The following is a 131898-nucleotide window of genomic DNA, read 5'->3' on the forward strand; positions in this document are numbered from 1 at the left end:
AGGTTAGATTAGATTAGCCTACCCGAGCCTCTGATACTCTAACCTGGGTTAGATTAGTCTATCCTAGCTCTGCCTGGATTAGAATAGATTAGCTCTGCCTGGGATAGATTAGCCTAGTTTAGCCTTGCTCTGACTGGATTATATTAGATAAGCCTAGCTCTGCCTCACTTAGATTAGATTAGCCTAACCGGACTTAGATTAGCCTAGCTGAGCTCTGTCTGGGTTAGATTCGATTAACGTAAAGTAGCCTGGCTTGGCTTAGCCTAGCCTAACCTGTGTTAGCCTACCCTGGGTTAGATTAGGGTAGGTCTGCCTGGGTTAGATTAGATTAGCCTTGCCCGACCCTGTTTTAGCCTAGCCTGGGTTAGATTTGCCTAGTATAGCTCTGCCTGGCTTAAATGAGATTAGCCTAGCTCTGCCTGGGTTAGATTACATTAGCCTATCCTAGACTGTGTTAGCCTACCCAGGGTTAGATTAGCCTAGCCTAGATCTGCCTGGCTAAGATTGGTTTAGGCTAGCCTTATCTGTTTTAGCCTAACCTGGGTTAGATTAGTCCAGCCTAGACTGCTTTAGCCTAGCCTATCTCTGCCTGGGTTAGATTAGTCTAGCCCATCCTCTGTTAGCCTAATCTGGGTTAGATTAGTCTAGCCTATCTCTGCCTGGGTTAGATTAGCCTAGCCCATCCTCTGTTAGCCTAATCTGGGTTAGATTAGTCTAGCCTAGCTCTGTCTGGGTTAGATTAGATTAGCTTTTCTTAGTCTGTGAGACACAAAATGTTTGTGCTCTCCTCACCCTGCTGCAGGGCAGCCGGGAGCAACCACCAAAGAGTTTGGATGCAAACAGACATTTAGGTGGGAAAGCGAGGAACAACAGCACTGGGGGTGGCACCGTAGCAAAGCTCGCTGTGTGCTAAAGATGCCAAGCACCAGCTTTCTGGCCTGGTTCTTCGGCTGTGGGAGTACAGGGTTAGGGTTAGGGTAAGGTTTAGGGTTAGGGGACAGGGTTATGGTTTAGGTTTACGAGTTAGGGTTAGGGTAAGTGTTAGGGTAATTGTTATTGTCAAGGAAAGGGTTTAGACCTGTTAAGTTTAGGTTTAGGTATTAGGGTAAGGGTTATGGGTATGGTTAGGATGGATTACAGTTAGGGTCAGCCATTAGGGTTAGTGTGGCAGCCAGTAGAGTTAATGGCTAGGGTTAAGAGTTAGGGTAAGGGTTAGATTTGTTATAATGCTTAGGGTTAGGATGGTTTGGGGTTAGGGTTAAAATGGGTTGCCTTTAGGATTAGAATTATGGTTAGGATTTGAGTTTAGGTTTAGGGTTAGTTTTAGGCTTAGGGGTTACTGTTAGGGTGGCACACATTAGGGGTCAGGATTAGGATCACAGTTAAGGTTAGGCCTGGTTGAGCCTAGCCTTGGTTAAATTAGCCTAGCCTGAGTTGGATTAGCCTAAGATACCTTAGCTCTGCCTGGATTAGATGAGATTAGCGTAGCCTAGGCTGGCTATGCATGGGTTAGATTAGATTAGCATAGCCTAGTTCTGCCTGGGTTACATTGGATTTGCCTAGCACAGCCAAGTCTGGGTTAGATTATTCTACCCTAGCTCTGCCTGGCTTAGATGAAATTAGCCTAAATGAACCTGGTTTAGATTAGCCTAGCAGAACCTTGATTACACGATACTAACTTGGGTTAGTATAGCCTAGGCTGGGCTGGATTAGCCTAGCTCTGCCTGGGTTGGATTAAATTAGCCTAGCCTAGCTTGGGTTAGATTAGATTAGCCTAGCCTGTGTTAGATAAGACTAGCCTAGCCTAGCTCTGCTTGGGTTAGAATATATTAACCTAGCCTGAGATAGATTAGCCTAGTTTAGCCTAGCTCTAACTGGATTATATTAGATAAGCCTAGCTCTGCCTTGGTTACATTAGATTAGGCTAACCTGGGTCAGATAAGCCTAGCCTAGTTTAGCCTGGGTTAGATTAGATTAGCCTAGCCTAGCCTAGCCTGCGTTAGATTAGCTCAGCAATGCCTGGGTTAGAATGTCCTAGTTTTGCTTGCGTTAGATTAGATTAGCCTAGCCGAGCCAGGTTTAGATTAGGCTAGCATAGCTGGGTTACATTAACCTAGCTATGCCTAGCTTAGATTACATAAACCTAGCCTAGCCTCTCTTAGACTACCCTGGGTTAGATTCGCCTCAGTCTGACTCGGTCAGATTAGCCTAGCCTAACCTGTGTTAGCCTAGCCTTGTTTCGATTAGTGTAGCTTAACTCTAACTCAGATTAGATTTGACTAGCTCTGCCAGCGTTAGGTTAGATTAGCCTATCCTAGCCTGTGTTAGCATAACCTGGGTTAAATTAGCCTAGCCTAGCTCTGCCAGGCTTAGATTAGATTAGCCTAGCCTAGCCTGTTTTAACCTAACCTAACCTCCTGCGAAACTGACCCACCCCGCAAACCTTCTCCTTACCTGCCTGACTCACCTGCCTGACTCACCTCAAGCACTCCTCCGCCTCCAAAGGTCGAGGGCAAGACCTGCAACACCAAACACAAATACTAAACGCATTCAACACCTTCTTCTCAACTCTAAGCTACCACACGCATGCACAAACTTCTTACCTCTTCAAGCCCTCCTCCGTTGGTACCTTCAAATCTCCCGAAATACCTACGAAACCTGAAACACAAAGGGAAATAGACAAAGGCTGAGAAGTGGTTCGAAGGAACACTCTTACCTCAGCAAAGCCCAACTCCCTCACCTATCACTCTGCTATTCTTCCGCAGCCTTTGCACGGCTTCTTTTCTCTTCTTTCAGCATGTGCACCGCCTGCAAAACACAACGTTAAGACCTGGTTTTCATCTCACAAAAACTGTAAAGCAGTCTATCAGTTGCTGCTTCAGTCTGCTAAGCACAGCTCACCTAGTCCAAGACAGCTCTGGGCAAACAAGAAGCCCACCAGCACAATAAACTGAAACTTCCTTCTGAACACTGCAAATTTACCCACCTAGTACCCTAACTCAGCTCAACCCTCCTACACCAGCCTCTCACATGGGGTAACCATCTCTCCACCTGCCAGAATAACCTGGCTTTATTAACCGCAAAGCTTATTCTGCCTCTAAGTCACAGCCCAAGCTCACACAGACACTCAGGTTGACATGCATACACAGACTGACGTTCAGACAGTCGCAGCACAGCCCCTACTCCCTCTGCCTCAGACACTAACTCTAGATATACTAAGATATACTATCACACCCACTCCCAAGAAGACTCTCTGGCCCTGACTCGTTCATTACAAGCTTATTCTAAGAGCTCTTCTGTCCATTCACACAGCTCATCAAGAGTACACAGCTACACTGTCATTATAAAACTGCACCACATACCTTGCACCGTTCAACAATTCCAGGTGAGACAAAGCCAGAGACAAGCAAACAACTCACTATTAATTTCTTAACATGGCAAACTCTAGAGATAGGAAAGGATACTTCTCATGCTTCCTTATCTTACCAAGCCCAAGGACCCTGGGAAGACCATCAGCAAACCAGCTCCGAGAATCATCATGGCAGTGCGAGGTGGCAGGCTCAGCCTTAGCGGGCGTCCCCGTGCAGGCAACCTTCACCTGCCTGGCATGAGCTTCTGCCTCCCTCACACAGCACGAGGCTCAGGCTTTCACACTCACAAAAACTGAACACTCATTGCAACGCAGGGGGCCAGCCCACGTTGCAAGAAGCGCCCAACCAAATCTAAGAAGGTGTCCAAGGCTCAGGACTTTCCCAGGCACTTCGAAAGCAGAACTTGCTGGGTAGGAACCAAAGCCGGACTCTGCATGAGGCAGCCAAAGCAAAACCCTCTGCGAGAGGCCCATGACAACAAACAGCACCTTTCCCACTCTTGTGTGTTTCACCACAGATCATTACCTATTCTCCCTGACACAGCACCCCAGACTTCAGCCCCACAAAAGGCACCTTTTCATCCTGGCATTTAACTCTGAGGCACTACCTACACTAAAATTGACCATTCCCCTCCCAGGCACCGCCAAGCGTGTTCTCAGACATTCTGGCTCAAATACTACATTGGAATGCTACAGCTCAAACCCCTTCTTGCCATTCTGACATCGTCCCCCACCCCCTCGCCTCCTAAAGGACCCCCTCTACTTAGCAGGCATAGTGCCATGCGGCTCCAGGCAACCTCACTGCTCAGAACCTCCACGGCAGATACCTGGGATGGAGCAGCCGTTGATAAGTTCACCTACAACATCTGCCAGAAACAAACAAAAAAGGGGGAACAGGCTGTGTTGGCCGTCATCTCCACCACCCCAGCCATCCCCAGCCCGGCCTGGTCCTTACCAACCCTCAGGCTCCTTCAAAGCTGCTCAATACTGGGCTCGCCAGGCACCAAAGCCCTTCCGCAGTCTCACCTGGGGCTCCTCCTCCCCTCCGTGCTCTAGGAGTGCAACAAAAGCCAAGGGCCATCGCTCCTGCGAAACTGACCCACCCCGCAAACCTTCTCCTTACCTGCCTGACTCACCTCAAGCACTCCTCCGCCTCCAAAGGTCGAGGGCAAGACCTGCAACACCTAACACCCAATACTAAACGCATTCAACAAATTCGCCTAACTGAACCTGCTTTAGATTAGCCTAGCAGAACCTTGATTACATGATACTCACTGGGGTTAGTTTAGACTAGGCTGGGTTGGATTAGCCTAGCTCTGCCTGGGTTGGATTAGATTAGCGTAGCCTAGCCTGGGTTACATTAGATTAGCCTAGCCTGTGTTAGATAAGAGTAGCCAGCCTAGCTCTGCCTGGGTTACAATAGATTAGCTTAGCCTGGGATAGATTAACCTAGTTTAGCCTAGCTCTAACAGGATTATATTAGATAAACCTACCTCTGCCTCAGTTAGATTAGATTAGCCTAACCGGGCTGAGATTAGCCTAGACGACCTCTGTCTGGGTTAGATTAGATGAACCTAAACTAGCGTGGCTTGGCTTAGCCTAGCCTAACCTGTGTTAGCCTACCCTAGGTTAGATTAGGGTAGGTCTGCCTGGGTTAGATTAGATTAGCCTAGCCCAAGCCTGTTTTAGCCTAGCCTGGGTTATATTTGCCTAGTGTAGCGCTGCCTGGGTTAAATGAGATTAGCCTAGCTCTGTCTGGGTTAGATTACATTAGCCTATCCTAGACTGTGTTAGCCTACCCAGGGTTAGATTAGCCTAGCCTAGATCTGCCTGTCTAAGATTGGTTTAGGCTAGCCTTGTCTGTTTTAGCCTAACCTGGGTTAGATTAGTCCAGCCTAGACTGCTTTAGCCTAGCCTACCTCTGGCCTGGGTTAGATTAGATTAGCCTAGCCCATCCTGGGTTAGATTAGTCTAGACTAGCTCTTCCTGGGTCGGGTTAGTTTCGATTAGCCTAGCCCGAGCCTGTTTTAGCCTAGCCTGGGTTAGATTTGCCTAGTGTAGCTCTGCCTGGGTTAAAAGATTAGCCTAGCTCTGCCTGGGTTAGATTAGATTAGCCTATCTTAGACTGTGTTAGCCTACCCAGGGTTAGATTAGCCTAGCCTAGCTCTGCCTGGCTGAGATTGGATTAGGCTAGCCTTGTCTGTTTTAGCCTAACCTGCCTTAGATTAGTCCAGCCTAGCTCTGCCTGGGTTAGATTAGATTAGCCTGCCTTAGTCTGTGAGACACAAAATGTTTGTGCTCTCCTCACCCTGCTGCAGGGCAGCTGAGAGCGACCACCAAAAAGATTGGATGCAAACAGACATTTAGATGGGAAAGCGAGGAACAACAGCACTGGGGGTGGCACTGTAGCAAAGCTCGCTGTGTGCTGAAGATGCCAAGCACCAGCTTTCTGGCCTGGTTCTTCAGCTGTGGGAGTAGAGGGTTAGGGTTAGGGTAAGGTTTAGGGTTAGGGGACAGGGTTATGGTTTAGGTTTACGAGTTAGGGTAATGGTTATTGTCAAGGAAAGGGTTCAGATGTGTTAAGATTAGGTTTAGGGTTAGGTATTAGGGTAAGGGTAAGGGTATGGTTAGGATGGATTACAGTTAGGATCAGCCATTAGAGTTAGTATGACAGCCAGTAGGGTTAGTGGCTAGGATTAAGAGTTAGGGTAAGGGTTAGATTTATTATAATGCTTAGGGTTAGGATGGTTTGGGGTTAAGGTTAAGGTAGGTTGCCCTTAGGATTAGAATTATGGTTAGGATTTGAGTTTAGTTTTAGGGTTAGTTTTAGGCTTAGGTGTTACTTTTAGGGTGGCACACATTAGGGGTAGGGATTAGGGTCAGAGTTAAGGTTAGGCCTGGTTTAGCCTAGCCCGGGTTAAATTAGCCTGACCTGCGTTAGATTAGCCTAAAATACCCTAGCTCTGCCTGGATTAGGTTAGATTAGTGTAGCCTAGGCTGCCTATGCATAAATTAGATTAGATTAGCCTATCCTAGCCTAGCCTGCGTTAGATTAGCCCAGCAATGCCTGGGTTAGAATGTCCTAGTTTTGCTTGGGTTAGATTAGATTAGCCTAGCCCGAGCCTGTTTTAGCCTAGCCTGGGTTAGATTTGCCTAGTGTAGCTCTGCCTGGGTTAAATTAGCCTAGCCTAGCTCTGCCTGGGTTAGATTAGATTAGCCTAGCCCATCCTCTGTTAGCCTAACCTGGGTTAAATTAGTCTAGCCTAGCTCTGCCTGGGTTAGATTAGATTAGCCTAGCCCAGCCTCTGTTAGCCTAACCTGGGTTAAATTAGCCTAGCCTAGCTCTGCCAGGCTTAGATTAGATTAGCCTAGCATGGTCTGCTTTAGCCTAGAATAGATTACATTATTTTAGGTCTGCCTAGGTTAGATTAGATTAGCCTACCCCAGCCAATGATAGTCTAACCCGGGTTATATTAGTCTAGCCTAGCTCTGCCTGGGTTGAGTTAGATTAGATTAGACTAGCCTAGCCTAGCCCGGGTTAGATTAGCTGTCCTGGGTTTAGCAGTGGCAGTCATTTTTTCTCTTTCTTGGTAGCTGGTGCAGTGCTGTGCTTTGACTTTCAGCTGGGAACAGAGCTGAAAAACAATGATGTTTTGGTTTGGCCAAGGACTTTGTGAGCCTCATGCTCTGCCAGGGAGGAGGGGGAGCCGGGAGGAAGCAGAGACAGGACACCTGACCCAAACTGACCAAAGAGGTATTCCATACCACAGCACATCATGCCCAGGATGTAACTGGGAGTGGCCCGGAAGGGGCTAGAAGGGACTGCAGGGTTGAAGGAGGTATCAGTCGGTGCTTGATCGGGCTGGGGGGCAAGTTATCGGTCGCCTGGTGATGGGGTGTTGTATTCTCTTCCCTTGTTATTTCCTTTATCATTACTATTATTGGTGGCAGCAGTAGTGATTTGTGTTTTACCTTAGTTACTAAACTGTTCTTATCTCAACCCGTGGGAGTTGCATTCTTTCTGATTCTTCTCTCTGTCCCTCCAGGAGTAAGGGGAGGGCAAGAAACGGGGGGGGGGAGTGGGTAACAAGCTGTCTGGCTGTGGGTTAAACCACGACATTAGCCTAGGCTAGCCAGGCTAATTACCACAGCGTAAAACGGGTTAAATTAGATTAGGGGTTAAATCTAACCCCTACCATAGATGACATTAGCCTAGCCAAGCCTGGTTAGATTAGCCTAGGCTAGCCTGTGTTAGCCTAGACTGAGTCACATTGACGGAGCCTAGCCGGGTTAGATTAAGACAGCTCTGCCTGGGTTAGATTAGATAAACCTAGCCGAGTCTGTATTAGCCTAACCTGGGTTAGATTATGCCGAGCCTAGCTCTGCCTGAGTTAGACAAGATTAGCCTAAGCTAGCCTGGGTTGGATTAGCCTAGCCTAGCCTGGGTTAGCCTAGCCCGGGTTAGGTTAGCCTAGCCGAGATCTGCCTGGGTTAGGGGTAGCCTAACCTGGGTTAGATTAGCCTAGCGTGGTCTGCTTTAGCCGAGCATAGATTACGTTAGCCTAGGTCTGCCTAGGTTATATTAGATTAGCCTACCCGAGCCTCTGATACTCTAACCTGGGTTAGATTAGTCTATCCTAGCTCTGCCTGGATTAGAATAGATTAGCCTAGCCTGGGATAGATTAGCCTAGTTTAGCCTTGCTCTGACTGGATTATATTAGATAAGACTACCTCTGCCTCACTTAGATTAGATTAGCCTAACCAGATTTAGATTAGCCTAGCTGAGCTCTGTCTGGGTTAGATTAGATTAACGTAAAGTAGCCTGCCTTGATTTAGCCTAGCCTAACCTGTGTTAGCCTACCCTGGGTTAGCTTAGGGTAGGTCTGCCTGGGTTAGATTAGATTAGCCTAGCCTGGGTTAGATTTGCCTAGTGTAGCTCTGCCTGGGTTAAATGAGATTAGCCTAGCTCTGCCTGGGTTAGATTAGATTAGCCTATCCTAGACTGTGTTAGCCTACCCAGAGTTAGATTAGCCTAGCTCTGCCTGTCTGAGATTGGATTAGGCTAGTCTTGTCTGTTTTAGCCTAACCTGGATTAGATTAGTCCAGCCTAGACTGCTTTAGCCTAGCCTATCTCTGCCTGGGTTAGATTAGATTAGCCTAGCCCATCCTCTGTTAGCCTAACCTGGGTTAAATTAGTCTAGCCTAGCTCTTCCTGGGTTAGATTAGATTAGCCTAGCCGAGCCAGGTTTAGATTAGGCTAGCATAGCTGGGTTACATTGACCTAGCTATGCCTATCTTAGATTACATAAACCTAGCCTAGCGTCTGTTAGACTACCCTGGGTTAGATTCGCCTTGGTCTGACTCGGTTATATTAGCCTAGCCTAACCTGTGTTAGCCTAGCCTTGTTTCGATTAGCGTAGTTTAGCTCTAACTTAGATTGACTAGCTCTGCCAGCGTTAGATTAGATTAGCCTATCCTAGCCTATGTTAGCATACCCTGGGTTAAACTAGCCTAGCCTAGCTCTGCCTTGGTTAGATTACATTAGCCTAGCCTAGCCTCTTTTAACCTAACCTGGGTTGGATTAGCCTAGCATGGTCTGCTTTAGCCTAGAATAGATTACTTTAGCCTAGGTCTGCCTAGGTTAGATTAAATTAGCCAACCCCAGCCTCTGATAGTCTAACCTGGGTTGGATTAGTCTAGCCTAGCTCTGCCTGGGTTAAATTAATTAGACTAGCCACGCCTAGCTCTGCCTGAGTTAGATTAGATTAGCCTATCCTAGACTGTGTTAGCCTACCCAGGGTTAGATTAGCCTAGCCTAGCTCTGCCTGACTGAGATTGGATTAGGCTAGCCTTGTCTGTTTTAGCCTAACCTGGCTTAGATTACTCCAGCCTAGACTGCTTTAGCCTAGCCTACCTCTGGCCTGGGTTAGATTAGATTAGCCTAGCCCATCCTGGGTTAGATTAGTCTAGACTAGCTCTTCCTGGGTCGGGTTAGTTTCGATTAGCCTAGCCCGAGCCTGTTTTAGCCTAGCCTGGGTTAGATTTGCCTAGTGTAGCTCTGCCTGGGTTAAATGAGATTAGCCTAGCTCTGCCTGGGTTAGATTAGATTAGCCTATCCTAGACTGTGTTAGCCTACCCAGAGTTAGATTAGCCTAGCCTAGCTCTGCCTGGGTTAGATTAGATTAGCCTAGCCCATCCTCTGTTAGCCTAACCTGGGTTAAATTAGTCTAGCCTAGCTCTGCCTGGGTTAGATTAGATTAGCCTAGCCCATCCTCTGTTAGCCTAACCTGGGTTAAATTAGTCTAGCCTAGCTCTGCCTGGGTTAGATTTGATTAGCCTATCCTAGACTGTGTTAGCCTACCCAGAGTTAGATTTGCCTAGCCTAGCTCTGCCTGTCTGAGATTGGATTAGGCTAGCCTTGTCTGTTTTAGCCTAACCTGGGTTAGATTATTCCAGCCTAGACTGCTTTAGCCTAGCCTATCTTTGCCTGGGTTAGATTAGATTAGCCTAGCCCATCCTGTGTTAGCCTAACCTGGGTAAATTAGTCTAGCCTAGCTCTTCCTGGGTTAGATTAGATTAGCCTAGCCAAGACAGGTTTAGATTAGGCTAGCATAGCTGGGTTACAGTAACCTAGCTATGCCTATCTTAGATTACATAAACCTAGCCTAGCCTCTGTTAGACTACGCTGGGTTAGATTCGCCTCAGTCTGACTCGGTTAGAGTAGCCTAGCCTAACCTGTGTTAGCCTAGCCTTGTTTCGATTAGTGTACCTTAGCTCTAACTTAGATTAGATTTGACTAGCTCTGCCAGTGTTAGATTAGATTAGATTAGCCTATCCTAGCCTGTGTTAGCATACCCTGGGTTAAATTAGCCTAGCCTAGCTCTGCCAGGCTTAGATTAGATTAGCCTAGCATGGTCTGCTTTAGCCTAGAATAGATTACATTATTTTAGGTCTGCCTAGGTTAGATTAGATTAGCCTACCCCAGCCAATGATAGTCTAACCTGGGTTATATTAGTCTAGCCTAGCTCTGCCTGGGTTGAGTTAGATTAGATTAGACTAGCCTAGCCTAGCGCGGGTTAGATTAGCCTAGGCTAGCCAGGCTCTGCCTGGGTTAGATTAGATTACCACAGCGTAAAACGGGTTAAATTAGATTAGGGGTTAAATCTAACCCCTACCATAGATGACATTAGCCTAGCCAAGCCTGGTTAGATTAGCCTAGGCTAGCCTGTGTTAGCCTAGACTGAGTCACATTGACGGAGCCTAGCCAGGTTAGATTAAGACAGCTCTGCCTGGGTTAGATTAGATAAGCCTAGCCGAGTCTGTATTAGCCTAACCTGGGTTAGATTATGCCGAGCCTAGCTCTGCCTGAGTTAGACAAGATTAGCCTAAACTAGCCTGGGTTGGATTAGCCTAGCCTAGCCTGGGTTAGCCTAGCCTGGGTTAGATTAGCCTAGCCGAGATCTGCCTGGGTTAGGGGTAGCCTAACCTGGGTTAGATTAGCCTAGCGTGGTCTGCTTTAGCCGAGCATAGATTACGTTAGCCTAGGTCTGCCTAGGTTAGATTAGATTAGCCTACCCGAGCCTCTGATACTCTAACCTGGGTTAGATTAGTCTATCCTAGCTCTGCCTGGATTAGAATAGATTAGCCTAGCCTGGGATAGATTAGCCTAGTTTAGCCTTGCTCTGACTGGATTATATTAGATAAGACTACCTCTGCCTCACTTAGATTAGATTAGCCTAACCAAATTTAGATTAGCCTAGCTGAGCTCTGTCTGGGTTAGATTAGATTAACGTAAAGTAGCCTGCCTTGATTTAGCCTAGCCTAACCTGTGTTAGCCTACCCTGGGTTAGATTAGGGTAGGTCTGCCTGGGTTAGATTAGATTAGCCTAGCCTGGGTTAGATTTGCCTAGTGTAGCTCTGCCTGGGTTAGATTAGATTAGCCTATCCTAGACTGTGTTAGCCTACCCAGAGTTAGATTAGCCTAGCTCTGCCTGTCTGAGATTGGATTAGGCTAGTCTTGTCTGTTTTAGCCTAACCTGGATTAGATTAGTCCAGCCTAGACTGTAGCCTAGCCTATCTCTGCCTGGGTTAGATTAGATTAGCCTAGCCCATCCTCTGTTAGCCTAACCTGGGTTAAATTAGTCTAGCCTAGCTCTTCCTGGCTTAGATTAGATTAGCCTAGCCGAGCCAGGTTTAGATTAGGCTAGCATAGCTGGGTTACATTGACCTAGCTATGCCTATCTTAGATTACATAAACCTAGCCTAGCGTCTGTTAGACTACCCTGGGTTAGATTCGCCTTGGTCTGACTCGGTCAGATTAGCCTAGCCTAACCTGTGTTAGCCTAGCCTTGTTTCGATTAGCGTAGTTTAGCTCTAACTTAGATTGACCAGCTCTGCCAGCGTTAGATTAGATTAGCCTATCCTAGCCTGTGTTAGCATACCCTGGGTTAAATTAGCCTAGCCTAGCTCTGCCTTGGTTAGATTACATTAGCCTAGCCTAGCCTCTTTTAACCTAACCTGGGTTAGATTAGCCTAGCATGGTCTGCTTTAGCCTAGAATAGATTACTTTAGCCTAGGTCTGCCTAGGTTAGATTAAATTAGCCTACCCCAGCCTCTGGTAGTCTAACCTGGGTTGGATTAGTCTAGCCTAGCTCTGCCTGGGTTAAGTTAATTAGACTAGCCACGCCTAGCTCTGCCTGAGTTAGATTAGATTCGTCTAGTGTAGCTCTGCCTGGGTTAAATGAGATTAGCCTAGCTCTGCCTGGGTTAGATTAGATTAGTCTATCCTAGACTGTGTTAGCCTGCCCAGGGTTAGATTAGCCTAGCCTAGCTCTGCCTGTCTGAGATTGGATTAGGCTAGTCTTGTCTGTTTTAGCCTAACCTGGATTAGATTAGTCCAGCCTAAACTGCTTTAGCCTAGCCTATCTCTGCCTGGGTTAGATTAGATTAGCCTAGCCCATGCTCTGTTAGCCTAACCTGGGTTAAATTAGTCAAGCCTAGCTCTTCCTGGGTTAGATTAGATTAGCCTAGCCGAGCCAGGTTTAGATTAGGCTAGCATAGCTGGGTTACATTGACCTAGCTATGCCTACCTTAGATTACATAAACCTAGCCTAGCCTCTGTTAGACTACCCTGGGTTAGATTCGCCTCAGTCTGACTCGGTCAGATTAGCCTAGCCTAACCTGTGTTAGCCTAGCCTTGTTTCGATTAGCGTAGTTTAGCTCTAACTTAGATTGACTAGCTCTGCCAGCATTAGATTAGATTAGCCTATCCTAGCCTGTGTTAGCATACCCTGGGTTAAATTAGCCTAGCCTAGCTCTGCCTTGGTTAGATTACATTAGCCTAGCCTAGCCTCTTTTAACCTAACCTGGGTTAGATTAGCCTAGCATGGTCTGCTTTACCCTAGAATAGATTACTTTAGCCTGGGTCTGCCTAGGTTAGATTAAATTAGCCTACCCCAGCCTCTGATAGTCTAACCTGGGTTGGATTAGTCTAGCCTAGCTCTGCCTGGGTTAAATTAATTAGACTAGCCACGCCTAGCTCTGCCTGAGTTAGATTAGATTCGTCTAGCGTAGCTCTGCCTTAGTTAGATTAGATATCTAGCCTGTGTTAGATATGCCTAGTGCCACCTGTGTTAGGTTAGATTAGGTTAGCTTACCCTGGGATTAGTTTACCCTGGGATAGATTAGCCTATTTTAGTTTAGCTCTGTGTGGATTAGATTAAATTAGCATAACCAAGCCTGGGTTATAGTAGCCTAGCAGAGCCCTAACTTGAGTTAGATTAACCTAGCATGGGTTGGATTAGCCTAGCCTGGCATAGATAAGCCAAGTCTAGCCTAGCCTAGCTGTGCCTGGGTTAAATTTCATTAGCTAGCCGTGCCTAGCTTTGCCTGGTTTAGATTAGCCTAACCTAACCTAGGTCTGTGTGGGTTAGATTACATTGGTCAGGATTAGGATGGCTTGGGGTTATGGGTTAGGGTAAGGTTTAGAGTTTGAGTTAGGATTAGTGTTTAGGGTCAGGATGGGTTAGATTTAGGATTAGGATTAGTGTTAAGGGTTTAGAGTTACAGAATAGAGTAAAGTTAGGGTTACTGTTTGGGTAAGGTTTAGGGTACGGTAGATTTAGGTTTAGGTTAGTGTTACAATATAGTTTTAATTGAGGCTAAAGTCGGGTTAGATTAACCCAGGGTCAAATTAACCCAGGGTCAAATTAACCCCGGGTCGGATTATCCCGGGTCAGATTATCCCGGGTCAGATTATCCCGGGTCAGATTATCCCGGGTCAGATTATCCCGGGTCAGATTATCCCGGGTCAGATTATCCCGGGTCAGATTATCCCGGGTCAGATTATCCCGGGTCAGATTATCCCGGGTCAGATTATCCCGGGTCAGATTATCCCGGGTCAGATTATCCCGGGTCAGCTTAGCCCCGGGTCCGATGGGGTTTGATTATCCTTTCTGAGACGGGGTTTGATTACCCTAGCCTAGGTTAGATGAGCCTAGCTCTGCCAGGGTTAGACTAACCTTCCAAGCTATGGTTAGACTAGCATAGACTAGTTAGATTATGGGTTAGATTATGTTAGTTTCGATTTACCTAAACTAGTGGAGCCTGGGTTAGATTAGTTTACCCTACTTTAGCCTCTCCTCGGTTATCTTAGCCTAGCCTGGGTTAGATCAGATTACCCCTAACCCTAACCTAGGCTACAGCTCCCTAGGTTAGATTAGATTAAATTAGATTAGTTTAGCCTAGCCTGGGTTAGATGAGCCTAGCTCTGCCTGGGTTAGATTAGATTAGCCTGTTAGTAGCCTGTTAGCCTACCCTGGGTTATATTAGCCTAGCCTATGGCAGCCTAGCATAGATTACATTAGCCTAGCTTACCTCTGTCTAGGTTACATAAGATTAGCCTAGCTGAGCGTGTGTTAGATTAGCCTACCTTAGCCGGGTTAGATTAACCTAGCTCTGCCTGGGTTAGATTACATAAACCTAGCCTAGCCTGTGTTAGCCTAACCTGACTTAGATTAGCACCAGCTTTCTAGCCTGGTTCTTCGGCTGTGGATGGTTGGGGTTAGAAGGGGTTCGGGTTATGGGTTATGGTAAGGTTTCAAGTTAGGGTTTGGGGTTAGAGTTATGGGATTAGGTTTAGTGTTTAGGGTTAGGATGGGTTAGGTTTAGGATTAGGGTTATTGTTAGAGGTTATAGTTAGGGGTTAGAGTTAAGGGTTTAGGGTTAGGGGTTAGGTAAGAATTAGGGTTACGGTTAGTGTTAGGATAAGGTTTAGGATGGTGTAGATTTAGGTTTAGGTGTTAGGATTAAGGTTAGGTGTTAGCGGTTAGGGTGGGTTACAGTGTTAGAGTGTTAGAGTGGCAGCAATTAGGGATTGGGGTTAGGGTTAAATTCTAGGGAAAGGGTTATGGCTAAGGGTTAGTGCTAGGGGTTAAGGATAGTGTTAGTTTTAGGGGTTAGTTTCATTGTTAAGGTTAGTGTTAGCGTGAGGTGTTAGGATAAGGATCAGTTACCCGTAGAGTTAGGGTCATCTTTAGGGTTAGTGTCATGGTTAAAGTTAGGGATTAGGTTTAGTGTTAGGGATTAGGGTTAGGTTTAGGTTGGCAGACATGAGGGTTTGGGTGGCAGACCTGAGGGTTAGGGTTAAAGTTTATGGTAAGGGTTAGGAGTTAGGGTTAGCATTAGGAGTTAAATTTAGGGGTTAGGATAGATTAGGATTAAGCTTGGGGTTTAAGGGTAGGGTTAGAGTCAGCAATGCAGGTTGCACCGTTGCTAAACTCGCTGTGTTTCAAGATATCAAGCCTCTGCTTTCCCTCCTGCCTCTTCGGCTGTGGGAGCAGATGCAAAATGTTCGTGCTCTGGTCACTCTGTTGCTGCGCAGCCAAGAGCTACCAGCAAAGACGTTGCATTCAAATGGACTATTAGGTGAGAAAGTGAGGAGCAACAGCATAGTGGGTGCCACTGCAAAGCTCACTATGGGCTGAACACGTCCAGCAGCAGCTTTCTGGCCTGGTTATTCAGCTGTGGGAGTAGAGGGTTACGCTGAGGTTAAAGTTTGGTGGTTAGGGTGAAAGGTTAGGGTTTGGATTAGGGTTAGGGGTTAGGTCTTGTGTACGTGTTAGTGTTAGGATTAGGGATCGGGGTTAGGGGTTAGAGCTAGTGTAAGGGTTTGGGGTTAGGGTTATTGTTAGTGTTTGAGTTAATGATTAGAGTTACTATTAGGGGTAGGCTAAGGTTTAGTGGTAGTCTTAGGGTTGGTTAGCTTTACCATTAGGGTTAGGTGTTAGGTTTAGGGTCAGGGAGATGTTTTGGTTTAGGGTTAGGATTAGGAAGTTAGCGTTAGTGTTAGGGGTTAAGGTGAGTGTTAGGGGTTAGGGTTACTGTTACACTTAGTTCTCCATTAAAACAGTAAAGTTATCCATTGAAATGCTATATTCCCCAATGAAACTCTATGTTTGCCATTGAAGAGCTAAGTTTGCCATTGAAGCGGTAACTTCACCATTGAAAGGCTACGTTCTGCATTGAAACGCTACGTTCTGTATTCAAACTGTATGTTCTGTTTTGAAACGCTCCATTCTCCATTGGAACACTAAGTTCTCCATTTAGAGATTAAGTTATTCATTAAAACGCTAACTTCTCCAAGCCGACACTAACTTGTCCAAGCCGACACTTAACTAAATTCTCCAAGCCGACACTAACTTCTCCAAGCTGACACTAACTAACTTCCCCAAGCTGACACTAACTTCTCCTTTGAGACAGTATATTCTCCAGTTACACACTAATTTCTAAGACATTTAAGTTCTAAAAGCAACCAAGTTCTAAAAGCATTTTAAATCGACAAGCCACGTCCGGTGCACAGACAAAAACCCTAAGCCTAGAATTGCCCACACACTCTTGCACACGTCTATATATGCTCACACACATACAAAACACATTCCCCTGCCTCAGGGGCCCAAAGTCCACCTCTGCTTGTCCCTTCTGACGCCTACCCCTCCCTCGCTGAGAATCAATTCACTGGCACCACATTCCCGGGAACATCCTAAATGGTCTGCCTGCCTAAGACCTGTCCCTGCCCCAAGCATTGCTCAAACATAGGTGTTGACAAATTCACCTCGCAGACCAGCCGGGACTGGGAAAAATATCCCCACCCAGGAGAGGGAGAAAAACAATATCCCCCATCTGCGATTTTTTGTTTTTGAACATCTCAAAATCAGAAAAGTAAAAGCTAACACAACCATTCTGAGACTAAGACCACCACTGTAACACTAAGTCGTGCATTCTAAGACTGATGTGTACTCTAAGACTAACACCAGCAATCTAAGACGAACACCGACATTCTGAGACTAAGATATTCATTTTAAGATGAACACCAGCATTCTAGGACAAAGACGTTCATTTTAAGACTAACACCAGCATTCTAAGACTGACACGCATTTTAAGGTGAAGACCAGATCTCCAAGACTAACAGCGGCATTCTAAGCCTAACACCAGCATTCTAAGGCCAATGCCAGTAACATTTACCTTACATGAACTTAGGAAATTAGTATCATCATTCCTTTCATTTAAATGGATTTACGTACATAAATGACATTGTTTGCATTTTAAAATTCATCCTTACAAATCCAACACTTGACTACTTACACAAGGCGCTCGACAGGTAGCATGCTTTGTCACATAATGATCATCAGACTTCCTTTTACACACGGCAATGGAGCCTTCCATTCGACACGAACAACTTTCGGGCCTCTAACTGAAATCTTCTACGTGCTGCAAATCACCATCCAGAATAACACGGAGCTCCTCTCAAATCTACAGGTTCTCAACATACTAACCTGCAAACAAAAATACATTTCGATCAATGTCATTACACTATGACCTCTAAACATCCTCCCCTCGCTTGAATTTACTCTATGTCTGCAAAGCAAACCATTTGCACCCAACAGACAACATTCACTGCACGGAAACATAGTTAACCATCACCTACACCCATATATGAGACAGCATTTTAAGGGCTGGCACACCAACTCTCACATATTCTTTCCTAATACAAAACAACACCCACCTGGCCTGGCTTCAGGAATTCTCAGCAACTAAATTGCCTGAAGACTCAAAATGACCATGCCTGAAAACCCTGCACTGACAGCCGCTCAACCACAGGTGGTGAGGAACATCATCTCGCAGACTGGCTGGAAACAGTAAAAAAAGCCACCTGGTGGAGGAAAAAATAAAAATCTCTTGACTGCCATTTTTGTTTCTAAACGTCTAAAGACCTGAAAAGGAAAACTATTTTAAATCTACAACCCATGTCACACGCACAAACACAAGTCCTATGCCTAAAACCGTTCATACACATTTATACGCATCTATATATACTCACACACGTGCCAAATGCAACAACCTTACGCCTTTCACATGGCCCCAAACTCTGCCTCCTCTCATCCCTGCCACGCCTACCCCTGACTCAGCGGAATACAATCATGTGAACAACCATACCTGGAACATCCTAAAAACCATGCCTGACACTACATCCCTGCACCGATATTTGCTCAAACATAGGCGATGACAATGTGATCGGTGACACAGATCATCAGGGTTAGAGAACTATCCTGTGACTAGGAAAAAAACCCACACGATTTCCGAAGTTGAAAAATTCCAGCTGAGAAAAAAACACAGACAAATATAGATCTACTAGTCTGCTGGTTTTCCACACCTTCCTTTCGTTTCTTCGAGCACGTGCACCGCCTGCAAAACACAACGTTAAGACCTGGTTTTCATCTCACAAAAACTGTAAGACACTCCATCAGTTGCTGCTTCAGTCTGCTAAGCACAGCTCACCTAGTCCAAGACAGCTCCGGGCAAACGAGCTCGCTTTGCTCCTCCCTGCGCACCTCCAAATTCAAAACACACACAAAGTCATAAGCCCACCAGCACAATAAACTGAAACTTCCTTCTGAACACCACAAATTTACCCACCTAGTACCCTAACTCAGCTCAACCCTCCTACACCAGCCTCTCACATGGGGCTAACCATCTCGCCACCTGCCAGAATAACCTGGCTTTATTAACCGCAAAGCCAACCAAAAGCTTATTCTGCCTCTAAGTCACAGCCCAAGCTCACACCGACACTCAGGTTGACATGCATACACAGACTGACGTTCAGACAGTCGCAGCACAGCCCCTACACCCTCTGCCTCAGACACTAACTCCAAATATACTATCACACCCACTCCCAAGAAGCCTCTCTGGCCCTGACTCGTTCATTACAAGCTTATTCTAAGAGCTCTTCTGTCCATTCACACAGCTCATCAAGAGTACACAGCTACACTGTCATTATAAAACTGCACCACATACCTTGCACCGTTCAACAATTCCAGGCGAGACAAAACCAGAGACAAACAAACAACTCACTATTAATTTCTTAACATGGCAAACTATAGAGATAGGAAAGGATACTTCTCATGCTTCCTTATCTTACCAAGCCCAAGGACCCTGGGAAAACCATCAGCAAACCAGCTCAGCTCTAGCCTAGCTCTGCCTGGTTTGGATTAGATTAGCCTAGCCTGTGTTAGATAAGAGTAGCCAGCCTAGCTCTGCCTGGGTTAGAATAGATTAGCTTAGCCTGGGATAGATTAACCTAGCTTAGCCCAAATAAATAAATAAATAAATAGATAAATAAATAAATAAATCCTTCAGCTACATTTCAAAAACGACATGACAGTGAACTACTGTTGAAAATGTAATGGCAACAGAGAAGCAAGAGCAGGCTGTCGCAGTCGTGAAGCAAGACAATAGCCTGGAAACACCTGGCCTGCGCAGTCCACAAAGCAGAATACCGACCCGAGGATTAACACCACACATGCATGATGCATACCCACACCCCCCAATCTGAAAACTGAGGCCTAGGCTTAAGTCAGCCAGTGATTAAAAATATCCTATTTCAGTAAAAGCATCATTATCTAACAGCAACAAAATCCTATAGAGGGAACATGCTTCAGCAGCCTATAAGAAAATTCATAGAATGGTTGGGTTGGAAGGGACATTAAAGATCATATAGCCCTGTGAGGGTATGAGGCAACGCTGGTAGGAAGGAGAAATATCTTTCTTATGCTACGTGACAGTTGGAAAAACCAGACAAGCTTTCAGGCTGGCACACTTGTCGGGTAACCATGGCATTTAAAAAAAATTACTTAATATCTCCAAAAACCAATGCACTAGCTTGCTTAAATCAGCATTTCAATTCTGAAGGAAAAAGGTGGATAATCTCAGGCCAGTAAATGCTCTGGTCTGCTCCGACAGTGTGGATCTACACTAGGAGAATCAGAATTTGTAACTACTCTAACTAAGCATGACCTGCTAATGGCTTTCTATTGCCACCTGGCAGGACATACTCATTTTACCTTCAATCTGAATTATAAACCAAGACAACAAACAAACACGTCATTATGTTCAAGGGTCAGAGACGCTTTGAGTTCCGAGAGGGAAAAATCAATATTCTAACTACCAAAGTAACAGAATAGGCCAACAGTGATAAATACCACTATCACGAGGAAAGCACAAAAATCTCAGCCCAACACTAGGCACAGAGCTAACACAGGTTTAACCAAACTGTGTAAATCAAAATAAGTAAAAGCACAATACACAACAGTACCAACCTTAAATAACTAGGTGGGTTTCTGGACTTTAAGGTACCAGTTTCACAATTTTTAGTTTAAATAATAACTGTATTCTTCAATTCTTTTTTAGCTACTGCAATTTAAGTCTACTCTGATTTTGTCTGGATAAAAAAAAAAAATCACTGCAGACACAAGTATAATAGTACAGAATGCTACAATCATGCGGTAATCTACTACCTTCTGCACCCCGTTCAAAACAATACAAAAATAAAGACTCTCCAGTAAGTGCAACTCTCCTCAGTTGCACTTAGTAACTAATCAAAGGTCTTAAAACTCATAAAAACCTTCAAGTTTGCTTTGCACCAGATTGCTGTTCACATGCATCTATATTTAAAAGAAGGAAAAGAGCTTTTAGTTGAAACATATTTGAGGCTTTTCTTCTGAAAAAAGTAAATTAACTGGGAAAAAAATTAAAAGAAAGAAGAATTTATCACTGCAATTCAGCAAGAAGCAAAGCATTTATAATCCTGGGAGCAGCATGTAAGTACTCTCCAACAGAAATACTGGCTACTTGTTTGAAATCCAGCTGTTATCCAGACATATTATTAAATATGAGTAGGGGGTTCATAATACACTAATTACAACTTCCTCCTACCTGTCTGACACAACAATTTCTTGAAGGAGAATTTCAACCATGATAGCTATTTTGGGAAATATGCAGCTAGATCTAAAATTTACTGGTTAATGCTTGGAATATAGAACCCCTCTTTCCCTTCTGCCTCACTGCTTATGCCATCCTCCCCTGCTTCAGGGGTGGATGAGGTTTGGTTCAGGGCTCCATTCATCCATTTTCTTTGTTTTTACAGGCAAGGTTTCCCAACATAGGGAAGAATGCAGACAAGCACGTGCTATGTCTGACTTCATAAAATTTTCCATTCTCTCAAGTTTTTAAATCAAGTCAAGGCAGCATCGTTATAATTTTCACCTATCAGTTACACCATGTTTTAATCTCAAAGTACTGCAACATTACCGCATTGATAAGACTGGGCATTAAACAGTCCAGCTTGTTTCACAGTCTCAGCATGCAGATCTGGTTATTCAGAGCAAGAATAAAAATTATCAGATTGGTTAGAAACATGTTTTTTTCGGTTTGGGGTTGTTTGTTTTTTTTTTTTGTCCTTTATTCATCGTTCAACTAAGAACTGATTTCTCTGGCAATATTATCACAGTGCCTACTGATTGAGTACAGCTGAATTTTAACAGGAAGGAGTATATAGTACATCAACCTCTACCATTAGAAACACAAAAAACTTCTAGGTTAATACTTTTTTCCCCTAGAACTACAAGACATTCTTACAGACGCAAAACACTAATACGCATCTCAAACCGAACACTGCTAGCACTGGACTGCAATAAAAACTATTCGTGAATTAATATAAAGCAGCTAAAAAAAAAACAACCAGAGTTTCATTAAAGTTCACTTGGTTTGGTATCGTAAACTTTGGTAGGGGAGACCCAGCTCCCAAAACTATGAGCTTTTGGAGAAGTTTAACACTACAAAACCACAATGCATTTGACAGATGCTAGGTTCACTGGAGATGAACATTAAAGACAGACAACTACGATAAGAAGCAGTACGCCATACGGAATATCCAAGCCATCACTTTGGCAAGGGGGAAGGGAAGATGCACAAGCAAGCCCTTCAGTTTTAACAAAATCATTACAGGGACAGAATAGCCCTGCTTTGCCATGTAAGTGCTCAACTGCAGCTGGCCAAAGGACACAGCAAAACCATTTTAAAACTATGTGAACTAAATTCTCCAAGATCACTAATTAAGATTCAATCAAATTTCTCCAAAGACTGAGTAATACGTTGGTTATGACCCATTACCTCCTCCATCTAACTGGTATGTTGGTTCAGTAGCCACTACCATAACCATTATATGCAAAAAAAAAAAGTAAATAAAGAAAAACAAAAACCAAAACCAACTTTGGCCATATTTTCTATGCCTGAGAACATCCAAAGAAGTCTGCTAAGCTCAAAAGCACTCAAAACCACAGCACCCTAAATAAATCCACAGCACAAAAAAAGTTGAATGGCACACGACCACATAAGTATTAACAAAACTTAAAAATTTTAGTTCAGGAAAAAGCATTCCAAAGAACTCAAAAAAACAAAGCAAAAAATAAAAGACAAAGCATAAAAACCCCAAAACACCCCACACATCTTACCTTCATCCAAGCCGAGCCCAAAAGAAGCCCACTGCTTGGAAGCTGTGCCTTATATATCCCAGGCCCTACCCACAGCCCCTCCCTCGATGCCCTGGCCCAGGGCTGGGGGCAATCACTACCTGGGGTAAAAGCAGCCTGACAAGGGACAGCTGGGTTGGTTTTGGTTGGATTTTGCTTTATTGCCTTATCTCTGGTTTTTAAATGTTTGGTTTCTTTTTTGTCCTTTAGGTTTCCATTCAAAGCTCACAGACTGCATAGCTAGTTTTATGAAGTCAGGCTGAGAATTATGTTTAGTTTCTGACTGTGTAGGGTTTTTTTAATCTCAGATTCTGGGTCTCGGATTCACAGGAGCTTATTTCCACACAGAGTGGTTCAGACTCATATGTTTAAGCTGCACAGGTGCTCTAGCTCACACTTGGGTTCAACCTGGCTTTGACTGCCTCACTCATCCACACAAGTCTCACACTGAGACTAACACAGAGTTCTTGGCTCAGACTCGCTCTCCCTTTCTAACTAAATAAAGACATTCAGGTGGTTTAGCCAAGGTTGGGAGCTTTGGAAGAGAAAGAGGGCTATTACAGAACAGGCCAGCATTGGTGGGTGGGGTGGTGATGATGATGATGATGATGATGGTGGTGATGATGATGGCCAGCACAGGGTGCTCATGTTGGTTCTTTTGTTCCTTGCAGGTGATAAAGAGGAACTTGGCAGCTGTGGCAAGATCCCAGGATCAGTTTGAGATCCATGGCAGTATAGAAGGTAAGCAGAAGGACTGCTGCTTGGGACTGGAGGGTGGGGGACAAGATCAGGATGGCAGGAAGGGGTTTGAAGTATAGCATGGGGCTGAGGGAAAGGCAGGGGCTATTTTGCAGCATGAGCTTACATGGGTAGGGCAGCTACAGCTTGACTGTTATGGAGTGAGGGTGTCACCCATAACCCTTCCCTCAGTGCTGTGGGTCAGGGGTGGGGCAAACTCCCAGCTGGGATAAAAGAACCCTGACAATCCACAGCTGAGTCTTACTTAACGTGGCTCTGGATCATTGGCTGCTTCCCAGCTTTAATTTTTGGCTTTTTCTCTGTGGCTCAGACTCCCATTCAAGCCTCAGAGACCACGCAGGCCCCCTCTCACCCAGACTGGCTCTGGCTCAGACTCATGCTCCATTTAAATTGCACAGACACTCTCTGGCTCAGACTTGGCCTCACACTCACTTAGGCTCAATCTGACACTGGTTGGCTCATACATCCACATAAATCTCATACTGATTCTAACACAGAATTTCTGGTTCACACTCCTTGGATGAGCCTCCCTGACACAGTCACCCTCAGTCTCCAGCTGAAAAAGAACATTCAGATGACTCAGCTAAGGTGAGCCATGCTTGGGATACCCAAGAAACAGCTTCTTTCAGGGAGCTGCAGCTTCTATTTTTCTCTCAATGTCTGCCTGTTTCAGTTTTGGTTTTAGGTGCCACAGGTAACTCAGGAGAGGTGAAGCTGCCGACTGAGGAGGGCTGTGAGAAGGTAAAAGGATTGTCTGCCTGAGGGGTGACTCAGAGAATAACACGTCGAAGGGTTCACTACTCGTGTTGGTCACTGCAGGTCCTACCTTCTATCTCTGGCGTCAGGTGAGTGTTGGACGTGAGGCAGGGAGGTAACAACAGTGGTTGTGAGGGTCACTCACTTTGTGCAGGTACCATGGTTAATTCTCTCTATTGTACCCTAGGTTCTGGGGTGCAGCAGAAGCCCAGCACCCTATTCTGCAATAGATTTGGTCAAGGCGAACATAGTATTAAGAAGGGTAAGTAGAGATAGAGAAGTGGTGGGCATCGATGGCTGGCGTGGGGGAGGTAATGACCAACAGGGTTGGCCCTGCCTAGTTAGGGTTAGGAGCGCCCAGTTAGGTTTACCCTAACCCTTACTCTGAGCCAGCCAGTTTAGGGTTAGGACTCCCCAGTTTAGGGGTCTCCCTGCCCACTTTAGGTTTGGCCCTGCCACGTGAGGGTAGTCCCGCCCACATTTGGGGTCGACCACGCCCACTTTAGGGTTAGGCGATGGGTACTTAGGGTTAGGGCTAGGTTGACCCTGACCTCTCCTCCTCGGTCCCTGACCTTTGACCTTTGACCCTGCTGACACAAAAAACATTTTCCTCTCCCGCCTCTCCCCCTCTTTTTACGTGGGGGCCATCCCCTTTCACGCGGGGCTCCGCCCCCCGTTGCGCACGGAGACGCCCCTTCTTAGCCCCACCCCTCGGGGCGGGGCACCGGGGCAGCCCCTCTTCACTCCGCCCCGAGGCGCAGAGCTCCGGTTCCGGGTTAGGGTTAGGGTTAGGGTTAGAGCCAGGAGCTACTGCGCATGCTCGGGCCGTCGACCTGCGATCTACCAGGGGATATGTTCCATTCAAAGACTTTAGGTATGAAATCGAGGAGCGACAGCAATGCTGGTGGCACCGTTGCAAAGCTGACTGTGTGCTGAACATTCCCAGCACCAGATTTCCCTCGTGGCTCTTCGGCTCTGCGAGCAGAGGCCAGACGTTCGTGCTCTGCTCACTGTGCTGCTGGCCAGCCTCGAGTGACCACCGTAGCAACCACCTAGAGGGGTTGAGAGGAAGGGGCAGAGTGAGCATGCTGCAGCATTGCTCTGGGTTGTCAGCTGGGTTTAAACCATGGCACACACTCATTGCACACCCATTGCATACTTCTTGCACATTCCTTGCATGGGCATTCCACTTCTTCCCACACCCACACATCCCTTCAATGACAATAACTAACGCTCATTAGCGGTGATTAACAATGCCTTTAATTGTGGCCTCCTGCCAAATTGAGGCTGGGGAAATGTGTCCTTCAGGGTGGGTTTCAGTCTGTGCCTGGTGGGGCTCGAGGTGCTCATTCGTCCCACTCGTCTTCTTCATCCTCCTCCTCAAGTTCTTCACCCTCATCTGCAGGATTGTGGGGGGTCAGGTGGGGTGTCAAGGAGGGAGCACAGGGGCTGTGGGGTACATGTCGTCCCCCCCCACGAGAGCTCACCCGAGGAGTGGATGGCTCTGCTGCGTTTCTGCATCACGTCCATGAGAGCCCCCACCAGCCCCCCAGTGCTGGCACCGCCGCTGCTGCTCTCGGGGCACTCAGGGGTCTGAGGGGAGTAAGGTGGATCCATCGGGGCACATAAACCCCACCAAATCCCCCTAGCCCCAGGGGCTCATTGCATGCCCCTTGTCCTCCCCCTAGGCCCGGGGACTCATGGGACAACCCAAACCCCTCTACACTGACCTTGTTCAGTGTCACCCCTTGGCGGATCTGGTCCAGCAGTGCCCCCCGCCCCGAGGGGGGTACAGGGCCTCCACCGGAGGCCCCTGGCAGAGGGGGCGGGGGAGGAGGAGACGGAGCAGGGGTGGTCCCCGGGGGGGCGGGGCCATGTCCAGGGGGCGGAGCCACAGGCCGGGAGGGCGGGGCCACCGCGGGAAGGGCCGGGCCACTGCGGGGCAGTGGCAGGGCGCCCCCTGGCCGCGGGGGCAGCGGCCCCGTGCGGCTGCGGGATGGACCGGGGGGTGGGTTAGGGATAGGGTTAGCCCCTCGGCTGGGTGGGAGAGGGGGACCTGTTGGGGGTGGGAGAGATGTTAATTAGGGTGTTATAATCAGCATGTTAATGAGCACGGGAGGAGGGGGGCTGACCCTGGTGCTGCAGCTCCTCCCGCACTGCCTGCAGCCCACCCCGTTCCGTGATGAAGTCATGGATGAGGCGGGAGGTCTCGGCGTCAGCCAATTGCACCTCAGTGATGCCAGCCTGGGTGAAGAGTGCCCAGAGAGCAGGGTCCAGAGCCGCTACCTGCGTCCCACAGCTCGTGTCAGCCCCACAGCAGTGCCTGATGGCAGCTGGGGGCAGAGCAGGCACGGGAGACACCTACATCAAAGCCATTCCTGGGGTCCCAACCGATGTGCCCGACGTGCCTGGGATGATGGAGGAGGAGCAGATGTTTTCCCACAACTGGGCCCACAGTGAGGTCTCTCCTCTGCCCTATACAGTCCCTCACGTTCCCATTGCCAGACCCACCTGAAGCCAGACGGGGCACTGATGTCAGCCTTGGAGATCTTCTTGCGGCTTTTCTTCTGGTCCCCAGCTGTGGTGCTCGCTGTGGGTCCATCTGTGGGGCTGGGCAGCCCCCGGTAGCGGGATGCCGTGATGTCAGGATTGCTGATGGGCACCGCTGGCAGTAGAGGGGCTGCAAAGGACATGATACATCTGAGTAACTCTCTGTAGGGCAGCAAGACCCTGCTGTGGGGCTGGAAGATGCTGCTGTGAAGCAGACACTCACTGCTGCCATGACCATGGGCCATGTGGGTGCGAGACAGGCTCCCAGGATCCTTTGTGGGGGGGACAGGTGGCTGTTGGTGCCGCACCCCACAGGACCCATTGTGACCTCCAGTTCTGCCTCCCTCAATGCAGGGGGAGTCACCATCACCGGGGGGTGGCAGAGGCGGGAGCTGCCGCTTCTCTGGGGAGAGACAGGAGAGGGTGGGAGCGGAGGGCGGCCCCAGTGCACTGGGGGCCCTGGGGGGGGTCCACGGGGCTGCTCTCACCCGCCCGCTGCTGGCGTCGGCGCAGCCGCTCCTGGACCAGGGCCTCAAAGGTGGCCGCCTCCCCCTCGTCAGCGAAGTTCAGCCCCGCCTGGCCCTCCTGTGCAGCCAATCAAGGCGCTGCCCCATGGGCCCTGCCCACAGGCAGCGAGCCCCCCAACAGGCCATAAGCCCCACCCCACCCCTTTAGCCCCGCCCACATGTCATAATCCCTTCCCCTTTGTTCGTACCCACGCGTAGCAATCCCCAGCCCTTGCTCAAGCCCATATGTGACAAGCCCCGCCCCTCGGCCCCACCCGCTGTCTAGCCTAACCCACGTAGCCCCTCCCACATGCATTTGGCTCCACCCACCCCGAAGCCCCGCCCACACCGCCTCCAAAACCCAGAGGCCCCGGAGCTTCCCCTCCCTTTGGCTCCGCCCCTTCCCCGTGGCCCCGCCCACTCACGTAGGAGGCGAAGGTGTGGAAGAACGGGGTACGAGCCCTGTAGCACATCCCCCCCTGCAGCTCTTGCTCCCAGCGCAGAGCCCCCGCCTGCGACAGAGCCCCCCTCACAGCCCCTTATCAGAGACCCATCAGAGACCACCCCTAGAGACCCCGGAGACCCCCGGGTCCCCCCCCAGAGACCCCTATGAGAGACACCCCACAGAGCCCCCCCACCCCCGGGACTCCCCTGGGACCCCCCAGAGCCGCACCCCAGGACTCCCCCCAGAGACCCCTATGAGAGACACCCCACAGAGCCCCTCCCCGGGACCCCACTGAAACCCCACAGAGCCCCCCCCCAGGTCCCCCCCCAGAGACCCCTATGAGAGACACCCCACAGAGCCCCCCCCCGGGACCCCTCCCAGGATCCCCTGAGAGATCCAGAGACAACCTCCCAGTGACCCCTATGAGAAACCCCCTTGAGAGACCCCTCCGCACGACCACCCCCATTGACCCCGAGGAATCCTGCAGGGACCCCTATGGGAAACTCCCATAGAGCCCCATGGAGCCCCCCCTGCCCGCCCCGGCCCCTGCACTCACAGCCAGCTCGTAGAGCCGGATGAAGTAGGAGCGCCGGGCGCCGTCCCGCACCAGGCAAATGGCGCCACAGCCCCGCCGGGCCCAGGCCCCCCCCGCACCGCCCCCCGCTTCCCCCGGCTGGGCCACCACGAGCTGCGCCACCGCCGTCACCAGTGCCTGCGGGGACAGCGTGACCCCATAGTGCCCCATAGAGCCCCACAGAGATCAATAGAGAGCCCTATAGAGCACCTAGAGAGCATCAGAGAGCTCCCATAGACACGTAGAGCACCTTAGAGACCCATAGAGACCCCTATAGAGCCCCATGGAGATTCATAGAGACCCCTACAGAGCACCCAGAGAGCATCAGAGAGCTCCCATAGACACAACACCAAACCCAAAACCCCTATAAAGACCCACAGAGATCCATAGAGACCCCTACAGAGCACCCAAACACAACCCCAAGACACGTAGAGCACCTTAGAGACCCATAGAGACCCCTATAAAGACCCACAGAGATCCATAGAGACCCCTACAGAGCACCCAGAGAGCATCAGAGCTCCCATAGACACGTAGAGCACCTTAGAGACCCATAGAGACCCCTATAAAGACCCATAGAGATCCATAGAGACCCCTACAGAGCACCCAGAGAGCATCAGAGAGCTCCCATAGAGACACGTAGAGCACCTTAGAGACCCATAGAGACCCCTATAGAGCACCCAGAGAGCACCCAGAGAGCACCCGGAGAGCCCCAGAGAGCTCCATTAGAGACATGTAGAGCATGTTAGAGACCCATAGAGAACCCTGTAGGGCCCCAGGGAGAACCACAGAGCTCCCAGAGAAACCCATAGAGCCACGAGACACCCATAGAGCCCCAGAGAGCCCCCAAAACCACCCTTTGCCTCCCCAAACCCCTCCATAGGGCCACCAAACCCCCCTGCCAAATGCTGCCATGGGACCCCCCACCCCTTTAGGCCCCCTGCAGCTTCTTCCAGACCCCCATTTATCCCAATGAGACCCCCAAGGAGGCCCCTAAATGCCTTACGGGCCCCATGGGAACCCCCATTGCCCTTCCCCCCCCTCACCACACATTTCCTGCCCAGGGACTCAAAGAGCCGCAGGTTCTCCTGGGGCTGCAGCAGCACTGAGGGGACGTGGCCCCCCCCCGGGGGCCCCCCCCGGCTCATCCCTGGGTGCGCTGGGACACCCTGGTGCCTGGGACCCCCCCCGTGCCTGGGTCCCTGCGGAGGCCTCTTCCGCCCGGAAACACCCAAAGGCCTGAGGTGGCCAAGACGTCACCTCCGGGGTGGGGGGAGAACTGGAGGGCACTGGGAGGCAATGGGAGGTGATGGGAGGGGAACTGAGAACAGCCTCAGCCAATGCAGGCAGTGATGGGACTAAAACATGGGAACACTCCCTAGATCCCACCCCTCTTACCACACCACAACAGAGACCACTACCGCTTCCCAGCCCATACTGGGAACCCCAAACACCGGTAACAGGCATCAGGTTTATTGACGTCTCCAGCATCCCACAGACCCCAGATGCCGAAATACCCCCCCGGGGGGGAGGGGCAATAAATAAGGAGGGGGTAAAAGGAACCCGGGGCAGGTGGCAGGAACTGGGCTGCAATGGTCCATACTGGAAGAAGCTGTATGTGCATTAGATCCCAGTCAGTGTGCCCCACCGGTCCATACTGTTCCACAGTGGGAGGACACAAGGCCACACAGGTGAACAACTCCCACTGGGCTGCCATGCTGGTCCTTGCTGGTCCATATTGGGAGTGCTGAAGGCAATGTCAAACCAGTGATTCCAGTTGATGGAGTTGTACTGGTCCAACCCAGACCCGTCCTGGTCCGTGATGGTCCATACTGGTCTGGCCCAAGGCAATGTAGATGCAGGATTTCCTAGATGGGGTGTAGTGGTTCATACTGGTCCATACTGGGGTGCTTCCAAGGGGTCCATTTGTTCTTTATAGTCCACTTGTCCTTCATATGGGCCTACAGTTCCCCATGTTGACCTGGGAGTCCCCACAGTGGTCTGTGGGTCCCCAAAGAGGACCAACAGGTCCCCATGTGCTGTCCATGGGATCCCCACCTTGCCCTATGGGTCCGCATACTGACCTAGGGCTCCCCACGGTGCCCCCACATTATCCTATGGGTCCCCATGTGCTGTCCAGGGAGTCCCCACCTTGCCCTATGGGTCCCCATACTGACCTAGGGCTCCCCATGGTGCCCCCACATTACCCTATGGGTCCCCATGTGCTGTCCAGGGAGTCCCCACCCTGCCCTATGGGTCCCCATACTGACCTAGGGCTCCCCACGGTGCCCCCACATTATCCTATGGGTCCCCATGTTGCCCTATAGCTCCCCATGACGCCCAACAACCCCCACCCATCACTCCCCCATCCCCCCCATTCCCCTTTTGAACCCCCCCATCCCTCCCCCCCTCCATTTACCCCGTGCCGTGCCCCCCCGGGGGCGCCCCCCCCCAGCCCTCCAGGTAGCGCGCGAAGAGCCCCTTGGCGCGGTGCAGGACGCGGGGCAGGTGGTGCCGCCGCACCAGGCGGTCGAAGTGCATCGCCACCTCGTTGTAGTCGCCCGCGCGCGCCATCACCGCCTCCCGCTGCTCCAGCAGCATGGCCAGGCACAGGAAGAGCAGGAAGGGGTTCCCCTGGCCCAGCTCTTCCGGCGGCGGCAGCGGGGCCCCGTCGTCCTCCACCCCGACCTCGTCCTCGGAGGAGGAAGAGGAGGAGGAAGAGGAAGAGGAACTTGAGGCTTCCCAAGGCCAAGCGCCTCCCCAGGGGTCCTCAGCAGGGGTGCTGCCTGCACTGGGGGCCTCATGCAACTCTATGGGGTCCTCCTGTACTTCTATGGGGGCTTCACATAACTCTATGGCATCCTCATGTACCTCTACACCAACCTCTCTGGGGTCCCCATCAACCTCATTTGGGCCTTTACCAACCTCTTTGGGCTCTCCATCAAACTCACTGGGGTCTTTAAGTACTTCTGTGGGGTCTGCACCCTCTTTGGGGTCTCTATCAACCTCTGTGGGATCTTCACCACCCTGTCCAAGGGAGCAGGAGTAGTTGCCACTGACCTCCTTGAGGGTGTCCCCTAGCACATGGAGGAGCTCAGGGTCTCCTCTGATGTCTTTGGGCACATAGGGGTGTCCCCCGATCGCCTTGGAAGCACTGTGGTCATCGACGGACTTCTCCAGGGCATCCCGATCCCCATGTGGCTTCTTGGAGACACGGTGAGCTCCGTGAGTCTGCTTGGAGGCACCTGGCTCTTGGGCTTCTCCCGTGTCCCTGAGGCCGCCAGCACCTTGGCCAACATCACTGGAGGCTGTGGGATGCTCTTGGAGACCCCTGGGGGCATTGGCATCACCCTGGACCTCCCCAAGGCCCTTGTTACTGCCATAGGCATCCTGGGAGATCTCCCAGCCCTTTTGGTCAGGACAAGCTTGGCCACCCCCAAAGACCTCAAGCTTCTCACAGCTGCCCCCAGAACCATCCTTAATGATGTTGGAGCTCTGGAGCCCCTCTTGCTCATCCCCACAGCTCTCGATAACCCTGGAGCTCCCAAGCCCCTCTGGGGCACTCCTGGAGCTCTTTGGCATCTCTTGCTCATCCCCAAACCTCTTGGGAGCCTCTGGGCCACCCACGGAGACCTTGGAGCCATCATTGGAGCCCTCCTGCCCATCCACAGCAGCCCCCATGCGCTGCCGCTGCCGGCGGAGGCGCCGGGGGGGCCGTGGCCTCAGCCCACGCCGCTCCTGCAGCCCCTGGCGAGCCCGGCGAGGGCCCAGGGGGGCTCCAAGGAGGGGAATGCCATCGGGGGGGGGCGGTGGGGCAGGTGGCAGTGAGCTCCAAGTGATCTCCAGCACCCTGAGGGCATCCTCGAAGGCAAACTCACGCTTGAGCTCCAGCAGGAGCCAGCGATAGCAAAAGAGGAGGTCGTGGGCGCCACGGGCAGCCAGGAAGGCCCAGAATGGGGGATCTGCACGGCGCAGGAGGCGCCGGAGGTGGGCGAAGGCACGGGCCAGGCCCCGGCCGCCAGGACGGAAGCGGGGTCCAAGGCGGCGCATGAGGGAGCAGAAGCAGAGGAAAGCTTGAGCTTCATCATCCAGCACGGCCAAGAGCGGCGCCGCCACGTCCGACATGCCCTGGCAGTAGGAGAGGCGCGGGTGGCCCAGCGCGAAGGTGGTGAGCAGCGCCTGCAGCGCAGCCAAGTGCGGGTGCCCCTCCTCGGGGCCGCCGAAGTAGGGGTGCCCGCGGTCGGTGCGCACCACGTCCTTGCGCACGGCGGCCGCCACCAGCGTCAGCTCGGCAGGGGCCGCCCGTGCCGCCAGCACCTCCTTCAGCGCCGCGTACTCCCCGGCCTTGCGGCGCAGGTGAGCCAAGCGCTCCTGCCCCGAGAGCCCCGGCGGGAAGACATTGAGCAGGTAGCGCCACACCACCTGCAGCAGGACGGGCACGGGGTCAGGGTGCGGTGCGGTGGGGTGGGTGGGGAAGGGTTGAATGAGGTGGTTGGATGGGCAGGGACACATCGAGAGGGTGGTGCATAAACCCCATCCAAGCTGGGCTTGTACATGCTGCACGGACGGATCATCTTTCTCTTTGGACAACCCATTCTACTGTCCCTTCCTTAGACCCATCCTGAACTTCCCCTGTTCCAGTTTGAACGCATCCCCCCTTTGCTCTACTGGTGCAGCCCCTGGCGAATGTCCCTCCCCAGGACCCTTGGAAGACCCTTCAAAAGAGAGGAAGGAGCAGAGACACGACCTGCACAGCACCTCGTGCCCCATACAGAAACAGGGGGGAGCAACCCAGAAAGGGCTGAGCTCCCAGCTGGGTCTGACCCACATCACGGGGGGGGGGGGGGGAACATGGGGAGCACACACCTTGCGCAGGCCAGGCTCGACACCACCATGGTAGACATGGAGCCGCAGGTCATGGGGCCGCAGCAGCCGCCCGCCAGGGCCCAGGTATGTGCGGAGGTCGGCATCGCTCAGTGGGGCGCAGGGGGGAGGCGGCAGCGGGGGTGAGGGGGGGGACCCCTCAGGCCATGCCAGGGCAGCCTGCGCCCGGGCCAGCGTCCGGCCAACCTGTGGGGAATGCATCCGGGATGGAGCCAGGACAGGACTGGGAACATGGGGAGGGGACTGGGAGCACTGGGAGGAGGGAGGGACACCCCAAACTCCACTTACCTGTGCCAGCAGGGCCTGGGTGAAGGGCAGAGCTGCAGCCAGCAGCGAGCGGCGCTCAGGGAGCGGCTCCACTGCTGCCACCTCCCGCGGGCTGATGATGTCCCAGTCCTCGAGCAGCGGGCCTGCAGCACCCACAGGCTGGGGTCATTCCATTGGGCACCCAGGCACCAGGGTCGCCCTCCTGACACCCACCCGTGGACATCCCCTGTGGATGTTCCCCTTCAGGAGAGGGGAAACAGGAGAAAAAGGGAATGGGGGCATTAGCGGGCACAGGAAGATAGAAGTCTAGGGGGATAGGAACATGGGGGAATAGTGGGAGAGGAGCACAGAGATGGGAGTGCAGTGGAATAGAGAGATGGGGGCCTCACTGGGGGCCAGGCTGTCTGACTCCCCCCCAGATGCTCCCCCCTCACTCTCGGCTGGGGGCCGCACATCGAGGCGCAGGCGCAGAGCAGGCCGGGCACAGGCAAAGGCAGCCGCCAGGTCCCCATCGCTCAGCAGCGGCACGAAGCTCTCCTGGCCCTGCGGGTCCCGAGCGGCGAAGCTGATGGAGAAGCTCTTCTTCCTGCAGCGGGGGGGAACCCGAGGCGTGTTCAGTGACTAGATCAACCCCCGGGGCTCAGGCAGCAGCGGAGGGGAGGAGCCAGGCTCACCCCTGCAGGTCGAATGCACGGGCTAGGATGTGCTGCAGCACGTCCAGGGATGTGATCTGCGGGTCCACGGCGAAGGAGCGGAACTCGGGTGGCTGCAGCCCCTCGCTCTTCTGCGGCGGGGCGGCAGTAACCGGGGGGGCACCGGGGACGAGCCCCGAAGAACCCCCAAAAAGCCGGCCCTGAGCGGGCCCACCACGGTGGCCGCTTCTCGTTCCCACGGCAACAGCGCCTCAAAGCACCCCCTCTCATTGGCCCGCCCCCAGTTGGCCACGCCCACGTGAGGTGGCTCCGCCCGCCACGCGACGACTCGCCCCCTCCCCGAGGCCACGCCCCTGTGAATTGGCTCTGCCCACCCGCATGAGGCCACGCCCCTCACCTTGACGCGCACGCGCACCACTTCGCACTCCTCCTCCAGCGCGGCCCCGCCCCCCGGAGCCGCCATTGCGGGAGGGGGGGGAGGGGGTTCGGGACACGGCTCCGCGCAGACGCAGGACCGGAACCGGGGAAGGCGGGGGTGGGGGGGGAAGGGTCGCGCCGCTACCGGACAGCGCGCGTGAGGGTGGGATTGGAGGGAAAAGGGGGTTGTTACATCACCGTGCTGACGTCACGCAGCGCGCCGCTCGGTGCCCGGCGCGGGGACGATCCGGAGCAGCGGCACGATCGTCCCCATCCTGCGGCCGCGGCGGCAACAACATCCGGGTCAGCGCGCACTCGTGACGTCATAGGAGGCGGGGCGCGACATGCACCACCCCACGTACACCCCACAAAGGCGATGACGCAAGAAGCAGCGGCTGAAGCGGGTTTATTGACGGGGGGGAAGAGGGGGGGACGCATGCGGGCCCCCGTCCCCTTAAAACGGCAACGCCACCGGCTGTGCCACACCTCCTTAAAGGGGCTACGTCCCGGTAAAGCGACAGCGCCCCCGACGGCCGGCCCGCGCCCACGGGGGGGGGATGGCTCGGGGCGAAGCCTGCAGCAGGGGCCCGGGTCCTCAGGGGGGCCCGGGGGCGGCCGCCCGCTCCTTTCTGAGCCGGGCCAGCTCCTGCGACAGCGCCTCCAGGTCCTGCGGGGGGGCGGAGTCAGAGGCCACAGCCCTTTCCCAAGCCACGCCCCCTCCGCGCCTCGGCCCCGCCCACCTGCCCGAGGTGCAGGTTCTTGGTGAGCTGCTCCTCCAGCATGTTCTGCAGCTTCTTGTTCATCTCCCGCAGCCCCTCCTCGCCCGGCCCCGCGCCCCGGCGGGCCGGCCCCGCGGGCCCTGCCGCCTCTGCGGGGCACAGGAGGCAGGCTCAGCCGCAGGACCAGGAGGAAGTGGGGATGGGGTGGGGACAAGGGGTTACAGGGGGATAGAAGGATGGGGGGCATAGGGAGATGAGAACACGGGGGTAGGGAGATAGGGAAATAAGAGCATAGGGGATAGGGACATAGGATGAAAGGAGAACGGGAGTGTAGTGAGATAGGGACATGGGGTGCAGGGAGATAGGGAGTAGAGGTGTAGAGGGATGCAGAGATGGGAAGACAGAGGGGTATGGACATGTGGATACAAGGGGATAGAGAGATGGGGATAACAGAATAGTGAGATAGGGAGATGGGAGCATAGCGGGATAGGGACATATATAGAGATATAGGAGCAGAAGAGGGTGGGAGCAGCAGAAGGGGGACACAGAGATCCCAAGGCTCACCCAGGCGGCTGTCACGCACGAAGCTTTGGATGATGGCGCTCTTGCGGCACAGATCCTCCGCCATGGAGGCGCTGCTCACCTCCAGGTGACGGACCTGGGGGGGGAGAAGGGCTCCATGACTCACACCCCCTGCCCGGTACCCCCCCAGCCCCTCCCATTTCTGCCCCCAGTACCTTCTCCTCCAGCAGCCAGCGCTCCTGCTGGCTCTGGGCCAGGCGCTGGAACAGCTCCGCCACCTCCGCAGGGGACAGGCCCCCCCCGCCGGGAACCCCCCCTCCACCGCTGCCCCCCCCAGGGCTGCCAGAGCCCGACTGCAGGGAAAAGGGGTCAGTGGGGGGGGTTGGGTGTTCTGGGGAGGCAGCACCCAAGGCAAGGCCACAGAGACCCCCCCCTCCCAAAACCACAGACCCCGCTGTCAGCCACCCACCACATGCAAAGGCACCCCCTAAAGCCACGCCCCTCCAAAGCCACGCCCCCGAATGGTCACCCCCTTCCAGAAGCCAGACCCCCAAGCCCACACCCCCCTTAAAGCCACGCCCACAATTCCCACCCACCCCACCACCACACACCCTCCAAAGCCACGCCCCCAAGCATCAGGCCCCGCCCACCTTCGTGCTACCGGGGGCGGAGCCATCGCGGCCCAGGGAGCTCAGGCTGCTGCTGTCCCCCCCCGGCCCCCGCCCCGGGGACCCCCCCTCCAGCCCCAAGTCCTCCAGCCCTGGGGACAAAGGAAACAGCGGTGTCCAGAGAGGCCACATCCCCCCCCACACACCACTCCTGCTCTGGGGCCACCAGAGCACTCAGGGGTGCAGACCCCCCACCACCCCCAGACTTGTCAGCCTCCCTCTACATTCAGCCATGGACCCCCCTGCACCAAATCACCTCCCACCCCATTGCAGTCCCTAACCTATGGATGCAGGACAGCATCTGCACGGGGGCTCCAGGCATCCAGGACCCCCCACCCACCCACAGCCCCCCCCCCCCCCGCACCCAGCACCCATCAGACCGGAGCGGGCACGGGTGGGTGCCAACAGCTCCTGCAGCCGCTCCTGCAGGCGGTCGGCGCGGCGCCGCTCCAGCTGCAGCTGCCGCTTCAGGTCCTTCAGCTGGGGACAAGGGGAAGGACACAGAGGGGTCAGGGCCCAGTGCAGGAGCCAGGGCTCTGGGTGCCCCCCACCCTTTGGGGGTCCCTCACCGCTGCGCTGCCCTTCTTCTCCAGAATGCGCTGCCCGTCCCGGACGTCCTTCAGCTCCTGGGGGGATAAAGAGGGTCGGGGGGGGGTTAGGGGGGCCCAGAGAGCGGTTAAGGGTGCTGCAAGGTCACTGGGGGGGTTTGGGGGTGGCTGGGGAGGGTTTAGGGGTACCTGGCGCAGCGCTTGGCCCTCGGCCTCCTGCAGCTCCCGCTGCCGCTCGGCATCCCCCAGTGCCACCTGCAGCTCCCCCACACGGCCCTGGGGATGGAGGGGGCCTCACTGTGAAACCTATAGGTTCTATAGAACTCTATAGGGCCATAGCAGAGAGGGTTGGGGCACTGGAACATCCCCATAGTGCTCCCTTAGACCTCTAGGTGCCATACAATACCCTACGACTGATACAAGTAGGGTATCACACACCCACCCTGCCCCACACACAACACATAACAGCACCTCCAGCTTTGAGACAGCCACATGGAGCCCCCTACACCCCTCTGTCCCCTACAGAACCCGAAGGACCTTCTGGAGCCATAGGGAGCCTGATGATCTCTGCAGCACCCCATGGTCACTGTAGTGATATAGGGGTGCCCACAGCTCTATAAGGGGACCCAGAGCCCCTCTGGGGGATCCCCTACAGCCCTTGTCACCTCCAGCTCAACGCGGTGCTGCTCGGCTGCTGCCTGCTCTTGCTCCCGCCGCTCGAGCTGCTCCTGTGGGGAGAGAGCAGTGGGGCCGGGACGGGCACCCGGAATGGGGGGGCAGAGGGAGCAGGGGGGCACTGGGGGGGGGCCCTGACCTGCATCTGCTGCCGCCGCCTCTCGCTCTCCCCCCAGGCAGCCTCAGCCTCGCTCAGGCGCTGCCGCAGCCCCTCCCGCTCCTCCGCACATGCCTGCAGCACACGTGTGTACATACGTGTACGTACATGTGCATTCGTGTACATACATATACGTACGTGTGCATTCGTGTACATACGTGTACGTACATGTGCATTCGTGTACATACATATACGTACGTGTGCATTCGTGTCCACATCTACATATGCATATACTTACGCATACATGTACACTTGCATATATACCTCTACCCATGTATAGATACATGTATATTCGTGTGCATAGCTCCACCTACGTATACATTCTGTATATTCGCATCCATATCTACACATACACATATGCACACATACATACGTACACGCATACACACACATGTACACACACGTGCAGCCATGGACGCACGGGCACCCAGTGTGTGCTCCAAACCAAGCCATAAAGACCCCAAACTACCCCCCAGGGACCCCAGATCTCCCACAGGGACCCCAAACCCCCCCAGCCCTACCTGGAGTTCGCTGTCGAGGGCATCACGCTGTGCCTGAGCCTCCTGCAGCTCCCGGGCCAGGGCTCCACTTCGCTCCCGCAGCCCCACCTCCTCCTGCCGCCCCACACAGCACTCAGTAGGGCCCTATAGGGCTTGGCAGAGCTGCCCAGAGCCGTATGGGGCTGTAGGAAGATGCTCCAGGCTGCCCTGGGACCACCAGCTATTATATAGGGCTGGAGACATCCTACAGATCCCCTATGGAGCTGGTCCAGAACCCCCTCTGCACACCCCAGGACCCCCTATACCACAGGGCAGCCACTGGAGCACCCCCAGCACCCACTGGGCGCCCCCACCTTGGTTGCGGCCTCCAGCTCCTGCTGCAGCCGCTGGATCCGGGTCTGGAGCTCCCGGAATTCCTCATCCCTTTGAGCCTGAAGCTTCTCCAGCTCCAGCCTGGGCGGGACAAAAAGGGGGGTCCAATCATTGGGGGGGGTCCCAGCGCCCCAAATAGGTCCCCCATTGAGATCCACTCACTGCTGATCCCTGAGCAATGTCTCCTTCTCCGCTTCCAACTGGAGTGAACTGGGAGGGAAAAGAGAGGGAAATAGGGAATGGAAGCAGGGGGGCCTGGGGGGAGCAGGGATGTGCCCCCAAGCAATGGGATCCCAGGATCTCACCTATTCTCTTGCTTCCGCAGCTTCTCCATCAGCTGGGAATGGGGATACAAGAATCACTGCTGGGGGGGAATCAGCCCCCTCAGCTCTCCCCCAAAAGAGTTTCCACCAATCCCTATGGGACACTGAACCCCCCCCAATCCCTACGGGACCCCCACAAACTCCCTGGGGGGCTGCAGCACTCACCTCGGCCACCTCTGCCTGCAGCTGGGCCACCTCTTCCTGCAAGAGACCCCCCCAGAGAGGTGTGTGTCCTGCAACAGAACCCCCATAAACCCCACAGACCCCCACAGCCTCCCCCAATGTACCTGGGGTGCTGGGGGGGAAGCATCAGTCCCAGTCCCCTCTTCAGGCGGTGGTGGCTCCTTGGGGGGGTTCAGGGGGGCTGCAAGGGGAGGGTCAGCCCCATAACCCCTCTATAGGGCCCCACAACCCCCCTTCCAAGTACTCCTTATGGCGGGGGGCAGCCCCAAACCCCCCCCAAGTGCCCCCTCACCATCTGTATGTGCCAAAGGGGCTCCATTGTCACCAGCAGCCCCATGCTGGGGAGGATCGGGGGGGGGGCCTGGGGCTCCCCCCTCCTGCAGCCGCCGGTTCTCCTGCTCCAGGCCCTCGATCTGTGCACAGAGCTGAGACCCCCCCGGGGTGAGGCCAAGGTGGGAGCCCCAAGGAGGTATGGGGGGGCTGTAGGGTGTATGGGGGGGCTATGGGTGTCTATGGGGGGTGACACTGGGAGGCATTTGGGACCCTAAGGTGGCACTGGGGGGCTCAGGGAGACATTAGGACGGGGTGGGGGGGGTACTGGGTGCCGGTCCCCACCTTAGCCAGCTCCCGCAGCAGAGTGCTGTTCTGCAGCCGGAAATCATCCTCCTGACTCTGCAGCTTCCCCTGCAGCATCCGTGTCTCGCCCAGCAGCGCTTCCACCTCCTGCGGGGCACAGCAGCACCCATAGGCACCCACAGGCACTCCCAGCACCCACTGACACCCCCAGCACCCACCTGCGCCTTCTTGCTCTTACTGAGGGCCTACGAGACAAACGGGGGGGGTCACACCGGGCCCGGACCGGTCCCACCGGGGCCGGTCGCCCCGAGGACCCGCCAGAGGCCGCTCTCACCTTGTTGGCCTTGGCCAGGTCCCGGTCCAGCGCCTGCACCCGCTGCCGCAGCGCCGACAGCTCTGAGTAGGGGGGGGGACACGGACACGAACGGGCCTTCAGCGGCACCGCCGGGACCCCCATCCCCTTCCGGTACCGCCCCCCCCCCCGGTACCGGCGCCGTTCTTCCGCAGCTCGTCCGAGAGGCGGTAGTTCTCACTCCGGAGCTGCAGCAGCTGCTCCTGGCGGAGACGGGACGGGACGGGCTGAGCGCCGGCGGCGGAACCCGAGCGCGACACGAACGAAGCCCGAGAGTGACCCAAACCGGACCCAAGAGGGACCCGAAGCGGACCCGAGCCGGACTAGAACCGGACCCCAGCGGGACCCCAGAGCGGCCCGAGCGGAACCCAAACCGGACCCGAACGGGACTCGAACCGGACCCGAGACCAGCCCGAGCGGAACCCGAACCGGAACCCGAACCGGACCCGAGAGCGGCCGAGGCTTCACCTGCATCCGCTGGAACTCCTCGTCCGACAGCGCCTGCGCCATCTTGGCGCGCGGGCGGCGCTGTCGGGGCGCGCCCCCACCCCTTCCGGCGGCGCGGAAATGGCGTCATGACGGTGCCATAGAGCTCGGGGTGGAGCGGGCATGGCTCATCACAACGAGGACTTCCGGGTGCTTGTAAAGCCCTTACAGCGCCACCCCGCGGGCTGCAGGGATCCGCAGAGCCCGTAAGGCGCTTATGGATGCTACAGATCTGCCTCTTTAGGGGTCACAGGGACACCACCCCACACCCCGGTTCTATAGGGGCCACACAGTCCCCCCCCGTATCACAGCCCCCAGGGACCCCAAACCGCCTCCAGCGAACCCCAAGCTCTACAGGCACCCCTACAGATTGCTCTATAGGGACCCCTCTGGATTTAGAGTCCATAGGACCCTACGAGCTCTACAGGAACCCCAACACGCACACACAGCGCCAGGAGACTCCTCGCTAACAAACGTTTATTTCCCACGGGACCGTTTCCGTACAAAACCGGAGGGGGGGCGGGGGGCAGCGGGGGGGCGGGGCCGGTGGGAGAGGGCGGGGCTTGTGTGAGTGCCAAAAGGGAGGGGAGGGGCGGGCCGTGACACTGAGGGCCCAGCCCTCAGGAGCCCGCTGACTGGCAGACAGCCAGAAAGGGGCGGGGCCAGACGGGGGTGGGGCCAAGGCTTCCCTGAGGGGCGGGGTTAAGGAGACACCTTAAAAGGGCCACACAGCGGGAGGACCGCCGCCAATGGGCGATGCCCGGTTGAGGTCCTCCAAGGTGGGCCCACCAATGGGGCGTCCTAAAAGGGCAAGACAGGGGCCACATCTTAAGGCCACCGCCAGCCTTAAGAAGGACTGGCCCGTTTTTTAAAAGCCTCATCACGGCACCCTGTGGGCCCTCCCTGAACCAGCCATCGGGGTGTTGTGGCCATGGTGGAATGGGGGCCTTAAAAGGGCCGCACCTGAAGGGCCTTAAAGGGCAGCGCTCAGGGCTCGTCCTCCATGCTGAGGCTGCTGCGGGGGCTGGAGGCGCGGGAGGGGCCCGGGGAGGCGAGGAGGGCGCCAGGGGGTCCGAGAGGGGACAGAGCCCCCCCCTCGTCCATGAGGATGTCATCGAAGGTCCCATCCGGCCCCCCCAGCCCCAGGGGCAGGCCCAGGCCGGGGGGCAGGTCCTCGGCCACCGCCAGGTCTAGGAGGCACTGGGGCGTGGGGGGGCCCCCGGGGGGAAAAGGGGGGCCCCCAGGGGCCTCCTCGCACCCCCCCTCGGCTGCCGGTGCCAGCGGAGGGATGAGGGGGAGCCCATGGAGCTGTGCCTGCAGCTCCAGCTCCTGGGGGGGCAGCAGGGTTAGAGAGACATGGGGTCCAAACCCCCTCATGGGCCCCAAAACCCCACCATGGGCCCCAAAATAGCCCTCAGACCCATAGATACCCCTAGATCCCAACCAGCCGTCCCAACAACCCTCCTATTCCCCGAACTCTGCTCCCCCTGACCCCATGTGCGCTCCCTTGCAGTGAGCTGACAGCTCCATAACAAGCCCAGAACCTCTCACTTCTGCCCATTCCAGCCCCATAGCCCCCCACGAATCTGTAGACTCCCATCCCAGCCTCACACACCCCCCAGTTTTCCCCTTCCCAGCCCCATAGAGCAACCCCACGGACCTGGACCCGGAGCTGGAGGCTCCGGTTCGCCTGCTCCAGGCGCTGCTGGTGCAATTCCAGCTCTCGGGAACGCTGCGTCTCCTTCTGTAGCTTCCGGATATAATCCACTGAGGCTTTCAGGATGGTGCCCTTGTTCCAGCGCATCTCCCTGTGGCATCGGGACGCTGCTGGGGCCACCATAGGGACCCTCCTACAACCCACATAGGGTCCTCAGTGCCCCCACCCCACTGGATCCATCAGGGAGGGGGATCCCCACTCACGGATCATTGGATTTTGGGATGAGGGTCCCCAGCTCCTTGATGCGGTCGTTGATGTTGAAGCGTCGGCGCCGCTCAACTGAGATAAAAGGGGAAGGTGTGAGACCCATATTATGCGTGTCCCCCCCTACCCAGACCCACAACCTCCCCCTCAGGCCTCCTGCTCACTCAGGTTGTGATTGTCCTTCTTCTGGCGCTCCTTCAGCAACGCCTTCGCCTCTGTTTCTGAAGGGGTTTGGGGTAGGATGTATAAGTGAAGCCCAACGCCTCCTGCCCCATAGGGGCCCCATTGCACCTCCCTGCCCCATGGGGACACTCTAGAGACCCCCCAAACTTTCTCTGCTGCACAGTGATCCCCAGGGCCTCCCCATACCCCACAGGGACACCCCTCTCAGTCACTTCCAGCCACAGAAGGGCCCCCACACACACCCAATAGAACCCTTGACCCCCTTCCCTGCCCCATAGCCCACACCCAGCCCCACACACCATAGTGACACCACCCCTCTAGGCCACATAAGGACCCCTCCACCCAGTAACCCCCTTAGGGTCCCCCATACCCGAAAGCTCGGCCTTGACACGGGGCAGCTCGGCCGGGCAGGAGCTGCTGCCGCCCTGGGGGGGGCTGAACACCTCCAGAAGGGGCGCAGGGGCCGGGAGCTACCGGGGGGGGCGTGGTCAGCAAGGTCACGCCCCAATAGACCACACCCCCCACCACCACCACGCCCGATGGGCGAGGCTATGACCCCCACCCACTGCGGCTGCAGCCAATGAGGCGTGTCGCCACGCCCCCCCCCCCCCCGGATGAAAAGGGGCGTGACTTGCACCAGGCCATGCCCTCAAAAGCCCTTAAAGCGGCCACACACCGTGCTAGGGAGCTGGAGGCCGCCCTCGGCGGGGCCGAAGCTGAGCAGCTCGTCATAGCTGGACTCGAGGCTGATGATCTCATCGATGACATCATCGATCTGCAGAGCGGGAGGGACAAAACTGCAGATCTGCCCCCAGGGTCGGGGGGGATCCTGGCCGCCAGGGTGGTGTTTGCAGCTGATGTCGGGGGGGGGGGGCTGCATGACATCACAGCCACCCTGTGTGACGTCACAGCCCTCCATGTGACAGCACAGCCACCCTGTGTGACGTCACAGCCCTCCATGTGACAGCACAGCCACCCTGTGTGACGTCACAGCCCTCCATGTGACAGCACAGCCACCCTGTGTGACGTCACAGCCCTCCATGTGACAGCACAGCCACCCTGTGTGACGTCACAGCCCTCCATGTGACAGCACAGCCACCCTGTGTGACGTCACAGCCCTCCATGTGACAGCACAGCCACCCTGTGTGACATCACAGCCCTCCATGTGACAGCACAGCCACCCTGTGTGACGTCACAGCCCTCCATGTGACAGCACAGCCACCCTGTGTGATGTCACAGCCCTCCATGTGACAGCACAGCCCTCCCATGTGACAACACACCCACCCCATATAACGTTGAAGCTTTCTGCATTACCTTATGGCCCCCCCCCCGTCACAGCCCCCCCCCCGTTCCTCACCTCCTTCTCAAAGCCGGGCCCAATGTGCAGCAGGGTGAGGGGGCTGTGGGGCGCGGGGGGGGCCGGGGGGGGCCCGGGGGGGCTGGGGGGCCCTCGGCCCAGTGCAGAGGTGAGGTACTGCCGGACCTGCTGCCGCTGCGCCGCCCGCAGGTGGTACCGGGTCGGGTTCTCCAGGTGGGTCTGGACCTGGGGGGCACGGGGGGGGGGGGGTTAAGGGATCCCCTTACCCCAGCCCCCCACATCCCTCTGCCCCAGAGCCTTCCATATCCCCTATGCAGAGGCCCCCCCATATCCCCCTGCTCCACAGACCTTCCCATATCCCCCTGCCCGTCCCGCCCCCCCATTTCCCTCCGCAGCTCATGCTTCCACCTCCCCCCATGTCCCCTTATGGGAGGAGGGGGTCTCACCTTGAGCACCTCAGGGGGCACATGGGGGGGTGCCCGCGGCTGGGGGGGCCCCCCCACGGCGATGGCGGGGGAAGGCCCGGGGGCTGGGGAGGGGCCGGGGGGGGGGTCCCTTCGCTCCCGTTGCTCCTGCTCCTGCGCCTGTGCCCGCATCAGCTGCTGCCGTAGCAGCACCCGTGACGAGGGGGGGGCCGCGGGGGGAGCAGCCATGGCAGCTGAGGGGGCCGGGCCTGGGCTGCAATAGTGGGGGGTTAATGGGGGTGCATAGAGGGGATGGGGGGGTTACGGGGGGGGTCACAGGTACCTGTGGGGCAGGGGCTGGCTCTTGAGGCAATAGAAGGTGCTGGGGGAGTCTCCAGAGGGGGGGTCCGCGGGGGGGTCGCTTGGGGGGTCTCCCCCCGGGGGGTCCCACTCGATGTCAGCCACAATCCCTGACTCAGGCAGCACCGAGCTCAGGCTGTGGGGCAGCAGGAACCAGAGGGAGCACGGGCGGCTCTGAATGCCCCATAGATCCCCTTGAGACACCGGAGACCCCCTGAGACCCCATAGACACCCACACAACCCCCTGACCACCCACAGAGCCCCATAGAGCCCCTGAACCCCCCCAGCCCCCGAGTCTCCACAGACCCCCAGCAGCCCCACAGCTTCCCGCAGTTCCAGAGTCCCTGAGCCCCCTATAGACCCCCACAGCCCCCCTTGGCACCCCACGGACCCCCCATATGGGGGCCCCATAGCCCCCCACACACTCCTTGACCACCCAATGGCCCCACAGCCCCCATCAGTCCCCCCTTAACCCCCCGTAAGCTCCCTCCAGCCCCGCCATGGGGCAGCCCCCCCTCACCTGAGCAGCCGGAGGGTGTCGGGGGCGCTGGGCCCCTCCAGCAGCACATAAACCGTGGGGCGCCCGGGGGGCGGCGGGGCGGCGGGGGTCCCTTCGGTCGCCCCACGGGACATCGCCGCCCCCCGCGCCCCACGGCGCCGCTCAGCAGCTCCCTATGGGGCCGGGGGATCGGGACGGGACACACGCTATGGGGCTGAAAGAGCTGCGGGGGGAGTCCCTATGGTGCTGGGGGAGCCTATGGGGCAGGACGGGCAGCGAATCGCTGTGGGCCTTGGGGGGGCTGCGGAGCGAGAGGGGTCTCTATGGGGCCGGGGGGGGCTCTATGGGGCTCTATGGGGCAGGGAGGGGTCTCTATGGGCTCCGTTGCCCCACTCCGGCTCTCAGGGGCTGGGGCCGGAAGCGCCGAAGGGAGCGGGGAGGGGGCAGCGGGCAGGAAGTGACATCACGGGGCGGGGGGTGCCGCAGGGGGGACCCCGACACCCGCCCGCGCCCCGCGCAGGCCTGAGCGGAACCGGGGCCGCCGCGACAGCAGCGCCCGAGCCCCGGGGGCAGCGGGGCCCCCCCCGGCACCGGGACCTCCACAGCACCGGGACCCCCCCGGAGGTGAGGTGAGGACGGGGCGCCCCGGGGCAGTGTGGGAAACGGGGACCCCCCCCTTGTTATGGGGCCGGGGGGGAGCCGCGGGCCTGCGGCAGTGGGGGGCACCCGGAAGCCCTTTGAGGGGGGGGCTCCATTCATTGGTCCCTCGGGGGGGGGGGGGGGAGGCCCTTTGGGGGGGTCCCGGCAATGGGTCCTTCTGGGGGAGGACCCCGAGGGCTTTCAATGGGGGGAGACCCGGCCTTGGGTCAATATGGGGGGAACCGGAAGCCGTTTGTGAGGGGGCCCCGGCTCCTTTGTGGGGGGGCATCCCAGGGGCCTTTTTGGGGTCATTGAGGGGCGCTGGGGGCGGGGGAGGGGCCAGAGGCGGAAGTGGAGGAAAAGGAGCAGGGACATGGTGCTGACCCCTGACCCCCGAACTCTGACCCCTGCAGCAGCACGGGGGCGGGGGCCCCAGACCCCCCCATGGGATGGAGCTGAGGGGTCACATCCTGCCCCCCGGCACCCACAGCCCCACAGGTACGTGACCTCTGACCCCTGGTGTCTCGTGGTGACCCCGAGTGCCCTTGACCCCTGGTTGCTTGTGGGGACCCTGACCTGTGGTCATCGTGACCCCTGCCCCTGGTGCCCCTTGATCTCTGACCTGACACCATGGCCCTGACCTGTGTTCCGGTTACCCATGGTGACCCTTGACCCCTGCACCGGTGCTACTTGTCCTCGTACCTCTGACCCCGGTGCCCATGCTGGTACCTGCACCACTGCTGATGCGGTGTCCCGGTGCTGGTCTCAGTGCCGGTGCTGATGCGGTGTCACGGTACTGGTGCTATCCCGGTGCCGGTGTTGTCCCAGTGCCGGTGCTGTGGCAGTGCCCTGGTGCCGGTGCTGTCCCGGTGCCGGTGCTGGTGCTGTGGCAGTGTCCCGGTGCCGGTGCTCTCCCAGTGCCGGTGCTGTGGTAGTGTCCTGGTGCCGATGCTGGTGCTGTGGCAGTGTGCCGGTGCTGTCCCGGTGCTCTCCCAGTGCCGGTGCTGTGGCAGTGTCCTGGTGCCGGTGCTGTCCCGGTGCCAGTCCCAGTGCCGGTGCTGTGGCAGTGTCCTGGTGCTGGTGCTGTCCCAGTGCCGGTGCTGTGGCAGTGTCCCGGTGCCGATGCTGATGCTGGTCCCGGTGCAGGCCCTGTCGCAGGGCGGCTGCAGGAGCTGCGGGAGCGGCAGCGGGGGCTGCGCCAGGCACTGGGGTTGCGCCTGCGGGAGCTGCGGCGCCTCTGCCTGCAGGAGGCCGTGAGTGACCCCCCCGGGACCCCCGCATTGCCCCCCCCTTGCACTCCATCCGCTCCGCATCAGCCCCACGTCACCCCCCATTGCACCCCTCACCCCCCCCAGCTTCCTGACAGCCCCCATCCCCTCCCAGTCCCCCCCCAAGTTCCCTCCCAGCCCCTCCTCATTGGCACCTTCCTGTCCCACCGTCCCCTCCTGACCCCCCCCAATGAGCCCCCCCCTTCCCTTCCCACCCCCCATGGCCCCCCCTGTGCACAGGAGCTGACGGGGAAGCTTCCCCCCGAGTACCCGCTGGAGCCTGGGGAGCGGCCGCAGGCCCCCCCCCCCCGCCGCCGGGCCCTCCCCCGGGGCCCCCTCCCTGAGGTAAGTGAGGGTTCAATGGGGGGAGAGGGGGGAAGGCCAAACTGTGCCCCCCCACTGCGGGGGACGCGTCTTGGCTCCCACAGGTTCCTGTCCCACTCTGTCCCGATCCTTTGGTGGCCCCATCCCTCTCTCGCACTGTCTTTGTCTCCTGGTGTTCCTGACCCTATCCCTGGCACAATCCTCATCCCTGTCCCATGCTGACCTTGTCCCTCTTGCTGCCCTGTCCCCATCCCACACTGTCCCTGTCTGTGCTGGTGTTCCTGTTGTGTCTTTGTCCCACGCTGTTCTTTCCCCTTGGTATCAATATCCCTGTCACTGTTTATGGTCCCTACCCCACGTTGCCCCTGTCCCTATCCTCTGATATTCCTGTTTTCTGATGTCCGTGTCCCTGACCTTATCCCTTGCTGCCCCTGTCCCCGCTATCCCTGTGCTGTCCTTGTCCTTTGGTGTTGTGTCTGTGCCATGGTGTTCGTACGCTGTGCTCACTGTGTCCCCATTGCTGTCCCTGTCCTTTGCCGTGTCTGTGCCATGGTGTCCCTGCCCTCTGCTCACTGTGTCCCCATTGCTGTCCCTGTCCTTTGCCGTGTCTGTGCCATGGTGTCCCTGCCCTCTGCTCACTGTGTCCCCATTGCTGTCCCTGTCCTTTGCCGTGTCTGTGCCATGGTGTCCCTGCCCTCTGCTCACTGTGTCCCCATTGCTGTCCCTGTCCTTTGCCGTGTCTGTGCCATGGTGTCCCTGCCCTCTGCTCACTGTGTCCCCATTGCTGTCCCTGTCCTTTGCCGTGTCTGTGCCATGGTGTCCCTGCCCTCTGCTCACTGTGTCCCCATTGCTGTCCCTGTCCTTTGCCGTGTCTGTGCCATGGTGTCCCTGCCCTCTGCTCACTGTGTCCCCATTGCTGTCCCTGTCCTTTGCCGTGTCTGTGCCATGGTGTCCCTGCCCTCTGCTCACTGTGTCCCCATTGCTGTCCCTGTCCTTTGCCGTGTCTGTGCCATGGTGTCCCTGCCCTCTGCTCACTGTGTCCCCATTGCTGTCCCTGTCCTTTGCCGTGTCTGTGCCATGGTGTCCCCATTGCTGCCCCTGTCCCCATCCCACCCCGTGTCCCGGGGTACCCCTGCTCCTGTCCCCGTCCCCGCAGGCGCCGCGCTCGGCCCGCCGGGAGGTGGCGCTGCAGGTGCAGGTGGTGGAGGCCGCGCGGCGCTTGGCGGCGGCCCCGGGGCTCGCCCCCGAGCAGCGCCGGCGGCGGCAGCGGCTGCAGGCGGAGGCGGCGCAGAGGCTGCGGCAGCTCCGGGCGCAGCTGGGACCCGGCAACGGTGCGGGGGGACCGGGGAGGGAGGGAGCAGCTGGGGGGGTGCCCATAGAACCAGAGGGGGACATGGGGGGCTCCAGACCCATGGAGAGGAGCTGGGGGTACCCAAAGCACAGGGCAGGGGGCACAGAGTATTGGGGGGGGGTAAGTTTCGGAGGGTCTCCATTGACACTGATTCCCCCCTCTTCAACCTCCCCAGATGAGAACGGGTCCCTCTGTGAGCTGCCCATGCTGGAGAATGGTGAGTGATGGACTGGGGGCATGGGGCAATTGTAGCCTCTCTGGGGGCCTGCCTGTGTCTCACCGCTGTCCCCTCTCCCCAGGGGCCCTGCCCACCCCAAAGCCCGCCCCAGTGGCCCCCAGCCGCCCCTCACCACCCCGAGCCAGTCCCGGCAGCCCCGAGCGCCGGCTCCCCTGGGCCCCCGATGGGCGCCGCAGCTCCCTCGCCAGCCCCGCCAGGTACGTGTGTGCCCCCCCCATAGAACCCCACAGAACCCATTGCGGGGTCCCCATCGCCCCACTGATGCGACGCTGTGCCCCCACGCAGCCCAGCACGGACCCTGCCTCGCAGCGCATCCAGCTTCGAGGGCCGCAGCGTCCCGGCCACCCCGGTGCTGGCACGGAGCCCCTGCGCCCGCGGGCACCCACTGTGCCGGTGGGTGCCCCTGGGTAGCGAGGATAGGTCATGGGGGGGGCTATGGGGCAATTGGGGGGTTATGGGGTAATTTGGGGGGTCTGTGGGGCAATTTAAGGGGTCTGTAGAGTAATTTAGGAGAGCTATAGGATAATTTAAGAGCTCTCCGGGGCCATATGGGGCATCTATGGGGCACTTGTGTAAGGGGGAGGGTCCGGGGGTGTCTCTCACTGTCGTGTTGCTTCCCCAGCCCTGAGGCCCCTGGGCTGCCCCCCCGGCCCTGGTCAGGCAGCCAGGACTCGCAGCTGGGGGGGCCCCCAGCGCCACCCCCCCCTGCCCAGGCGCCCCGCACCCGCCGCAGCAACAGCTCCGAGGCCTTGATTGACTGGGGGGGCAGCGGGGGGGGAGCCCCCCACCCCGACAGTGCCGCCCCCCCCCAACCCGTGCCCCCCACCTCGGCAGAGCAGCGCCGCAGCCAGAAGTGGTTGGCGCTGGAGGGGCTGCGGGACTGGTACCTGCGGCACACGGGGACCCCCCCCCGCCTGATGCCCCCCCCCGGCCCGGCGTGGGCCCCCCCACGCCGCAGAGACCCCCCCCCTCCCGGCCTTCCCCACTCGCTCAGCTACGCCGGGGCCCTGGCGCCCAGGTACGGCCACCCCCGTGGGTACCGGGCCCCCCTGTTCTAAGGGGGGGGTGATTTGGGGACCCCTCCCACCCATAGCAGGGAGGGGGGAATAGGTGTTGGGGACCCATTGGGTGCCCCCTCCTCCGTCCTTTGGGGGTGTCTATTGGGTGCCCCCCCCATCGGGGCTGTCCAAGGTGAATTGGGCCCCGTTTTTGGGGGTGGCATCAATAGCGCCTGGTTGTCCTCCACTTGCTCCCCCCAGCCCCATCCTGAATGTCCCCAAACTGGGGACTCCTCAAACCACTTCAAACAACCCCTATGGCCCCCCCATCACTACCCCAGACCCGACCCTCCCCCAGACCAACCCATTTCAGGGGTCCCTGCCCCATTCCCCAACCCTCCTCCATTGTCCCTTTCTGGGGGGGTCTCTCATGCCCCCCCCCTTTCTTCTCTGTGCTGAGCTCTTGGGTTCTGGGGCCGGTCCCTGTCCCTGGGTGGGGGGGGATGCGGAGGGGTCCGGGGCTATTTCAGGGGGGCTAATTCCTGTTTTTCTTCTCTTCTTTTCCCTCTTTTTTCCTCCTTTTTATTTTACTTTTTCTGTGTCCCCCCCCCCCCAGGGCATCAGGGGACCCCCCCCCTGTGCCCGCCCCCCCTCCACCCCCCCCGGACCCACAGCCCCCTGGCACCCTGGTGTGACCCCCTCCCCTTTGACCCGCTCCATGACCCCCCCCAACCCTGGCCCCCCCCCGGCTGCTCCTGGCGAGCAGCCGCTTTGGGGGGCCCCCATCGCATGCCCCCCCCTCCACGGGAGCAGGGACTGGCTGGGGTCGGGGGGCACAGATGGGTTCAATACAAGGGACCTGCTGCCATTCATTGACCTGCCTGGCTCCTTCTTCAGGGGGGTTCTCCCTGCTTGTGTGGTCCCATGTGGATCCTATACCTTCCTATGGGCAGGGGGGGCAAAGGGGTTCTCTTACATCCTATGCACCTTCGGAACGGGGTTCGGTCACTTACACAGTGTCGGCTGGATGTACAGGGCACCTATGGCCCCTTGGGGGGTATATGCACCCCTGAAGGCATCTGTATGTGCCCCAGCTCTCTCTCTGTGTCGCTGGTGGGAGTTCTATGTGGGCCCTCTTATATCCTTGCAGGGCAGGCCCATGCAGCTCCTGTACAGCCAAGGGGAGGTCTATAGGGCCCATGGGAGGGAGCCTATAGACTCCAATGGGGGGCCGCAGGGCCCTATAGAGCGGGCAGCGGCCAGGTCCTATAGAGAGCATGGGGAGAGCCTCTATGGACATAAGCCCCGCCCCCGGAGCGAAGCCCACGCCTCCCCGCTGAACCCCTCCCCTAAACTAAGCACCGCCCTATCACCAATCCCACTCCTCCCCCTGGCCCCACATCTCCCCAGCAGAGGGGTTAGCCAATCAGAGGGCAGAGGCCGCGGGCGGTGCTCGCCGCTATTGGCCAGGCCGGCTGCAGCGAGCTGCCATTGGCTGGGGGCGGTGCGGGCGCGGCGGAGGGAGCGGAGCGCAGCGGGTCTGGCGGAGAGCGGCGCGGAGCGGCTGAGGTGAGGGCGGGAGCACGCGTGAGTCGGGGCCGCGGCGTGGGGGCCACTGGAGCGGCGCTGGAGGGACCGGGCCGGTGCTGGGGCCAGTGGGGGCGTGCGGGGAGAAGACCGGGCCGGTGCTGGGCGGTGCGGTGCCGGTTCCCGCTCCCACACCCGACTTCCGCCTTCCCTTCCCAGCGCACCGGTGACCGGCGCGGTGTTGCCATGACGACAACGACGGCGCACCCCTATTGGCCACGCTCGCTGCCGTTGCCGGGTTACGTCGCCGCTGAGCTCCCTGGATGGCAGTGCGCGGGCTTGGTGGGCGTGGCCGCGGCGGGGCTGCTGGCGCTTGGTTGGCTGCTGGGCGGGGCGAGGGGCGGGGCTTCTCGGAGCCTCGCCCACCGCCTGGCGCTGGGCTGGTTCCTCATGTGCACCGGGATCCATGGAGTGCTCGAGGGGTTCTTCAGCTTCCGGCACCGGGACCTGCCCCGCACCACCGGGCTGCTGGCCGACGTCTGTGAGCACCGGGACGGGGCACGGCAATGGGGGGGGATCCGGGGCTGGGTGCCCTTTGGGGGGATCAATGTATGGGTATGGGGTTCCCTGGCCATGGGATGGGGTTGGGGGTCCTGGAGGGGTGTGGGACGCACTAACCCCACACTGCCCGCAGGGAAGGAGTATGCCAAAGCTGACAGCCGGTACATGACGTGAGTAGGGGCAGGGGCTGGGTGGGGAGGGGGTGTCCGTGGGGGCCGGCTCATCCTGCTCTGTCTGTTCCCTCCTTCCAGGAGCGATGACTTCACGGTTGCCATGGAGACAGTGACAGCCTGGGCCTGGGGACCCCTCAGCTTCCTCACCTTCCTCGCCCTCCTGCGCCGCCACCCGGCCCGCTACATCCTGCAGCTCCTTGTCTCCCTTGGTACGCCCAGGACCACCCCCCCCATGTCCCAAGAGCCACCCTCCTATCCCCAACCGCGTCTCCCTCCCACACACAGGGCAGCTCTATGGCGACGTGCTGTACTTTGCCACGGAGGCGCTGGCTGGCTGGAGCCACAGTGATCCCCGGCCCTTCTACTTCTGGGGCTACTTCGTGGGACTGAACGGGGTGTGGGTGCTGGTGCCCTGTGCCCTCCTGGCCGACTCCTGCCGCCACCTCGCTGCTGCGCAGAGAGCCCTCGACCGGCCCCGTCACAAGAGCCACTGAGCATGGCTGCCAAAGGGTCCCCTCTACAACACCTGGGTGCCAGATCCCCCCCCCATGGGGCAGCACTGGGGGATGGGGTGTTGGCATCCTCCAGGGACTTCAGGGGTGTCCTGTGGCTTGTGTTGGGCCCCCCATGAGCTCAGGGATGTGGGGCCAGACCCCTGGGTCCCCCCTGGGGGGCTCCCCCAATAATTGCGGCTGTGCGATGGGTGTTAATAAAGGAACTGAGATTGGAGCCCCGGGTCTCTGCAGAGAGGTGTGGTGGGACCGGGGGCGTGGCCTGATGGAGACTGACATTTGATTGGGCGGAGCCAGTGGAGAGGGCGTGTCCTTCGGCTCTGGCGCTCCTCAGCCAGTGGGAAATTAGGTCGCCTGATGTGGCCAATGGGAGGGTTAACCCTCCCTCAGACCAATCGGCGTTGGGAGCTTCACACTAATCCCACCTATCACTAGTGTGTTGAAATTGGTGGCGCGGCAGCCAATGAGAGCCTGCTCTGCCCTCGAGTCCCGCCTTCCCCCCGTTGCCCAATCAGCGTTAGCTCCACCGGCGGCACCGCCCAATCAGCACCCTGTCCTTCACCAACTCCCGCCTCCGCAGGGAGCCAACCGTCGCCCGTCCTCTCCCTTAAGCCACGCCTCTTATTCCGCAGGCCAATCAGAGCCCGCTCTCGTTGACCCCCCCTCCACCTCCCAGAGCTCCACCCAATCAGCACTCACTCCCTCCCCTCCTCGTCCCTCCCCCTCTGCTCCCCTAACCCAATCCTCACGCAGCCGCGCCGTCTCCAGGGCAACGCCTGTCCCGCCTCTTTCCCCCTCCGCTCTCCTCTCCATTCTCCAGTCGGGCGGGACTTCCTCCCCGGCTTCCAACCAATGAGAACGCGGTGGTGGCGGCTTCAGCCAATGGGAGCCCGAACGGCGGGCGAGGCGGAAGCGCGGCGCGGGGTCAGAGGGCGTCGCTGTTGATGTTGACACGGGCCCGGTGGCGGCTGCGCCCCGCGCCCCGACCGCTCCGCGCGCGCCGCCGCCCCGGGGGGGTCCGAGCCCCCCCCCCATGCGCGCCCCGCCATGACGATCCTCCCGAAGAAGAAGCCGGTTCCTGCGCCCGACGGAGACGCTGATTCGGGCCCGGACGCCGGCCCCGAGCGCGGTGCGGACGGAGGCCCCGAGCGCGGCCCCGGCGGCGTTGGCGAGCCCGGAGGCCCTGGCGGGGTGGGGGGGCCGCGGCCCCGGGCCTCGCCGCCCCCGCCGCTGCGGGGCTGGGCCGGGCTTCCCGCCGCCGGATCCCCCCCTCCCGCCGGCCCCGGAGGCCCCGTTGGAGGCGGCCCCGGCCCTGGGGATGGCCCCGCGGCGCTGCTCGGGTTGGACGCGGCCGCGCTGGGGCTGCCCGAGCCCCGCGGGCCCGGCGGCGGCGGCGGAGGAGGCGGCCCCGGGCACAGCAAGAGGCGGCGGCGAGGAGGGGCCGGCCCCAGCGCGGGGCCTGGCGGAGGAGGCCCCGGCTGCGGCGGCCCCGTGGGGCTGGCGCTGGGCTTGGGCCCCGGTGGCAGCCCCGGTCCCGACGAGGCGGGAGGCGGTTACAACAGCGAAGACGAGTACGAGGCCGGGAGGGTGGAGCTGGACCCGGCCACGGCCGAGCAGGTGCGGGGGGCACCGGGGGGGGGCTGAAGGGGTCGGGGACAGCAGGGGGTGATTGGGGCTCCCCAGGGTCCATGTGCCTCCCTCCTCCCCATCCTCGTCATGCATTGAAGGCTTCCCTGTGCCCCCGGGGGGTCCGTGGTGCCCCGGCACCGAGCCCGGCTCTGTCTCCAGCAGGAGCACCGGTTCGAGAAGGCACTACGGGAGAAGAAAGGCTTCATCATCAAGCGCATGAAGGAGGATGGAGCCTGCTTGTTCCGGGCCGTGGGTGAGCCCCGCGCCCCCCGTCCCCATGCGTTCCCTCTCCTCCTTTTGCACCCTGCTGCTGTGGGCAGCAGCTGATGCCGCCCCCTTTGTGCCCCCATCAGCCGATCAGGTCTACGGAGACCAGGACATGCACGAGGTGGTGCGCAAGCACTGCATGGACTATCTGGTGAGGGGCTCTTGAGTGTGTGAGGATATACTGGGGAGAACAGGAAGGGATTGAGGGGTACTGGGGGGCACTGGGATGGTGCAGGGAGCACCGGGAGGCAGTTGGGCTGCTCTGCTCCCTTCCTCTTTAGTGCTTCCCAATGTCCCTGATGGCCCCAGGGCTCCCCCACTGGCTCAGGATAACCTCATGCTCCACACCACCCCCTCCCAGTGTCCCTTTGCCGCCATGGGGCTGCCCCACAAGTCCCTTGCTGTTCCCTGACCCTCCCCGTGTCCTCCCTTTTGGGTAGATGAAGAACGCCGACTACTTCTCCAACTACGTGACAGAGGATTTCACCACCTACATCAATCGCAAGCGCAAGAGCACGTGCCATGGTAACCACATTGAGATGCAGGCCATGGCCGAGATGTACAACCGCCCCGTCGAGGTCTACCAGTACGGCACTGGTGCGTCTGCCCCACGGGGCCCTGCGGACAGTGGGCACCGGGGTCCATGAGGAGCTGGGAGGGTGCTCCTGGGCTTCTCCAGGGTGGCCTTGGGGTGTCCTGGGGGTCCCAAGGTGCTTTATGAATAGATGGAGTGAGGATGGGGGGGCCGGGGGGCTTCCTGGGGTGTCTCTGTGGTCCTCAAGGTATAACGGGGGGAACTTGTGGGGTCATAGGGAGATGCAGTGTTCTCGTGTGGCCCCAATGGGGCTTATGTGGGGTCCCCAGGGTGCTGCTAGAGGGGCCTCAGGTGATTGGGGATGGCCCTACTGCTAGGGAGTGGGCCCCACAGGCCAAGGGGTCCCCAAGGGTGGTGTGGGGGTGCCCCTGTGCGGCTGGGGTGTCCATGTGCTGATGGGGTGCCCCACAGAGCCCATCAACACCTTCCACGGGATTCAGCACAACGAGGACGAGCCCATCCGGGTCAGTTACCACCGCAACATCCACTACAACTCCGTCGTCAACCCCAACAAGGCCACCATTGGCGTGGGGCTGGGGCTGCCCTCCTTCAAACCAGGGGTCAGTGGAGCCGGGGGAACTGGGACCTCGGTGTGATGGGGTGGGGGGGTCTCCTCCTTCAAGCCAGGGATCACCCAGGCCCCCCATTGCCATGGGGCAGGGGTGCTCTATGGGTCCTGCGGCCCCCCCCCCCCCCGTGTGGGTGTGGCCGCGTGGAACCGGCCTTATTTGGTGGGGGGCAGGGTGTCAAATGGGCGTGGTCTAAACGTGTGGGCGTGGTCAATCAGGGCCCCACCCCTGCACCTGCATGGAGGGAGTGACTAGGCCATATGCAAAGGGGGTGTGGTTTAGTTTGATGGTGCGCGCAAGGGGGCTTAAGGCTGTAGAGCGTGCATGGGGTGGAGCTGGGGGCGTGGCCTCTGCCAGGAGGCGTGCCCCATCGTGGCCCCGCCCCCAGCTGGCAGAGCAGTCCCTGATGAAGAGCGCCATCAAGACCTCGGAGGAGTCGTGGATCGAGCAGCAGATGCTGGAGGACAAGAAGCGGGCAACGGACTGGGAGGCCACCAACGAGGCCATCGAGGAGCAAGTGGCCCGCGAGTCCTACCTGCAGTGGCTGCGCGACCAGGAGAAGCAGGCGCGCCAGGTGGGTGTCCCTGCTAGCCCCCCATGCGCCCCCATCACTGCATGGGAGGTCTCATGCGTGCCCGTGTCCCCGCAGCCCCGCAAGGCCAGCGCCACGTGCAGCTCGGCCACGGCAGCGGCCGCCAGCGGCCTGGAGGAGTGGAGCGGGCGCTCGCCCCGGCCGCGCAGCGCAGCCCCATCGCCTGAGCACCCCGGTCTGCACCCCGAGGCGCCCGGCCCCAAGCCCCCTTCACCCGGAGCACCCCCTGCTGGCAAACCCCCATCGCCCTGTGCCCCAGGTGGGTCTCAAAGCCGGCACTCTAGGGTGCTGTGGGGTCCTGGGGGACTCAAACTGGGTGCTAAGAGGTGCTAGGGAGCCCAACGTGGGTACTGTGGGGTGCTGGTGGACTCAAACTGGGTGCTAGAATGTGTTGGGGGGCTCAAATTTGGTGCTGAGCTCTGCTAGGCAGCCTAAACTGGGTGCTCGGCATCTCAAACTGGGACCTCACCAGGGGGTGCTGGGGCTCTATGGGGTGGGGGTCCTGGGGCTGGTGTCTGACCCTTTCTCCCCATGCTCCAGGGACCAGCAGCCAGCTGGGGGCGGGGGGGGGCAGGGCCACCCCCCCGCTGGTGTCCCTGTATCCCGCGCTGGAATGCCGCGCCATTATGCAGCAGATGTCCCCCACTGCCTTCGGTGAGCTGGGGGCACCCAAACTGGGGGGGAAGTTGCAGTTACAGGGCAGTAGATGTTCTTACTGGGAGGTGCTTTAGGCTTAGGGGTGTCTAGAGATTTCTTTACTGGGGTACATCTCACTTTGTGGGGGTTGTGGTTTGGGGGTGGTCAAAGTGTGCTTTTGGGGGTTCAACTGTGGATTTTTGCAGGGGGAGAAACTCTTTTTAGGTGGGGATTTACCCTCATTTGCTGCACTTTGGAGAGCGGGAAGATGCCTCAGAGCCTCTTTTTTCACTTTGGGGGTACCAAGCTCTGCCCCCCCCCTCCCATTACCACTCTGGGGACAATGCCCGGGGGGGGGGGGTCGTGCTGTGTGTGTGTCCCCCATAGTAACCTATATACACCCCCCCCAGGCCTCAACGACTGGGAGGACGACGAGATCCTGGCGTCAGTACTTGCTGTATCCCAGCAGGAGTACCTGGAGACCATGAAGACCTCCCGCCACAGAGACCCCCCCACCGACAAGAGTTGATATTGAACCCCCGGACTGCATCCCCAACCCCCCTGCCCCCCCCCCAAGGGACCTCTAGGTGGGGGGGAGGCGTTTTACTGTGGGGGGGTCACACAGACAACAACCTCCCCCCCCCTTTCCACCAGGGAGGGGGACACAGCGCTGGACGCCGCGGGATGAGCCTTGGCTCTGCTGAAGTGGGGGGGACGGAAGTCGCCCCCCCATATTAGAGCTGGAAGGAAGGTGGGGGGATGGAATGGGGTGGGGGGAGTCCTATTGGTTTAGGGTCTCCCCTTTCTTTCCCAATGGGCTTTTGCTGTGGGGGGGGGGGTCCCCATCTCTGTCCCCCCCCCGCCTCCTCCCAGAGCATCCCGTGCTCCCCCCCCAGCCCCAGGGGAGGGGGAGGCTGTGGGGATAGGGGTGCTGCTCCCCCTCCCCCATTGCGCCCTGTTATTAAACTGATGCCCAGCAGCCCCCCCGACCCTGTCTCTGCCTCTTCCCCAGCGCGCGGGGGGGGTGGGTTGGGGGGGTGTCCAGGGGCTTGGGGGGAGTCGGTGCTGGCTCCTTCCAGCCCCTTTGCGGGGTGCTTCCATAGGGGTGATGCCCTTTACCCCCCGGGGTGTTTTGGGCCTCCTCACCCCCTTCTTTTGCCTTGGGGCTAGCCTTGGGGTGTCCCACTCCCATCGGGTGTTTACGGCGCCATTGCCATGGTTACACGTCGCGCTCTGATTGTGTCATGGCGGCGGGAGCCAATCGGGGTGAAGCGAGAGCGCAGGCGGAAGCGTCACTTCCGGAGCGCGAGGACGGTGGGAGGCCAGGTCCTGCTGAGGCTCCCGTCAGCTCCCGGCCCGCGCTCAGCGCCGCCGGTTCGGGGCCCAGGGGGCCGGGAGGCGGAGGCCGGGCTCCGGGGGTCGCTGTAGGGCGGCGATAGGCGCCGTAAAGAGCCGGGTTGGGGGTTGGATGGAGATTCGGTGCCGTTAAAAGTCGTTTCCAATCCCATTGAGGCGCCGAGAAGAACGAGGTAAGGGCGCCAGGTCCTGCGCGGTGCCGTCTCCATGGCGACCGGTGGACGGGAAAAGGGGCGTGGCCTCGGGTCCGGGTGTGGCTTCCTATTGGTCAGTGGGCGGGGCCACCGTTAGCGGGGCGTGGAGGCGCAGAGGCACGAGCAGAGCGGGCGAGAGCGGCATGGAGCTGCGCGGGGGGGCGGCGACGGGCGCGAGGACCGGTGGGGAGCTGGGGATAACGGGAAGGGGGGGGGGGGGGTGAGGGGATCATGAGGGGGGTTGGGGGTGGTTGGGGGGGGGGCGAGTCTCAGGGGGGGTCCTGGGGGGAAAGTGGAGTCTTGGGACTGGGGGGAGTCATGAGGAGCAATGGGGGGGCGGAGGGGGGGGTAAAAGGGGGTCGTGGGGTTATTGAGGGGGGGAGGGGAAGGGGGGGTTCTGGCACATGGGGGCCGCATTCGGGGGGGCTCTGATGAGAGAAGGTGGCTCCTGGGGCCGCGGAGGAGGGAACACGGGGTCATTGTGGGGCTGTTGGGGGGGGGGGGCGCTGATCATGCCCCCCCCCCCCATCCAGAGAAGAGGAAAAAAAAGCGCAAAAAGGACAAGAAGCGGAAACCGGTGCCACGGTGAGGGGGGGTGCGGGGTTCGGGGGGTGGGGGGCAGCAGATCCCGACACCCCCACAGCCGTCTGTGACCCTCAGTGACAGCCAGCTATTGGGGGGGGTCTCTGTGTCCCGGGGGGGGCACACGGGAGACATCAAAGGCCCACTGGGGGGGGGGGCACGATCCGGGGCCACCCCTCCCCCCGCCGTGGCTATTTTTAACCGCGCGGCCCTGAGGTCAGTTCTATTTTGAGGGGGTGATGTCCCAGGAGGCCTCATTCCTCCCCCCCCCACCCCCCGGCTGCAGCGTGGGCCGTTCCCCCCATTCCCACTGTGGTATCACCCTGTGCCCCCCCCTCCCCCCCCTCCAGCATGGGGGAGACCACTGAGGAGACCCCGGGGGAGGGATGCAGGGAGCTGGAGTTTGGGTTCCTGTTGTGCTTCCCCCCTCCAGGACCCCGACCCCCCCTGAGGACGCATCACCGGAGCCCCCCCACCCCCTGCCCCTGCTCTCTGAGGGGTTGCTGGGCTTGGATGAAGGGGAGCAGGAGGACCCCCGTGATTACTGCAAAGGTGGAGGTGCCCCATGCGGGGGAAGGGTGCTTAGGGGGACAGCACCCAAGGTGATCAACCCCCCCCATAACCCCCCATAGGTGGGTATTACCCCGTGCGCATCGGGGACCTCTTCAATGGGCGCTACCACGTGGTACGGAAGTTGGGGTGGGGGCACTTCTCCACCGTGTGGCTCTGCTGGGACGTCCGGTGAGTGCCCAAAGGGGGGAACCCCCAAAGGGGGGCGTGTTAAGGGGGAGTCCCCTCAATCCCTCTGTCCCCCCCCCCCATAGGCGCAAGCGGTTCGTGGCACTGAAGGTGGTGAAGAGCGCGCCACAGTACACGGAGACGGCGCTGGATGAGATCAAGCTGCTCAAATGTGTGAGTGAGGCCGGGACCCCCAAATGGGACCCTCAGACCCCCCCCCGGGTCCATCCACCTCCCCCATTGCCCCCCCAGGTCCGTGACTCGGACCCCAGTGACCCGAAGAGGGAGAACATTGTGCAGCTCATCGATGACTTCAAGATCTCGGGGGTCAACGGTGTCCGTATCCTGCTGGGGGGGGGGTTAGGGGAGGACACCCCCAGTGTTCACCCCATGGGGGGGGTCTCAGGCAGCCACACACTCCTTGACCCCCCTCCAAGACGTGTGCATGGTGCTGGAGGTCCTGGGCCACCAGCTCCTGCGCTGGATCATCAAATCCAACTACCAGGGGCTGCCCCTGCCCTGCGTCAAGAGCATTGTGAGGCAGGTGAGGGGGTCCCACATCACCCCTTATCCCCCCCATTTCTCCCCGTATGTCCCCCTCAAATCCCCTTTACATCCCCCCACATCCCCAGACCCAGGTGGGGACCCCACCCCCCCCCTCGAGCCCCGTGGGGACCCCCATTGTGTTGGGGCGCAGGTGCTGGAGGGCTTGGACTATCTCCACACCAAGTGCAACATCATCCACACCGACATCAAGCCTGAGAATGTGCTGCTGCGAGTGGGGGAGCCCTTCGTGAGGCAGCTGGCGGCCGAGGCGGCGCGATGGGCCCGTGGGGGGGAGGCTCCCCAAAGCGCAGGTACCCCCAAACCCCCTCCGGTGCAATGGGTTGGCCATGGGGGACCCCTCTGACACTGACACCCCCCCCGCCGGTACTCTTTGCAGTGAGCTCCGCACCACAGGATGGACCCGTGAGTGTCACATACGTGTGCCCTGCATACCCCTCACACTGCTCCTTGCACACGCGTGTGCCCCATGCACCCCTCTCACTGCTCCTTGCACACGGGTGCCCCCCCTGCACCCCTCTCACTGCTCCTTGCACACGGGTGCCCCCCCTGCACCCCTCTCACTGCTCCTTGCACACGGGTGCTCCCCGCGCATCCCCGCCCCAGGAGCGCCTCTCCCGGGCCCAGCGGCGCCGGCGGCGGCGGCAGCGGCGGCGGCAGGGCCAGCGCCTGGCCCAGTGCCTGCAGGACCTGGAGCGGCTGCGGGAGCCGGGAGCGTCGCCAGGGGGCGGCGGTGAGAGCGGTCAGTGCGGGGGGGAGAGCCCCATAGAACGGTTTGGGCCTCCCTGGGGAGCTATGGGGGGGGCTCCGTGAGGGTCTGAGGGTGTCGCTGGCGTTTGCTCCATGAGGCCATTATGGGGGGGGGGGTATGGGGACCCCTCATTCCCCATTAGGTTTGGGGGGAGCCTCAGGGGTCTCTCTCCCACCACCCCCTACAGAAGCTGCAGCCCCGGACCACGAGGAGGGGGGGGGCAGCCCCCCCAGCGGCGCCTCCTCCTCAGGGGTTCACACGCTCCCGGCCGGCGGCTCCAGCGACGGCCTCTCGGGGGGCTCCTGCACCTCGGGGGGGCCCCTGGCCCGGCGCCCCCCCAGCCCCAGCTCTGCTTCCGACTCCCTCCTCACCCCCACATCCAGCTCCCTCATCTCGGGGGGCTCGGGGGGGCCCCCCGCCCCCCTTGGTGAGTAGAGTGGAGGGGGGGTGGGAATGTAGGGGCACCGAAGGGTACATGGGGGGGAGGTAGGGGTGGATATTGGGGTCTTGGGGGGCATCAATGGGGGTCAAGGGGCTCTTGAGGTGCCCCCGCTGATGTCCCTGCTGCTACCCCGCAGGTGGGGGGCTCCTGGGGGGGCAGGAGAACCCCCTGGACCCCCGCTGCGCCCCCCGGCTGCGCATCAAGATTGCTGACCTGGGCAACGGCTGCTGGGTGGTGAGGGGGCAATGGGGGTCAGTGGGAGGGGGGACTGGGTGCCCCCCCATTTGTTTAGGGGCACCTTGGGAAGAGCTGGGGTGGGCAGGGGGGGGCCCTGTGGGTAAGGGGTGAACTGCGGCCCCCTCCAGCACCGCCACTTCACCGAGGACATCCAGACGCGGCAGTACCGGGCGCTGGAGGTGCTACTGGGGGCCGGCTATGGGCCCCCCGCTGACATCTGGAGCACCGCCTGCATGGTGAGGAGCCCTGCCCCATGGCCTGCCCCATAGCAGGCCCCACAGCCCCTCACAACCCCGCTTTGTCCCCCCCAGGCCTTCGAGCTGGCCACAGGGGACTACCTGTTCGAGCCCCATTCAGGGGAGGACTACAGCAGGGACGAGGGTAGGCGGGGCCTGGAGAAGGGGCGGGGCCTCTGGGGGTGTGGCTGAATGTAGTGGGCGGAGCTCCAACCCCCTTCTCCCCACCAGACCACATTGCCCACGTGATCGAGCTGCTGGGGGAGATCCCGCGTCACGTGGCGCTGGGGGGGCGCTTCTCCCGCGAGTTCTTCAACCGGCGCGGTGAGGGGCGGGCCCAAGGAGGGTGGAAGGGGCTACAGAGGGAAGGGTGGGACCAGGGGCGGGGCTAAAGTGTCTGGGAGGGGCTAAGCGAGGAGGCGGAGCTAAGAAACAGGGTTAGGGTAGGGGAGGAGCTAAAGACGGAGGGACCGTTAGGGGCGGGGCCTTGAGGGTGTTGCCAATCGCGCGGGGCGGGGCTGGGGAGCCTCATGGAGCAGGGGGGGCTACGGCGATGCCCACGGCCCTGACGCTCCGGCCCCCCCCTCCCCAGGGGAGCTGCGGCACATCCGGCACCTGCGGCCCTGGGGGCTGCGGGCGGTGCTGCAGGAGAAGTACGAGTGGTCCCGGGGGGCGGCCGCCGCCTTCGCCCGCTTCCTGCGGCCCATGCTGGCCTTCGAGCCGGCGCGGCGCGCCACGGCTGCCCAGTGCCTGCGCCACCCCTGGCTCTGCTCCTAGCCCCGCCCACAGCCCCGCCCCGCAGCCAATAAACGTGCGGGAAGGCAGCTCCAAGGGGGTTTATTAGGGGTGTGGTCTCGTGGTGTGGGCGTGGTCCTGCTCAACCAATCAGGCGCGGGAGAGGTGGGAGATGATGCTCTGGACGGCACCCGAGGTTGTGCCCTGTCCCCCGATGTCGGGAGTGTGCGTCTGGGGGCGGAGCCAGGCGATGGGCGGGGCTTGGTGGTGCTGCCACACCAACGCGAGGGCGGGGATTGGTGGGGGAGGGTGGGGCTTACCCGTGGATCGTCCAATGAGGCGAGTACGGCCTGGCGGATAGCAGTGGCATAGCTGTGCAGCCTGAAAGGGTGCCACGCCCCCATCAGGAAGCCACGCCCCCAAACACATGCCCCAGTAGCCCCCCGCAGTCGAAGCCCCGCCCACCTGAGGTGGTCCAGCATCATGCAGGCAGCGAGCAGCGCCGCCGTGGGGTTGGCGATGTTGCGGTTGGCGATGCTCTTGCCCGTGTTCCGCGTCGCCTGCGGGCAATGGGATAATGGGGGTTGAGGGGCAGACCCCCACTCACCTCCCACCAGGGCCTCCCCCCATTGCCCCCATGACCCACAGTCTCGAACACAGCGTAGTCGTGCCCATAGTTGGCCCCAGGGACGAGGCCAGGGCCTCCCACGAGCCCCGCGCAGACGTTATTGACGATGTTCCCATAGAGGTTGGGCATCACCATCACGTCGAACTGCTGCGGGCGCGACACCAGCTGGGGGGGGGGAGCAGAGCAGTCAGCGTTGGGGGGGGCACTGGAGGCAGCGCAGGGGGCAGTGGGAGCAGAGTCCTACCTGCATGGTGGTGTTGTCCACGATCATGCTCTGGAAGCTGATCTCTGGGTATTCTGCCGCTACCTCCTTGCAGCACTGCAGGAAGAGCCCGTCCCCCAGCTTCCTGTGGATGGGATGGGTTCAATGGGCTCCAGAGCCCCCCTTTGCCCCCCATCCCCACACACGTACATGATGTTGGCCTTGTGCACGGCGGTGACGGAGCGGCGCTTGGCGGCGCGGGCCAGGCCAAAGGCGTAGTGAGCGATGCGGCGCGAGCGCCCGGCAGTGATGATCTTGAGGCTCTCCACCACCCCGGCCACGCTCTGCGGCGGAGGAGGGGGCATCAGGACAGGGGGATGGGGCTTCGGGGGCGGAAGGCAGAGCCTAAGGGGGCTGAGGGGGGCTTGGCTAGAGATGGGCGTGTTCAGAGCCATGGGGGTGCGGCCATGGCAGTGCCCCCATGGGGCTGGAGTCACCTCGTGCTCCAGGCTGCTGTACTCGCCCTCAGTGTTCTCCCGCACGATGAGGATGTCTATGTCCCGGTGCCGCGTCTCCACCCCGGGCAGGCTCTGGCAGTGGATCACGTTGGCGTAAAGGTCCAGGCTGGTCCTGCCCCACCACAACACCCGGGTCAGGCTCCGTGGTTCCCCCCCCCCAACACCCCCCCGCATCCCTCAGCTCTCACCGAATGAGGTTGTTCCGGGACTTGTGGCTGGGCGGGAGGTTGTGGTTGGTCTCAATGTTCCCTGGGGAGGGGATGGAGCCGGGGGTCAGGAGGTCCCCAGAGGTGCTGGGGGGGGGATCCCCAACCTCACACTCACCCTTGATGGCGACGCCGTTGCGGCGGATGGCCATGATGGCGTTGTGCACGTCGGCCTCCGGCGCCTCCGCGCCCACACGCACCTCCTCGAAGTCCACGGGCACACAGGTGTGCCTGGGGGCAGCGGCAGCCATGACACCTGTCTCCTCCATGGGGGGAGGACGGGAAAGGGGGGGGCACCCACCTGAAGACTTCCTTGACGTGAAGCATCAGTTCAGGGCCGATGCCATCGCCCGGGATCAGAGTCACTGTGTGGCGGCCGCCGTACTTGGCAGGGGGCGGCTGTGGGGACACCGGGGCGTGAGGACCCAGGTGTCCCAGTCCCCATGACCCCCTCCTCTTTACCGCCACATCTCCCCCCAGTCCTCTGCCTGGAGAACCCCCCCTCATGCAGACCCATGCATGCATGCACACCCCCCCTCCATGCTCTTGGGGTCCCCCCCACCCTGTTCTGGCCATACTCACGATGCTGGGCTGCTGCGGGGGCAGGCGGCCGTGGCGTGCGGGAGAAACGGGGGCAGTTAATTCACGGTGCCGGCACACAGGGAGGGGATGTGGGGGGAACGGAGCCCCCCCAGAACACACACACAGCAAGAACAACGTGCAGCCCCCCCCGTGGGCCCCGAGCACCTCAGCAGGAGCCGCTCGGAGCCCCCTCAGTGAAGCCCCCACCCCAAAATAGGGGTCACAGCTCCTTGCTGTGCCCCAGAGAGGCCAAAGGGGGGCCCCCAAACCCACCCCATCCCCAGAAGGGAACAGGGTGGCCTTGAAGGGTCCCCTCCATCCCACCACAAGGGCGCACCCCAAGGTCTCTGTGATCCACCCCAAGTGTTAGAGGGCCCTGGGGGGCCGGGGGTGGGCACGGTCCCCCCCCCAGACAAGGCACTTACAGGTGGGAGGTGGCGCCGCTCAGCATCATGGGAAATCCAAGCCTGAGGGGGGACTAAGAGGTCACAACCGGGAGCTTTCGCCCCCCCCAGCGACCCAGGACCCCCCCAGGTCAGGCACATGGCCCAACCTCCCCTAGAAACATCAGCCAATCAGTGCGGAAGCCGCTGCCCCTACGCGCCCATTCACTGAGGGCACAGCCAATCAGCATTCAGCACCACGGAGAGCTCCACAGCGGCAGCCAATCAGAACCCAATCCGCTTGACAGTTACGCCCGCCAATCGCCGCGGTTCCGCCCAATCAGACCGCCGCATTCCGCCCACACATCTCCATCCGCAAACCGGCCAATCAGAGCGCAGCATCCACCGCCCCCCCTTCCCCCCCCCCGGGCCCCCGCCGCGAGGCCGAGCCCTTCCCGCCGTGCGTCCCCCCGCGGCTCCCCCCGCACTCACCGGGCGTGGCCACCGCGGGACCGGGACTGGGACAAGGACCGGGAGCCGCCGCGCTGCCCGCAGCGCCGCCGCCATCGCTGATGCCGCCTAGCCGCTCTCGCGAGACCTCGGCACCGCCAAGCGACAGGGCGGTGGCGGTACGAAATCTCGCGAGACTTCCTGCGAGACCCCGGAGCCCTCCCTCATGCCGCCGGCAGCGCTACACAAGTCGCGGCCGCCATTTTGTGCCGGTGGCACCCGGGCTTGGAGCCGGCTCCGCGGCTCCGCTTCGAGCCCGTTTTGGGGTGAAAACCGAGCAAAAACGTCCAAGAGAGGCCGGCCCCGAAGCCGGTAGCTGTTGCCATGGGAACGCGCAACGGTGCCTCTCTGCGCATGCGCCGGGGCGCGGCCTTTTCCCGCACCACATAAGTCGCAGCCCCCATTTTATCCGGTAGTCAGCGCCATCGCGCATGCGCAACTCTCGGCCCCGCCCGTCACGGCGCTCGGGCCACGTCTCTCGCGGTATAGGCACCCGCGAACCTTAAAGCTCGCTCCCCATTGGCCGCAGGGCTCTCGGCGGCCCGCCTCCCTGACGCTGATTGGTAGGGAGGCGGTGGCGGGCGGTGCTGATTGGTCCGCGGCTCGACCGTGAGGGCGGATAGTAGGCATGGCGGTGCTGGCGGTGCTGCTGCTGCTGGCGCTCGGTGCCGCGGGTACGGGGGAAGGTCCGGGGGTACCGGAAGCCTATGGGGGGGTCCCTGGGCCTGTAAGGGGCGGAGGGGGATCCCGGTGCACTGGGGCCCTATGGAGGGGTTGCGGGGGCGGTGCCGGCGGTCCTGGTCCCGGTGCTCACCGGCTCCCGTTGTCCCCCGCCGCAGCGGAGCCGTGCCCGGAGCCCACGATCGTGCCCTCGTACTACACCACCTCGGACGCCGTCATCTCTTCCGAGAGCGTCTTCGTGGTGGAGATCTCTTTGGCCTGCAAGAACGGCGCCCAGGTGAGGCCCCCTCCCCCCCGCGATGTGCGTCAATGGAGGGGCTCCCGGTTCGCCCCCTCCTCACTCCGGTCCCGTTCCCCCCCCGCAGAACGTGGCTCTCTACGCCGATGTCAACGGGAAGCAGTTCCCCGTCACCCGCGGGCAGGATGTGGGGCGCTACCAGGTGAACCCGGGGTCCCCATAGGGCGCTAGGGGGGGGGTCTATGGGGTCAGCGCTCACTGCACCCCCCCCCCATAGGTGTCGTGGAGCCTGGAGCACCGCAGCGCCCAGTCGGGCACCTACGAGGTGAAGTTCTTCGATGAGGAGTCCTACAGCGCCCTGCGGAAGGTGGGGACCCCCCCATGGCCCCCCCCCGGAGATAGGGGGGTGATGGGTGTCCCCAAACCGGCTCTGAACCCCTTTCCTCCCCCCCCCCTTTAGGCTCAGCGCAACAACGAGGATGTGTCCCGAGTGCGGCCCCTCTTCACTGTCAATGTGGACCATAGGGTGAGTTGGGGGGGTCCTGTGCGGCTGGTGAAGGGGGTTTTCTTGTGGATATGGGGGAGTCCATGGGTGTTTGGGCTGAAACTGGGGTGATTTGGGTGTGTTGGAGGGGGCTTGGGTGACCTTAAAGGGGAGGGTGTTTTGGGGTGTGTTTTGAGGATGGTGTTTGATGGGGCACTGGGGGTGGTTAGGTTTTGGGGGGGTGCGGACCTGCAGTGACACCACCCCCCCACGTTTCTATAGGGTGCATGGAACGGTCCCTGGGTGTCAACCGAGGTGGTGGCGGCCACCATCGGCCTCCTGGTTTATTACCTGGCTTTCAGCACCAAGAGCAGCATCCAGGCATAGCCCCTCCCTCAGTGCCCCCCCGCGGGGGTCCCACATGTCCTGGTGAGAATGGGGTGTCCCTAACATTGACCCCCCCAAATGGGGCACCCCTATCAATACGGGGATGGGGCTGAGCAGTGAAAAACATTGGGGTGGGGCTGGGTCTGAATATGGGGGGGTGGGGACCCATCGAGGTGGGGGTGTTCTCAGCATCAGAGAGGCCCCGTTGTGGAGGGGGCAATGTTGCTGTTATCCCCCCCAGAATGGGGGGTCTCGGGGTATCCCCCTGTGCTGAGCAATGTAAAGGGTTCGCTTCAGCTGCAGCCGCTTCCTCTTTGGCTTCGCATTGGGTTTTTAAGCAGAGTGAAGGCAGAGCAGGAGCAGCCGAGCTCCTGGGGCTGTGGAGCCCCCAGCAATGAGGGGCTCCTGCAGCCGGGCACGGGACACGGAGTGGCCGTGCCTGCTCGAGCCAGCCTGACAGCGAGCTGCGTGGGAAGGGCTCTAGACCCACGCGTGGGGTGAAGGCTGAATCGCTGCCGGCCCTGATCCCTTTGCTCTTAAGGACCCCCCCGGACAGGCACGGGATGAAGGCGGCAGCAGCCATCGGGAGGTGGGATTCGGCTTCCCCAGAGCCCATGACTACGGCAAAGGCTTGGCTTGGCTGCAAGGAGCTTTGGCTGCGCTCACAGGAGGCGCGCGCCCAGCATCGGTGACCAACCCGGGTCCTGGTTCCGTTCCACAGCCCCATGGTTCCTGTCCGGGGGGTCCCCGCTGCTGTTCCCCAATAAAGGTCTCCCTCCACCACCTCCTTCCTGTGTCTGTAATGGGGTCTGTGCCCCCCCACCGGCGCCTGCTGTCTGATGACATCACACCCGGCTCTAGACAGGGGTGATGTCATCAGTGACATAGTGTCTGACCTCACGGGGGGGGTCCCCCCATTGCACCCCTGTGTCCTCACGCGGGGGGGGTTCCCATCATTCCCTGGGTGTCACTGCCGGGAATGGGATGGGGGGCCCCCCCCCTTCACGTGGGGCACCCAAGGGTGCGCCCCACCCAACACGGGGCTGGCTCAGGGTGAGGCCGGGGGCGGGGCCAGGCGGGGCAGGGGGCGGGGCCTGCGGGCGGATTATGTCAGCCCCGCGGCAGCCGCAGCCCCGAGCTGGGAGCGGAGCGAGCAGGTACCGAGGGGGGGAGCGGTGGCAACGGGAACAGCGACCGGGGGCTGGCGGGGAGGGGGGCGCGGCTGCGGGAAGAGCCGCGGGGCCGGGGCTCAGGTAAGGGCGGATCTATCGGTGCTCCGTAGGGCTGGGCTGAGGTAAATGTGGGTCTATTGGGTGGCTATGGGGCTGGGCTGAGGTAAATGTGGGTCTATTGGGTGGCTATGGGGCTGGGCTGAGGTAAATGTGGGTCTATCGGTGCTCCGTAGGGCTGGACTGAGGTAAATGTGGGTCTATCGGTGCTCCGTAGGGCTGGGCTGAGGTAAATGTGGGTCTATCGGTGCTCCGTAGGGCTGGGCTGAGGTAAATGTGGGTCTATCGGTGCTCCGTAGGGCTGGGCTGAGGTAAATGTGGGTCTATCGGTGCTCCGTAGGGCTGGGCTGAGGTAAATGTGGATCTGTCGGTGCTCCGTAGGGCTGGGCTGAGGTAAATGTGGGTCTATCGGTGCTCCGTAGGGCTGGGCTGAGGTAAATGTGGATCTGTCGGTGCTCCGTAGGGCTGGGCTGAGGTAAATGTGGGTCTATTGGGTGTATAGGGGGCTTGGCTGAGGGAAGGGTGGATCCCTAAGGTCTGTATGAGGTTGGGCTGAGGTAAATGTGGTTCTATTGAATGTTTATGGGGCTGGGCTGAGGGAAGGGTGGATCTATCGGTGCTCCATAGGGCTGGGCTGAGGTAAATGTGGATCTGTTGATGCTCCATAGGGCTAGGCTGGGGTAAATGTGGGTCTGTTGATGCTCCATAGGGCTGAGGTAAATGTGGGTCTGTTGGGTGTATATGGGGCTGGACTGAGGTAAATGTGGGTCTGTTGGGTGTATATGGGGCTAGGCTGAGGTAAATGTGGGTCTGTTGGGTGTATATGGGGCTGGACTGAGGTAAATGTGGGTCTGTTGGGTGTATATGGGGCTAGGCTGAGGTAAATGTGGGTCTGTTGGGTGTATATGGGGCTGGACTGAGGTAAATGTGGGTCTGTTGGGTGTATATGGGGCTAGGCTGAGGTAAATGTGGGTCTGTTGGGTGTATATGGGGCTAGGCTGAGGTAAATGTGGGTCTGTTGGTGCTCCATAATGCTAGGGTAAATGTGGGTCTGTTGGGTGTATATGGGGCTAGGCTGAGGTAAATGTGGGTCTGTTGGTGGCTATGGGGCTGGGGTGAGGAAAATGTGATTTATAGTGTCTTCATGTGGCTGGGATTGAAACAAATACGGTCCTAGAGAGCATCTGTGGGGTCAGAACTGAGGCAAAAGCTGTTCTATAGGAATTCTATAGGGCCAGATGGAAATAAAGGTGGATCCATAGAGTGTCTGTGGGCCTGGGCTGGGGTACCTGTGGCTCTATCAGGTGTCTGTGGTGCTGGGCTGGGATACAGGTGGCTCTGTAGGGTATCTGTGGGGCTGGGTTGAGTACAGATGGGTCTATAGGGTGTTTATAGGGCTGGGCTGAAGCAATGGGTTGTGCATGAGGCCATGGGGTCCCTATAGGGCTGGACTGGGGGCTCTGTGGGATCCCTGTGGGGCTGAGTGGGCTCTATAAGGTCTCTGTGCAGTGTCAGTGGGGCTGGGTGGGCGCTGTGGGAGGTCCATAGGGTCTCTGCCATCTCCATGGGGCTGGGTGCACTTTATAGGGTCTCTGTGCCCTCCCTATGGGAGTAAGTGGGTGCTGTGGGGTCTCTATGGGGCTGGGTGCGCTCTATAGGGTGTCTGTGCCCTCCCTATAGGGGTGGGTGGGTGCTGTGGGGTCTCTATGGGGTCCCGGCCTGCATCCAACAGATGGGTGGGGCCGGCGGGGGGGGGAGCACACACTCGATGGAACCGCCCCTGTCCCGTCCCGTCCTCCCCTGGGGCGGTGTCCGGACACCGGGGGGGGGGTCCTGGGGGTATCCGGTTCCCCCCCCCGTGATTTCCCTACAGGTGCCGCCGCCCCTCCCCCCACCTGCAGGTCCCGAGGCCGCGGGGGGAGGGGCCGCTGGGGGGGGGGGGCCGGGGAAGGGGGGCCATCGCCCCCCCACCCCCCCCAAAGGAATTCGGGGTCAACAACGGCGCCTTGTTCCCGCCGGGGCCGCCCCCGTTTCCGCCCGGGGGGGGGGGGGCTGCTGGGAAGAGCCGGGCGGGGCGGCGCTGTCCGCGGTGCGGAGGCGAGAGTGGGGGGGCAGCAAAGAGGGGGGGTCCGGGGGGGGTCGTGCGGGTCCCGAGCCAAGGTGACAGGTTCCTCATCAGCCGTTGTCATGGAAACGGGCGCATCCGGGGGGGAGGGGGAGGGGAGGCAGTGGCCGCTACACAATGGAGATGGGGGGGTGGGCTCCTGGTGTTGCCCCCCCCATACACAAACACACACCCCCCGTATGTTCTGTCTTGTCGTGTGTCCCCCCACCCAGGCTGCCGCCCGCCCCGGCCATGGCGCTGCCCCGGGGCTTCAGCCTCATCCTGCTCCTGCTGCCGCTGCTGGGGGGGCCCGGAGCCGCCATCACCATCCCCCAGGAGTGTGAGTTGCGCGGGGGGGGCTGGCACGATGACCCCCCCCCCCCTTGCACGAGGACCCCTCCTTGCGCGCTCACCCCTTGGCATAAGGACCCCTCGCACGAGTGAACCCCGCGCCTTTGCACGAGGACCCCTCCTCGCACACTCGCCCCCTTCTTGAGCACGAGGACCCCCCCCTGCACGAGGACCCCCCCTGCACGAGGCCTGCCCGCACCTTTGCACGAGGACCCTTCCTTTGCACGCTCTTTGCCCCCCACCCCATCACAGCTGCTCACGAGGGCTCACAAGGGCCCTGCACGCCTGGAGGGGGGGGGTGCCCCCCCCGCTCACTGCTGTGTTTCTTCCCCCCCCCCCGCTCCCCCGGATGGTGCAGACGGGCAGCACGACTGTGAGTCCGGGGGGGGGTGGGGGGGGGTCTGGAGTCGCTGGTTGGGGGACCCGGGGGAGGCTCTCTGAGGTCCCCATGGGGTCCTTGCCTCTGCGGGGGGCCCCCATGGGGTGTCCCCACCACACTGACACCCCCCCCCCCGCAGTCCTGCAGCCCCCGGAGCTGACGGAGCAGCCCCCGGAGCAGCTCGTTGTGTTCCCCAGCGATGATGTGGTGCTCAAGTGCGCGGCCACCGGCAACCCCCCGGTCCAGTGAGTGTGGCTCCCCCCTCCCCATCGCCCCGCCGGTGCCCCCCGCGGCCCCCGGTAACGGAGCCGGGCCCGCAGGTACCGCTGGACGCGGGAGGACGAACCCTTCGTGCCCGAGGAGCACCCCGGGGTGTCGCTGGCGCCGGGCTCCGGGACGCTGCTCATCAACGCCAGCCTGGCCGGGCGCCTGCAGGGCCGGTACCGCTGCGCCGCCAGCAACGCGCTGGGCACGGCGCTGTCCACCGAGAGCCGCGTCATTGCTGAGAGTGAGAGCGGGGCCCGGCACCCACCGGGGCTGATCCCAGTGCCCCCAGCACCCACCCGAGCTCATCCCAGTGCCCCCAGCACCCACCGGGGCTCATCCCAGTGCCCCCAGCACACACATGAGCTCATCCCAGTGCCCCCAGCACCCACCGGGGCTCATCCCAGTGCCCCCAGCACACACCGGGGCTCATCCCAGTGCCCCCAGCACCCACCCGAGCTCATCCCAGTGCCCCCAGCACCCACCGGGGCTCATCCCAGTGCCCCCAGCACACACCGGGGCTCATCCCAGTGCCCCCAGCACCCACCCGAGCTCATCCCGCAGACCCCAGCACCCACTGGGGCTGATCCCAGTGCCCCCAGCACTCACCGGGGCTGATCCCACTGCCCCCAGCACCCACCCGAGCTCATCCCAGTGCCCCCAGCACCCACCGGGGCTGATCCCAGTGCCCCCTGCACCCACCCGAGCTCATCCCACTGCCCCCAGCACCCACCGGGGCTCATCCCAGTGCCCCCAGCACCCACTGGGGCTGATCCCAGTGCCCCCAGCACCCACCTGGGCTGATCCCACTGCCCCCAGCACCCACCGGGGCTGATCCCACTGCCCCCAACACCCACCGAGCTGATCCCAGTGCCCCCCAGCATCTAAACCTGCACCCAGTGACTCAAAACCTGCACTGAGGTCCCCAAAGACCCCCTCAATTCCCCATAATTGGCTCTGGGGTCCCCTAAATCTACCCAGGGTGCCCCAGAGCCTTGTGAGGGTCCCTTAAACCCTCCCAGAACCCCCTGAGGGTCCCAGTTCCCACTGGGTCAACATAAAGCTGCCTCATCTCCATTAACTCCCATGAGCGCTCACTGGGGGTCCCTGGTTTGGGGGGCACATGGGGTCTCTGGCTGGTTTTGGGGGGTCCCTGCCTGGTTTGGCCCCACCCCCAAGCCCTTGTGGTCCCCAGACACGCCACAGTGGCCCAAGGAGAAGGTGCTGCCAGTGGAGGTGGAGGAGGGGGACCCCGTGGTGCTGCCCTGTGACCCCCCCAAGAGCGCTGTGCCCCCCAAGATCTACTGGCTCAACAGCCGTGAGCAATGGGGCAGGGCTGGGGGGGGGGGCGGCTCATCCTTCACCCCTTATCCCCTCACCACACTACACCTGTATACTGCCCCTATGCACCCCATTGAACCCACTGAACCCCATGGGACCCCCCTCCACCCCATTACCCCCTCACTCATCCCCATCAGACCCTCTTATCACCCTGTACCCCCTTAACCCCTTGGCACCCCCACTACACACCACTGCACCACCCAACCTCATGGGACCCCCCTGCATCCTTTAACCCTTCTGTCACCCCATAGCACCCCACATCCCCCCTTGGGTCCTGATGCCTCTTTACCCCCTCATCACACTCCATCACATCCCAATGCTCTACTGCACCCCACACCCCATTGTCCCGGTTCTCCCCCGGTGTTGGGGCCCCCCCTGACCCCCGCTGTCCCCACAGGCATCGTGCACATCGCGCAGGACGCGCGGGTCAGCATGGGCCAGGACGGGTTCCTGTACTTCGCCAACGCGCTCGTGGGGGACAGTCACCCCGACTACATCTGCCACGCGCACTACCTGGGCCCCCGCACCATCATCCAGAAGGAGCCCCTCGACCTCCGCGTCGCCCCCAGTACGTGAGGGGGGGCCCAGAGACCCCAAAGACCCTTTACCCCCCCTCCAAGTCTCCACCTTCACCCCCACCCCCAAAACCCCACTGCAGCCCTGCAGCATCCACACAATTGCCCTGTGTTTTCCCACACACACTTTGGGATCGATCCCCAACACCCCTGCTTTGGGGTCCCCCCAAAAGGCCTCTGGGGGGGAGTCCTTGTGAGTATGGGGGGTCTCTTGGTGAATGGGGGACCCTTGGGATGAGTCTTGGGGCTCATGATGGGGGGCTCTAAGTGTATAGAGGATGCCTGCAGCATAGGGGGGTCATTAGGAGTACGGGAGAGCACTAAGGCCTTGGGGAGGGGTCTCTGGGACCACCCTCCGCACTAACCCCTTTCCCCCCCTCAGGTAACATGGTGCAGTTCCGCCGCCCCCGGCTTGTGGTGCCGCGGGACCCGCAGCCGTCCCACATCGCCCTGCGGGGGGGGACGCTGGTGCTGGAGTGCATTGCGGAGGGGCTGTGAGTCTGGGAGGGGGTTTGGGGGTGTCGGGGGATGCTGAGGGGGGGTCTCTGTCCCGTCTCTGACGCGGGGACCCCCAGCCCCACGCCCTCGGTGCGGTGGCAGCGGCTGAACGGGCCCCTCCCGCTGGGCCGGGTCTCGCTGGAGAACTTCAACAAGACCCTGCGGCTGCGGGACGTGGAGGAGGCGGACGACGGCGAGTACGAGTGCGTGGCCGAGAACAGCCAGGGCCAGGCGCGGCGCAGCCACCTCGTCACCGTGGAGGGTACGGGGGGCGCTGGGAAGCAAGCAGAGAGACTGGGAGCTGGTGGGAGTCACTGCGGGGTGTGCTGGGGGTAATGGGGGCCACCAGCATGGGAACTGGGGGCACTGGGGGGTGTGCTGGGGGTAATGGGGGCAACCAGCATGGGAACTGGGGGCCACTGGGGGGTGTGCTGGGGGTAAAGGGGGCCACCAGCGTGGGAACGGGGGGCACTGGGGGGTGTGCTGGGGGTAATGGGGGCCACCAGCATGGGAACTGGGGGCACTGGGGGGTGTGCTGGGGGTAATGGGGGCCACCAGCATGGGAACGGGGGGCACTGGGGGGTGTGCTGGGGGTAATGGGGGCCACCAGCGTGGGAACTGGGGGCACTGGGGGGTGTGCTGGGGGTAATGGGGGCCACCAGCGTGAGAACGGGGGCCACTGGGGGGTGTGCTGGGGGTAATGGGGGACACCAGCATGGGAACTGGGGTCACTGGGAGGCACTGGGGGGTTGTGTGTGGGTAATGTGGGACACCAGCATGGGAACTGGGGGCACTGGGAGGCACTGGGAGGTTGTGTGTGGGTAATGGGGGACACCAGCATGGGCACTGGGAGGCACTGGGGGGTGTGTGTGGGCTCCTGACGTCCCCCTTCGCCCCCGCAGCGGCCCCGTACTGGGTGCGGCGGCCGCAGAGCGGCGTGTTCGGGCCGGGGGAGGCGGCGCGGTTGGACTGCGCCGTTCAGGGCAAGCCCCGGCCCCTCCTCTCCTGGCGCATCAACGGCGTCCCCATTGACGGTACGGGAACGGGACTGGGGGCTCCTGGGGGGGTCGGGGTCCTTCTGGGGCTCTCTGGGAGGGGTTAATGTGCAGGGGGTGGCGGGGGGGGTCCCCAGGGAGGCAGTGAGGGGGTCCTTAAAGAATACAGGGTGTCCCCGGGGATGGGTAGCTGCATAGAGGGGGAGGTTGTGCGGGGGTCCCCATCATCAGGGAGGTGGGGGGCGGTCCTTGAGCAATGTGGGGGGATCCCTGGCGGTGGTGGGGTCCCTGGGAGGTAGCGGGGTATGGGGGGGGTGTCCCAGGGGTGTTGGGGGGTCCCAGGGGCTGTATGGGGGTCCCGGGACCCTGTGGAGTTCCTCACTGCACCGTTGCAGAGGTGCCGGGCTCTGCTCGCCGCGTGGTGCGGGAGGGGGCGCTGGTGCTGTCGCGACTGGAGCCCAACGACACGATGGTGGCCCAGTGCGAGGCCCACAACAGCCACGGCCGCCTCTTGGCCAACGCCTTTGTCTACGTCGTGGGTGCGTGAGGGGTGTTTTGGGGGGGTGTAGTGACATGGGGGGGTGTCCCGGCCACCGAAACCCTCCACAGCCCTCCCCCAGCCAGGGGGTTCCCCCGGGTACCCCCATCCCTGCAGCAACAGGCTGGCCCTGGAAGCTGTGGCCATGGCAACGGCATCCCCCTCCACTGCATCCTCCCTGGCACTGGTCCCTGTGGTGATGGCGTTGCCTTGACAACCACATCCCTGTGTGATGGTGTTCCCCGGCCACAGATGGGGGTCCCCCAGCAACCAATCCCCTCCCTGCCCCAGCAACCACATCCCCACCCCAGCAACCATCTCCATGGCAACCGTGTCCCCCCTAGCAACCACCCCCCATGACACCCTTCGCTGGTACCCCTTAGCAGTCAGCCCCATGGTGACTGTCGTTCCCCCCAACCATTACCATAGCAACGGGTCCCTCACCTGGCCGTCACCATGGCAACACAGCCTGGAGATGGTTGCTATGGCAACCTGCCTCATCAATCACTGCTCCTATGGCAACCCTGCAGTGGTGGACCCCTCTAGGGGGTACCTGTTGCTATGGTGATGGATGGGGCTGCCTTGAAGCTGTGGGAGGTCTGGGGGGCGATTTGGGGGTCTGGGGGGGTCCCACTTCCGCATTCCCATCCCTGCCTCCCCCTCCCAGAGCTGCCGGTGAAGATCCTGACAGCGGATGAGACCCCATACGCGGTGGTGGAGAACCGGACTGTGTTCCTGCACTGCCGAACCTTCGGGGCCCCTGCACCCACCGTGGAGTGGTGAGACCCCCCCCGACACCCCCAAACCCCCTCCAGACCCCCCTAAAGCCCCCCCTCAACGCTTTTCCCCCACCTAAGGCTGACACCAGGGCTGGAGCCAGCGCTGCAGGATGACCGGGCCTTTGTGTTCACCAATGGGACCCTGCGCCTGGGCCCGGTGCTGCTGGGGGATGCCGGTACCTTCACCTGCAGGGCCCACAATGCCCACAGCAACGACAGTGTCAGCGCCCACCTCGATGTTAGAGGTACCCGCACCCCTCCGGGACCCCCAAATCCTTCCTGGGTTCCACCAGGGGATGCTCAGACCCCTGAGCCCCTTTAGGCCCCCCAAATCTTTTCCATGGTCCCCCAGCACCAGCCAGGTCTCTTCTGGGATCCCCAAGAGCCTCATAGGCACCCCAGACCATACCTGGGGCCTCCAAGAGTCTCATAGACACCCCAACCCCTTCCCTGTTAACCCTTTCCCTCCCATGTCAGTGGCGACACGCATCGAGGTCCCCCCCCAGAGCGTGACGGCAAAGAAGGGGCAGACGGTGACGTTCCGGTGCGGTGCCAGCTTCGACCCGGGGCTGTCACCGCGGGGGCTCACGTGGTACCGGGATGGGCAGCGCCTCCAGGACACAGCCGATAGCGACAAGTGAGGACACGGGGGGGGGGCTTGGGGGTCTCTGAGGGGGGGTCCCCAATGGTGGCTGATGGGGGCGGCCCCGCAGGTACGTGCTGAGTGGGGACACGCTGACAGTGACCACGGTGGATTACGTGGACCAGGGCACATTCCGGTGCCGCGCCTGGACCCAGCTGGATGCGGTTGAGGCCGAGGCACAGCTCCGGGTTGTGGGTGAGAAGCACCTGCACCGGGGGGGGCCCCCAAAACTCCATAAACTGCAAAACCCCAAAAACCTCCCATTTTGCCCATGGTGCAACCCTGGTCCTACCCATGGTATCCCCCGGTTCTGCCCATGGTACCCTCCACACCCTGCCCCTGGTACCCCCCCAGTTCTGCCCCTGGAACCCCTCCGTTCTGCCCATGGTCCTGACGTGATTCTGCCCCAGTCCCCCCCCCAGTAACCCCAGTTCCCCCCTAGGCCGGCCGGGCCCCGTGCGGGACCTGCAGGTACTGGAGGTTGATGAGCGCCAGGTCCGGCTGAGCTGGACCCCGGGGGATGACAACAACAGCCCCATAGAGAGTAAGAGGGGGTTCCTGGGGGGTCCGGGATGGTTTTGGGGGGCTCAGGAGCCCCCCTGAACCTCCCGTGCCCCCCCCAGAGTTCGTGGTGGAGGAGAAGGAGGAGCTGTTCGGTGCCCGGCGCTTCGCGGAGCGAGTGACGGTGCCGGGGGGGCAGCCCTGGGCCCAGCTCACGCTCTCCCCCTATGGCCAGTACCGCTTCCGTGTGCTGGCTGCCAATGCCTACGGGCGGGGGGAGCCCAGTGCCCCCAGTGAGCCCATCACCACCCCCCCCGCGGGTGAGTGACCCCCCCTCCCAGTACCCCAGCCCCCCCCACGGGTGGGTGACCCCCAAACCTCTTTCCCCCCCCAACATTCCTGGGGTGCAGGAGCCCCCCAAAGGGACCCCAACCCCCCCAGGGGCACCCCAGACCTGTCCCTGTACCTCTATACCATCCCCAGTGGGTATTGACCACCCAAAGTGGGTGGGTGGGAGGGAAGGAAAGGGGTTTTGGGGGTCTCTGAGCTTCCCCCCCCCCCAGCCCCTGAGCGCAACCCCGGGGGGGTGAAAGGTGAAGGGAATGAGACCAGCAACATGATCATCACTTGGCAGGTACCGGGGGGGGGGTGAGGGTTTTGGGGTCCCAGTGGGGTTTTGGGGAGTCTGGGGCAGGTTTGGGAGGGTCTGGGGCTCCCATTGGTTTTGCGGCAGGTTTGGGGGGGGCTAGTGGGATTTGGGGGGGTTGCGCATTGGTTGTGGCAGGTTTGGGGGGGGTCTGGGGCAGGTTTGGGGGGGTCTGGGGCAGATTTTGGGGGGCTCCCATTGGTTTTGAGGCAGGTTTGGGGGGGGCTAGTGGGATTTGGGGGGGTTGCGCATTGGTTGTGGCAGGTTTGGGGAATCTGGGGCAGGTTTGGGAGTGCGGGCGGGGTGTTTGGGGGTATTTGGGGTGCAGGGGGTATTGGGGCGGAGGGGGGTTGGGGGTGTTTGGGGTGCGGGGGGGCGCTGAGGCCCTGCTCGCAGCCGCTGGCGCCGGGGGACTGGAACGCGGCGGAGGTGCGGTACCGGGTGCAGTGGCGGCCCCGGGAGCCGGAGCGGGGCCGGTGGCACGAGGAGACGGTGCCGGGCCCCCCCGTGGTGGTCGCGGGCACCCCCACGTTCAGCCCCTACGAGATCCGGGTGCAGGCGCTCAACGACTTCGGGAAGGGCCCCGAGCCCGCCGTTACCATCGGCTACTCGGGGGAGGACCGTGAGTGGGGGCCCCTCCACACCCCATGGTCCCCCATTGGGACCCCCCTGTGGCGATAGCCCCTATGGGGGGGTGCTAGTGGATGTGTTTGTGACTGCTCCCCCCCCCAGTGCCGTTGGTGTACCCCGAAAACGTGGGGGTCGAGATCCTGAACAGCACCAGCGTGAGGGTGCGCTGGACCCTGCCGGGCCCCCTCCACGACCTGCGCGGCCACCTCCGCGGCTTCCGGGTGAGGGGGTGCTGGGGCTCAGTTTGGGGGTGCTGGGGGTGCGCTGGGGGGGTCCCCATTACCTGATGTCTGTGCCCCCCCCCCGTAGGTGCTGTACTGGCACGAGGGCTGGGTGGGGGAGCGCGCTCGGCGCCAGGCCCCCCCCGCGCCCCCCGGAGCCGCCTCCCCCCCGCCGCGGGTGCTGGCGGTGCCCGGTGAGGCCCGCGGGGTGGTGCTGGGGGGGCTGCGGCCCTGGAGCCGGTACCGGCTGCGGGTCCTGGTGTTCAACGGCCGCGGTGACGGCCCCCCCAGCGACGAGATCCACTTCGACACCCCCGAGGGCGGTGAGAGCCCCCCCCCGTGCCCGGAGCTGCCCCATGGGACACCCCCCCCCCGCAAAGTGCCGATGAGAGGCCCCAAGTGCATCCCCGGGACCCCAAATCCCCCCTTGGGGCCCCTAAGTCCATTCTGGAGCCCCCCAACCCTGCCTGGGGACCCCTATATAGTCCAGGGGACCCTTTATCCTGGGGAGCCCCAACCCTCCCTGGGGACCCCCAAATACCCCAGGGGACCCCTAACTCCATCCTGGGACCCCTCAACCCTGCCTGGGGACCCCCAAATACCCCAGGGGACCCCTAACTCCATCCTGGGACCCCTCAACCCTGCCTGGGGACCCCCAAATACCCCAGGGGACCCCTAACTGCATCCTGGGACCCCTCAACCCTGCCTGGGGACCCCCAAATACCCCAGGGGACCCCTAACTGCATCCTGGGACCCCTCAACCCTGCCTGGGGACCCCCAAATACCCCAGGGGACCCCTAACTGCATCCTGGGACCCCTCAACCCTGCCTGGGGACCCCCAAATACCCCAGGGGACCCCTAACTGCATCCTGGGACCCCTCAACCCTGCCTGGGGACCCCCAAATACCCCAGGGGACCCCTAACTGCATCCTGGGACCCCTCAACCCTGCCTGGGGACCCCCAAATACCCCAGGGGACCCCTAACTGCATCCTGGGACCCCTCAACCCTGCCTGGGGACCCCCAAATACCCCAGGGGACCCCTAACTGCATCCTGGGACCCCTCAACCCTGCCTGGGGACCCCCAAATACCCCAGGGGACCCCTAACTCCATCCTGGGACCCCTCAGCCCCGTCTGGGGACCCCCAGAGCCCCCTCTCCCCATCTGGGCTCCCCGCTGTCCCAGGGCTCTTCCACTCTCCCCGCCGCGGGGGGGGGTCCCTGACGCTGCCGCCCCCCAGTGCCGGGCCCCCCCGAGGAGCTGCACGTGGAGCGCCTCAACGAGACCACCCTCGCCCTGGAGTGGAAGCGGCCGCGGCACCCGAACGGCGTCTTAACGGGGTTCCGGCTGCAGTACCGGCCCGGTGCGCTGGGGGCGCTGCGGGGCATTGGGAGCGCCCGCTGGGACTGGGCTCTGGGAGCAATGGGATGGGGATTAGGGAGACTGGGAGCGCTGGGATGCGGATCTGGGAGCACTGGGAGCACTGGGATGGGGATCTGAGAGCACTGGGATGGGGATCTGGGAGCACTGGGAGCACTGGGATGGGGATCTGGGAGCACTGGGATGCGGATCTGGGAGCACTGGGAGCACTGGGATGTGGATCTGGGAGCACTGGGATGCAGATCTGGGAGCACTGGGAGCACTGGGATGGGGATCTGGGAGCACTGGGATGCGGATCTGGGAGCACTGGGATGTGGATCTGGGAGCACTGGGATGCGATCTGGGAGCACTGGGATCACTGGGATGTGGATCTGGGAGCACTGGGATGCGGATCTGGGAGCACTGGGAGCACTGGGATGGGGATCTGGGAGCACTGGGATGCGGATCTGGGAGCACTGGGATGTGGATCTGGGAGCACTGGGATGCGGATCTGGGAGCACTGGGAGCACTGGGATGGGGATCTGGGAGCACTGGGATGCGGATCTGGGAGCACTGGGATGTGGATCTGGGAGCACTGGGAGCACTGGGATGCGGATCTGGGAGCACTGGGAGCACTGGGATGCGGATCTGGGAGCAGCGGGGGTCCCGGGAGCGGATCCCGTCTCCGGTGTGCGCTGACTCCGTCCCGCCCGTAGAGAACCACTCCGAGGAGGAGCCGCCGGAGGAGCTCTCGTTCCCCGCCGGGACCCTCAACGCGACCCTGGGGCGGCTCCAGCCCCACGCCCGGTACCGCCTGGCCCTGCGCGCCCTGAGCCGGGTCGGGCCCGGCCCCCCCGTGCTGCGCATCGGCAGCCTCCGCCCCGAGCCCGGTGCGTGCCCCGGTACCGCGGGAGGGGGGGACCGGGGTGTTCCGGTACCGCGGGAAGGGGGGGACCGGGGTGTCCGGTACCGCGGGAAGGGGGGGACCGGGGTGTCCGGTACCGCGGGGGGGGGACCGGGGTGTCCGGTACCGGGAGGGGGGACCGGCGTGTCCGGTACCGCGGGAGGGGGGACCGGGGTGTCCGGTACCGCGGGAGGGGGGGACCGGCGTGTCCGGTACCGCGGGAGGGGGGGACCGGGGTGTCCGGTACCGCGGGAAGGGGGGGACCGGGGTGTCCGGTACCGCGGGGGGGGGCTCGAAACAGGCTTGAAACCACGGCGGGCTCCATGAGACCCCAGAACCACCATGGAGGGGCCGGGAAATGCCCCCTTGAGACCCCCCCCATGACCCCCCCAATAAACTCCAATGGATTCCATCACCCACCCGTCCCCCCTCAATGGACCCCAAAGAGCTCCATCTCCCCCCATGACCATCCTGTGGAGAGCCCAGAATGCCAAGGCAGGGGTGATATTGGGGGGGGGGGCTCTGTTCCTGGGGACACCCCCACCATTTGAACCCCCCCCTCTGCAGTGCTGCCGGTGCTGGGGAGCGTGGTGGTGGGAGAGGTGGGCGAGGACTTCACGGTGCTGCACTGGACCCTCGCCCACCCCCAGGCTGACATCGAGTTCAAGGTCCAGTACATGAGCAAAACCAGTAAGAGAGCCCCACTGGGATGGGGGGGGGTGGTGAGGGGGTAGAAATGGGGTTTGGGGTGGCCCCTGTGGTGCTTGGGGGACTGCCTGTAAGTAACAAGAGGAAGGGGGGGGGTCCATTGGGTGATGGGGAAAGAGGTGGGATGTGGGCACTGGGGGTGCCCATGGGTACGTTATGGGGGGGTCCATGGGTACGTTATGGGGGGTGCCCATGGGTACGTTATGGGGGGGTGCCCATGGGTACGTTATGGGGGGGTGCCCATGGGTACGTTATGGGGGGGTGCCTATGGGTACGTTATGGGGGGGGGGTCCATGGGTACGTTATGGGGGGGTCCATGGGTACGTTATGGGGGGGGTCCATGGGTACGTTATGGGGGGGTGCCCATGGGTACGTTATGGGGGGTACCCATGGGTACGTTATGGGGGGGTCCATGGGTACGTTATGGGGGGGTGCCCATGGGTACGTTATGGGGGGGTGCCCATGGGTACGTTATGGGGGGGTGCCCATGGGTACGTTATGGGGGGGTCTCACTGAGCCCGCCCCCCCCAGCGGAGGGGTCCTGGCACGACTCCGGCTCCGTCAACTCCTCGCTGGGTCTGTTCCGGCTGCGGGACCTGAGCCCGGGCACCTCCTACCGGGTGCAGTTCGTGGGGCGGAACCACTCGGGGCACCACATCCCCTTCTGGGAGAGCGAGGTGCAGACCAACGGCACCCGTGAGTGACCCCCCCGCACCCCCAAAGTGCTGCGGGAGGGAGGGAGGGGGACCCTGAACCCCCCTGTGCCTGCCTTGAAAGGGCGTTTTCCTGCCCCAGACCCCCCTTTCCCCCCCCAACCCCACCTTTTCCCCTGGAGCATCCCTCGAGGTGCTCGTGGGGGGGTCCCCAAACCCCTTTCTCACCCCCCCCAGTGCTGCCCCGTCCCGCGAGCGGCTTCGCCACCGAGGGCTGGTTCATCGGCTTCGTGAGCGCCGTGGTGCTGCTGCTGCTGCTGCTCCTCATCCTCTGCTTCATCAAGCGCAGCAAGGGGGGCAAGTATTCGGGTGAGCCCAGAGCCCCCCCGGGGTCCCCTGGACCCCCCCCGACCCCCCCCGGGCCCCCCCTGGGCCCTCAGCACCCGGGTACAGGCCTTGAGGCAATTGTGCGGTCCTTGGGGTTATGGGGGGGCACCAAGTGATGGGGGGGACTCAGGCGACGGGGGGGGGTCTTCAGGAGATGGAGGTGTCTTTGGGGGGGGGATGGCTGCTCCTTGGGGGGTGTATGGGGTCCCCACAGCTGCAGGGAGCGGGGGGGGTCCCCACAGCATTTAGGGGTGACAACTCTGAGGGTGCTGCCCCCCCAACCGTGCTGTGCCCCCCCAGTGAAGGACAAGGAGGACACGCAGGCAGACTCGGAGGCCCGGCCCATGAAGGATGAGACCTTTGGGGAGTACAGGTGGGTGGGAGGCTAATGGGGGGGTATTTAATGGGGGGGGTATTTAATGCTTCTGGGCACCTCTTGCTTCCCCTTCATTAATTGCCCCCCCTAATTGCTCGCCCCCTCGTTAATTAATTGCCCCCCCCAATGCTTTTGCCCCCGGCTGCTCTGTCTCTCCCCGCTGCCACGGGGGCTCATGCAGGTCCTTGGAGAGGTAAGGGGGGGTCACAGCACCCCTGGGAGTGCTGTGGGGACACCTTTTGTGAGGGGGGTCCTGATGTGTGTGTACCCCCCCATAGCATCCATCTGCATGCCCCAGTGCCCACAGCATGGGGGGGGGGCAATGGGGTGGTGGTGATGGAATGGGGTGCCAATGGGGGTGCTAATGGGTATCAGTGAGTGCCAATGGAGTGTCAGTGGGTATCACCGGGTACCAGTGGGTGTCACTGGGTATCGATGGGGTGTCAATGGGGTATCAATGGGTATCACTGGGTGTCAGTGGGGTATCACTAGGTATCAATGAGTCCCAATTGGTGCCAGTGGGTATCAATGGATGTCACTGGGTGTCAATGGGGTACCAATGGGTGTCGCTGGGTACCAATGGGTATCACTGGGTACCAATGGGTGTCTCTGGGTACCAATGGGTGTCACTGGGTACCAATGGGTGTCTGTGGGTATCAGTGGGCACCAGTGGGTATCAGTGGGTGTCACTGGGTACCAATGGGTGTCTGTGGGTATCACTGGGTACCAATGGGTACCAACGGGTGCCTGTGGGTATCAGTGGGTACCAGTGGGTGTCTGTGGGTACCAACGGGTGCCTGTGGGTGTCACTGGGTACCAATGGGTGCCAGTGGGTGCCTGTGGGTATCAGTGGGTACCAGTGGGTGCCTGTGGGTATCACTGGGTACCAATGGGTACCAACGGGTGCCTGTGGGTATCAGTGGGTCCCAGTGGGTGTCTGTGGGTACCAATGGGTGCCTGTGGGTATCAGTGGGTCCCAGTGGGTGTCACTGGGTACCAATGGGTACCAATGGGTGTCTGTGGGTATCAGTGGGTACCAGTGGGTGTCTGTGGGTACCAATGGGTACCAACGGGTGTCTGTGGGTATCAGTGGGTCCCAGTGGGTGCCTGTGGGTACCAATGGGTGCCTGTGGGTATCAGTGGGTATCAGTGGGTCCCAGTGGGTGTCTGTGGGTACCAACGGGTGCGTGTGGGTGCCGCGGGCAGTGACGGCGAGGAGAAGGCGTCGCAGAGCTCGGGGCGGTCGCTGGGCGCGGCGGGCGCGGCGCTGGGCAGCGATGACAGCCTGGCGGGCTACGGCGGCAGCGCGGACGTGCAGTTCAACGAGGACGGCTCCTTCATCGGGCAGTACAGCGGCACCCGCGGCTCCGGGCCCGCCAGCCCCGGCGCCACCGCGCCCCTCGACTAGGGGGGACCCCGCCATCGGGACCCCTTAATGGCGCTGGGGAGCACCCATTGCACTGGGGACCCCCTAATGGCATCGGGGGAGCACCCATTGCACTGGGGACCCCCTAATGGCATTGGGGGAGCACCCATTGCACTGGGGACCCCCTAATGGCATCGGGGGAGCACCCATTGCACTGGGAACCCCACCCCTTGCACTGCGGGAGCCCCCCCATGACACTGGGGGGGTTCCCATGGTGCTGGGGACCCCACAGCATTGAGGGAGCCCCCAGAGCATCATGGGAGCCCCTTCATGGCATTGGGGACTCCCCCCTCAGCTCTGGTAACCCCCCAGAGTCCCCTCTTGCAAAGGGACCCCCCAAAGCCAAAGGGGACCCCAACCCCCTCCTCAATCCCCATTAAGGGCCCCCCCACCCCCATCCACTGCCAAAGGGGGGGATCCCGCAGTGCCACCCCCTGTGCAACGGGGGGTTGGGGGGGGCAGAGCACCCCAAAAGCGCCTCACTGGGGGGGGCGGGGACCCCCGCTGGATGTTGCCAAACCCCAAGGCCCCCCCGCGGCCGGGGATCTCTTTAGACCAAATTGGGGGGGGGTGGTTTTACCCCCCATATTCCAGCCCCACCCCCCCTATAACCCTTCAGGGCCCTCGGGGTTTGGGGGGTCCCCGACGACCCCCCCATCTCTGAATGCATCTCACGGCGCGGCCTTGGCATCACCCCGCGGCCCCCCTCCCGGCCCCCAAACACCCCCGCACCCCAAATCCCCCCCTGCGCTGGTGTGTAGCTGCGTTAGCCCCCCCCCGCCCAACCCCCCCAAGGAAAAGAAGTGGAAACGGCCCCAAAACGTCCCCAAACGGCCCCAAGCGGCCGGAAGCAGCCGCCGATCCCTGCGTACCCCGCTCCTACCCCCCCCCCCCCAGACCCGGCGCGACGCGAAACGGGCGGAAAACGGGAACAAACGGTGAAATAAAGGAGGAACCTGGGAGAATGAGGCTGGGGGCGATGGGGGGGCTATAGGGGCTGGGGGGGGCTATAGGGGCTGGGGGGGTCTATAGGGTGCCTATAGGGGCTGGGGGGGGGTCTATAGGGGCTGGGGGGGGCTATAGGGGCTGGGGGGGGTGTCTATAGGGTACCTATAGGGGCTGGGGGGGGCTGTCTATAGGGGGCTGGGGGGAGTGTGATGCTCCGGGGGAGGGGTACACAATTATAGTGGGTCGGAGTCAGGTCTATAGGGGGCTGTGGAGGTTTGGGGGCCTCTAGGGGATTGGGAGGGGGCTATAGGGGATCTATGGAGAGCGTATGGAGGGGCAGGGGGGTATAGAGGAATGTGGAGGGGCTGTCAGGGGTGGACATGGGGGACTATAGGGAACCTATAGGGGATCTACAGGGGATCTATGGAGAGCTTATGGAGGGGCCATAGGGGGGGTATAGGGGAATGTGGAGGGGCTGTCAGGGACATGGGGGACTATAGGGAATCTATAGGGGATCTATGGAGAGCGTACGGAGGGGCCATAGGGGGGTGTAGGGGTGCCCACGGGGGGCTATGGAGGGGGCGTGGCCTGTCGGAGGGGGCGTGGCCAGCCCCGCGGCCCCTCCTGCCGCCATCGCCGCGGAGCCGCCACCCGCCGCCGCCGGCGGAACCGGCGCGAACCGGCCCGAACCGGAACCGGAACCGGCGCGGCCCCGCCGGACCCTCCCGCCGCGATGGGGGCCGGGGGGGCCCGGGGGGGCCGCTGCTGCCGCCGCCCCCCCCCGCAGCGCGGCGGGGCCCGGGGCTGAGCATCGCGGGGCCGCGGGTTCGAGACCGGGCGCGGCGGGGCTGGGCTGGGCCCGCCATGGGCTGCAACATGTGCGTGGTGCAGAAACCGGAGGAGCAGCACCGGGTGATGCTGCAGGTACCGGCGGGACCGGGACAGCCCGGGCCGGGGGAACGGGGCTACGGGGGCTACAGGTAACGGGGGCTGTAGATAACGGGGGCTGTAGATAACAGGAGCTATAGGTAACGGGGGCTATAGATAACGGGGGCTGTAGATAACGGGGGCTGTAGGTAACAGGGGCTGTAGGTAACGGGGGCTATAGGTTATAGGGGGCGGGGGGCTATAGGGGGTGGGGGGCTATAGATAACGGAGACTATAGATAACGGGGGCTATAGGGGGTGGGGGGCTGTGGGGAACGGGGGCAGTGGGGAACGGGGGCTATAGATAACGGGGGCTATAGATAAGAGGAGCTATAGGTAACGGGGGCTATAGATAACGGGGGCTATAGGTAACGGGGGCTATAGATAACGGGGGCTATAGGTAACGGGGGCTATAGATAACGGGGGCTATAGGTAACGGGGGCTATAGATAATGGGGGCTATAGGGGGTGTGGGGCTATAGATAACGGGGGCTATAGGGGGTGGGGGGCTATAGATAACGGGGCTATAGGGCCAGGTAATGGCGCTCTAGGGTGAGGGTACAGGTAACGGTGGGTCTAGGGACAGATGATAGAGCCGTAGGGGTGTGGGGACGGGTGGTGAGAGTCATAGGGGCGGACAGGTAAGGGGTGTGGAGGGACACATATAGGAGCTGTGGGGTGGGTAAGGGGGCTATGGGGTGTGGGGGGGGTCTGTATGGACAAATAATGGGGGCTGCAGGGGTGGGGGACGGGGCACAGCTGGAGCCATAGGGACAGATCGTGGTGCTATAGGGGCTGTGGGGATGGGTGACGAGGGGTATAGGGACAGGCAGTGGGGTCCATGGGGGAGCTCAGTGCGGTCTATGGGGCAGGGGGCTGGGCTGTGGGGCCGGGGGGGGATCCTGCCACACCCATGGGGGGTCTCTACCCCATCCTCTGGCCCCGCCCACCTCCCTCCGGTTTCCATGGCAACCGTTGCGGGCAAGAAGCAGACAATGGAGGGGGGGGCGGCAGCCTGGGGGGGGGAGGAGGGAGGGAGGGGCGGGGTGGGGCCTCCATGACGGGGGTTTGGGGGCTCCATGGGGGGTTTGGGGCTCCATGGGGGGGTTTGGGGGCTCCATGGGGGGGTTTGGGGCTCCATGGGGGGGTTTGGGGCTCCATGGGGGAGTTGGGGGGCTCCATGGGGGGGTTTGGGGCTCCATGGGGGAGTTGGGGGGCTCCATGGGGGGGTTTGGGGCTCCAGGGGGAGTTGGGGGCTCCATGGGGGGTTTGGGGGCTCCATGGGCGGTGCCTGCGCCCTGACCCCCCCGCGCCCCCCCCAGGTGAGCGGGAGGGAGGGGCCGCGGCGGGAGCCGGCCCGGGGGGGCCCGCGGGGGGTGAAGGAGCCGCTGGTCCTGCACGTGCTGCGCCGCAGCCCCCGGGGCCGCCCCCCCCCCGCTGCAGGGGCCGCCCCCTGGGGGGGGCCGGGGCCTCCCCCCCCCCTCCCGCCCCCAGGCCCCAGCGCGGGGCTGGTGGACAGCGGGACCCAGACGGACATCAGCTTCGGGGGGGCCGAGCCGTGAGTGACCCCCCCATGGGGACCCCCCCCAGACCCCTCTGTGATCCCCCCCGGCACCCATCTATGGGGTACCTCACCCATAGGGCCCCCCTGGGCCTTCCCAACCCATTGGGTTCCCCATAGATGCTTCCCCCCCCCATAGACCCCCTCCGCAGGCCCCTTGGGGACCTCCATGGAACGCCCCCCCCCACTCTTTGGTACCCCCAAGCATCCCCCTCTCCCTTATCCACATCCTTTACCTCCCCCAATGTCCCTTAGAGCCCTTTAGACCCCCCCCCAAAGAGACCCTTTGGGATCCCCCCAACCCTTCTCCCCCCCCCAGCCCCCCACTGCCCCATGACTATTTCGACCCCACGGACCTGGGGGACCCCGAGCGCCCGGAGGAGCTGGAGTACGAGGTGAGCCCCGGCCCTGGGGCTGGGTCTGCTCTGGGGGGGGCTCTGGGACATTGGGGACCCCCCCATCCATGGTGCCCGCAGGAGGTGGAGCTGTACAAGAGCAGCCACCGGGACAAGCTGGGCCTCACCGTCTGCTACCGCACGGACGGCGAGGAGGACGCCGGCATCTACGTGGGGGAGGTATTCGGGGGGGTCCCCATTGTGCCTAATGGGGGGGGCTGGAGTACCCCCATAGGGGAGGAGCCTCATGGGGTCATTGGGTCAATGGGGCTGGAGGGGGAGGGCGTGGGAGGGGCACTGAGGGTGCTGACCCCCCCATTTGTGTACCCCCCCAAAGGTGAACCCCAACAGCATCGCGGCCAAGGACGGGCGCATCCGCGAGGGCGACCGCATCATCCAGGTGGGGTTTGGGAGGGGGGCAGCACCCATTGGGGTGCATGGGGGGGCATTGCCCCATTGATCGCTATGAACCCCCCCAGATCAATGGGGTGGAGGTGCAGGACCGGGAGGAGGCTGTGGCCTTCCTGACCCAGGAGCAGCAAACGAACATCTCCCTCCTGCTGGCCCGGCCCGAGAGCCAGGTATGGCCCGGGGGGGGCATGGGGGGTATAGGGGGGGCTATCAGGGGGTCTATAGGGGGGCCTGCAGGGGGGGGGTCTATGGGGAGTCTGTGGGGGGGGTCTATGGGGGAGTCTCTAGGGGGTCTTTAGGATGTCTATGGGGGGCCTATTGGGAGTCTAGGATATCTATAGGGGGTCTGTAGGGGGATCTATGGGGAGTCTGTAGGATGTCTATAGGGGGTCTATGGGGGGGGTTTTTAGGATCTCTATACGGGGTCTATGGGGAGTCTATAGGGTGTCTGTAGAGGTCTTTAGGATGTCTATGGGGGGGGTCTATAGGGGGTCTATGGGGGGTCTTTAGGAAGCCTATAAGGGGGTCCATGGGGAGCCTGTAGGGTGTCTGTGGGGGTGCTGAGCCCGTCCCGCAGCGCTGGAAGGACAGCGACCGCGAGGATTTCCTCGATGACTTCGGCTCCGATGAGGACGGGGACGCGCGGCAGCGCCGGGCCTGGAGCCCCCCGGGGCAGGTACCGGGGCTGGGGGGGAGCTCGGGGAGGGGGGGCCCCGTGGAACCGGGGGGGTCAGCGGGGGGGGGGCAATGGGGGGGGTCCGGTGCTACCGGTGACCTCCCCCCTCCCCGCAGCCCCCCAGCCCCGCCACCCCCTGCGCGCGGGGGGCGGAGCCGGACAGCGGCGTGGGGCGCACGGACGAGAGCACCCGGAACGAGGAGAGCTCCGAGCACGACCCGAGGGGGGAGGAGGGCGACGGGACCCCCCCGCGCGCGGCCCCGCGGCGCCCGCCCCCGGCCCGGCCGGGCCCTGGAACCGGAACCGGAACTGGAGCCGGGGGCAGCCCCCGGGGCCGCGCCGGGCCCGCGGGAAGACCCGGCCCTGGCTCCGGATCGGGGCTGAGCCCCGGGGCAAGGCCCGGCTCCGGATCGAGCTCGGGGTCGGGCGGAAGAACCGGAGCTGGATCCGGGCCTTGCCCCGCGGTAGCGCCCGGCGCCAGAGCCGGGTCCGCGCCAAGACCCGGCGCGGGCTGCGCGGCGCCGCTCGGAGCGGGGCTGTCCCCGGGGCCCGCAGCGGCTCCGCTGGTCCCGGCCGAGCTCCGGCGCTACCGGCAGCTGCGGGGTCGGCGAGGGGGAGCGGCGGGGCCCGGGGGCGGCGGAGCGGAGCTGGCGCTGCTCGGGGAGGAGCTGCGGCTCCTGGAGCTGCGGTGCCGGCAGCTGCTGCGGGCGCAGGCGGCGGAGCGGGTGCGGGAGCGCGGCCTCGCCGACATCTCGGAGGCGCCGGAGCGGGACAGCACCAGCGCCTACAACACGGGCGAGAGCTGCCGGAGCTCCCCCCCGCCGCGCGGCTGGGCGGTGCCGGCACCCGGAACCGGAACCGGGGCTGGGGGGGCCCGCGGCGGGGGCCCGCGGGGGAAGCGGCCGGGCCGGGATCGGCTCCTCAAGGCCCGCGCCATCAAGATCCTGGAGGAGCGCGGCGGCTCCACCACGGACGACGACGCCCGCAGCGAGCTCAAGACCGGGCGCTACTGGAGCCGCGAGCAGCGCAAGCAGCACCTGGCGCGGGCGCGGGAGCAGCGGCGGCGGCGGGAGCTGCTCCTGCAGGCCCGGGCCGAGCCCCCGGCAGCGGCACCGGGAGCGGGGGCTCCGGAGCCGCCCCCCCCGGCCGGGGCCGCCCGGCGCGGGCCCCGCAAGCGGAGCCGCCGCATCCTCGATAACTGGGTCACGATCCAGGAGATGCTGGCGCGGGGCGAGGGCGGGCGCGGGGGGGGCAGCCCCCTCCTCTCGGTCACCACCGTGTAACGGGGACCCCCCCCTCATTGTGCTGCGGGGGAGCCCCCGCAGCTCTCGGTGCTACAGCGGGAAACCGCCTCCCCCAACCCCCTCCCCTCATTCGATGGGGGCCTCCCCTAAGCACAATGGGGGCCGAGCGCCCCTCCCCCCTCATCATCGTCTGTGAATGTGAAGTTTTGGGTTTTTATAGTTTTTTTTATAGCCCCCCCGCGGTGACCTCCCCTCCCCCCCTTCTCTTCCTCCCCCAAACCTGAGGTGCCCTTCCCCCACCCCTGTGTCCTGCCCCACCCCCACCCTGTGTACAGCCCGTGGGGGGGAGGGGCCGCGTTGGGAATAAAGCAAAGCCTCATTTTTACTCATTTCACCCCAATTGTGCAGCCTCATCTATTTGGGGGGGGGGGGGGGCAAACCCCTCCCCCACCTACCCTCCCCCCAAAAACGGAGCAATGCAGTGGGGGAAGAGCTCCACAGACCTTTATTTGTGCCAGGACCCCCCAAAACCAACACGGGGTTCCCCAAGTCCTCCCACCCACCAGAGGGCGCTCTGGGAGGCAGGGACCTGCACCCCCCTGCCTGTAAGCGCGCCCCCTGGCGGTGGAGGTCCCGCAGCGGGGTTCTGGGGGTGCCGGGGTTCAGGCCGCGTGCAGCGCCCGCCAGCGGTCCAGGGGGCCCCGGCACGGGACGTACTTGACCCCGCAGCCGTCGGGGATGAGGCGCTTCTGAGCCACCATCTCCTCGAAGGCGTCGGCGTTGAACTTGGTGAAGCCCCACTTCTTGGAGATGTGGATCTGGGGGGGGGGGGCAGGGACGGGGTCAGGGGCACCCCGGAACCCCCCCAGCAGCACCCTGGTGTGAGGGGCACCCCGGAACCCCCCAGCAGCACCCTGGTGTCAGGGGCACCCCGGAACCCCCCAGCAGCACCCTGGTGTCAGGGGCACCCCGGAACCCCCCCTTCACCCCATGAGATGTGCCCCAAGCTCCCCCCACATTACTCATTTGGGGGGCACAAGGATCCCCCCTTCTCGTGTGTGAGCCCATCCACTGGGAGCACTGGGTGGAGTCATGGGACACCATGGGACAACCTATGGGGGACATGGTATGGGGGACAGCCCGTGGGGGACAAGCTATGGGGGACATGCTATAGGGGACAACCTATGGGGGATGTCCTATGGAGGACATCCTATGGGGGACAGGCTATGGGGGACAGGCTATGGGGGACAGCCTATGGGGGACAGGCTATGGGGGACAGGCTATGGGGGACAGCCCATGGGGGACAAGCTATGGGGGACAGGCTATGGGGGACAGCCCGTGGGGGACAAGCTATGGGGGACATCCTATGGGGGACAAGCTATGGGGGACATGCTATAGGGGACAACCTATGGGGGATGTCCTATGGAGGACATCCTATAGGGGACATGCTATGGGGGACAGGCTATGGGGGACAGCCTATGGGGGCCAGGCTATGGGGGACAGCCTATGGGGGACACCCCCCCGGCCCCCCGAGTCTCCCTGAAGAGCAGCTCCTGGGGTGACACCGAGCCCCCCCCCCGGTACCTTCTGGCGCCCGGGGAACTTGAACTTGGCTCTGCGCAGGGCCTCCACCACGTGCTCCTTGTTCTGGGCCTTGGTGCGGATGGACATGATGACCTGGCCGATGTGCACCCGCGCCACCGTCCCCTGCGGCTTCCCGAAGGCGCCGCGCATCCCGGTCTGCAGCCTGGGGGGTACGGGGGGGTGAGGGGGGGGCGCCCCACACCCAGCCCTAGGGAGGGGGGGAAGGGCTGTGCCCCCGGCCCCTTGGAGCACCCCACTGAGGGGGGGCAGTGGGGCGCCCTACACAGCCGGGGGAATGCTGTGTGCAGCCATTGCACACCGGGACCCCACTGAGGGGGGGGCCACGGCCGGCTTAATTAGCTGCGGGGGGGGGAGCAGGAGGACCCCGGGGGCACCCCCATAGGGAAACAGGAGCACCCCATATTCCAACCCAGCCAATGGGGTTTGCATCCCGAAGTCCAACCCGCACCCAAGAATCCACCCCGGAAGTGAGGACAGCCCCCCCTTCAGAACCCCCCCTATGTCCTGGTAGGGCCCTGACCCCACAAACACCCCAAAACCGGGGGCAGAACGGGGGGGGATCGATCTAGGGGGGTGCACTGAGCTCCCCATGGGATGGAGGCACCAGAGCACATCCTGCCTGCCCCCACCCCGGTTGTGGTTTGGGGGGGTCACCCTGACCTGTCGGCCCCCGCGCACGAGAGCATCTTGTTGATGCGGATGACGTGGAAGGGGTGCAGGCGCACCCGGATGTGGAACCCGTCCTTCCCGCAGCTCTTCACCATGTACTTGTTGGCGCAGATGCGGGCGGCCTCCAGCGCTGGGGGGGCACAAACACCATGCGGGGGTCACCCTGTGCCGCAGGCTCACCCCATAGAGCCCCCCCCGTGCCCCACACGCACCTTCGGAGCTGAGCTGCTCGTACTCATCCGACACCATGTGCCCACACAGCGGGAACTCGTCCACCTTCGCCTTCTTGCGGCCCAGGTCGAAGATGCGAATCTTGGGGTCTGTGGAGGGGAAATGGGGGGGGAATCAATGGGGAGAGGATCAATAGGGAAGGATCAGTGGGGAGGAATCAATGGGGAGAGGATCAATAGGGAAGGATCAGTGGGGAGGGGATCAGTGGGGAGGGGATCAATGGGGAGGAATCAATGGGGAGGAGATCAATAGGGAAGGATCAATGGGGAGGGGATCAGTGGGGAGGGATCAATGGGGGGATCAAGGCGCGCCCCCCATGAGGGTTTTTGGGGGGGCGGGATGTTGGGGACTCACCGGGAACCCCCCGGCAGAAGCGGGACTTGGGGTACGGTTTGTTCTTGCAGTACCTGTAACTGGGGGGGGGATGGGGGGTGATTAATGGGGGGACCCCAAACCACCCTCCCCCCCCGCAATGACGTCAGCACCCCCCGCGCTGGCGTCACGCGCCTCACCATCGCGCCGGGCGGCGGCCCATGGCGGCGGCTCCGGGACCTGCGGGAGAGAACGGGGGGGATGAGGGGGGAGGGGGGGCCGGGAACCCCCCCGTGGGCCCCTGTGGCCCCCCCGCGCCCGGCGCGTTCCGCTCCGCACCTCGCCCAGCTCCAAAGAGAGGGCGGTGGCGCCTGCGCACGGCTTTTATAGTGTCCCCGCCCTCTGCTTCCGGTCACGCCCCCCGAGGCACGAAACTTCCGGCGGCGCTCTGGGCGGCGCTGGAGGACTCGCTCGGTGCCGGGGGGAGGACCGGGAGAGGTGGGGAGGGCTATAGGGGGCTACAGGAGGCTATAGGGGGCTACAGGAGGCTATAGGGTGCTGTATGTAGGTATATAGGGTGTTATAGAGGGGTGGGAGGACCTCCGGCGCCGTTCACCGACCATAGAGGCGGTGGCGCCGCTCTAGCGCGCTTGTCCACCATAGAACGGCAGGAGCCAATCAGAGCGCGGCCCTTGAGCGACGGGAAATGGGCGCATGCGCAGAGGGGAGGCATTTGTGTGCGGCTGCGTCCAGGCAGCTGATTGGACGGCGTCTATAACGTCACTCGTTATATTTGCATGGCACCGCCCTCCCTCTATGTGGGCGGGGTCTCCTTTGCATAAGTCCATATATGGGGAAAGGCGCACCCGCGCTCTGACTCAGCCCCATAACGGGGGCGGCCCCCATAGACGGGGTCCCCCAGTGCACCCCCAGTGCACCCCCGCCTATGGGTGCCCCCTCGCCATGCGGGTCTCCCCCATTCCCCCCCCATTATATACACCCCTCCCATCCCACCCCACACAGGTTGCCCCCCCCATAGCCCCCCTATCCTCTCCTCATAGAGCTCCCCCCATAGGCCCCCCCCATCCATTCTCATGTATGTGTCCCGCCCCCCTATATAAGCCCCCCATAGGTCCCCCCTCCCCTATATACCCCCCCATAAGTCCCTCCTCCCCTATAACCCCCCCATAAGTCCCTCCTCCCCTATATAACCCCCCATAGGTCCCCCCTCCCCTATATAAGCCCCCTTTTTCCCCTACAGACCCCCCCATCGGAGGCAGCTGAAGCAGAACGAGTTTATTGGGGGGAGGGGAGGGGGGGAGGGGCCCCCCGCGGCTGGTACAAAATTCCAATAAAATAAAAAAAACAAGGATGGGGGAGGGGCGGGGGCCAAAATGGCAGCGGGGGGGGGGGGGAGGGGAAGTGGTGGTGGGGGAGGGGCAGCAGTGGCGGGGCCCAAAGCAGGACCCGGGGGTGGGGGCATCATAATGGGAGGGGGTCCCGAAAGTGGGGCTGTGTCACCCCGAAGTGGGTCTGGGGGTCCTCATAGTGGGTCTCGGTACCCCCATATTGGGGTCTGTGGGTCCCATAGTGGGGTCTGGGGTCCCATAGTGGGTCTCAGCCCCCCCATAGTGGGGTCTGTGGGTCCCATAGTGGGGTCTGTGGGTCCCATAGTGGGTCTGTGGTTCCCATAGTGGGTCTGTGGGTCCCATAGTGGGTCTGTGGGTCCCATAGGAGGTCTAGGGATCCCACACTGTGTTGAAGCCCCCCATAGCGGGTCCGGATGCCCCCAGGTGGGTCTGGGTCCCCCGAAGTCAGGACAAGATCCGCCCCCCTCCCCCCCATTGGCTCCGTGGGTCCCGCAGCTGAGCCAAGCCCCCCCCGGCGGGCGCGGGGCCGGCCCTAGGGCACGGTGACCCGGAAGGGGCTGTTGGGGATGTGCTGCTCGCCCCATTTGATGACCAGGAGGTGGTCGCCGCGCTCCCGCAGGACGTAGCTGACGCTGTAGAGCTGGTTCCCCAGGTGCTTCACCACGATCTCCTCGCAGGGGCAGCGCGGGCCCTGCACCCCCACCAGCAGCATGTTGTTCCCTGGGGGGAGGGGAGAGGGGGTCAGGGGGGGACAGAGCAAAAATGGGGGGGGACAGCACTGAAATGGGGGGAAACCCCTCCCAAAATAGGGGGAACAGCCCAAAAATGGGGGGAAACATCCCCCAAAAGAGGGAGAACACCCCAAAACGGGGGGGATACCCCAAAAATGGGGGGGGGAAACAAACCCAAAATAGGGGAAACATCCTCCAAAATAGGGAAAACCACCCCAAAATGGGGGAAACATCCCCAAAATAGGGAGAACACCCCAAAAATAGGGGGAACACCAAAAATAGGGGGGTCCCACTCCCACCCAAAGCAGGAATGGGGGGGGGGAGGAGGGAGACACAAGCGGTGCTGCTCACACTGATGCCATTCTGAACCCCCCCTGCCAAGAGGGGACACCCCCAAAACAGGAGCTGAGAACCCCCTAAAAAGCAGCCCCCTCCCCCCCCAAACATCCCCCCCAAAAGGAGGGCTCAGGGGTGGTGATGGGGGCTGGCATTGGGGGGGGTGTCATTGGGAGGGTATCACCTATGGGAGCGTCCCACACTTGCATCACCCATGGGGGGGGTTATGGGGCTATCACCCATGGGAGGGGCATTGGGGCGGTATGACCTGGGGAGGGTCACTGGGGGTGTCATGGGAGGGTCATTGGGGGGGTATCACCCATAGGGGTGCCATGGGGTGGGTATCACCCATAGGGGGTGCATGGGGGTGGGTATCCCCCATAGGGGTGCCATGGGGTGGGTATCCCCCATAGGGGGTGGGTATCCCCCATAGGGGTGCCATGGGGTTGGTATCACCCATTGGGTGCCATGGGGGGGTATCACCCATAGGGAGTGGGTATCCCCCATAGGGGGTGGGTATCCCCCATAGGGGTGCCATGGGGTGGGTATCCCCCATAGGGGTGCCATGGGGTGGGTATCCCCCATAGGGGTGGGTATCCCCCATAGGGGTGCCCTGGGGGGCCCCGCACCGGCGCGGCTGCAGTCCAGGCTGAAGCTGTTCTTCTGCCCCACGAAGGCCTTGCTGAGCCCCAGCCCTTTGGCCACCACGCGCCCGGCGTCCGAGCCCGGGGGGGCGGCTCCGGGGGGGGCTCCTCCAGCGGCCGCCGCGGCTGCGCCCCCCCCACCGGCGTCCACCAGCACCGAGGAGCTCTCGCGGAGGCTGTGGCTGCTCACGAGGCGCGGGCCTGGGGCAGAGGAGCACGGAGTGACCCAGGGTGACCCATAGGGAACCATAGAGACCCATGGAGACCCATAATGACACATAGAGACCCGTAGAGACCCATAGAGAACATAGAGACCCATAGAGACCCATAATGATACATAGAGACCCATAGAGACCCATAAAGATACATAGAGACCCATAGAGACCCATAATGACACATAGAGACCCATAGAGACCCATAGGGAACCATAGAGACCCATAGAGACCCATAATGATACATAGAGACCCATAGAGACCATAGAGACCCATAGAGACCATAGAGACCCACAGTGACGCACAGTGACCTAAACTGGACCCAAACTGACCCCAAACTGACCCAAAATCTGCCGCAATGCACCCCAATGCTGATCAATGCACCCAATACTAATCAATGCACCCCAATACTAATCAATGCACCCCAATGCTGATCAATGCACCCAATACTGATCAATGCACGCAATACTGTCAATGCACCCAATACTGACCAATGCACCCAATGCTGATCAATGCACCTCAATACTGATCAATGTACCCCAATGCAGATCAATGCACCCAATGCAGATCAATGCACCCCAGCAGTGCCCAACCCCCCCGGCCCCGGTGCCCCCCGTTACCGGTGATCTTGGCCTTGAAGGGGCTGCCCACGATGTGGTGGGGGCCCCCGAACTTGATGGCGATGAGGTAGCTGCCGGGGGCCATGGGGGTGTAGCTCACGCGGTAGCCCTCGGCGCACTCCCGGCAATCCATCTTCACCTTGGACGGGCCCTCGATGGTGACGGCCAAAGCCCCCGGGCCCGCCTTGGACGTGTTCACCACGAACTCTGCCGGGGAGCCTGGGGGGGACCCGAGCACAGTGAGGGAGCCCGGAACCAGCACCCAAACAGCACCAAAACAGAGCCAAACAGCACCAAAACAGCACCAAACGGCACCAAACAAGCACCAAACAGCACCAAACAGCACCAAAACAGCACCAAACCAGCACCAAACCAACAGCACCAAACAGCACCAAACCAGTCCCAAAACAGCACCAAACCAACAGCACCAAACCAGCCCCAAAACAGCACCAAACGGCACCAAACAAGCACCAAACAGCACCAAACGGCACCAAAACAACAGCATCAAACAGCACCAAACCAGCCCCAAAACAGCACCAAACAAGCACCAAACAGCACCAAACAGCACCAAACGGCACCAAACAGCACCAAACAAGCACCAAATGGCACCGAACAGCCCCAAACAGCACCAAAACAGCCCCAAACAGCACCAAAACTGCCCCAAAACTGCCCCAAGGCAGCCCCAAACAGCCCAAACCTGCCTGAAACAACCCCAAACCCGCCCCAAACCACCCTCCAACACGCCGAGGCACCCCAAAACCACACAGGAGCACCCGAAACCCTGGGGAGGTCCCAGCCCCACAAGGGGCTCTACAACCCCATAGAGACCCCCCTGCTGCACGAGGTCCACTCTGACCTCCCGCAGGCCCCTGAACCCCACAGGGAGCCCCCATAGAGCCCCACACATCCCCATAGAGCCCCACAGAGCCCCATAGAGCCCCCATAGAGCCCCACAGAGCCCCCATAGAGCCCCCATAGAGCCCCCATAGATACCCATAGAGCCCCCATAGAACCCCCACAGAGCCCCATAGACCCCAGCTGCCCCCCCGCGCCCCCTACCTGTGGTGCCGCCCTCCAGCCCCGGGCCGTAGGCGGACACGAGCCCCGGGTCCCCGGCCTGGCCCGGCTCCCCCACGCGCACCTTGAAGGGGCTCCCGGGGATGTGCGAGCCCTGGAACTTGACATCAATGGAGTAGAGCCCGTTCTCCCGGGGGATGAAGCGCACGGCGTACTTGTCTGGGGGAGGGGCACGGGAGACAGTGAGACCCCATAGATATCAATGAGACCCCATAGATATCAATGAGAGCCCATGGACATCAATGGAGTAGAGCCCGTTCTCCCGGGGGATGAAGCGCACGGCGTACTTGTCTGGGGGAGGGGCATGGGCACCAATGAGACCCCATGGATGTCAATGAGACCCCATAGATATCAATGAGAGCCCATGGACATCAATGGAGTAGAGCCCGTTCTCCCGGGGGATGAAGCGCACGGCGTACTTGTCTGGGGGAGGGGCATGGGCACCAATGAGACCCCATAGATATCAATGAGAGCCCATAGGTATCAATGAGACCCCACGGACATCAATGGAGCCCACGGACATCAATGGAGCCCACGGACATCAATGGACCCCATTAATATCAATGGACCGCACAGACACCAATGGACCCCATAGACATCAATGGACCAGTGTGATGAACTGCACCCCGTGCTTGCCTGGGGGCAACGGGGTCAGGGGACCCCACAGACACCAACGAACCCCATAGACATCAATGAACACCCACAGGCATCAATGAACCTAACACCCCCCGGGGACCCCCAAACCAAGCCAGCACAGCTTGACGGAGCCCCTAAAGTGGGGGGGGGACCCCAAAACCCCCCTTGCGGGGTTCGGGGGGGTTCGGGGGGGCCCCCCTCACCTTCGGTGACCTCGGTGATGTGGCACTCCTCCAGCGCCCCCGAGGGGCTGTGCACCTTGGCGTCCAGCACCCCCTTGGCCCCATTGAGGCTCACGGCGAAGGAGGCGGGTTGGTGAACCTTGAGCCCCGATTCCTGGGGGGGCAGAGACCGTCAGCGGGGGGGGGCACCCCCAAACCGGGGGGGGCACCCCCAAGTGTGGGGAGAGGGGGGATAGAAACCAGCATTGCCCCCCCCTCCAGCATCAAACCCCAGCTTAAAGGGGTTTAACCCCCCCCCGGTAGGATGGGGGGGGCTGCACCCCAAAATTGGGGTGCAAACTGCTCCCACCCAGGGAGGTGACACCCCCAAACCCTCACCCCAAATAACGAGGGGGTTTTGGGGTGCACCCAGGTTTGGGGGTGTCAGGACCCCCTCCGTACCCCACTTACCTTATGGGGCTGGGGGGTTCAGCGGGAGCGAGTGGGGGACCCCGGCCCCACTTTGGGGGTACAGGGGGGGTTTTGGGGGGGCCGCTCGCTCCCGCTAAGACTCCCCCAGCCCCGAGGTGACCCCCAAAGGGGGGGGGGCTGTTAATAGCCTTTAAAAGAGACACGAGAGAAACCCCCGGGGACCCCCCTGGTTTGGGGGGGGGGGGCAGCCTGGCCAGCGCGGGGACCCCAAAACCAGCCCCAGCCTCCCTGGACCTGACTGAGGCTCTGCCCTGCCCCAGACCCCCCCATGGGGCTCCACTGACCCTAAGGGCTCCCCAGAGCCCCCCCCCACTGCACTCCCTGCTGGAGCTGCCTTGCCCCCCCCCCCCAGACACCCCAAACCCCTCCTGACCCCGCTCCGTGCCTCCACTGCCCCCCTGAACCCCTCTCTGTGGCTCCATTTCCCCCTGAGACCCCCTCTAAACCCCTCTCTACGGCTCCACTCCCCCCCCATACCCCCGGAGACCCCCCAATACAGCTCCAGTATCCCCCTAAGACCCCCTTGAGCCCCCTGAACCCCCTAATGTGGCTCCATTTCCCCCTGAGACCCATCCTAAATCCCCCTATAGGGTCACATCCCCTTAAACCTCCCTGGTTGGCTGTGTTGTTCCTCTTAGACCCCCTAAACCCCCCCTATCTGGTTCCATATCCCCCTTAGACACCCCTAACCCTGCCTATCTGGCTCCATATCCCCCTTGGAACTCTCTAAACTGCCCTATACAGCTCCATGTCCCCCTTGGAGCCCCCTAAAAGGCTCCATTGTCCCCCTTAGACCCCCCTAACCCCCCTATCTGGCTCCATATCCCCCTTGGACCCCTCTAAGCTGCCCTATACAGCTCCATATCCCCCTTGGATCCCCCTAAGCCCCCCTGTCTGGCTCCATATCCCCCTTGGACCTCTCTAAACTGCCCTATACAGCTCCATTGTCCCCCTTAGACCCCCCTAAAGCCCTCTATCTGGCTCCATATCCCCCTTGGATTCCCCTAAGCCCCCTGTCTGGCTCCATATCCCCCTTGGACCTCTCTAAGCTGCCCTATACAGCTCCATATCCCCCTTGGACCCCCCCATCTGTCCCCCCCGCGCTGGCCCTGCCGCCCCCCGGTGCCGGTGCCGGTGGGGGGGGGTTTCTCCCGGTGCCGCACCTGAAGGCTACAAACAGTGAGGAGCCGCGCAGCATCGCAGGGCGCCGCCGCCGCCACCACGAAGGGGCTCTCGGGGACGTGCTCCTCGTTGAACTTCACCGACACCTCGTAGTCACCTGCGGGCAGGGGGCGGGGCCGCTGGCACCGGGGTGGGCACCGGCCCGCAGTGCCCCCTCCCATGGACCCCACAGCTCCCCTATACAGAGCCCCCCATGGACCCCATAGCTCCCCTACACAGAGCCCCCCATGGACCCCATAGCTCCCCTACACAGAGCCCCCCATGGACCCCATAGCTCCCCTATACAGAGCCCCCCATGGACCCCATAGCTCCCCTATACAGAGCCCCCCATTGAGCCCGTTTTATGCCGCCTCAGCAGCGACCCCCGGTGTCCGCACGCGGCTCCTGCACCACGCCCCCATTGCGGCCTCTCTCAGCAGCGCCCCCCCGCGGCCGTACCCGGCTCCTGCACCACGCCCCCCGTGCCCCCCCATTGCGGCCTCTCTCGGCAGCGCCCCCCCGCGGCCGTACCCGGCTCCTGCACCACGTAGGAGACCCCGCAGGAGCCGTCCTTGCGGTCCTCGAAGGCGATCTCGGCCTTGCTGGGGCCCTCGACGGCGATGGAGAGGCCCCCGGCGCCCGCCTCCCGCGTCCAGATGCTGAACTCGGCTGGGGGGGGCAGGAGGAGGGGGTCAGGGAGCCCCAAAGGGCCGAGACCCCCCCGATGTAACCCGGGTGTGGGACACGGGGGGCAGGGCAGGAGGGGATGGGGGGGTGCAGGGGGAGAGGCTCAAGAGGATGTGGGGGCTCTGGGTCAGGTTTAGGGGTGCGGGACACGTTTAGGGGTGGATCAGGGTTAGGGGGACCTGTATCAGGTTTGGGTGCATTGGTTTAGGTGTGTGGCTATCAGTTTGGGCGTATGTGAGGTTCAGGTGTACCTCTATCAGGTTCAGGTGTATCTCTATGGGGTTTAAGTGTATCTCTATCAGGTTCAGGTGTCTCTCTATGGGGTTCCGGTGTCTCTCTATGGGGTTCCGGTGTCTCTCTATGGGGTTCAGGTGTATCTCTATGGGGTTCAGGTGTCTATGGGGTTCAGGTGTCTCTCTATGGGGTTCAGGGCTGTCTCTCTATGGGGTTCAGGTGTCTATGGGGTTCAGGTGTATCTCTATGGGGTTCAGGTGTCTCTCTATGGGGTTCCGGTGTCTCCCTGTGGGGTTCAGGTGTATCTCTATCAGGTTTAAGTGTCTCCCTATGGGGTTCAGGTGTCTCTCTATGGGGTTCAGTGCTCTCTGTGTCACTTTGGGCCCCCTCTCACCTGGCACCCCCGCCTCGGCGCGCTCCAGGCCGGGTCCCCCCGCTCGGACCTTGTGTGCGCCGCCCTCTCCCATGGGCCCCACGGTGAACTGGAAGGGGCTCCCCGGCACGTGCTGGCCCCGGTCCTTGACGCTCACCGAGTGCACCCCGGTCTCGGCCGGCACGAACCGGATGCTGTAGGCGCCGCCCTCGCCCTCCAGCGCCTGCGCCGGCACCGCCTGGCCCGAGGGGCCCGTGACCAGCGCCGTCACCTCGTGCTCGCTCAGCTCTGCGGGCATGGGGGGTCAGGGGAGATGGAGCCTCCCATTGCGGGCATGGGGGGTCAGGGGAGATGGAGAAACCCCATTGCGAACATGGGGGGGTCAGGGGAGATGGAGCCCCCCATTGCGACCATGGGGGGGTCAGGGGAGATGGAGCCCCCCATTGCGACCATGGGGGGGTCAGGGGAGATGGAGCCCCCCATTGCGACCATGGGGGGGGTCAGGGGAGATGGAGCTGCCCCATTGCAACCATGGGGGGGTCAGGGGAGATGGAGAAACCCCATTGCGACCATGGGGGGGGCAGGGGAGATGGAGCTGCCCCATTGCGGCCATGGGGGGGAGAGCGGGGGGGGCGGTGGGGTCACCCCCAGGGGTCAGTGGGGATCACTATGGGTCAATGGGGATGCCCAGGGTCACTGCCCCCCCATGGTCAATGGGGACCCCCAGGGTCATTGCCCCCCCCGTGCCCTTGCCCCCCCCACTCACCGGGCACCTTGAGGCTGAGGTCGCAGGCGGAGCCCACGCAGGCCTCGGGGGGGGCGCGGCGCCGGCGGGTGATGCTCTCCTTCAGCCGGCCCTCGCCCGTCACCTTCACCGAGAACGGGCTCCCTGCAGGCCCATCGACCCCAGTGAGACCCCATTGAGACCCCATTGAAACCCCACTGACCCCATTGAAACCCCATCGACCCCATTGAAACCCCATTGAAACCCCATTGAAACCCCATTGAAACCCCATTGAAACCCCATAGATCTCACATAGACCCCCCTTAGACCCCCCAGACCCCCCATAGACCCCACAGACCCCCCATAGACCCCCATAGACCCCATAGACCCCCATAGACCCCCCATAGACCCCATAGACCCCCATAGACCCCCCATAGACCCCCATAGACCCCATAGACCCCCATAGACCCCCCATAGACCCCATAGACCCCCATAGACCCCCATAGACCCCCATAGACCCCATACCCCCCATAGACCCCCCCATAGACCCCCATAGACCCCATAGCCCCCCATATCCCCCCATGTCCCCCCCTGTCCCCCGGGCGGGCGCACCGGGCACGTGCTGCTCCCCGAACTTGAGGGCCAGGATGTAGTTGCCCGGCTCCGTGGGGCAGTACGAGACCCGGCAGGTGCCGTCCTCCAGCTCCTCCGTGCCGATGTCCACCTTGCTGGGGCCCTCGATGGACAGGCTCAGCCCCCCATAGCCTGCCATGGGGCGGGGGTCACTGGGGACCCAGAGCCCCGGGGGAGGGGGCAGAGGGAGGGGGGCTGGGGTATGGGGGGGAGGGGGAGGGTGGGGGGGGCTATGGGGGGTCAGGGATGGTACTCGCATTGTGGGGGTCGGTGGAGTGCATGGGTGCAAAGGGGATGCTATGGGGGTGCTATGGGGGCTATGGGTGCTGGGGGTCAGGGGATGCTATGGGTGCTATGGGGGTGCTATGGGGGCTATGGGTGCTATGGGGGGTCAGGGGATGCTATGGGTGCTATGGGGGGTCAGGGGATGCTATGGGTGCTCTGGGGATGCTCTGGGGATGCTATGGGTGCTACGGGTGCTTTGGGGATACTCTGGGTTGCTATGGGGATGCTATGGCTGCTATGGGGGGTCAGGGGATGATATGGGTGCTATGGGGATGCTATGGGTGCTATGGGGGGTCAGCGGATGCTATGGGTGCTATGGGGATATGGGTGCTCTGGGGATGCTCTGGGTGCTATGGGTGCTTTGGGGATACTCTGGGTTGCTATGGGGATGATATGGGTGCTATGGGGTTCAGGGGATGCTCTGGGTGCTCTGGAGATGCTATGGGTGCTATGGGGGTGCCCTGTGGGTGCCATGGGCGCTATGGGGATGCCCTGGGGATGCTCTGTGGGTGCCATGGGCGCTATGGGGATGCCCTGGGGATGCTCTGGGGGTGCCGGGGGGTGCGGGTACCGGCGTCGCGGGTGTCGATGGTGAAGTGCGCCGGCTGGAAGGTGCGGCCCTCGCGCAGGCCGGGCCCGGTGACGCGCACGCGGGCGGCATCGCCCAGCTCCGCCTGGCTGATGGTGACCGAGAGGGGGCTCCGCGGCAGGGGCTGCCCCCCCCGCAGGACGTGCACCAGGTGCTCCCCCACCTCCTGCGGCACGAAGGAGATCCCTGCGGGAACGGGGCGGAGTCAGGGCCGCATCGGGGGGGATGGGGGGATGGGGGTACAGGGGGGTACAGGGATATGGGGATACAGGGATATGGGATATAGGCATACAGGGATATGGGGTATGGGGATACAGAGATACGGGGATATGGGATATAGGCATACAGGGATATGGGGTATGGGGATACAGAGATACAGGGATATGGGATATAGGCATACAGGGATATGGGGTATGGGGATACAGAGATACAGGGATATGGGATATAGGCATACAGGGATATGGGGTATGGGGATACAGAGATACAGGGATATGGGATATAGGCATACAGGGATATGGGGTATGGGGATACAGAGATACAGGGATATGGGATATAGGCATACAGGGATATGGGGTATGGGGATACAGAGATACAGGGATATGGGATATAGGCATACAGGGATATGGGGTATGGGGGATACAGAGATACGGGGATACAGGGATATGGGGTATAGGGACATTGGGATACAGGGATAAGGGGATACAGGGATACAGCAATATGGGGATACAGGGATATGGGATACAGAGACACAGGGATATGGGGATAAGGGCATACAGGGATATGGCAATATGGGGATATGGAGATATAAGGATATGGGGTATGGGGATAAGGGGACACAGGGATATGGGCTATGGGGTATGGGGATAAGGGGATACAGGGGTACAGGATATGGGGATGAGGGGACACAGGGACGCAGGGATATGGGCTATAGGGATATGGGGATCAGGGGACACAGGGATATAGGATATGGGGACACAGGGACACAGGGATACAGGATATGGGGATAAGGGGTCACAGGGATATAGGCTATGGGCCATGGGGCTCTGGGGATGAGGGTCCAGAGGGATACAGGCTATGGAGATAAGGCCCACAGGGATATAGGATATGGGGACACAGGGACACAGGGATATAGGATATGGGTCCAGAGGGATACAGGATGCAGGTTATGGGGCTCTGGGGATGAGGGTCCAGAGGGATACAGGCTATGGAGATAAGGCCCACAGGTATATAGGATATGGGGACACAGGAACACAGGGATACAGGCTCTGGGGATGAGGGGGCACAGGGATACAGGGATACAGGATATGGGGCTCTGGGCTCTGGGGATGAGGGTCCAGAGGGACACAGGATACAGGATGCAGGTTATGGGGCTCTGGGGATGAGGGGGCACAGGGATACAGGGATACAGGATATGGGCTATGGGGCTCTGGGGATGAGGGTCGGGGCCGCCCCCGCACCGATGTGCCCGTTGCGCAGGCGCTTGAGCTGGCAGGGCTCCTTGCGGCCCGAGGGCGCGGTGACGGCGGCCGTCAGCTGGCTCAGGTCGCTCTCGCCCAGCTCCAGGGGGATGTCGGCCGAGGCCCCCACCTTGAGGTGCGACTGGCGCAGGCTGGCGTCACCTGTGGGGGGGGTGAGTGCCGTGGTCACCATGGCAACCGCTGCGCCCCCATTGACTCCCACTGCATCCCACTGACTCCCATTGCACCCCATTGACTCCCATTGCACCCCATTGCCTCCCATTGCGCCCCATTGATTCCCATTGTGTCCCACTGCCTCCCATTGCAACCCATTGACTCCCATTGTGTCCCACTGCCTCCCATTGCAACCCATTGACTCCCATTGTGTCCCACTGCCTCCCATTGCAACCCATTGCACCCCATTGCCCTCCAAAGCAACCCATTGCATCACACTGCCCCCCAATGCACCCCACTGCCTCCCATTGCATCCCACTACATTCCATTGCTCCCCACTGCATCCCACTGCCTCCCACTGCATCCCATTGCCACCAGTGCAACCCATTGCATCCCACTGCACCCCATTGCATCCCACTGCATCCGCATCCCATCACCTCCCATTGCATCCCATTGCCTCCCATTGCATCCCATTGCCTCCCATTGCATCCTACTGCATCCTATTGCCACCAGTGCACTCCACTGAATCCCATTGGACCCCATTGCATCCCACTGCATCCACATCCCATTGTATCCCGTTGCCTCCCATTGCATCCCAGTGCATCCCATTGCCACCAGTGCACGCCACTGCATCCCATTGCCTCCTATTGCCCCCACTGCCTCCCACTGCCCCCAGTGCCCCCCACTGCCCCCCCCCCCCCGGGGGGTACCGGTGATGCGGGCGGTGAAGGGGCTCCCGGGGATGTGCTTCTCGTTGTACTTGACCCCGATGCTGTAGTCCCCGGGCAGCACGGGCAGGTAGGAGACGCTGCAGGTCCCGTCCTGGTTGTCCGTGCAGCTCAGCTCCGCCTTGGAGGGGCCCTCCACGGCCAGAGACAGCCCCCCTGGGGGCACAGGGGGGCAGTGAGGGGGGGGCACAGAGAGGGAGGGTCTGGATGGGGGGGGTCTGGATGTGGGGGGGGGGCACAGTGAGGGGGGGTTGGGATGGGGGGGGGTCTGGACAGGGGGGGGGTCGAGGGGGGGGACAGTGAGGGGGGGCACAGTGGGGGGGTCTGAATGGGGGGGCACAGTGAGGGGGGGTCTGGATGTGGGGGGGGGTCTGGATGGGGGGAACAGGGGCACAGTGAGGGGGGGATTCGGATGGGGGGGGGGCACAGTGAGGGGGGGGTTCGGATGTGGGGGGGGGCACAGTGAGGGGGGGGCTCTGGATGTGGGGGGGGCACAGTGAGGGGGGGCTCTGGATGTGGGGGGGGCACAGTGAGGGGGGGGCTCTGGATGTGGGGGGGGTACCCCCGGGCTCACCCTCGCCGGCGTCCTTGGTGTTGACGGTGAAGGAGGCCGGTTTGTTCACGGTGCCGTGGATGAGGCCGGGGCCGTAGGCGGTGACGTGGCCGCTGTTCACGTAGTCCACATAGAACTGAAGGGGGCTGCCTGCGGGGGGGACACAAAGGGGGTGTTGGGGGGGCACGGAGACACCCCCCCCCATAGAGACATGGAGGATGCTGGGGGTTGCCATGGATACGGGGTGGGATGCGGGGAGCTGCGGTGCTGGGATGCTTCAGGGGGGAGCCCTCAAAGCCCCCCAGCACCCCCCCAGAGCCCCCCAGGACCCCCCATGACCCCCCCGCCCCCACCTGGGATGTGCATGCTCTCATAGCGGATGTCCATCTCATGCAGCCCGGCCTCGGTGGGCGCGAACCGCACCGTCACCGTCCCGTCCTTGTTGTCGGTGATGTCCGGCTTGGCCACCTTGCCCGAGGGCATCCGCACCTCCCCTGGGGGGGCAACGGGGGGCGTCAGGGGGAGGGGGCCCCATAGCTTGGGGAGGCCGTGGGGAAGGGATGGGGGGATGCTGGGTGGGTGCTGAGGACCCTGTACAATGGGGGGGGGCACCCCCATAGACCCGCATGGTTTTGGGGTGCCCCCCCTCACCTGTGATCTCGCCCTTCTTGATGGTGAAGGGGATGACGAGGTCGAAGGGCCGCAGCCCGGCCATGTCCAGCCCATTCACCCCCAGCAGCGCCCGCTCCGTCGCCTGCACCGGGGGGGAACCGCGTTGGGTGCTGGGACCCCCCCACCCTGGGCCCTGTGCCCCCCACCCTGCCCAGCCCCTACCTGATCCCATTGAGGTCCCTTCCCGTCCCCTTCCTGTCTCCTGTCCCTTCTTGTCCCCTCCCCATCCCTACCCTATCCCTGCCCATTCCCTGCCTGTCCCTTCCCTGTTTCCTGTCCCCTGCTCATCCCCTGCCCATCCCTACCCCATCCCTGTCCATTCCCTGCCCATTCCCTCCCCATCCCCATCCCCTGCCCATCCCTACCCCATTCCCTGCACATTCCCTGCCCATCCCTGCCTGTCTCCTGTCCCTTCTTGTTCCTTTCTTGTCCTCTGCCCATCCCTGCTCACCCCTCCCCGTCCCTGTCCATGCCTTTCCCATCTCTGCTCCATCTCTATCCCATCCCCATCCCCATCCCATCCCCATCCCCTCCCCATCCCATCCCCATCCCCTCCCCATCCCATCCCATCCCATCCCCATCCCATCCCCATCCCACCCCATCCCACCCCACCCCCATCCCTACCCCATTCCATCCCCATCCCCTCCCCATCCCCTCCCCATCCCATCCCCCCCCCCCCCTGCACTCACCATGACCTGGAAGGGGCTGTTGGGGACGTGCTCCCCCCCGAACCTCACACACATCAGGTACTTCCCCGGCTCCGCCGCCGTGTAGAAGATGTCGAAGGTTCCGTCCGCGTTCTCCACCACGTCCACGTCGGCCTCGGTGCCGTCGGGGGTGCTCACGGTGCACGTGACCTTCCCCTTGCCCGCCGCCTTGGCGTCCACCGTGATCACCGTCTGCTCCCCCAGCTGCAGCGTGGGGCCCAGCCCGGGCCCTGCGGGATGCGGGGATTGAGGGACCCATGGATGGGGGGGGCACCCCACTGGGGGCTCCAGCACCCCCAAACTGAGCCCCTCCATAGGGATGCTCCACTCGTGCCACGGGGAGGGGGTAATGGGGGTTACTGAGGCACCCCCAGCTCATTGACCCATTGCCTGTACCCCTCCAAACTGAGCCCCCCCATGGGCTGAGCATGGGGATGCTCCACTCGTGCCATGGGGAGGGGGTAATGGGGGTTATTGAGGCACCCCCAGATCATTGACCCATTGCTTGTACCCCCCCAGGACACCCCCAAACTGAGCCCCCCCCCCCCATAGGCTGAGCATGGAGATGCTCCACTCATGCCATGGGGAGGGGGGGTAATAGGGTTTTATTGAGGCACCCCCAGCTCAATGGCCCCAACAGCACCAAGGGGGACCCCCCAAGTGAATGAGGGGGGGACACCCCCCTATTACAACAGTGGGGGGGAGAACTCCCCCCACTCAAACAAAGCTTGGACCCCCCAAAAGTCGAGCCCTGATTGGCTGCAGGGGGTGGGGGGGACACCCTCATCCCTCTATGGGGAGAAACAGGGGGTGCCCCCAAGGGCACTCTGTGGGGGTCACGCATGCACCCCGACGCCAAGCGAGCCATGCAATGAGCTTACCTAAGCCGTGCCCTCCGATGGAGACTACAGCAGTGGGGGGGGGGGGTGTGGGGGGGCGTGGGGGGGGCAGAGAAGCAAGAAATCAGTGACGCACACGTGAGGCCCCCCCGAACCCCCCCATGGTGCCGAGCGCGGGCGCGCCTACCGGTGACCGTGCACTTGCTGGCGTCGCCGGCGGGCACGGCGCGGATGCGGTACGGCGAGTAGGGGATCTCGTCGCCGCCGTACTTGATGAGGATGGTGTAGCGCCCGGTCGTGTCCGGCACGTAGGACACCGTGTACGTGCCGTCCTGGTTGTCCCGGATCGACGCCTTCTTGGGCTTCCCCTCGGGGTCCTGCGGCACAGCGGCAATGGCAATGGGGATGAATGGGAATGAATGGGGATGAATGGGAATGGGGATGGGGATGGGAATGGGAATGAATGGGAATGGGAATGAATGGGAATGAATGGGAATGGGCTGGGAGGGAGATGGAGCGGAGCCAGGGCCAGGCCTCGGCACTGAGCATCCTATGGGGTGCCTGTGGTACCCAAACAGGGTGCAGCACCCATGGCACTGTGAGCATCACCCATGGCATCACCCATGGTATCATGCACATCACCCACGGCACCATGAGCATCACCCACGGCATCACCCATAGTACCGTGTGCATCACCCATGGCATCACCTATGGCACCATGTGCATCACATATGGTATCATGTGCAGCACTCTGCGCACCATCCATGGCACCTATCATCCATGGTACCATGTACATCACCCATGGCACTGGGCACATCACTGATGGCACTGTGTCCATCACCCACAGCACCACGAGCATCACCCATGGCACCATGTTCATCACCCATGGCATCACCCATGGCACTGCGCCCATCACCCATAGCACCCTGAGCATCACCCACGGTGCGCCCCCCCCAGCACCCAGCGACCCCCTTAGAGCCCCAGGCCCCCCGCTCCTCACCGTGATCTGCACGGCCAGGAGCCCCTCGCCCGCGTCCTTGGCGTCGATGGTGAACTCCACCGGGAGGCTGGCGGGGACGCCGGTGGTGTTGAGGCCGGGGCCGCTCGCCCTCACCTTGCTGGCGTCATGGGTGGGCAGCGCCTTCACCTTGAACGGGCTGGGGGACAACGGGGGGGTCAGAGCAGAGTCCCCCTGTACCCCCCCTGTACCCCCCCCTGTACCCCCCCTGTACCCCCCCTTCACCTTGAACGGGCTGGGGGACAACGGGGGGGTCAGAGCAGAGCCCCCCCTGTACCCCCCCTGTACCCCCCCCGTACCCCCCCTTCACCTTGAACGGGCTGGGGGACAACGGGGGGGTCAGAGCAGAGCCCCCCCTGTACCCCTCTCTGTACCCCCCCTTCACCTTGAACGGGCTGGGAGCACCATGGGGGGCTCAGAGCAGAGCCCCCCCAACCCGGTCCCCCCTGTACCCCCCATGCCCATGCCCGTGCCCCCACGCCGGTACCTGCGGGGCACCTCCTCCTCGCCGTAGCGCACCGAGATGCTGTAGGGCCCCTCGCGGCTCGGGACGTAGCTCACACGCTGGGTCCCGTCCCCATTGTCCACCACCTCCACCGGCTCCACCACACCTGGGGGGGGCACTGGGGTCACCCATGGACCCCTGCAGGGCCCCCAGTGCCACGCATGGGATGCACCCCTTACCCCCCCCGGACACCCCGTACCCCCCAGGACACCCTGTACCCCCATCCCTTTGCACCCCTTACCCCCCAGGACACCCCTTACCCCATCCCCTCTGAACCCCTTACCCCATCCCTTTGCACCCCTTACCCCATCCCTTTGCACCCCTTACCCCATCCCCTCTGAACCCCATTCCCTTGTGTGCTTTACCTTTGGGTCCCTGCACCTTCACCTCCAATGGGGCCACCCCGGCCTTGCTGCTGTCCACGGTGAAGCTCTGGGGGACGTTGGCCCTGACGGCGCCCGGCGTCAGCCCCGGCCCCACACATTTCACCTTGGTGGCGTCCACCACGTCCGTCACCGGCACCTTGAACGGGCTCCCTATGGCGGACATGGGGGTAAGGTGAGTTATGGGGCGCAGTGAAGGGGACCCCGCCCCTGCTGCCACCACATCTGTCACCGGCACCTTGAATGGGCTCCCTATGGAAGGGGGGGTACCGTGAGCTACGGGGCGCAGTGAAGGGGACCCCGACCCCGCTGCCCCCTGCTCACCCGGCACCTTGAATGGGCTCCCTATGGAAGGGGGGGTACCGTGAGCTATGGGGCGCAGTGAAGGGGACCCCACCCCTGCTGCCCCCGCTCACCCGGCACCTTGAATGGGCTCCCTATGGAAGGGGGGGGGTACCGTGAGCTACGGGGCGCAGTGAAGGGGACCCCGCCCCGCTGCCCCCGCTCACCCGGCACCGGGTGCCCGCCGTAGGTGACGTTGAGGCTGTAGGTGCCCGGCTCCGAGGGGATGTACTGCACCCAGCAGCTCCCGTCCTTGTTGTCCGTGCACGAGATCCGCGCCTCCGAGGGGCCCTCCACGGCCAGGCCCAGCCCCCCCGTGCCTGCGCCCCTAAGGGGGGATGGGGGTCAGGGGAACCCCCAAATAGCACCGGGGGGGGGGGTTGGGGGGGATGGGGTAGGATGGGGGGATGGGGGGGACTGGGGGCAGGAGGACATTGGGGTACAGGGAGGATGTGGGGAACACAGGGCAGGATGGGGGGGCTGTGGGGTGCCCATGCTCAGCTGTGGGTGCTATGGAGCTCCCATGTCTCAGCTGTGGGTGCTATGGAGCCCCCACGGTCAGGCTATGGATGTTATGGGGCACCCACAGTCAGGCTATGGGCGCTGTGGAGCCCCCATGTCTCAGCTGTGGGTGCTATGGAGCCCCCACGGTCAGGCTATGGATGCTATGGAGCCCCCACGGTTCAGCTGAGGGTGCAGTGGAGCCCCCATGTCTGAGCCGTGGGTGCAGTGGAGCCCCCATGTCTCAGCTGAGGGTGCTATGGAGCCCCCATGGTCAGGCTATGGATGCTATGGAGCCCCCACAGTTCAGCTGAGGGTGCAGTGGAGCCCCCATGTCTGAGGCGTGGGTGCAGTGGAGCCCCCATGTCTCAGCTGAGGGTGCTATGGAGCCCCCATGGTCAGGCTATGGATGCTATGGAGTCCCCACAGTCAGGCTATGGATGCTATGGGGCACCCACAGTCAGGCTATGGGTGCTGTGGAGCCCCCATGGTTCAGCCGTGGGTGAGCGGGGCCTCACCGGGTCTCCACGGTGAAGCGGTTGGGCTGGTTGGTGGTGCCGCTCTGCAGGCCCGGGCCATGGACGCGCACGCGCGCGGGGTCGCAGCCCTCGGTGACGGGGACGCGGAAGGGGCTGTGGGGCACCGGGCTCCCGGCGTAGCTCACGTCCACGGTGTGCAGGCCTGGGGCAGCAGAGCCCATCAGCCACGCCCATAGGGACACAGTGGGGGCATCAGCCATGGCCATAGGGACACAATGGGGGCATCAGCCATGGCCATAGGGACACAATGGGGGCATCAGCCACGGCCATAGGGACACAATGGGGGCATCAGCCACGGCCATAGGGACACAATGGGGCATCAGCCATGGCCATAGGGACACAATGGGGGCATCAGCCACGGCCATAGGGACACAATGGGGGCATCAGCCATGGCCATAGGGACACAATGGGGACATCAGCCACGCCCATAGGGACACAGTGGGGACATCCCCATGGCCATAGGGACACAATGGGGGCATCAGCCATGGCCATAGGGACACAATGGGGCATCAGCCATGGCCATAGGGACACAATGGGGGCATCAGCCACGGCCATAGGGACACAATGGGGGCATCAGCCATGGCCATAGGGACACAATGGGGACATCAGCCACGCCCATAGGGACACAGTGGGGACATCCCCATGGCCATAGGGACACAATGGGGGCATCAGCCATGGCCATAGGGACACAATGGGGCATCAGCCATGGCCATAGGGACACAATGGGGCATCAGCCATGGCCATAGGGACACAATGGGGGCATCAGCCATGGCCATAGGGACACAATGGGGCATCAGCCACGGCCATAGGGACACAATGGGGCATCAGCCATGGCCATAGGGACACAATGGGGCATCAGCCATGGCCATAGGGACACAATGGGGGCATCAGCCATGGCCATAGGGACACAATGGGGCATCAGCCATGGCCATAGGGACACAGTGGGGGCATCAGCCATGGCCATAGGGACACAATGGGGCATCAGCCATGGCCATAGGGACACAGTGGGGGCATCAGCCACGGCCATAGGGACACAATGGGGACGTAACCCCATGGCCATAGGGACACAATGGGGGCATCAGCCACGGCCATAGGGACACAGTGGGGACATCCCCATGGCCATAGGGACACAGTGGGGGCATCAGCCATGGCCATAGGGACACAATGGGGGCATCAGCCATGGCCATAGGGACACAATGGGGCATCAGCCATGGCCATAGGGACACAATGGGGGCATCAGCCATGGCCATAGGGACACAATGGGGGCATCAGCCATGGCCATAGGGACACAATGGGGGCATCAGCCATGGCCATAGGGACACAATGGGGGCATCAGCCATGGCCATAGGGACACAATGGGGGCATCAGCCATGGCCATAGGGACACAATGGGGCATCAGCCACGGCCATAGGGACACAGTGGGGATGTCACCCCACGGCCATAGGGACACAATGGGGGCATCAGCCACGGCCATAGGGACACAGTGGGGCCGTCCCCCCGCAGCCATAGGGATGCAATGGGGGCATCAGCCACGGCCATAGGGACACAATGGGGGCATCAGCCATGGCCATAGGGACACAATGGGGGCATCAGCCATGGCCATAGGGACACAATGGGGATGTCACCCCATGGCCATAGGGACACAGTGGGGGCATCAGCCATGGCCATAGGGACACAATGGGGATGTCACCCCATGGCCATAGGGACACAATGGGGCATCAGCCACGGCCATAGGGACACAATGGGGCCGTCCCCCCCCAGCCATATGGATGCAATGGGGATGTCACCCCGCAGCCATAGGGACACAATGGGGATGTCACCCCGCAGCCATAGGGACACAATGGGCCCCCCCCGCTCACCCTCCTCGTAGGGGGTGTACTCCACCCGGTAGGTGCCGTCGCCCCGGTCCTCCACCAAGGTCTCGGTGACGTTGCCCGAGGGGTTCCTCACCTGCGCCTTCACGTGGGGCCCCCCCGCCTGGGAGAGCGCCCGCGCGTCCACGTGGAACTGGGTGACGGCCTCGCGGAACACCCCTGGGGGGGGAGGGGATGGGAGCCATCAATGGGGGCTGCGGGTGTCACCCAATGGGGGCTGGGTGGGTACCCATCAATGGGGGCTGTGCTGGTGCCCATCAATGGGGGCTGCTGGTGCCCATCAATGGGGGCTGTGCTGGTGCCCATCAATGGGGGCTGCTGGTGCCCATCAATGGGGGCTGTGGGTGTTAACCAATGGGGGCTGTGGGTGTCACCCAATGGGTGCTGTGCTGGTACCCATCAATGGGGGCTGCTGGTGCCCATCAATGGGGGCTGTGCTGGTGCCCATCAATGGGAGCTGTGCTGGTACCCATCAATGGGGGCTGCTGGAGCCCATCAATGGGGGCTGCTGGAGCCCATCAATGGGGGCTGCTGGTACCCATCAATGGGGGCTGCTGGAGCCCATCAATGGGAGCTGTGCTGGTACCCATCAATGGGGGCTGCTGGAGCCCATCAATGGGGGCTGCTGGTACCCATCAATGGGGGCTGCTGGAGCCCATCAATGGGAGCTGTGCTGGTACCCATCAATGGGGGCTGTGCTGGTGCCCATCAATGGGGGCTGCGGGTGTTAACCAATGGGTGCTGTGCTGGTACCCATCAATGGGGGCTGTGTTGGTGCCCATCAATGGGGGCTGTGTTGGTGCCCATCAATGGGAGCTGCTGGTGCCCATCAATGGGGGCTGCTGGTGCCCATCAATGGGAGCTGTGCTGGTACCCATCAATGGGGGCTGCTGGAGCCCATCAATGGGGGCTGCTGGAGCCCATCAATGGGGGCTGCTGGTACCCATCAATGGGGGCTGCTGGAGCCCATCAATGGGGGCTGTGCTGGTGCCCATCAATGGGGGCTGCTGGTACCCATCAATGGGGGCTGTGCTGGTGCCCATCAATGGGGGCTGCGGGTGTTAACCAATGGGTGCTGTGCTGGTACCCATCAATGGGGGCTGTGTTGGTGCCCATCAATGGGGGCTGTGTTGGTGCCCATCAATGGGAGCTGCTGGTGCCCATCAATGGGGGCTGCTGGTGCCCATCAATGGGGGCTGCGGGTGTTAACCAATGGGTGCTGTGCTGGTGCCCATCAATGGGGGCTGTGCTGGTGCCCATCAATGGGGGCTGCGGGTGTTAACCAATGGGTGCTGTGCTGGTGCCCATCAATGGGGGCTGTGTTGGTGCCCATCAATGGGAGCTGCTGGTGCCCATCAATGGGGGCTGCTGGTGCCCATCAATGGGAGCTGCTGGTGCCCATCAATGGGGGCTGTGTTGGTGCCCATCAATGGGAGCTGCTGGTGCCCATCAATGGGGGCTGTGGGTGCCCATCAATGGGTGCTGTGTTGGTGTCACCCAATGGGTGCTGTGTGGGTGTCACCCAATGTGTTCTGTGCCGGTGCCCACCGACTCCCCCCCGTGCCCCTCTCTCACCTTCCCCCTCCACTCCGGGCCCATAGACCTTGACGCCGGCGGTGTCCATGGCGGGCTCCACGCGCACCTTGCTGGGGAAGTGCGGCACGGGCTGCCCGCCGTACTCGACGGTGATGCTGTAGACGCCGGGGCTCAGCGGGGTGTAGGCGATGGTGTAGGTGCCGTCGCCGTTGTCCTCCACGCGCACCTCGGCGCGGGCGCCCGCCTCCGAGGCGATGCCGATGCTGAGCTCGGCGCTGCCGGCGCGGCTGCAGTCGACCCGGAAGTGCCCGGCCTGCCCGGCCGTGGCGCCCTCCAGCCCCGGGCCCGAGCACGTGACCTTGGAGGCGTCGAAGGGGGCGCGCACGGGGGCGCGGAAGGGGGACCCCGGCACGTGGCTGCCGGCGAACAGGATGTTGATGGTGTAGTCGCCGGGCTCCAGGGGCAGGTAGGACACGGAGCAGGTCCCGTCCCCGTTGTCCACGCACTCGATCTTGGCCTCGCACGGCCCCTCCACCGTCAGCCCCAGGCCCCCGGTGCCGGCGCCTTTGGTGTCGATGGTGAAGGGCGCCGGGACCCCCGGCAGCCCCCCCTGCAGCCCCGGCCCGAAGGCGCGCACCTGGAATGGGGGGGGAGGGGAGCAGGGGATGTGTCATGGATGGGGGGGGCATGGGGACAGGGAGCCCCCTTTAGAGCCCCGCTGGTGTTTTGGGGTCCCCATTGCCCAATGCAGGGCAGGTTCAGGGGTGCAGGGGGTGCTGAGGGGGGTCCCCATTCCCCCTGTAGGGGGTGTGCGGGGCCGGGCGCTCCCATTCCCCACCACGGGGGGATCTCGGGTGTCCCCATCCCCATTCATTCCCCATCCCCACCCCATCCCATCCCCATCCCATCCCCATCCCCATCCCCATTCATTCCCCATCCCCATTCATTCCCCATCCCATCCCCATCCCATCCCCATCCCTATCCCATCCCCATCCCCATTCATTCCCCATCCCATCCCATCCCATCCCATCCCCATCCCCTATCCCCATCCCATCCCCCCCATCCATTCCCCTCCCCCACCTTGCCGGGCTCCGCCCCCCCGGGCACCGCCTCCATGGGGAAGGGGCTCCCGGGCACGGGGTTTCCCTCGTACGTGACCTCCAGCGCATGCGCGCCCTCTTCCCGCGGCACGAAGCGCACGAGGCTGGCGCCGTCCGGGCCCGGCTCCACGGCGCAGGGCGCCCCCTGGCGGGAGGGGCCGCTCACGCGCGCCCCCACGCGGCCGCCGCCGCCGGCCCCGCGCCACTGCACGAGCACCTCCTGCTCCCGGCCCACTTCCGGTCCTGGGGGAGGGGAGACACGAAATGGGGGGGATGGACCCCGAAATGGGGGGGAATGAGACCCGAAATGGGGGGGATGGACCCCGAAATGGGGGGGAATGAGACCCGAAATGGGGGGGAATGAGACCCGAAATGGGGGGAATTGAACCCAAAACAGAGCAGTACCCGCAGACAGGGATGGACCCGAAAACAGGGGGGATTAACCCCAAAATGGGGGGGATTAACCCCAACACAGGGGCTGCAGCACGAATGGGGGGGATGCACCCTGCCCCAACCCCCCCCCATCACCTATGGGGATGAAGGCCCCATTTCCCCCTCCCCCCATCACCACCCCCAGCTCCACAGACCCCTCCCCCCCCAAAGACGGGTCCCCCCCCCCCACCGCCCCCCCATCCTCCCCCCATCCCCCCCCCCACTCACTCTCATCCAGGCCGGAGACCTTGATCTTGCTGAGGTCCAGGCCTGGGGCCACCCCCACAGTGAAGGGGCTCTTGGGGATGGGGTCGCCCCCATAGGTGACTGCGACCTCCAAGTTACCCTGGGGGGGACAGGGGGAGGCTCAGGGGGAGCCCCAAGGCCCCCCCATGGGGTATCGGGGGGGGGTTACCCCCATGGCAATAGGAGGGGTGGGGGTGCAGGGGAGTCTATGGGGTTTGGGGGTCTCTATGGGTCTCTATGTGTCTCTATGGGTCTCTATGTGTCCCTATGGGTCTCTATGTGTCCCTATGGGTCTCTATGTGTCCCTATGGGGCCGCACCTGCTGCACTGGGGTGTATTTGGGCTCTATGTGTCTCTATGGGTCTCTATGTGTCCCTATGGGTCCCTATGGGTCCCTATGTGTCCCTATGGGGCCGTACCTGCTGCACTGGGGTGTATTTGGGCTCTATGGGTCTCTATGGTGTCTCTATGTGTCCCTATGTGTCTCTATGTGTCTCTATGGGTCTCTATGGGTCTCTATGGGGCCGTACCTGCTGCACTGGGGTGTATTTGGGCTCTATGGGTCTCTATGGGTCTCTATGTGTCCCTATGGGTCCCTATAGGTCCCTATGGGGCCGTACCTGCTGCACTGGGGTGTATTTGACCGTGTGGGTCCCATCCCCGTTGTCGATGACCTCCAGGTCCTTGGCGGCCTCCCCGTTGCCGGTCCCGGTCACCTGCACCTCGAGGGCCCCGCGCCCCCCCCCCTTGGTGTTCACCGTGAACTGCGTCGGCTTCCCCAGCTCCAGCCCTGGGGGGGTGGGGGGGTCAGGGGGGTTCCCAACCCCCACCCCCCGGGACCCCTCCCCCAACCCCCACCCCCCGGGACCCCTCCCCCCCCGGACCCCACCCCCCCTGGACCCCTCCCCCCCAACCCCCACCCCCCCGGGACCCCTCCCCCCAACCCCCACCCCCCGGGACCCCTCCCCCCCCTCCCCTCCCCCCCCGCGCTCACCGGAGCGGCTCAGCCCCGGGCCCTCGGCCTTCACTTTGCTGGCGTCGTGCGAGGGATCCACCTTGACCCGGATGGGGCTGCTGGGGATGGGCTGGGGAAGGGAGCAGGGAATTGGGAGCGAAACCAGCGCCAAACGGCACCAAACAGCGCCAAAACAGCACCAAACAGCACTGAACAGCACCGAACCGCGCCAAACAGAACCAAAACAGCGCCAAACAGTGCCAAAACAACACCAAAAAGCGCCAAACAGCGCCAAACGGCACCAAACAGCACCGAACCGCGGCAAACAGAACCAAAACAGCGCCAAACAGTGCCAAAAGAACACCAAAAAGCGCCAAACAGCGCCAAATGGCACCAAACAGCACCAAAAAGCACCAAAACGCACCAAACCAGCACCAAACAGCCCAAAACAGTGTCTTTCACCCCAAATCAGTGCTTTAGACCCCATAATCAGTGCTCTGGACCCCAAATCCCACCCTGAATCCCCATATCAGCACCTTGCACCCCAATCCCAGCTCTCTGGACCCCGCAATCCCACCCCTAGCACCCCAATATCAGTGCTTTGAACCCAAAATCAGTGCTTTAGACTCCAGTATCAGCGCTCTGCACCCCAATATCAGTGCTTTAGACCCCAAATCCCACCCCTAGCACCCCAATCCCATCTCTGGACTCCAATCCCCCCCCCGCCCCCCAATCCCATCTCTCTGCACCCCAATATCAGTGCTTTACACCCCAAATCCCACCCCTAGCACCCCAATCCCCCCCCCTGTCCCCCAATCCCATCTCTGGAGCCCAGTCCCCCCTGCCCCCCGCAGGCGCTCACCTGCTCCCCGAAGAGCACCATGATGGTGTAGGTGCCGGCGCCGCGGGGCTCGTAGCGCACCGTGAACGTGTCGTCCGCCTCCCGGCTGATGTCCAAGGCAACGTCGGCCTCGGCCGGGCCCTCGACCCCCGGCGCGCACTTGATGCCGATGCTCACATCGCCTGCGGGGGGCAGCGCTGAGACCCTGCGCCCCATAGGGACCCATAGGGACCCAGAGAGACCCCATAGAGACCATAGGGACCCATAGGGACCCATAGAAACCATAGAGACACATAGAGACACACAGAGACCCAGAGAGACCCCATAGAGACCATAGAGACCCATAGAGACCATAGAGACCCATAGAGACCATAGAGACCATAGAGACCCATAGAGACCATAGAGACCATAGAGACACATAGAGATCCATAGGGACCCATAGGGACCCATAGAAACCATAGAGACACCATAGAGACCCAAAGAGACCCCATAGAGACCATAGAGACCCATAGGGACCCATAGAGACCCGTAGAGACCCGTAGAGACCCATAGAGACCATAGAGACCCATAGAGACCATAGAGACACATAGCACCCATAGAGACACATAGAGACACATAGAGACCCAGAGAGACCCAGAGAGACCCATAGAGACCCAGAGAGACCCATAGAGACCCATAGAGCTCCATAACACCCATAGAGACCCATAGCATCCACAGAGACCCATAGCACCCTATAGAGCCCCATAGTGCCCTATAGAGCCCCACAGCTCCCCACAGAGCCCCACAGCACTCCCAATAGCTCCCCATAGTGGCCTACAGAGCCCCATAGCGCACCCCATAGCATGCCCTATAGACCCCCATAAAGCCCCCTAGCACCCTATGGAGCCCCACAGCCCCCTCCGTGCCCCATAGCGCCTCATAGCCCCCTCAGTGCCCCATAGCGCCTCATAGCCCCCTCAGTGCCCCATAGCGCCCCATAGCGCCCCATAGCTCACCCTGCCCGGCCTCGCTGCAGTCCACAGTGAAGTGCGTGGGCTCGTGCGCCTTGAGCCCGGTCTTGGCCACGCCGGGCCCATAGACCTTGACCTTGTGGGGGTGGCTCCCGGCCCCGACCCCCACCTATGGACACGGACATGGGGGGGTCAGACCCGACCCCCCCCCCCAGCCCCCCCATAGCCCCTGGGGCACCCCCTTACCCGGAAGGGGCTCTGGGGGATGCTGACCCCCCCCCAGGACACCATGGCCGTGTGCTTGAGCGCCCGCTTGGGCACATAGGAGCAGCTGAAGGTGCCGTTGCCGTTGTCCTTGACCGAGACGTCCACGGGGGTCCCCTCGGCGTCCTAGGGGGGTATGGGGGGGGTCAGCACCCAAATACCCCCCAGCACCCAAATACCCCCCCCAGCACCCCAATACCCCCCCAGCACCCCAATACCCCCCCAGCACCCCAATACCCCCCCAGCACCCCAATACCCCCCCCAGCAACCCAATAACCCCCCCAGCACCAAATACCCCCCAGCACCCCAATACCCCCCAGCACCCCAATACCCCCCCCAGCACCAAATACCCCCCAGCACCCCAATACCCCCCCCAGCACCCAAATACCCCCCAGCACCCCAATACCCCCCAGCACCCCAATACCCCCCCAGCACCAAATACCCCCCAGCACCCATCCCCCCCAGCACCCAAATACCGCCCCCAGCACCCCAATACCCCCCCAGCACCCCAATACCCCCCAGCACCCCAATACCCCCCCAGCACCCAAATACCCCCCCCAGCACCCAAATACCCCCCCAGCATCCAAATACCCCCCCCAGCATCCAAATACCCCCCCGCACTCAAATACCCCCCCAACACCCCAATACCCCCCCTGCACCCCAATACCCCCCAGCACCAAATACCGCCCAGCACCCCAATACCCCCCCCGCACCCCAACAGCCCCCCAGCACCCCAATACCCCCCAGTGCCCCCCACCTGCATCTGCACTTTGAGGGCCCCCTTGCCCCCGTTCTTGGCATCCACGGTGAACTCGGCCGCTTGGTTCACGGCCACCCCGGTCTTCTCCAGCCCCGGGCCATGGGCCTTGACCTGCGGGGGGGCACAGCGGGGATCGGGGGGTGCCCTATGTGTCTCTATGGGTGTCTATGGGTCTCTATGGGTGTCTATGGATGTCTATGGGTGTCTATGGTCTCTATGGGTCTCTTATCATCTCTATGTTCTCTATGTTCTCTATGGTCTCTATGGATCCCTATGGGTCTCTATGGTCCCTATGGGTCCCTATGGTCCCTATGGGTCTTTATGGTCCCTATGGGTCTCTATGGGTCCCTATGGTCTCTATGGATCCCTATGGGTCTCTATGGTCCCTATGGTCCCTATGGGTCCCTATGGTCCCCATGGGTCTCTATGGTCCCTATGGGTCTCTATGGGTCCCTATGGTCTCTATGGATCCCTATGGGTCTCTATGGTCCCTATGGATCCCTATGGGTCTCTATGGTCCCTATGGATCCCTATGGGTCTCTATGGTCCCTATGGTCCCTATGGTTCTCTATGGATCCCTACGGGTCTCTATGGGTTCCTATGGTCTCTATGGATCTCTATGGGTCCCTATGGTTCCTATGGGTCCCTATGGATCTCTATGGTCCCCGGTGTTCCCGGCACCTTGTCGGGGCAGCAGTCCCGGGGCGCGGGGCGGACGTCGGCCATGAAGGGGCTGCCGGCGATGTCGTGGCCGTCGCAGAGCACGTGCACGGCGTAGGCGCCCGGCTCCTGCGGCCAATAGCGGACGTCACAGGAGCCGTCGCCGCGGTCGTCGCACTCGATGCGGGCCTGCGAGGGGCCCTCCACCGAGAACCCTGCGGTGAGGGGGGGCAGAGGGAAGGGGAGAAATCAGCCCGGATCTGCCTGAATCAGCCCGGATCTGCCTGAAATCAGCCGGGATCTGCCTGAAATCAGCCCGGATCTGCCTGAATCAGCCCGGATCTGCCTGAAATCAGCCTGGATCTGCCTGAAATCAGCCCGGATCTGCCTGAATCAGCCCGGATCTGCCTGAAATCAGCCCGGATCAGCCTGAAATCAGCCCGGATCTGCCTGAAATCAGCCCGGATCTGCCTGAAATCAGCCTGGATCTGCCTGAATCAGCCCGGATCTGCCTGAAATCAGCCCGGATCTGCCTGAATCAGCCCGGATCTGCCTGAATCAGCCCGGATCTGCCTGAAATCAGCCCGGATCTGCCTGAAATCAGCCTGGATCTGCCTGAAATCAGCCCGGATCTGCCTGAATCAGCCCGGATCTGCCTGAAATCAGCCTGGATCTGCCTGGAATCAGCCTGGATCTGCCTGGAATCAGCCCAAATCAGCCTGAAATCAGCCCGGATCTGCCTGAAATCAGCCCGGATCTGCCTGAAATCAGCCCGGATCTGCCTGAAATCAGCCCGGATCTGCCTGAAATCAGCCCGGATCTGCCTGAAATCAGCCCGGATCTGCCTGAAATCAGCCCGGATCTGCCTGAATCAGCCCGGATCTGCCTGAAATCAGCCCGGATCTGCCTGAAATCAGCCTGGATCTGCCTGAAATCAGCCCGGATCTGCCTGAAATCAGCCCGGATCTGCCTGAAATCAGCCCGGATCTGCCTGGAATCAGCCCAAATCAGCCTGAAATCAGCCCGGATCTGCCTGAAATCAGCCCGGATCTGCCTGAATCAGCCCGGATCTGCCTGAAATCAGCCCGGATCTGCCTGAAATCAGCCTGGATCTGCCTGAAATCAGCCCGGATCTGCCTGAAATCAGCCCGGATCTGCCTGAAATCAGCCCGGATCTGCCTGGAATCAGCCCAAATCAGCCTGAAATCAGCCCGGATCTGCCTGAAATCAGCCCGGATCTGCCTGAATCAGCCCGGATCTGCCTGAAATCAGCCCGGATCTGCCTGAAATCAGCCTGGATCTGCCTGAAATCAGCCCGGATCTGCCTGAAATCAGCCTGGATCTGCCTGAATCAGCCCGGATCTGCCTGAAATCGGCCCAAATCAGCCTAAAATCAGCCCAAATTGGGCTAAAATCGGGCTAAATCAGCTCAAATCACCCTGAATCTGCCATAAAATCAGCCTAAATCAGCCTGAAATCAGCTCTAATGAGCCTGAATCAGCCCAAATCAGCCTGAACCAGCCCAAATCAGCCTGAATCAGACTAAATCAGCCTGAATCTGCCATTGAATCAGCCTGAATCAGCCTGAAATTGGACTGAAATCAGCCTGAATCTGCCATAAAACCAGCCTGAAATCAGCCCAACTCAATCTGAAAACAGCCAAAAATCAGCCCAAACCTGGCTGAAATCAGCCCCAAATAGCCTGAAACCAGCCCAAAACAGGTGAAATCAGCCTGAAAACCCAAAATCTGCTTAAAATCAGCCTGATTTCAGCCCAAATCAGTCCGAAATCCACCCAAACCAGCCTGAAATCAGCCTGAAATCAGAACAAATCAGCCCCAACCCCCCCCCAATCCCTCCTGGGGAGCCCCAAAATCCCTGCCCCCCCCCGCACCCCCCCATGGCCGTGCCCCTCCCCCCTCACCGAGGGTGCCGACGTCGTCCCCGATGGCCTCCACCACGAACTCGGCCGCGCTCCCCACGGCGCCGCCCTCCAGCCCCGGGCCCCAGGCGCGCACCCGGGGGGGGCCCCCCTCAGGGGACACCTGAACCTCGAAGGGGCTGCGGGGACGGGGACAGGGACAGGCGTGTGCATACAGGGACATACAGGGACATACATGGACATATGTGTACATACGTGTGCGTACATGGACATACAGGGACATACGTGTGCATACGTGTGCATACATGGACATATAGGGACATACATGCACGTCCATGTACATATATGTGCATACAGACATGGGCATATGTATACATATATGTACATACACATGTAGATATGTGTACATACATATACGTACAGACGTGTACATGTGTACAGACATGTACATATACATACATATGTGTATATACAGACATAGAGATATGTGTACAGATATGTGCGTACAAACATGTACATAAATGTACATAGGTGCAAACACATACACATGCAGACACGTACATATGTATACATACAGACACGCACATACATGTACATACAAGCATGTACACATACAGACACATACATGCACAGACAAGCACACGCATATACACATATACATACGACTACATGGGTATACATATACACACACGTGCACGCACATAAAAACACATGCATGTGTGTACATACACACACCATACACACACGCACACACACGCCTGTACATACACGCACGCACACACCTGTACACACATGCACACACCTGTACACACATGCACACACATGTATACACATGCACACACCTGTACACACATGCACACACCTGTACACACATGCACACACACACCTGTACATCCATGCACACACCTGTACACACATGCACACACACACCTGTACATCCATGCACACACCTGTACACACATGCACACACCTGTACACACATGCACACACCTGTACACACATGCACACACCTGTACACACATGCACACACATGTATACACATGCACACACCTGTACACACATGCACACCCCCCCATGCACTCACCTGCGGGGCACCGGCTGCCCCCCCCACAGCACGGTCACCGTGTGGGGCCCCGGCACCGTGGGGACGTAGTCGCAGGCGAAGACCCCGTCCCCGAGCTCCCTCTGGCGAACGGGCTCGGGGCCCTCTGCGGGGGCAGGGGCAGGGGGCGGGGGTCAGGGGGCACCCGCAGAGCCCGGCCGGGACCCCAGGGCACCCCCATGGAACCCCTATGGAACCCAATGAACCCCTATTGAACCCCTATGGAACCCCATGGCACCCAATGCAACCAGGGAACCCCTATAAAACCCCATGGGGCACCCTGAGGCTCCCCAGGACACCCCCAGCCCCCCCAGGGCACCCCCAATGCCCCCCATAGAACACCCATAGCACCCACTGCAACACCCAATGCCCCCATAGCACCCCCATTTCCACAAATAGCACCCCCAATAGCACCCCCAATCCTCCCATAGCACCCCCATTTCCACAAATAGCACCCCCAATGCACCCCCAATCCTCCCATAGCACCCCCATTTCCCCCATAGCACGCCCATAGCACCCACTGCAGCACCCAGTGCCCCCACAGAGCCCCATAGAGCCCCATAGAACCCCATAGAGCCCCATAGAGCCCCCATAGAGCCCCATAGAGCCCCCATAGAGCCCCATAGACCCCCACAGAGCCCCCATAGACCCCCATAGAGCCCCCATAGAAGCCCCCAGAGCCCCCATAGAGCCCCATAGACCCCTAAAGCCCAGAGCCCCATAGATCCCCATAGACCCCCCAGAGCCCCGCACTCACTGGGCCCCTTGACGGTGACCTTGAGCTCCCCATTGCCGGCCCCCTTGGTGTAGACCTTGAACTCCGCCGGCTCCTTCACGCGCAGCCCCTTGGGCTGCAGCCCCCGCCCCACGGCGCGGACCAGGGAGGGGGTGCAGGCTGGGGGCAGGGGGGGGTCAGGCCATGGGGCACCCCCAGACCTGGCCCCATGGACCCCAAACCCTGCCCCATGGACCCCAAACCCAGCCCCATGGATCCCAAACCTGGCCCCATGGACGCCAAACCCTGCCCCATGGACCCCAAACCCGGCCCCATGGACCCCAGACCCGGCCCCGTGGACCCCAAACCCTGCCCCATGGATCCCAAACCCTGCCCCATGGACTCCAAACCCTGCCCCATGGATCCCAAACCCTGCCCCATGGACCCCAAACCCTGCCCCATGGACCCCAAACCCGGCCCCATGGACCCCAAACCCAACCCCATGGACCCCAAACCCAGCCCCATGGACCCCAAACCCGGCCCCATGGACCCCAAACCCAGCCCCATGGACCCCAAACCCGGCCCCATGGAAAGGGGGAGAGAGGGGACCCCAATGCACGCTGGGGTCCATGGGAAGGGGGTGACCCCATAGGGTGCTATGGGGGGTGCAGCACCCGAAGGAGGGGGATGGAAATGGGGACCCCCCCCCCCCCGTACCGTGGCTGCGTCCCCGTGTGGGTCTGGAGCTTCCCCATAGAAGGAGCAGGACAGAGACAGAGCAGAGTCAGCAGAGACCCCCCCCGAGGGCCTGGGGGGGGCAGAGGCACAGAGACCCCCATCTATGGGGCAGGAGCACAGAGACCCCCATCTATGGGGCACGAGCACAGAGACCCCCATCTATGGGGCAGGAGCACAGAGACCCCCATCTATGGGGCACGAGCACAGAGACCCCCATCTATGGGGCACGAGCACAGAGACCCCCATCTATGGGGCAGAAGCACAGAGAACCCCATTGGGGGGGAGCAGGAGCACAGAGACCCCCCATTGGGGGGAGCAGGAGCACAGAGACCCCCATCTATGGGGCACGAGCACAGAGACCCCCATTGGGGGGAGCAGGAGCACAGAGACCCCCATTGGGGGGGAGCCAGAGCACAGAGACCCCCATCTATGGGGCAGGAGCACAAAGACCCCCATTGGGGGGGAGCAGGAGCACAGAGACCCCCATCTATGGGGCAGGAGCACAGAGACCCCATCTATGGGGCAGCCCCACCCCCCGCATGGTGTGTGTGTAGGGGGGCGGGGCTCACCCGGCCCCACGTGGACGCTGAAGGGGCTGCGGGGGATGGGCACGCCGCCGTAGGTCACGTGCACGCTGTGCGTGCCCTCCGCCGCGGGCCGGAAGTTGCACCGGAAGGAGCCGTCCCCGCGCGGCTCCAGCGTCGGCTCCACCGCCCCCCGGCGGCCGCTGGGGTCCACGATGGAGACCGCGAGCTCGCCCGGGCCCGCGCCTGCGCACAGGGGGCGGCGTCAGCGACCGGAGACCACGGAGACCCCCCCAGAGACCCCCCCACAGGGACCCCCCTTAGAGCCCCCCCTTAGAGCCCCTCTAAACCCCTTCAGACCCCCCCAAACCCCCCTTGGAGCCCCCAAATTCCATTCCCAAGCCCATTTAAAGCCCGTAAACCCCTTTGGACCCCCCCATTTCCCCCCCCTATTCTCCCCTCCCCATTCACCCCCATTCCATTTCCTCCCCATTTGCCCCCCATTCTCCCCCATAACCCCCCCATACTCCCATTCCCTCCCCATATCTCACCCCCATGCCCCCCCTTAACCCCATACCATACCCCAATACTGTACTGTACCCCTCTATATCCCCATACCATACCCCACTGTACCCCTCTATATCCCCCCGTACCCCTCTATATCCCCCTCTATCCCTACTGGCCATGCAGACATCAAAGTGGCTGCCCCCCCATACTGTACTGTACCCCCCATACCCCATACCATACCCCACTGTACCCCCATAGCCCACACTGTACCCCCCTGTACCCCCATATCCTCACCGGCTGTGCAGACATCAAAGTGGCTGCCCCCCCATACTGTACTGTACCCCTATACTGTACTGTACCCCTCTATCCCTACCTGCCGTGCACACATCGAAGTGGCTGCCCCCCCATACTGTACTGTACTGTACCCCCATACCCCATACCATACCCCACTGTACCCCCTTACCTGCCGTGCACACATCGAAGTGGCTGCCCCCCCATACTGTACTGTACTGTATCCCCCATACTGTACCCCTATACCCCCCTGTACCCCCATACTGTACTGTACCCCCCATACCGTACCTGCCGTGCACACATCGAAGTGGCTGCCCCCCCATACTGTACTGTACTGTACCCCTATACTGTACTGTACCCCCCCATACCGTACCTGCTGTGCACACATCGAAGTGGCTGCCCCTGTTGACCACGTTCCCAGTGGGCTCCAGCCCCGGGCCCTGCGCCGTGACCCGGGAGGCGTCGCCCGCGGCGCCCCCGACCTGGACCTCGAAGGGGCTCTTGGAGATGTTCTGGCCCGCGAAGAGCACCCACACCTGCGCGGGGGGAGGGGGGGATGGGGGGCTCAGGGGGGCCATAGGGGCACTCAGGGGGGCTGGGGGGCTCAGGGGGGCTGGGGGGCTCAGTGGGGCTGGGGGGCAGTCAGGGGGGATGGGGGGCTCAGAGGGGAGATAGGGGAGCTCAATGGATCCATAGGGGCAGGAGCTCGATGTCCTCAATGGATCCATAGGGGTTCAATGGATCCATAGGGGCAGGAGCTCAATGTCCTCAATGGATCCATAGGGGTTCAATGGATCCATAGGGGCAGGAGCTCAATGTCCTCAATGGATCCATAGGGGTTCAATGGATCCATAGGGGAGCTCAATGGGGCCATAGGGGAGGGAGCTCAATGTCTCCATAGGGGAGCTCAATGGATCCTGCCCCAGCCTCTCTCCTGCAGCTCCAGGACCCCCCATGCTGAGGCCACCCCCTTGGAGCCCCCCAGCCCCCCGAGCCCCATAGAGCCCATAGAACCCCATAGAGCCCCATAGAGCCCCATAGAGCCCCATAGACCCCATAGAGCCCCATAGAGCCCCATAGAGCCCCATAGAGCCCCATAGAGCCCCATAGAGCCCATAGAGCCCCATAGAGCCCCATAGAGCCCCATAGAGCCCCATAGAACCCCATAGAGCCCATAGACCCCATAGAGCCCCACCTTGTGCACGCCGGTCACTTTGGGCACGTAGGACACGGAGAAGGTTCGGTTCTTGTCGTTGTTGGGCACAACCTTAGCCTGGGGGGGGGAGATGTGAGACCCCCAGAGCCCCACATCCCCCCATGGCACCCATAGCACCCATGGCACCCACAGCACCCATAGCACCCATGGCACCCATAGCACCCATGGCACCCATAGCACCCATAGCACCCATAGCACCCATAGCACCCATAGCACCCACAGCACCCATAGCACCCATGGCACCCACAGCACCCATAGCACCCACAGCACCCATAGCACCCATAGCACCCATAGCACCCATGGCACCCACAGCACCCATGGCACCCATGGCACCCATAGCACCCATAGCACCCATGGCACCCATAGCACCCATGGCACCCATAGCACCCATAGCACCCATAGCACCCATAGGCACCCATAGCACCCATAGCACCCATGGCACCCATGGCACCCATAGCACCCATGGCACCCATAGCACCCATGGCACCCATAGCACCCATAGCACCCATAGCACCCATGGCACCCATGGCACCCATAGCACCCATAGCACCCATGGCACCCATGGCTCCGACCTCCTCGCGGTGCCCGTCCGGGTCCTCCACGTACACCAGCACCTCCCCCTGCCCGGCGCTGATGGTCTCCACCGTGAACTCCGCTCGCTGCTTCACCACGTTCCCGGTGGGCTCGATGCCTGCGGCACGGGGCAGACCCATGGCACGGCCGCTATGGGGCAGCCCCACGGCACAGCCGCTATGGGGCAGACCCATGGCACGGCCGCTATGGGGCAGCCCCACGGCACAGCCGCTATGGGGCACCAGCCCTACGGCACTGCCGCTATGGGGCAGCCACACGGCACGGCCGCTATGGGGCACCAGCCCCACGGCACTGCCCCCTATGGGGCACCAGCCCCACGGCACTGCCGCTATGGGGCAGACCCATGGCACGGCCGCTATGGGGCAGCCCCACGGCACTGCCCCCTATGGGGCACCAGCCCTACGGCACTGCCGCTATGGGGCAGCCCCACGGCACCACCCGCTATGGGGCACCAGCCCCACGGCACTGCCGCTATGGGGCACCAGCCCAACGGCACTGCCGCTATGGGGCAGACCCATGGCACGGCTGCTATGGGGCACCCAGCCGCACGGCACCACCCGCTATGGGACACCAGCCCCACAGTACTGCCCCCTATGGGGCACCAGCCCCATGACACTGCCCGCTGTGGGGCACCAGCCCCACGGCACCGCCCGCTATGGGGCACCCAGCCCCACGGCACTGCCCGCTATGGGGCACCAGCCCCATGGCACAGCCGCTATGTGGCACCAGCCCCACGGCACCACCCTCTATGGGGCAGCCCCAGCACCCTCTATGGGGCTCTCTGTCCCCCACCCTCTGCCCCCCGTCCCTCTGTCAAACCCCCCCCCTTTGAGGTGACCCCCATCTGTGGGGCACCCCCTTACCCGGGCCGTAGGCTCGCGCCTTCTTGGGGTTGAGTTTGGGGCGCAGGGGGGCCCCCGGCTTCAGCTTGGCCTTGGGGAACTGGGACAGGTAGGTCATGACCGAGTGCTCGTCCACGTTGGGGTCCACGATCTCCTCGGGGGTGATCACCTGGGGGGCAGCCAGGGCGTCACTGGGTGCCCCATAGGGGTCAATGGGTGTCAGTGGGGGTCAATGGGTGTCAGTGGGTGTCAATGGGTGTCAGTGGGTGCCCCATAGGGGTCAATGGGTGCTGGGTGCCTGCACCTGGGGGATGCCCTATAGGGGTCAGTGGGTGTCAGTGGAGTTCAATGGGAGTCAATGGGGCTGGGTGCCAGCAAATGGGGGATGTCAATAGGGGTCAGTGGGGGTCAGTGGGTTCCCCATAGGTGTCAATGGGTGTCAATGGGTGTCAATGGGGGTCAATGGGGGTCAATGGGTGTCAATGGGTGTCAATGGGTGCTGGGTGCCCGCACCTGGGGGATGCCCCATAGGGGTCAATGGGTGTCAGTGGGGGTCAATGGGTGCCCCATAGGGGTCAATGGGTGTCAGTGGGTGTCAGTGGGTGTCAATGGGTGCCCCATAGGGGTCAGTGGGTGCTGGGTGCCCGCACCTGGGGGATGCCC

At 61.7% G+C, this 131898-nt stretch overlaps 13 protein-coding genes and 1 non-coding gene across 27 annotated transcripts in view; 6 read left to right on the plus strand and 8 right to left on the minus strand.

The window, feature by feature from the left end:
- Positions 1-25017: 25017 nt before the first annotated feature.
- On the minus strand, positions 25018-28968 carry LOC133206542 (actin nucleation-promoting factor WAS-like). Its single transcript, XM_061342606.1, has 11 exons — positions 28867-28968; positions 27802-27961; positions 27230-27342; positions 26787-26883; positions 26663-26701; positions 26260-26428; positions 26110-26156; positions 25863-26030; positions 25479-25804; positions 25236-25341; positions 25018-25147 (listed from the first exon to the last, which is right to left on the minus strand). The coding sequence occupies exons 1-11, from the start codon at positions 28966-28968 to the stop codon at positions 25095-25097; spliced, it is 1380 nt and encodes a 459-aa protein (XP_061198590.1). The 3' UTR covers positions 25018-25094.
- Positions 28969-30215: 1247 nt separating this feature from the next.
- TBC1D25 (TBC1 domain family member 25) lies at positions 30216-34313 on the minus strand. Its single transcript, XM_061342613.1, has 7 exons — positions 34022-34313; positions 33646-33755; positions 33406-33557; positions 32993-33114; positions 32687-32890; positions 30698-32242; positions 30216-30643 (listed from the first exon to the last, which is right to left on the minus strand). Exons 1-7 carry the CDS (start codon positions 34085-34087, stop codon positions 30236-30238), a joined length of 2607 nt encoding a protein of 868 aa, XP_061198597.1. The 5' UTR covers positions 34088-34313; the 3' UTR covers positions 30216-30235.
- A 117-nt stretch (positions 34314-34430) lies between these two features.
- Positions 34431-40164, minus strand: GRIPAP1 (GRIP1 associated protein 1). Its single transcript, XM_061342614.1, has 22 exons — positions 40105-40164; positions 39773-39839; positions 39619-39680; positions 39503-39529; positions 39324-39431; positions 39001-39133; positions 38813-38889; positions 38691-38726; positions 38508-38539; positions 38365-38412; positions 38184-38283; positions 37852-37944; positions 37313-37405; positions 37164-37226; positions 36688-36774; positions 36520-36576; positions 36331-36430; positions 35933-36042; positions 35498-35635; positions 35325-35418; positions 34782-34909; positions 34431-34708 (listed from the first exon to the last, which is right to left on the minus strand). Exons 1-22 carry the CDS (start codon positions 40144-40146, stop codon positions 34637-34639), a joined length of 1767 nt encoding a protein of 588 aa, XP_061198598.1. The 5' UTR covers positions 40147-40164; the 3' UTR covers positions 34431-34636.
- Positions 40165-40690: 526 nt separating this feature from the next.
- On the minus strand, positions 40691-45014 carry LOC133206545 (transcription factor E3-like). Its single transcript, XM_061342610.1, has 10 exons — positions 44829-45014; positions 44292-44444; positions 43991-44222; positions 43584-43769; positions 42903-43001; positions 42597-42696; positions 42208-42264; positions 42043-42118; positions 41783-41930; positions 40691-41451 (listed from the first exon to the last, which is right to left on the minus strand). The coding sequence occupies exons 1-10, from the start codon at positions 44939-44941 to the stop codon at positions 41110-41112; spliced, it is 1506 nt and encodes a 501-aa protein (XP_061198594.1). The 5' UTR covers positions 44942-45014; the 3' UTR covers positions 40691-41109.
- Positions 45015-45870: 856 nt separating this feature from the next.
- On the plus strand, positions 45871-50497 carry CCDC120 (coiled-coil domain containing 120). The gene is made up of 9 exons (XM_061342616.1): positions 45871-45944; positions 46593-46699; positions 46955-47059; positions 48195-48369; positions 48565-48606; positions 48689-48824; positions 48913-49020; positions 49250-49645; positions 50242-50497. Exons 1-9 carry the CDS (start codon positions 45896-45898, stop codon positions 50318-50320), a joined length of 1197 nt encoding a protein of 398 aa, XP_061198600.1. The 5' UTR covers positions 45871-45895; the 3' UTR covers positions 50321-50497.
- An 818-nt stretch (positions 50498-51315) lies between these two features.
- EBP (EBP cholestenol delta-isomerase) lies at positions 51316-52576 on the plus strand. Its single transcript, XM_061342612.1, has 4 exons — positions 51316-51693; positions 51847-51883; positions 51965-52095; positions 52172-52576. The coding sequence occupies exons 1-4, from the start codon at positions 51399-51401 to the stop codon at positions 52378-52380; spliced, it is 672 nt and encodes a 223-aa protein (XP_061198596.1). The 5' UTR covers positions 51316-51398; the 3' UTR covers positions 52381-52576.
- An 853-nt stretch (positions 52577-53429) lies between these two features.
- OTUD5 (OTU deubiquitinase 5) lies at positions 53430-57432 on the plus strand. 3 transcript variants are annotated; one of them, XM_061342605.1, is made up of 9 exons: positions 53430-54015; positions 54187-54280; positions 54381-54445; positions 54735-54891; positions 55301-55449; positions 55847-56032; positions 56108-56309; positions 56591-56704; positions 57097-57432. In XM_061342605.1, exons 1-9 carry the CDS (start codon positions 53446-53448, stop codon positions 57213-57215), a joined length of 1656 nt encoding a protein of 551 aa, XP_061198589.1. In that variant the 5' UTR covers positions 53430-53445; the 3' UTR covers positions 57216-57432. The 3 variants fall into 3 exon arrangements, with proteins under 3 accessions (XP_061198589.1, XP_061198588.1, XP_061198587.1); XM_061342604.1 differs by having other exon boundaries at positions 53684-54015; positions 54190-54280; positions 55847-56309; XM_061342603.1 differs by having other exon boundaries at positions 53685-54015; positions 55847-56309.
- A 918-nt stretch (positions 57433-58350) lies between these two features.
- On the plus strand, positions 58351-67401 carry LOC133206552 (translocon-associated protein subunit delta-like). 6 transcript variants are annotated; one of them, XM_061342617.1, is made up of 20 exons: positions 58351-58419; positions 58770-58821; positions 59252-59370; positions 59451-59559; positions 59643-59730; positions 59809-59896; positions 59994-60100; positions 60254-60413; positions 60500-60525; positions 60727-60862; positions 61059-61298; positions 61450-61547; positions 61679-61786; positions 61862-61931; positions 62018-62110; positions 66390-66508; positions 66597-66671; positions 66747-66836; positions 66930-66995; positions 67236-67401. In XM_061342617.1, the coding sequence occupies exons 1-20, from the start codon at positions 58380-58382 to the stop codon at positions 67338-67340; spliced, it is 1989 nt and encodes a 662-aa protein (XP_061198601.1). In that variant the 5' UTR covers positions 58351-58379; the 3' UTR covers positions 67341-67401. The 6 variants fall into 6 exon arrangements, with proteins under 6 accessions (XP_061198601.1, XP_061198602.1, XP_061198603.1 ...); XM_061342618.1 differs by having other exon boundaries at positions 60287-60413; XM_061342619.1 differs by having other exon boundaries at positions 60314-60413.
- On the minus strand, positions 62618-65661 carry LOC133206553 (isocitrate dehydrogenase [NAD] subunit gamma, mitochondrial-like). The gene is made up of 12 exons (XM_061342624.1): positions 65533-65661; positions 65083-65124; positions 64377-64474; positions 64194-64306; positions 64058-64118; positions 63849-63981; positions 63562-63695; positions 63394-63496; positions 63168-63314; positions 62987-63081; positions 62842-62902; positions 62618-62752 (listed from the first exon to the last, which is right to left on the minus strand). Exons 1-12 carry the CDS (start codon positions 65605-65607, stop codon positions 62672-62674), a joined length of 1143 nt encoding a protein of 380 aa, XP_061198608.1. The 5' UTR covers positions 65608-65661; the 3' UTR covers positions 62618-62671.
- A 1012-nt stretch (positions 67402-68413) lies between the features above and the next one.
- On the plus strand, positions 68414-84834 carry L1CAM (L1 cell adhesion molecule). 7 transcript variants are annotated; one of them, XM_061342625.1, is made up of 29 exons: positions 68414-68497; positions 70907-71013; positions 71383-71397; positions 71543-71648; positions 71724-71911; positions 72863-72985; positions 73406-73576; positions 73966-74077; positions 74159-74343; positions 74984-75115; positions 75472-75615; positions 76282-76393; positions 76472-76638; positions 76871-77030; positions 77107-77231; positions 77479-77580; positions 77660-77857; positions 78101-78171; positions 78580-78805; positions 78916-79034; positions 79123-79357; positions 80274-80396; positions 81109-81282; positions 81864-81986; positions 82536-82700; positions 82895-83026; positions 83345-83417; positions 83602-83613; positions 84627-84834. In XM_061342625.1, the coding sequence occupies exons 1-29, from the start codon at positions 68448-68450 to the stop codon at positions 84826-84828; spliced, it is 3852 nt and encodes a 1283-aa protein (XP_061198609.1). In that variant the 5' UTR covers positions 68414-68447; the 3' UTR covers positions 84829-84834. The 7 variants fall into 7 exon arrangements, with proteins under 7 accessions (XP_061198609.1, XP_061198611.1, XP_061198610.1 ...); XM_061342627.1 differs by having other exon boundaries at positions 82895-83014; XM_061342631.1 differs by having other exon boundaries at positions 68482-68593.
- A 1628-nt stretch (positions 84835-86462) lies between these two features.
- LOC133206543 (PDZ domain-containing protein 4-like) lies at positions 86463-91182 on the plus strand. The gene is made up of 8 exons (XM_061342608.1): positions 86463-86718; positions 88042-88277; positions 88600-88675; positions 88757-88855; positions 89013-89075; positions 89155-89256; positions 89664-89762; positions 89879-91182. The coding sequence occupies exons 1-8, from the start codon at positions 86659-86661 to the stop codon at positions 91043-91045; spliced, it is 1902 nt and encodes a 633-aa protein (XP_061198592.1). The 5' UTR covers positions 86463-86658; the 3' UTR covers positions 91046-91182.
- A 470-nt stretch (positions 91183-91652) lies between these two features.
- On the minus strand, positions 91653-94218 carry RPL10 (ribosomal protein L10). Its single transcript, XM_061342611.1, has 7 exons — positions 94163-94218; positions 94024-94063; positions 93866-93924; positions 93493-93600; positions 93272-93410; positions 92591-92753; positions 91653-91824 (listed from the first exon to the last, which is right to left on the minus strand). Exons 2-7 carry the CDS (start codon positions 94044-94046, stop codon positions 91669-91671), a joined length of 648 nt encoding a protein of 215 aa, XP_061198595.1. The 5' UTR covers positions 94047-94063; positions 94163-94218; the 3' UTR covers positions 91653-91668.
- On the minus strand, positions 92816-92956 carry LOC133206555 (small nucleolar RNA SNORA70). The gene has a single exon (XR_009723805.1). It is a non-coding gene; the product is annotated as a small nucleolar RNA SNORA70 (small nucleolar RNA).
- Positions 94219-95712: 1494 nt separating the features above from the next.
- LOC133206544 (filamin-A-like) overlaps positions 95713-131898 on the minus strand; it is a gene marked incomplete at its 5' end in the record, with an annotated part of 38172 nt that continues 1986 nt past the window's right edge. Inside the window, 43 exons of the mRNA XM_061342609.1 lie at positions 95713-95913; positions 96890-97105; positions 97737-97955; positions 98796-98972; positions 99653-99785; positions 101266-101381; positions 101795-101932; positions 102579-102845; positions 103324-103446; positions 103894-104046; positions 104771-104974; positions 106246-106407; positions 107130-107303; positions 107722-107850; positions 108054-108194; positions 108352-108454; positions 109062-109309; positions 109961-109984; positions 110106-110295; positions 110919-111075; positions 111424-111547; positions 111807-111977; positions 112334-112494; positions 113186-113348; positions 115066-115239; positions 116656-117253; positions 117697-117959; positions 118377-118494; positions 119015-119184; positions 119389-119479; positions 120212-120372; positions 121186-121309; positions 121387-121530; positions 122162-122275; positions 122846-123039; positions 124749-124885; positions 125791-125914; positions 126566-126703; positions 127831-128031; positions 128957-129119; positions 129779-129856; positions 130372-130490; positions 131257-131404. Coding sequence (XP_061198593.1) covers positions 95726-95913; positions 96890-97105; positions 97737-97955; positions 98796-98972; positions 99653-99785; positions 101266-101381; positions 101795-101932; positions 102579-102845; positions 103324-103446; positions 103894-104046; positions 104771-104974; positions 106246-106407; positions 107130-107303; positions 107722-107850; positions 108054-108194; positions 108352-108454; positions 109062-109309; positions 109961-109984; positions 110106-110295; positions 110919-111075; positions 111424-111547; positions 111807-111977; positions 112334-112494; positions 113186-113348; positions 115066-115239; positions 116656-117253; positions 117697-117959; positions 118377-118494; positions 119015-119184; positions 119389-119479; positions 120212-120372; positions 121186-121309; positions 121387-121530; positions 122162-122275; positions 122846-123039; positions 124749-124885; positions 125791-125914; positions 126566-126703; positions 127831-128031; positions 128957-129119; positions 129779-129856; positions 130372-130490; positions 131257-131404 — 7140 coding nt within the window. The remainder of the gene's footprint in view (positions 95914-96889; positions 97106-97736; positions 97956-98795; positions 98973-99652; positions 99786-101265; positions 101382-101794; positions 101933-102578; positions 102846-103323; positions 103447-103893; positions 104047-104770; positions 104975-106245; positions 106408-107129; positions 107304-107721; positions 107851-108053; positions 108195-108351; positions 108455-109061; positions 109310-109960; positions 109985-110105; positions 110296-110918; positions 111076-111423; positions 111548-111806; positions 111978-112333; positions 112495-113185; positions 113349-115065; positions 115240-116655; positions 117254-117696; positions 117960-118376; positions 118495-119014; positions 119185-119388; positions 119480-120211; positions 120373-121185; positions 121310-121386; positions 121531-122161; positions 122276-122845; positions 123040-124748; positions 124886-125790; positions 125915-126565; positions 126704-127830; positions 128032-128956; positions 129120-129778; positions 129857-130371; positions 130491-131256; positions 131405-131898) is intronic.

Source organism: Neopsephotus bourkii, unplaced genomic scaffold (assembly GCF_033783945.1).
Source record: "Neopsephotus bourkii isolate Nb327-2 ecotype Australia unplaced genomic scaffold, CSIRO-AGI_Nbou_v1 NB_1807, whole genome shotgun sequence".
Lineage (NCBI taxonomy): Eukaryota > Metazoa > Chordata > Aves > Psittaciformes > Psittacidae > Neopsephotus > Neopsephotus bourkii.

Excerpts from the sequence above, each read along its gene's own strand:
- LOC133206543 (XM_061342608.1), top strand. The coding sequence starts at position 86,659 with ATGGGCTGCAACATGTGCGTGGTGCAGAAACCGGAGGAGCAGCACCGG. Across the intron at positions 86,719-88,041 it reads AGCACCGGGTGATGCTGCAG|GTGAGCGGGAGGGAGGGGCC; the intron begins GTACCGGCGGGA and ends CGCCCCCCCCAG. Across the intron at positions 89,763-89,878 it reads CCTGGAGCCCCCCGGGGCAG|CCCCCCAGCCCCGCCACCCC; the intron begins GTACCGGGGCTG and ends CCCTCCCCGCAG.
- EBP (XM_061342612.1), top strand. The coding sequence starts at position 51,399 with ATGACGACAACGACGGCGCACCCCTATTGGCCACGCTCGCTGCCGTTG. Across the intron at positions 51,694-51,846 it reads CGGGCTGCTGGCCGACGTCT|GGAAGGAGTATGCCAAAGCT; the intron begins GTGAGCACCGGG and ends CACTGCCCGCAG. Across the intron at positions 51,884-51,964 it reads GCTGACAGCCGGTACATGAC|GAGCGATGACTTCACGGTTG; the intron begins GTGAGTAGGGGC and ends CCCTCCTTCCAG.
- RPL10 (XM_061342611.1), bottom strand. The coding sequence starts at position 94,046 with ATGGGCCGCCGCCCGGCGCGATG. Across the intron at positions 93,411-93,492 it reads CGAGCAGCTCAGCTCCGAAG|CGCTGGAGGCCGCCCGCATC; the intron begins GTGCGTGTGGGG and ends GTGCCCCCCCAG. Across the intron at positions 92,754-93,271 it reads TCGTGCGCGGGGGCCGACAG|GCTGCAGACCGGGATGCGCG; the intron begins GTCAGGGTGACC and ends CGTACCCCCCAG.
- CCDC120 (XM_061342616.1), top strand. The coding sequence starts at position 45,896 with ATGGAGCTGAGGGGTCACATCCTGCCCCCCGGCACCCACAGCCCCACA. Across the intron at positions 46,700-46,954 it reads GCCTCTGCCTGCAGGAGGCC|GAGCTGACGGGGAAGCTTCC; the intron begins GTGAGTGACCCC and ends CCCTGTGCACAG. Across the intron at positions 48,607-48,688 it reads GCTGCCCATGCTGGAGAATG|GGGCCCTGCCCACCCCAAAG; the intron begins GTGAGTGATGGA and ends CCCTCTCCCCAG.
- LOC133206545 (XM_061342610.1), bottom strand. The coding sequence starts at position 44,941 with ATGTCCCGTGGGGCGACCGAAGGGACCCCCGCCGCCCCGCCGCCCCCC. Across the intron at positions 42,697-42,902 it reads GCCTCCAGCTCCCTAGCACG|CTCCCGGCCCCTGCGCCCCT; the intron begins GTGTGTGGCCGC and ends CCCCCCCGGTAG. Across the intron at positions 41,452-41,782 it reads GCCTCCAGCTCCGGGTCCAG|GAGCTGGAGCTGCAGGCACA; the intron begins GTCCGTGGGGTT and ends CTGCCCCCCCAG.
- OTUD5 (XM_061342605.1), top strand. The coding sequence starts at position 53,446 with ATGACGATCCTCCCGAAGAAGAAGCCGGTTCCTGCGCCCGACGGAGAC. Across the intron at positions 54,281-54,380 it reads CTGCTTGTTCCGGGCCGTGG|CCGATCAGGTCTACGGAGAC; the intron begins GTGAGCCCCGCG and ends TGCCCCCATCAG. Across the intron at positions 54,892-55,300 it reads GGTCTACCAGTACGGCACTG|AGCCCATCAACACCTTCCAC; the intron begins GTGCGTCTGCCC and ends GGTGCCCCACAG.
- LOC133206542 (XM_061342606.1), bottom strand. The coding sequence starts at position 28,968 with ATGAGCCGGGGGGGGCCCCCGGGGGGGGGCCACGTCCCCTCAGTGCTG. Across the intron at positions 26,884-27,229 it reads TCCACACCTTCGCCTCCTAC|GAGGGCCAGGCGGGGCTGAA; the intron begins GTGAGTGGGCGG and ends TTGGCTGCACAG. Across the intron at positions 26,429-26,662 it reads TCTGCCACCCCCCGGTGATG|CCCCTCTACTGCCAGCGGTG; the intron begins GTGACTCCCCCT and ends TGTCCTTTGCAG.
- GRIPAP1 (XM_061342614.1), bottom strand. The coding sequence starts at position 40,146 with ATGGCGCAGGCGCTGTCGGACGAGGAGTTCCAGCGGATGCAG. Across the intron at positions 39,840-40,104 it reads AGGAGTTCCAGCGGATGCAG|GAGCAGCTGCTGCAGCTCCG; the intron begins GTGAAGCCTCGG and ends CGTCTCCGCCAG. Across the intron at positions 35,636-35,932 it reads CCGCCCCCGGTAGCACGAAG|TCGGGCTCTGGCAGCCCTGG; the intron begins GTGGGCGGGGCC and ends TTTTCCCTGCAG.
- L1CAM (XM_061342625.1), top strand. The coding sequence starts at position 68,448 with ATGTCAGCCCCGCGGCAGCCGCAGCCCCGAGCTGGGAGCGGAGCGAGC. Across the intron at positions 74,078-74,158 it reads GAGTGCATTGCGGAGGGGCT|CCCCACGCCCTCGGTGCGGT; the intron begins GTGAGTCTGGGA and ends GGGGACCCCCAG. Across the intron at positions 78,172-78,579 it reads ACATGATCATCACTTGGCAG|CCGCTGGCGCCGGGGGACTG; the intron begins GTACCGGGGGGG and ends CCCTGCTCGCAG.
- LOC133206552 (XM_061342617.1), top strand. The coding sequence starts at position 58,380 with ATGGAGCTGCGCGGGGGGGCGGCGACGGGCGCGAGGACCG. Across the intron at positions 60,101-60,253 it reads TCAAGAGCATTGTGAGGCAG|GTGCTGGAGGGCTTGGACTA; the intron begins GTGAGGGGGTCC and ends GTTGGGGCGCAG. Across the intron at positions 60,414-60,499 it reads GGAGGCTCCCCAAAGCGCAG|TGAGCTCCGCACCACAGGAT; the intron begins GTACCCCCAAAC and ends TACTCTTTGCAG.
- LOC133206553 (XM_061342624.1), bottom strand. The coding sequence starts at position 65,607 with ATGGCGGCGGCGCTGCGGGCAGCGCGGCGGCTCCCGGTCCTTGTCCCA. Across the intron at positions 63,696-63,848 it reads ACAGCAGCCTGGAGCACGAG|AGCGTGGCCGGGGTGGTGGA; the intron begins GTGACTCCAGCC and ends CCTCCGCCGCAG. Across the intron at positions 63,497-63,561 it reads GTGCACAAGGCCAACATCAT|GAAGCTGGGGGACGGGCTCT; the intron begins GTACGTGTGTGG and ends TCCCATCCACAG.
- TBC1D25 (XM_061342613.1), bottom strand. The coding sequence starts at position 34,087 with ATGGCGGCTCCGGGGGGCGGGGCCGCGCTGGAGGAGGAGTGCGAAGTG. Across the intron at positions 33,558-33,645 it reads CGTGCATTCGACCTGCAGGG|GAAGAAGAGCTTCTCCATCA; the intron begins GTGAGCCTGGCT and ends CCCCCGCTGCAG. Across the intron at positions 30,644-30,697 it reads GGGACCCCAGAGAGGTTGGT|GAGGACCCCATAGAGTTGCA; the intron begins GTAGAGGTACAT and ends ATAGAAGTACAG.